The 143,363-nt window shown below is 43.7% G+C and overlaps 4 protein-coding genes across 12 annotated transcripts; 3 read left to right on the top strand and 1 right to left on the bottom strand.

The window, feature by feature from the left end:
• Positions 1-10,344: 10,344 nt before the first annotated feature.
• NNT (nicotinamide nucleotide transhydrogenase) lies at positions 10,345-66,126 on the bottom strand. 2 transcript variants are annotated; one of them, XM_028748232.2, is made up of 22 exons: positions 65,917-66,126; positions 59,217-59,424; positions 51,929-52,158; positions 48,368-48,585; positions 47,511-47,598; positions 44,539-44,627; positions 43,915-44,102; positions 42,033-42,166; positions 41,486-41,677; positions 40,835-40,988; positions 39,375-39,536; positions 38,121-38,231; positions 36,315-36,460; positions 34,824-35,019; positions 33,017-33,250; positions 31,500-31,660; positions 28,995-29,174; positions 27,747-27,906; positions 26,849-26,930; positions 14,666-14,784; positions 14,109-14,224; positions 10,345-13,076 (listed from the first exon to the last, which is right to left on the bottom strand). In XM_028748232.2, exons 2-22 carry the CDS (start codon positions 59,368-59,370, stop codon positions 12,927-12,929), a joined length of 3,264 nt encoding a protein of 1,087 aa, XP_028604065.2. In that variant the 5' UTR covers positions 59,371-59,424; positions 65,917-66,126; the 3' UTR covers positions 10,345-12,926. The 2 variants fall into 2 exon arrangements, with proteins under 2 accessions (XP_028604065.2, XP_077792523.1); XM_077936397.1 differs by lacking the exon at positions 65,917-66,126 and adding an exon at positions 65,585-65,709.
• Positions 66,127-68,738: 2,612 nt separating this feature from the next.
• On the top strand, positions 68,739-90,207 carry PAIP1 (poly(A) binding protein interacting protein 1). Of its 2 annotated transcripts, XM_028749342.2 has the most exons (11): positions 68,741-69,269; positions 74,483-74,631; positions 75,823-76,011; positions 80,136-80,248; positions 81,398-81,509; positions 83,052-83,177; positions 84,609-84,715; positions 85,853-85,970; positions 86,084-86,138; positions 87,462-87,555; positions 88,620-90,207. In XM_028749342.2, exons 1-11 carry the CDS (start codon positions 69,017-69,019, stop codon positions 88,717-88,719), a joined length of 1,416 nt encoding a protein of 471 aa, XP_028605175.2. In that variant the 5' UTR covers positions 68,741-69,016; the 3' UTR covers positions 88,720-90,207. The 2 variants fall into 2 exon arrangements, with proteins under 2 accessions (XP_028605176.2, XP_028605175.2); XM_028749343.2 differs by lacking the exon at positions 75,823-76,011 and having other exon boundaries at positions 68,739-69,269.
• Positions 90,208-91,916: 1,709 nt separating this feature from the next.
• Positions 91,917-107,332, top strand: C11H5orf34 (chromosome 11 C5orf34 homolog). 4 transcript variants are annotated; one of them, XM_028749337.2, is made up of 13 exons: positions 91,917-92,095; positions 93,828-94,056; positions 94,542-94,631; positions 96,717-97,348; positions 98,946-99,047; positions 99,668-99,788; positions 100,306-100,397; positions 100,685-100,757; positions 101,701-101,871; positions 102,867-102,961; positions 105,396-105,488; positions 105,825-105,865; positions 106,593-107,332. In XM_028749337.2, exons 2-13 carry the CDS (start codon positions 93,862-93,864, stop codon positions 106,832-106,834), a joined length of 1,947 nt encoding a protein of 648 aa, XP_028605170.2. In that variant the 5' UTR covers positions 91,917-92,095; positions 93,828-93,861; the 3' UTR covers positions 106,835-107,332. The 4 variants fall into 4 exon arrangements, with proteins under 4 accessions (XP_028605170.2, XP_077792526.1, XP_077792525.1 ...); XM_077936400.1 differs by having other exon boundaries at positions 93,828-93,949; XM_077936399.1 differs by lacking the exon at positions 91,917-92,095 and adding an exon at positions 93,510-93,674 and having other exon boundaries at positions 93,828-93,949.
• Positions 107,333-107,899: 567 nt separating this feature from the next.
• On the top strand, positions 107,900-118,496 carry TMEM267 (transmembrane protein 267). Of its 4 annotated transcripts, none has more exons than XM_077936402.1 (4): positions 107,957-107,992; positions 110,887-110,987; positions 111,747-112,134; positions 113,830-118,496. In XM_077936402.1, the coding sequence occupies exons 3-4, from the start codon at positions 111,811-111,813 to the stop codon at positions 114,163-114,165; spliced, it is 660 nt and encodes a 219-aa protein (XP_077792528.1). In that variant the 5' UTR covers positions 107,957-107,992; positions 110,887-110,987; positions 111,747-111,810; the 3' UTR covers positions 114,166-118,496. The 4 variants fall into 4 exon arrangements, with proteins under 4 accessions (XP_028605178.1, XP_077792528.1, XP_077792527.1 ...); XM_077936401.1 differs by having other exon boundaries at positions 107,977-107,992; positions 110,862-110,987; XM_028749345.2 differs by lacking the exon at positions 110,887-110,987 and having other exon boundaries at positions 107,900-107,992.
• Positions 118,497-143,363: the final 24,867 nt, after the last annotated feature.

Raw genomic sequence — 143,363 nt, forward strand, 5'->3', positions numbered from 1 at the left:
ACAGCAGCAGCCGCTCCCAAAAAAACACATAAGGATTTTCATTAAATGCCTGAATGTCCTGGGTCAGGAGTCAGCTTCACCTGCTGAACAGCAGCCTGAAGGGAAAGAATAATAATAATAATAATAATTTATTATTTATACCCCGCCCATCTGGCTGGGCCTCCCCAGCCACTCTGGGCAGCTTCCATAGAAACCAAAAATACAGTAAAATATCACACGTTAAAAACTTCCCTGAACAGGGCTGCCTTAAGATGTCTTCTGAATGTCAGGTAGTTGTTTATCGCTTTGACATCTGCTGGAAGGGCGTTCCACAGGGCGGGCGCCACTACCAAGAAGGCCCCCTGCCTGGTTCCCTGTAGCTTTGCTTCTCGCAATGAGGGAACCGCCAGAAGGCCCTCGCGCTGGACCTCAGCGTCCGGGCAGAATGATGGGGGGTGGAGACGCTCCTTCAGATATACTGGACCGAGGCCGTTTAGGGCTTTAAAGGTCAGCACCAACGCTCTGAATTGTGCTCGGAAACGTACTGGGAGCCAATGTAGGTCTTTCAAGACCGGTGTTATATGGTCTCGGCGGCCGCCCCCAGTCACCAGTCTAGCTGCTGCATTCTGGATTAGTTGTAGTTTCCGAGTCACCTTCAAAGGTAGCCCCACGTAGAGTGCATTGCAGTAGTCCAAGCGGGAGATAACCAGAGCATTCACCACTCTGGCGAGACAGTCCGCAGGCAGATAGGGTCTCAGCCTACGTACCAGATGGAGCTGGTAAACAGCTGCCCTGGACACAGATTTGACCTGTGCCTCCATGGACAGCTGTGAGTCCAAAATGACTCCCAGGCTGCGCACCTGGTCCTTCAGGGGCACAGTTACCCCATTCAGGACCAGGGAATCCTCCACACCTGCCCGCCTCCTGTCCCCCCAAAACAGTACTTCTGTCTTGTCAGGATTCAACCTCAATCTGTTAGCTGCCATCCATCCTCCAACCGCCTCCAGACATTCACACAGGACCTTCACCGCCCTCACTGGTTCTGATTTAAAAGAGAGGTAGAGCTGGGTATCATCTGCATACTGATGAACATCCAGCCCAAACCTCCTGATGATCTCTCCCAGCAGCTGCATGTAAATGTTGAAAAGCATGGGGGAGAGGACAGAACCCTGAGGCACCCCACAAGTGAGAGCCCAGGGGTCTGAACACTCATCCCCCCGCCAAAGAAGGCGGAGTGACTCCACCTGCAGCTGGTCATACTTCAAGGACACAGAGGAGAAGGCAGTGTGAGAACTAGCTGGCTTCAGCCTTCTTATGCAGAGCTTCCAGCAGCAGTCAGATCTCTGCCCAAAAGGGCATAGCTGACAAACCACCCAAAGTCAGAAATAAATGCACCTATCTGCTGAGACCACCTGCACATTCAGTGACCATTGGATCCAGGTTTATGGACCTGCTCCAGCAAAGTGAGTGCAAATCTGTGCAGAACAGGCTATCTTCACACCTCTTTGAACCCATAGCACTTCTGCCTTATCAGCTTTCCATTTATTGGCCTGCATGATGCAGCCCATCATTGCCTCCAAGCACCATTTGAGCACCTGAGCTGCCTCCCTTGATACAGCTAGAACAACAAGATAAAGCTGGGCTTCATCTGCATAGTAGTGACACATCACTCCAAACCTCCTGATGGCATCAGCTTCAAATGGGGGGCAAGATGTAACCCTGGGAGAAGCCATGGGGCAACTCCTTCATGGAAATGGCCTCAAAGGTAGGATTGGAACCACTCTAATACAATATCCTCAACCCGCACCTTCCAGAGCTACTCCAGAATGATATCATTGTCAATGGTGTTAAAATCCATCCCTCTCCTGATCCATGTCCTCAACTGAGGTGACCAAGGCAGTTTCAGTGCCATGAATGTGCTTAAAACCAAACTGAGCTGGGTCCAGATAATTATCTTCCAAGGAGGCCTGAAGCTGAGCCAAATACCCCTCAAGCATTTTCATAAACACATCTGGGTCCAAGGAGGTCCTCTGAAGAAGGGGATGCACCACCGCCTCTCCCTCCTCCAATTACACATGAATCACTCCCTGGGTCCACCCAGTTAATCCCCTCCAGGAAGCCAATATGGGCAAGGGTCAAGAGGGCAGGTGGCTGGCCATGCCCATACAAGCAGCTTGCCCACAATCTCAGGCCACAACCATCAAACCCTGATCCAGCACAAATGAAGCAGGCACTTCTCTGGACACTTCCACAGAACTTTCCCTAACTGTAGCCTCCAGTGTAGATGAATCCTAAAGCAGTGTTTCCCAACCTTGTGCCTCCAGCTGTTTTTGGACTACAATTCCCATCATCCCTTGCCACTGGTCTTGCTAGTCAGGGATGATGGGAGTTGTAGTTCAAAAACAGCTGGAGGCACAAGGTTGGGAAACACTGTCCACTCTAGAAAGTGGTGGTTGTCGTCACACTTGTTTCCTTGACTTACAAAAGCATTGGAATTGCCCGACCTGCTACTCAACGCAGAATCTGCAAGGCAGTATCTCCTTTCTGCTGAGTGTGTGGACATGAGAGGTAAAGTACATGAGCATATACCGTATTTTTCACTCTATAAGACGCACTTTTTCTCTCCTAAAAAGTAAGGGGAAATGTGTGTGCGTCTTATGGAGCGAATGCAGGCTGTGCAGCTATCCCAGAAGCCAGAACAACAAGAGGGATTGCTGCTTTCACTGCGCAGCGATCCCTCTTGCTGTTCTGGCTTCTGGGATTCAGAATATGTTTTTTCTTGTTTTCCTCCTCCAAAAACTAGGTGCATCTTATGGTCTGGTGCGTCTTATAGAGCGAAAAAGAGGGTAGTTTCACTCTCCCCTCTGCACATGTGCTATTATGTGTGGAAGAAGAATAAGAGAACAACCCTCAAGTTAAAGGGGCACCTGTTCCAGCTGTGTGTGGTTAACCACTGTTCAAACACAGCTGACTGTTGTGGTACACCCCAGCCTGTACCAGTGATTTCATCCTCTATGGCTTTATATACTTTGTTCACATGCTGTGTGTTCCTATGCTTGCTTACTCGGGGTTGATCCCACTGCGTGTGTTTTTTATATCCCATCTTTCTTACATCATGGAACCCAAGACAGTATATGTGTTATTCCCAGGGAGTTTCCCATCCAGGCGCTGGCTAGACTCAGACCTGCTTCAAGGGTCCTCAGGAAGCAGATCCTGGGTCTTCAGACCAGACCCTACATGCAAAGTAGCATACTTCCTGGCATATCGAGGATTGCCTTAGACCTCACATAGCCCAGCATCTCTGCTCACTGCCCATGCTAGTTGGGGCTGATGGGAATTGTAGTCCAAAACATCTGGAGAGCACACGTTGGCTACCACTGCCTTAACCTTAGACTACTCAGGTACACAGACCAGAAACTCCCAACCACAATGAAGCCATACAGTACATTCTTAGTAACCGGTTCTAGCAAAGAAAGAAGGTTATTCACACTTACCTCAGACTGAGCCCCATTAAACTTAAAGGGACTTGCTTCTGACTTGTATCATTCTCAATACAGTGGTACCTCAGGTTACATATGCTTCAGGTTACATACGCTTCAGGTTACAGACTCCACTAACCCAGAAATAGTGCTTCAGGTTAAGAACTTTGCTTCAGGACGAGAACAGAAATCGTGTTCCGGCGGCGCAGCAGCAGCGGCAGGCCCCATTAGCTAAAGTGGTGCTTCAGGTTAAGAACAGTTTCAGGTTAAGAACGGACCTCCAGAACGAATTAAGTACTTAACCCCAGGTACCACTGTATAAGCTATTTCTGAATACTGAAGGAAGTGTCAGCCTACAAAGTAATTAAAGCTACCGCTCTTTGTTAGAAGGAAAAGCCATATTTTATGTTGCAGTAACATTCCCGAACCAAAATAACCTGACAAAATTAACAGGTGATCTTAACCCATACCCCAGTTAGTGGTTACCCCACACTGAATAAGATTGGTACACCAATTGATGCATGTCTACTTGTAAGTAAGTCTAACATCCTAAATATTATTTCTTTGCTGCAATGCCTTTCTGAACATGCATTGTGTTTGGGGATTTCTGGCCTGTGTGCTGAATAGTTTTAGGTTTAAGGCTACTTCTGAATGCACCATTCTCTCTCATCAGCGAATAGAATCGTATGTTCTGAAACATGTTGCCTTCTACCTAACCATGTGAATGAACAAGTAAGTCAATCAACTGAAGGACTGGGACTATCCAATGCACAAAAAGAAATATGAACATGAATGTGTTGCATGCCAGAAGTTCATTCAGAGTGTTGTGCAGAATTGCAACAAGAAGGTGGCAAATGTGGCTAATTTTAATTGAAACTTTTGAAGTTAAATCTAATGAGAATGTTTGCAATTCTGAAACAGGCACACACACACACACACACAAACCCTTGCAGACAATTCCTGCTTCATTTCTAGCACTGGGATGCACATCTCTTGCCAGTAGTATTTCTACATTTTTATCCTATCCTTTCACCTCCTGAAAGCTCAGGACACAAGGCGCAGTCTCCTCTTTTAACCTCACACCAAACTGTGAGGAGGTGACTGACCCAAAGCCAGCCATTGCATTTCATGGCTTAGTGGAGTTTGAACCCATGTCTTTTCTTTCCAAGGGCAGCACTCTAGCCCAGACATTCCCAACATGGTGCTGTCAAACGTTGTTGGACTTCAACTCCCACCAGCCTCAATGAGCATGCCCAATAGCCAGGGACATGGGTGTTGTAGTCCAACACATTTGGAAGGTGCCATGTTGGGGAAGACTGACCACTCAGGCTCCATTAATTTTTTAACAAAACTGGTTGCCGACAGCCAGACTTACCCTTCAATTTTTCACTGTCTTCATTTATAATTTATTTTTACATGGCTCTGAAGATGCTAAAAAAAGCAGTTTGCAGGCACCTGGCAGTAGATTTGGACTCGCAACATTTCAGCACTTTTGTCACACACACCTTAGAACACTGGGAAAGTTCAGCATCTTGCCTTAACACACACACACACACACACACACACACACACACACACACACACACACACGACTAGAGGTTGCTCAGGACTTTTCTACGTCTTAAATCCTAAAAACCATACAACCATTTCAGCCATTGCAACATCTGCGGCAAGCACTCTGCTGCTACCAGGCTGTTAAAACCTCAGTAGATTTGTGCAGAGCAACTGACATCCAGTGGTCATTGCAGCTCATTGCTCATTCTTACATGTTTTTACTGAACAGTCTTCAGTCCAAGCCAAATGGAGGAAAATACAAGGACTCTCTTTCTCCCTCTTTTTTTTTAGTGAAGTGCTGGGAGCACTCTACAAAAATCCTACCTGTGACTCCTATAAACCTTATTTAGCCTCTTAATGCCAAGGGTAGCCAATGTCCTGCCCTCTGGATCTTGTTGGTCTTCAACTTTCATCAGCTTCGGCCAGCCTGCCCAATGGTTAGGGATGATGGGAGTTCTGCCCAGCAACACACTGGGCAGTGGCAGACTTTGGGCTCTTAGATTTCAGCGGCTCCCTATGTGATGCCAAAATTTGGTGCCACCCCCCCACCTCCCACGCTCCATTCTACAGCGTTGTTTTGGTGTCCCCTGTAGCCCAGTGTCCAACGTGGCCACACTGGTCATGCTACCCTAAAACGGCCTCTGATGTTGGCTACCTCCCCCTTACAGTTTTTACCAAATAGTAAAATGGCCCTCCATTCATCGAACACAAATGTCCCTATAAAACACCCACTCCTTTGTTCTGCCTTTATTGTCTCTTTCTCTCACACTCTCTTTTCCTTCTGCTTATATGTGACACTCTCTATTTCAACATTTGCTTGTCCTCCATGGTTCCATTCTAAGTCATTATTTTTAAGCTCTTCCCTTTTCCTCTCGCATTCCAAGGCTGCTGTTTTATTTGACTTCTTTGATCTTTCTTTCCTTGCTTCTTTTGCAGTGGAATCCTATGCATGTTCACTCAGAAGCTAAACCGTGTTAAAAGGGGGTTAATGCCAAAGTATTGCTACTAAAGGTGCAAGCCAGACCCCAATCCCTGCTTCCAGAGGGTTCCAGGCTCTCACCCAGGGTCGCATTTCCATTGAGAATCAAGACGCGGGAGAAACTGTAGTGACTAAGATTTATAGTGGGGTAGGAGAGCTGAAAATAATGCCAATTTTTTTTCACATCTGGCAACAGTCCGGGGGGGTTGTTTAGTCATTTAGTCGTGTCTGACTCTTCGTGACCTCATGGACCAGAGCACGCCAGGCACTCCTGTGTTCCACTGCCTCACGCAGTTTGGTCAAACTCATGTTGGTCGCTTCTATAACACTGTCCAACCATCTCATCCTCTGTCGTCCCCTTCTCCTTGTGCCCTCCATCTTTCCCAACATCAGGGTTTTTTCCAGGGAGCCGTCTCTTCTCATGAAGAGCCTCAGCTTCACGATCTGTCCTCCCAGTGAGCACTCAGGGCTGATTTCCTTAAGAATGGAGAGGTTTGATCTTCTTGCAGTCCATGGGACTCTCAAGAGTCTCCTCCAGCACCATAATTCAAAAGCATCAATTCTTTGGCGATCAGCCTTCTTTATGGTCCAGCTCTCACTTCCATACATCACTACTGGGAAAACCATAGCTTTAACTATGCAGACCTTTGTTGGCAAGAGGCTCAGGTTATATATATGTAAACAAACAATTATTCACGAAGACACCACAGTCTCCGCCGTGCCTCATTTCCAAAAGGAAACATGGACCCTGGGAAAAGCTCCTGGAACCCCTGGAATCTTGCACTACTCAGAGATTGGGGAGGAGTGCACCAATATAGATTTTTGCCTCTTACTGGAAATCACGTGTAGGGAGAGTGCTTATTGCGCTTAGGTCCTTGTTGTTGGCTTCCCACAGGCATCTTGTTGACCACTGTGAGAACAGGATATGGGACTAGGTGGGCCATTGGCCTGATCCAGCAGGCTCGTCTTATGTTCTTAGCTTCTGCAGAGTATAGAATAGATCTGCCTCTAAGATGCTGCAAGGCTATGTATTCATTGGTGTCAATGCCCCTAAGCCAAATCTTAGCAAACTGCCCAATTTGTTACTGTATAGATTACTGTCTTGCCCCCTCCTTTTCCTCAACGAGAAGCAATAAAAGTCCCACATGGCCAGATTAAGAGCTTCAGCCTGTAGAATCAATTGTTACTTTGAATCAGGGAAAATATCTTGCAAGCCAACATCTACTAGGGTTGCAAAATTACTGCTCTGGGGGAAACTGCAATGAAAGTCTAAAGGGGGAAAGTAGACACAAACTTACTAGAAATAATTGGCCACAAGTTTTCTTTATTTTTAAAGCCTTTATCTCCCTCATTATCCATCTCACAGAGAATATATTGGTATGTGCCACTTTAGAAACATTTTGTGATCGTTGGCAAGAGAAAAAAGGCCACCCTCTAAATCTGCAGGGGGGTGTTTCCCGTTACAAGCATAAGTTTCACAATTTAATTATTTGTGGGTATATGGAGTGGTAAAATAACCTGGATGGTGATTAGCCCCATACCCAGCTGTGATGGTGCAGTCTGATCCTCTCATTTAGCAAGCATCACATGCTTGCAGGCTGAAGCCCTAATTAATAGAATTATTTGTTTCTCCTAAGTGACTTCAGGCCAGCTGGATTATACAAGTCACTGCCATGAGCGCAGAAGAATTTCGGTCCCCGGTCTACAGCTGTTGGAACAGCAGCCAGTAAAAACTAGCAGCTCTCAAGGAGCTGGATGTTTAAACAAGAGGGCAGCTCTAACATTCTCATCATTCAAATTCTCCAAAGCAGAGGTTTCCTAAGGGTCTGGAAAGTTTGCTTGTTACATGCATACATATGGCAGAGGCAGAGAGATTTCAATTTAACTCATCGAATTTGGTTGGATTTGTGGAACTGAAAGAATTTTTTTAAGCTCCTGTTGATTCTTCTAAGAAGTTTCCATCACAGAGGCAATTAGCACATAACAAGTACAGTGAACAGACACTGTGTGTTATGATTCCATTTTTTAAAATGCTACCAAAATGCATGGGTGGTTAGCTAGATTAAGAACAGGAGGTCCTTGGGTCCTTGGGTCCCATTGTCAACTCTGAGCCTTCGCAAGCCCTGCCCTCAATGGGCAGGTGTGAGCTTCCCTTTAAAAAAATAAAATGCCACAATGCCCTGGGAGCACCTGGCGCAGCATTACTCCAAGGCACTGTAGGAAATTTAGTTGTCTGCTGCAACCACCACCCAATAAACCCACAAGCAGCAGGAAGGAGGAAGGAGAGATTCCACATAGGGCACTTTGCCAATGACCCGCTCACACATGGGACCCATTCTGCCAAGGAAAATAGGTTGTTGTTATTGTTGTTAAAAAAAAGCAGCTTGGTTAGCATGCAATAATAGACATCCTCTGGGTATATCCATATTCATTTAATGCCCATTTAACCATTGTGGTCCCTCCTGCAAAGAACCCTGGGGATTTTTAGTACAGTGGTACCTCGGGTTAAGTACTTAATTCGTTTTGGAGGTCTGTTCTTAACCTGAAGCACCACTTTAGCTAATGGGGCCTCCCGCTGCCATTGCGCCGCCACTGCACGATTTCTGTTCTCATCCTGAAGCAAAGTTCTTAACCCGAGGTACTATTTCTGGGTTAGTGGAGTCTGTAACCTGAAGCATATGTAACCTGAGGTACCACTGTATAGTGAAGTTGCAGCAGATTGTGTTAAGAGGTCCTGAGTCCACCTACAACAAACACAGTTCCCAAGGATCTTAGGGTTGGGAAGTGGGTAGGGAATGGGAAAGATAATGCTTGGAATGGACTGGTTCAATTAAAGGAAGTTCTCTGAACTATACCTGGAAGCAGGTCCCATAATTGCTGGATGGGAATGAAGTGCATTTGGGGGTAGAACTTGGAACGATTTATTGTTCATCTTTCAAGTTCATTCTCTTACATTTGTCAGAGACTCTTTAAGTCTCTTTAAGCCTTTAGAGCTTAAAGATTGTAATTGTCTCCCCCCCCCCCCAAAAAAAATTACTCTCCACTGTGCCGATGATCATTTGGACGGACATGAATGGACTGTTCCTCTTTGAGAGGAAGGACCATAGCCCAGTGGCAGATCATCTGCTTTGCATGCAGAAGGTCCCAAATTCAACCCCTGTAAAATCCAGATGTCAGGAGAGAATCCTGCCCAAAACCCCAGAGAGCTGTGGTAGGACAGTATTGCGCTAGATGAATAAACGATCTGATTCAATATAAGGCAGCTTCATAGCTGTGAACAGAAATGAACTAGCACATTTTGTAAAGGGATGAACACGAAATGCAATTAGTTCATTTTTCCGACAGCCTGAACTAGTTTTTGAAATGAACTTCCCAAGGCTCTGATGAAAGACTATGTGCTGCATACTTGGTGCTTTTCTTCTAGGAAAAAAAATGTGCCAGTACTCACCATGAAGTTGCCACAGTAAGTGCCACACTTTTAACCAGCGCTTTTCTTCTTAAAAAAATAATAGTGACAGTACTGCACTGTGCATACTTAATATACATAATTTCTGCAGATCCCATACATTTTCCTGGTGTAGAATTTTACTTTTACATGTGTGTGTGTGCGTGCACATACATATTTCTGGTGGATTTAAATCCAGGACAAGATTGCTCAAATACTTTCCGCCTTTAATGAATGGCTGGATTCTAGGGCACAGTCTGAATGGACACAGTGAGGTAAAATGCTGAAACTCTGGATCAGTGACTGGATGGGAAGACTGGATGAGACCCTCCCCTCTCTCTCTCACTCCTGACTTCCATGGAAGAAAGGTGGGGAATATAAATAGAATCATTAAAATAAAAGCCTATTAATAGATGACAGGTTTCTGGAATGGCTAAATTGAATTTTATGTTTCCACGAAAAAGCAGACAAATGATGGAGAGTCGCGAAAAGCAGGCACTTCCTGTTATTGCCCTCTGGAAATGAGATTCACTAATTACTGCACTTGCTGTATAAGGATCATGAACACTCATGCATCAAGTTTGACATGCAATAAATAAGTAGAAGACTCCTTAGCTGGCAATAAAAGTGTGTGAAGGCAGAAGATGCTGGTGGGTTTGAAACAAATGGGGCAGTATTATTTTAAAGGCTCGAATCTATTTTTCTTTGCCACTTGCACTTCTAAGTGCATAGGTAACGGATTTCTGAAGGACTGGTTCAAGTTATTGGCCATTAAAGAGCTACGCAAACTAGCTGACTGCTAAAATGTGAAAAATAGCAATTTTGTGCCCGGTAAATTTGCATACACATCCCCACTTCAAAATGAAGAAAACCTGGTTTTTTGAAAATACTGCAATAAGGATGTGAGATTTGGTTCACTTTGTTTATTTATTTATTTTAATAATCCTCTCGCGTTCCATAATACAAACAATAGGAAGGTTAACATTGGTACTTCTGGTCCTCTTTACGAACTGCTTGTATATCATCAAATTAAAAGGCAACATTTTAGGCAAGTTGGAAACTGCAGCCTTTAAAGGCAGCACTATGCATTGCAAAACTAACTCGGATGATGCTCCTCTCTTTGACTATGTTAATGTGTAGGTTGTACAGAAATGGGAGGGCAATAAGACAAATAGCAAGACGCAGAACCTTATAAAAATGCACATTAAATCCTTATAGCTGCAATGCAGCATTCAATAAATAACGATACCAATTAACACACTGCAAACTTGATAGAAGATTGCAGCTGTGTACACATTACCGTATTTACGCTGGCTCCACTGCGTTCCCACTGCTGGCATTGAAAGCCAAGCGTACATGATGTTAACCGCAATCTATGTGTATCTTGTAGTTTCTTGATAAATGCTCCTATTTTATGTGCTTCCCTCAAACCAGATGCCATCCGATTTGAAAACGCAAGCTGCGGTTAAGATGCGTTTTGCGCAGCTCAGCCAGCCATTGCAAAAGTGCAGGTGGCAGCTTCCTTGAATGGGAGTCTGAGGGTTGCAGGCACAGAGGAATGAATCAGGCAATGTGCTTTGGGTGAAGACACCCCCGCCCCCTCTCTGGCGTGTACAGAAAGTGCTAATGTGCCTTAGGAATGGAAAACAACCTTGCTGCATTTGAAGCCACTAATGTGTGCATAGCCTGAAACCAGCTGGAATGGAGTCTTACTGGTATTCTGTAGTAACTGGTACGGTTATTTATTGCTTGCATGCGCCTATGAGAATATATGATTTTACATGGTCTAAACCAGGCATAGGCAAACTTGGCCCTTCAGATGTTTTTGAGACTACAATTCCCATCATCCCTGACCACTGGTCCTGTTAGCTAGGGATGATGGGAGTTGTAGTCCCAAAACATCTGGAGGGCCGAGTTTGCCTATGCCTGGTCGAAACCACTGAGCCTCTTGGGCTTGCTGATCAGAAGGTCGGTGGTTCGAATCCCCGCAATTGTTGTCGTTGTTGTTTTACTTTATATGGTTTTACAAAGTTCTGGATCTTTTTGCCATTTGCATTATTGTAGGGGGCGGGGCTCTGATGGTGTACAGGTTTGTATCTTTAGAAATGTATGGCACAACTGCAACACAATCAAGGTCCCAAACAGGTCCTGCTAAAACATAGCTGCCCAAACTTTGCATTGGAATGTTGAGGCTCAAATATTCTTATGCATCAGAATGACACTGAGTAAGGAAAGATGACAAGTTCTTTTATTAAAAAGAAAAAGAAAAGCCCTACTGAAATGAATGGGAGCTGAGAGAAAGGATCCCTTCTACTGGTTTACTGGGCCTGGAAGATCCTAGCTGGATCCAGTCCTCTGCTATCTACTGCTGTTTAACTTATGGGAATCTCACCATTAAAAAAAAGAAACTAACGGAGAAAAGGAGGTAGCTAAACGGACATAATTTTCATCTGCAATTAAATTAGAAGGTCACCATAAGCACAATGTTAAAAATCAGGATTTATAAACAGTCAAGTTGGGCTAAGTTTAACTCACTTCATAGTAGTCTGTCTTGCCCAGATGTTAAGGCTTTCTAACACAATTACAGCTATTTGTTTTGCCTCTGTCACCACGGACGGTTGCTACATCATTATGCAAACATGACAAATTCATTTTATTAGTCAAACATTTGAGTTCCACTCAAGTGCACTAAATAAAATCAAGGCTGCACTGGAAGTCAAATAACCCCCGATACCACTGAATTGTAGCTTCAATAGTAATCTTAAATTAAATTAAAAAGGAAGACCAGTAATCAGAATCTTTTTTTCTCCCTGAAGCTTATTGGGTTTCTATGCTGCCCACATGATTTTTTTTAATTAAAAATGTATTCCAGGTGGTCTAGAATTGTAACTATCCACCCCCACCCAAGCATTTGAAGTACGTTGGACAAGAAACCGCCCATATCCAGCATCTCAAACATGTCGGTTGTGAATGTATCAAAATGCATTTCAAAAGTAGCACAAAATAGATTTTAGAAAATCGTAAGTAAGAAGCCAGCCAAAATCTAAGATATCCAGCTAGGGGGTCTGAGATCTGGAAAAGAGCCAATCAGCTGAATTCTGTGTTCACTTGGAACCAATAACCAAGAACTGAAGCCAAATGACAAATTTTTAAAATGGCAGCAGCTGCCCCGCATGTATAAATGCTTCCCTTATATCTCGTGTCACACTAGATGGACAGATTCACCCCCAAATTCCTGAGTGTCATTGTGTTCCTCTGAAATGCACTGCATTCAAGAATTCTACAAATCCATGTTCCAGCCCCACAAGAGAGCTCACTTTGGGTCCCCCCCCTCCCCCTTATATACTGTTAGTTAAATTTTCACCCTTAACACTTTTTTTCCTGAACCTCTGTTTCAAGAACAACCCACGACTTTTGACGTAGATAACACATTTTAGATTTTTTTGTTCATACTGGCCAAAGGATAGCTTTTTAAACAAGAGGTGCTGGTTTATTTCTGGTAAGACTCCCTCACTTTGGCCTGCAGGGCATCACACGTCTTCTTAGCGTCCCCAAGCAACATAGCAGTGTTGGGCTTGTAAAAGATTGGATTGTCCACAGCTGCATAGCCAACACCTAGAGATCTCTTCATAACAATGACCTGAAACAAGGAAATTGTATTAGATATGGCACAGGTATAAATACTCAGCAACAACACAAAAGAAGGTGGTTGTTTATATAGAGCAACCCCATGGAAAAAAATTTATTTCAATACACATTAACTGTTCTGTTGTCAGGTTCGGACTAAAGGTTTCCCCCACCCATTTCAGAAAAGTCGACCATACTCTGTTAAGGGATAACTGCAACACTTTTTGTTTATTCAGTATGGGTGTGGCAAACACCGTATTTTTCGCACCATAAGACGCACCTAGTTTTTAGAGGAGGAAAGGGGGAAAGCCCCGTTTTTGGGGGATCAGCTCACAGTTGTGCAGCTTCTTTTGCAAAGGGGAAAAGCCCCCTTTTTTGAGGATCAGCTCAAAGTTGTTGAGCTTACTTTGCAAAGGGAAAAAATCCTGTTTTTATGGGGTTCAACTCACAGTTCTGTAGCTTCTTTAGGAAAGGAAAGGGAGCCGTTTTTACAGTTTCCAGACAGATAATCTAATCAGCCAGTCACATGTTGCTGGGGAATCAAACAGCCTCCATCTGCAGAACATTCAACAATGAAGGCCTGGGCAAGGGGCCGGGGCCAGAAAGGGACCCAGCGATTGACCGCACATTCACTACATAAGACGCACGGACATTTCCCCTTACTTTTTAGGAGGAAAAAAGTGTGTCTTATGGAGCAAAAAATTCAGTAGGTCCGAGAGGAGTTGGGGGACTAGAGTAACAGCTGTCTATATCATCAAGGCACTGATAGCTCCCTGCAGTGGGAGAAAGCAACAATATTCCACTATGTAGTTCCCAATGGGCAGAATAATTTGGAAGACACTCTTCCAGGTGAAAGGTTGCAAGTTTTCCCTGCCCTCTCAACAGTGCCTTCTAGCCTGTCCATATTGGAAAATAGTTGAGGAGAAAGTAGGCAGAAAATTTGTGGTAGCTTGGGGCATAATTAGTATTATGTTTCTAAATAAGATGACAGCTTTAAAGAGTTTAAGAAAACATGGAATTTCTGCCACAATGTTTTGGAGCCTACCTGCTTTGCTTTCCAAACTTCTAGAACAGGCATTCCAGCAATGATGGAGTTTGGATCTTCCTGGGCAGCTGAATTAACTGTGTCATTAGCTCCAATGACAAGGACTAGATCAGTTTCTGCATTAAGAATAAAGGGGGGGGGGGAGAGACCACATACAAACACACAAAATTATGAACAGAACTCAATATTCCAACAGTTAGCAGCTTGCATCATAGTAGCATGAAGATGCAGAAACTTCAATTTCTACATGGAGATATAAAACCAGTACAAGTGGACTTCCCCAAACTAATTATTGGAGAGTGTTAAATTGTTTTTCCTAGAAGCTTAAAAAATTAGATTAAAATGATAAGGAACAGCATGGAAATATTAATTTCCAGTGCATGCATTTAGTAAGGGAACGGATAACAATGACTTTTAACAGAGTGAGCCAGATAAGAATCTGACATAATTTAGACTGCAAATTTTCATATTGTAATCAAAGTGAAGTATTGTGAGCTAGCTTTTTAGAAAACAAAAACAGATGAAAGCAAAAACGGAATAGTGAGTGGCTCTCTCACCTGGGAAGTCTTCATTGATCTCTTCCATTTCTAGGACAATGTCGTACGGCACACCGGCTTCTGCGAGTAGCACATTCAGTTGCCCAGGCATGCGTCCGGCAACAGGATGAATACCAAACCTGAGGGTAGTAGGAGAAAGAGGCAATGAAATCATGTATGTGGTACATAATAAAATAAATAAAAATAAAATAGGAAGAAGCTTTAGAACATTGAGTCCATGTAGCTCAGTCCTGTCTGCAGCAGGGTGTCCCAAACTTGGGTCTCCAGCTGTTTTTGGACTACAGTTCCCATCATCCTGACCACTGGTCCGGCTAGCTAGGGATGATGGGAGTTGTAGTCCAAAAATAGTTAGAGACACAGGTTTGGGGAAACCCTGGCCTACACTAAGTACCAGAGACTCTCCAGGTTTCTCAGACAGGGTCTCTCTTCACCATACCTGGAGATGCTGAGGATTGAACCCTGGGTTCTACATGGAAAGCAGATGCTCTACCACTGAACTCTTCCCCAACTCTTCTCTTATTAATTGTCACAGCACATTATTTGAGTACAACCCCACATGTTAATGATAATAATAATGATGATGATGATGATGATGATGATGATGATGATGATAATTTATTATTTATACCCCGCCCATCTGGCTGGGTTTCGCCAGCCACTCTGGGCAGCTTCCAACAAAATATTAAAATACAATACTCTATTAAACATTAAAAGCTTCCCTAAACATGTTAAAGACGGAAACCGAAGGCTGAGAGGGTAAGTTAAGAACACAGGAACCCTGATGGGTCAGACCAAAAGCCCACCCAGTCCTGGAAGCAGATCAGCATTCTTCCAACCTGGTATTCAGAGGCCTGCTCTCTCTGGCACTGGAAAACGCCCATAGCCTTATCCTGTGTGTTAGGGATGATTAGGAAAGTGACAGAAAATGTAACTCCAAATGATATAACGGTGCAACCACACTTGGAATAATAGGTAGAGGTCTGGTCACTCAAAAAGGATACTGTAGAGCTGGGAAAGGTTTGCAAAAACCAACAAAAACGGGGTTAGCATGGTTTCCTAATGACAAAGCATTAAAGCATTCATTTAGTTTAGGGGGGGAAAGGTGAGTAAGGGAGACATAGAAGTATATGAAATTGTGAATGAAATGGGAAAGAGAAATAGGGTGAAGGTTTTTTCCTCCCCTCTCTTATATGTATAATACTAGAACCTGATGTCCCTCCAACGAAGCAGAACGGTGAAAGATTTGAGAAAGACAAAAGGAAGTAATTCTTCACACAGTACAAAGCTGAAATGATGAATTTGCAACAAGATGTTGTGGTGGCCAACATGCATTATGTGGACAGATTTAAGGGGATTGGACAATTTTATTGAATTTCGTTGAATAAGGCTATAAGGTAAAGGTAAAGGGACCCCTGACCATTAGGTCCAGTCGTGGCCGACTCTGGGGTTGCGGTGCTCATCTCGCTTTACTGGCCGAGGGAGCTGGCGTACAGCTTCCGGGTCATGTGGCCAGCATGACTAAGCCGCTTCTGGTGAACCAGAGCAGCGCACGGAAACGCCGTTTACCTTCCTGCCAGAGCGGTACCTATTAATCTACTTGCACTGGTGTGCTTTCCAACTGCTAGGTTGGCAGGAGCAGGGACCGAGCAACAGGAGCTCACCCCGTCGCGGGGATTCGAACCGCCGACCTTCTGATCGGCAAGTCCTAGGCTTCGTGGTTTAACCCACAGCACCACCCGCGTCCCCGAATAAGGCTATAAATGTCTGCTATTCATGATGGCTCCAGAAGCAGAGGCAGGCAGCGTGCCACTGAATGCCAGTAGCTAGGAGGCACCAGCAGGAAAGGACTGACCATTACCCTCATATTCTGCCCATGGGTTTCCCGTACGCCTTTGGCTGGCCACTGTGGGGAACAGGATAAAGCATGAGACTTTTCATCTCAGGGTCGTGGGTTCAAACCCCATGTTGGGCTAGAGATTCCTGCATTGCAAGGTGTGGGGCTAGCTGACCCTCAAAGTCCCTTCCAACTCTACAATTCTATGATTATTCTTGTATGCTTTTGTATAAATGAGTGATTGCTTTAATCACTTTAAAGGTTTAAAGGTTACTACTAACAGTGTCAATGTGAAGCTGTTGCCCGAACGAGTTTAGATTTGAGTTTAGAATGCTAGGTCTTTTAATTTTATTTGCATACTTTATAACAGAAGCCACAAGCCAATTCAACACTCCAAATTCCTCATGTATAAAACCAGTTCAAAGCAAGATGGGGATTTTTGCCTTTTAATAAAAAAAAATTAAAAATCCAAACCATGTCACAAAGCTGGCCCTGGGACTCTACCAAAGAACTAAGATCTGGGAGCCACTGATAGGCTTAAAATTTAGCTGAACTTGAAAAGCCTTTCACAAACACCTCAAGGATAAAAAGTCCTTGTGTGAAAAACCTCTGTCTACAACAATTCAACATGACATAGAGATTTTCTTTAGAGCCCAGATTCTGGCCCAAATAGTGAAGATTTAGCTGCTTCTGGATCAAGTCTCAAATACACAAGGACTGAACTGCTGAATTTATCAAGTTAATGGGGGTGATTGTTGCCATGAAATTATTGAAGAGATTAAACCTGTGGCAAGAAGAGGTGGGCAAGACCACCTGCTTAATTAACTCCACTTGGGAATTAAAAACATGTTTTTCAAAAGCTTTGCTTTGTATTCCTAGAACACCCTAGCCTGTATTTGTAAAACATGCAGGAGCTCTGGAGCAGGAGTGAGGAAAGTATAGAGAAGCTTCTCCCCACCTTATATAATTTCTAGCACTGTATAGGAAATTTGTCAACGCAGACACACTAGATTTGATTTGCTCTGTCTAAAACAGGGTTCAACATAAAACTAATACAATGGCAATTATGATGCTCAGTGTTTCATTATCATAAAAGGTAAAGGTAAAGGTACCCCTGCCCGTACATGCCAGTCGTGTCCGACTCTAGGGTTGTGCGCTCATCTCACTCTAGAGGCCGGGTGCCAGCGATGTCCGCAGACACTTCCGGGTCACGTGGCCAGCGTGACGAAGCTGCATCTGGCGAGCCAGCACCAGCACCGCACATGGAAACACCGTTTACCTTGCCGCTAGTAAGCGGTCCCTATTTATCTACTTGCACCCGGGGGTGCTTTCGAACTGCTAGGTTGGCAGGCGCTGGGACCGAGCAGCGGGAGCGCACCCCGCCGCGGGGATTCGAACCGCCGACCATACGATCGGCAAGTCCTAGGCGCTGAGGTTTTACCCACAACGCCACCCGCGTCCCCTTCATTATCATACCTAATCCTTAATATGAACATTTCTCCACCATTTTAGCACAGCGGCCAAATATTTTCATCAAGCTTTCTACAGAAATGTTGAAAACAAAACAAAGGACACCAATCTTGTGTGAGTACAGTCAAATTAGGCCACAGAAGCATAGGTGTAATCAAGATTTTCTTTTTTCTTTAAGGAGAACTCTTCCCATGCCCAGATCACCTAATTATCTGTGACAACCTGCTTCCAATATTTGATTTTGGTTGTTCAGAGAACTGGGTGAGTTGTGTTTAAGCACAAGTTTTGGTGGTGGTCCTGGAAAAGATGGTGGTGATATGGAAGGCCTGGTGTAAGCATATATTATCTGACAGACGGCTATTGAAGGCTCATGTATCTCCCACTGCCCTGTTTCACATTTCTAGAAAGAATCATTCTGCAGCGTTAAGGTGCTACTGGTGTTAGCACTAACCAAAGCTAGTTTACTTGCCGTGTTACGATTGCTCATCACCCAAGTCACTTGAGCATCTAAGGACTAAACAAGGCATGTTATATAGGAGATTCATGAACAGGATCTCTTCAAGGGATAAAAAATAGAGAGAAATCACAAGCAACTACAGGGAAACACTAAATGAGACGTTTCTTTGCCCTATGCTGTTTTGCAACTAAAAACCAGTACCTGCAGTGCTTCCTTGCCTTGAGCTAAAGAAAAATCAAAGTAGACCTTGTTCTCAGATGTCCTGTGACATGTCTCATTCAGCCCTAAAATTATCAATACAGGAAGTATGTATTCACATGTCTATAGTACTTCCAGGACAGTGTACATTTCTTCGTGCTGCTTCTAGATTTGTAGCATACTTTTTTCCTTTTATACATCTATGTACATATACTTCCCTTTAACTGAGCATCTCATGGAAATGTTTCTGCAATTTTAAACTAACTTGGAAGCAGCAATCAGTTTCCAGCCCTATTTTTAAAAACCAGAAACTTGGGGGACGAAAGGGGTAAGGAAGGCTGATAGAAACAGTAGGCTTTTTCCTCACAAAGCATGTTTGCAAACTGCACACAGCCTCAAGGATACTTTAGAGGGAAAGTAACTGCAGTCCTTCTAGCAAAGACCAGATGTAGAATCAGATATACAACAGCAAAACAAATAGGACAAAATATTAAGAAGCTTAAAGGTTCAGCCAGTCAGCCACTAAGTAATTCAAGCCATGTGAAACAGTTCTCCTCTTTCAAAAAAAATCCCTGCTGAAGCACAATAATTTTTAGAAGAACTCCAATGTGGATGTCTGTGTTCGAATTCAGGCAAAGGATGCAGTTCCCCTGTGTTTCCAATATAAGTTACCGTATTTTTTGCTCTATAAGACTCACTTTTTCCCTCCTAAAAAGTAAGGGGAAATGTGTGTGCGTCTTATGGAGCGAATGCAGGCTGTGCAGCTATCCCAGAAGCCAGAACAGCAAGAGGGATTGCTGCTTTCACTGCGCAGCGATCCGTCTTGCTGTTCTGGCTTCTGAGATTCAGAATATTTTTTTTCTTGTTTTCCTCCTCCAAAAACTAGGTGCGTCTTGTGGTCTGGTGCATCTTATAGAGCGAAAAATATGGTATATCTCAGCAGTTTTCATTACAATGCATCTTTTGGTTGCATGTTCTTACTCATCTCTCTTCTCCCTCCCTCAAGGTTTGGGAGGAACAATTGTTGTTTGTTGTTGCTTAGTTGTTTAGTCGTGTCCAACTCTTTGTGACCCCATGGACCAGAGCACGCCAGGCACTCCTGTCTTCCACTGCCTCCTGTAGTTTGGTCAAACTCATGTTAGTAGCTTTGAGAACACTGTCCAACCTTCTCGTCCTCTGTCGTCCCCTTCTCCTTGTGCCCTCCATCTTTCCCAACATCAGGGTCTTTTCCAGGGAGTCTTCTCTTCTCATGAGGTGGCCAAAATATTGGAGCCTCAGCTTCAGGATCTGTCCTTCCAGTGAGCACTCAGGGCTGACTTCCATTTTTGAGTGACCAGAACTCTACCTATTATTCCAAGTGTGGTTGCACCCTTATATTATTTGGAGTTACATTTTCTGTCACTTTCCTAATCATCCCTAACGTACATCCTATTTTGTCTTTCTCTCGTCTGGCGTGTTATGAACAGTAAGAATTTAAATTTGAGGTCTTGTTGGCAATGTCTTCCTTGGTTCAGAACCAGAAGTGGAAACCAATTTGCATTGTTGTATTGCTCCAAGGGGTAGAACCCAAACCAACAGATTCAAATTACAAGAAAGGAGATTCCGACTCAACATTAGGAAGAACTTTCTGACAGTAAGAGCTGTTTGACCGTGGAACAGACTCCCCAGGGAGATAGTGGACTCTCCTTCATTGGAGGTTTTTAAGCAGAGGTTGGGTGACCATCTGTCAGGGTTGCTTTAGCTGTGGTTGCTGCATTGCAGGGGGTTGGACTGAATGACCCTTGAGGTCCCTTCCAACCCTAAAATAAAATAATAATAATAATATTTATTTATACCCCACCCATCTGGGCAGCTTTCAACAGAATATTAAAATACAATAGTCTATTAAACATTAAAAGCTTCCCTAAACAGGGCTGCCTTCAGATGTCTTCTAAAAGTCTGGTAGTTGTTTTTATCTTTGACATCTGGTGGGAGGGCGTTCCACAGGGCAGGCGCCACGACCGAGAAGGCCCTCTGCCTGGTTCCCTGTAGCTTTGCTTCTCGCAGCAAGGGAACCACCAGAAGGCACTTGGCGCTGGACCTCAGCGTCCGGGCAGAACGATGGGGGTGGAGACGCTCCTTCAGGTGTACAGGACCGAGGCCGTTTAGGGCTTTAAAGGTCAGCACCAACACTTTGAATTGTGCTCGGAAACTTACTGGGAGCCAATGTAGGTCTTTCAGGACCGGTGTTATGTGGTCTCGACGGCCGCTCCCAGTCACCAGTCTAGCTGCCGCAATATATTATATTATTCTCAGTGTTTGTGCAAAACAGCATGTGCTTGTTGATTTAAACAGCTCAGCCATTGTGTACACAGAGTGAACGCGCTTTGAGCATTACGTGTGAATAGCTGAATGAATATACAACACCCCTGAAATTGCATGTGGAAAACTGTGGGTGCAGAGCTCAACTATTTTTGTACAGATGGCACACTAATTGAATGCAAGGTAGAAACACCCCTTATGCCTCACCGCAAGCAGAGAAGCCTGGGTTGAACACATTACAGGTTACAAAACTTTTAATCTCTCATTTCCCTTTACAGGTTCCTGTCTCTGGGGTCTATCCTCTCTAAACTCTGATTCACATGTATTCCAAGCAAGCGCAACACTCCTAAGGATGTTCGTATGTTCTCTCATTCATATCATATTTCTGACAAAAACAGAGAGTGTGTTTCTAGGAAAACTGCCAACCAAGTGGATACTGGGAACAGAGAGAGATTGCACGCACCGGGATAATCAGAGGCAGAGTGGCTAGCAGAGCATGTTACACAGCAAATTTATAACTCTTAGCAGTGCTCAGAAATGCTATTGAGCAAGCAGAGATAGGCATCGAGCAGATGTAGCTTACTAGGATCACTTATGTCTCAGAAATTTTGGCAGAAGCTGCAAGGATCGCTATTTGCACATAGGATTATTAATTAAATTACAGCAGACAAATTCTGTGACGGGTTGGACGCATGAACTTCCATTGTGTCAGTGCAGTGAAAGCCTATTATTTCCAGCTTTTTACAATAAGGACCTCTGGCTGCATTCCAGTTGGGCAGCCTCGCGCACACCAGTGGGGCTTCTCCACTGCTGAGTTGTAAAAATAACTAAATAACTAACTAAACCAACTAAATAAATAAATAAATAAATAACACCCCTAAAGAACGTCCTGTGCATCTGCCAAATTCGTAGCCAGCACTGGAGCCCCATCCACTGATAAGCTAAGCAAAGTCAGAGTTTGAACTGTGGTTAAGTTTAAGCACATTTTAGAGAAAGGCTGGAAATGGCCCCACTTTTTGAGGAAGTTGTCCTTGTGAGGATAGAGCCAGAGTCTTTGGCCACATCCATACTATGCACTGAAAGCACAAACTACCCCAAGAAGGAGCACATCATGTTCTGCGCCAGAGGTACTACCCCTCCCCTAACAGTTGATACACTTCAGTGCTGCTAACGCAGCAAAAACACAGTTTGGGGAGTGTGAGGAATGCTGGAATGGAACTTGTGAGTAGAGATCTTTAGTGCATCTACTTATGGGCCAAGATGGAAGCAGGGCATGTCCGGAGGCTGCATGGTGCAGCAACTTTCCAGAAGTTAAGCAAGACCAGTCTGTGGTCCAGGCACGTCCTGAGCAGAAGGACCACCAGGGCACAGTGTGTAGCCTACCATGAATTCTCTGGAGGAAAGGCAGGATTCCCAGTGCAATAATAAATTAAAAAACAAAGCACAGTCCTTATCACAGCTGTTAGACCTAACTGCCAAGCCACCTTGGGTGCTGTGTATAGCAGAAAAGTCAGGGAGAAGTTTCCTATAAATAACTAACTGAACAACAGAGTTTTGCAACTCCTTGTATGCAACGTGCGGACACAGGAGAAGGAGAACTGTGAAAGGATTTACAGCTCTTTCCGGATGCTTCTGATATCTCTGGAGTAGAACTGCATCCCAATGTCCAAATAGTCATGTGTATTTTAGGGTACAGGGCTTGGCTATGGTGGAGTGGTACAAACAGTTGTTAATTAAGCTGTGTTCTGGAGCTGCGAGACACTAAACCTTTGACTTACAAGGTTTGTGGTGTTTATCTTATGCCTTCAGTGGGGCATATTTACATTCTGCAGTTTAAGTACTCGCGTGGGGGGTGGATACTGTTTGTGATAATACTTGTTCACCTGTTCTCAACGTTACATGAATTCTAAATTCTAGAAGTGGCATTTAGTAGGCTGAATTAGTGAAACGTTTCAGTGTTTCAAACAAGACATATAACATATTGTGGAGAACATTAAATTGAGTGAAAATAGTTTACACAGACTATTTAAAAGAATCCTAAAGGGTACTGTAAACTAAAAAAAGGAGCCTTCAGGGCCCTAATATATTAATGGTGCAGAGCCAACAAATTCAGCATGGTTCCATAAAGACTTGGATTCAAATCCCAACTCCCATGCATGCAGTGGAACGGATGAATGATGGTGTTGCTCACACCAGAATTCCCAGTCTGCAAAAATGGAAACAGTGACCTGCCTTATAGAACCGGGAATTGCATGAAATACTGCTCCCTACCAAGGGCTCAATAAGAGCCTGAGATCAGATCCAGAATCTGGTTTTGAAGAACGACATAGGCCCTGGGAATGAACAACTTGGAGCAGATGCAGAGCACACTTTCCTTTGTAAAAATGCCAGAGCTGCCCTGTTGAATCAGGTCAAAAAGCCAATCTAGCTGGGCAACTTGTTTGCCCCAGTAGCCATAATAGATCAGAAGAGTCCTGCTGAATGGGGTCAAAAGCTCATCTAGTCCAGCATCATGTTCTCACTGTGGCCAAGCAGATTCCTGTGTGAAGCCTGCAAATGGGACATGACCACAACAGTGCTCTCCCTACTTGGGATTCACAGTATAATGCCTTCAACAGTTCACCTCTAAGAATTCACAAATAGACCTGAAAACCCCCTTTTCTGTTGTTGGAGACATCCTATGACCCCCTTCCCATCCTTGTTCAGTGTGATTCTTGTCCCTAGCCCATGAGTGGCGATGGCAGTAGTGGGTGTTTGCTTGCTGCTGCCTTGACTGATGATTCTGGGAGTCAGTGTACCTGCTCTCTATTTGTCACATACCATTTGCTTCCCTTTCAGGAAAGCGAGGCTGGAAATGATGCCTCCCCAGCTAGAGGGTAATTTTCTGATACTTCAATTCCAATTCCACTTTTGCTTTGTTAAAAACTTCCGTGACTTCAATGGGACTTGGTTGCAAGCAACTGTGCTCTTAAGATCACAACCTTGGTGGATGACCGCTGCTTGCTGCTCTGCTTTCATCGTTCAATTAATACCAGCATCTAGTGCAACAACCATCTCAAAATAAAAGAACAGCACAGGCAGAGGTTTGCTACCACCTCACTTTGAACCCAGTGCTTATCGAAAGAGCCTGCTCCTGTTTTTCCCTGCAAGTTATTTAGCCATTAGGCTTCCGGCAAAAATCAACCCAAGGCAGGGGGAAAATGTCTTTGGAAACGCTTCCTTGAGAAACTTAGCACATCCATCACCAAGATACTTACTGTATTACGCAGTAAGATACAGACAGGGAGAAAACAGCAGGAACTTATGTTACAGGCACATATTTTTTTTTGCCTGGTTTTAGTAATACGTTAAAGATGCAACCCGGCTGCAAAGGAAAACCTTATGTCAAATGGTGATGTTAGGAAATGCTGTTTCCCTCCCAAAATCTCTCCTACGCTTCTGAGTCGCAAGTCTCAGTATTAACATTACATGTTACACAATCTCTGAGGGTTTTTTCTTTCTCTTCTGGAACATGTTATGGCTATGCGCAAAATCACAGCGTCTCTGAATCACAGACATCAGGCGTGCCATCGGGATGACAGATGCAATTTTTTTCTTGGCGCAGCACAGGTATTATACATTGATGACCATCGCATGACTGTGCTGGCATTTATTTGTCACAGATGTGCAGGCAATGCCACCGCATCTGGGGCGCGGCGCTGTCCTGAGGCTCTGTGGGGCTGGCAGGAAGCGCGGGGCAAGCAGCTGCACTCAATGAACGCCATGGGTGCACCAGAACGTGATGAAAGACCCAACATGCCGCAAACAGTAAATTCAGACTTCTTTCATATAAATCCCTTCAGGTAACTGCTGTGGCAAACGCTTGCCAAAATGGGCTCTAGCATCTACTCCATTCACATTTATTCTGTGCAGAGCTGACGCAGAAAGGAAAGTCTTTAGTGCTTTGTGTCACTGAGTTTCAAAAAAGAAAGGAAATTGGGGGGGGGGGGACTGAAACACTAGCTCACACAGGAGCCAAAGGGAAAGAAAAGATGGGTGGAGGAGAGAGAGAGAATAGCAAGCACTCTGTTTTGTTAAAAGTTGGTGGGCCACACTCCTGGTGTTATAAAGAAGCAATTGTGGCTTAGAACACAGTAGCAAGCATGGTCATGCTACACCTGGAAATAGAAAAGGAACTTGATATTGGGTCTGTGGGCTTCTGCCTCCTCCTAAAGCTGCTGATTTTCTAAAGCTGCCAATTCTAGATCTTCCTTTCTTCCTTATTTACTTACTGCAGGTGTCCTGAATTCTGCCCCCCTCCTCTTACCAGGCCGGCACTTTCTGAATGCTGGCTTACTCACTGCAAGTGTGGGAGGAATGATTCCCTACATGATCAATGAAATGTCAGAATTATCCCTAAATGATGGCAACATTTACACTTCTCTGGAAGTGGCAAAACCCATTTTGTATTAATTGTTGGATGATCCAACAGCAGCTCCCTGTTTCAAAGGAATTCAATGGGCAGCACAAGCAGTTCTGGCATTTTAAGCATCAACCCACGTTCACCCAAATGAAAAAGTGGTCAACAATAATGCCATAATGCCCCCCCATTCTGAATGATTATCTATGGAAGGCAGCTTCCATGCGCTATTAATACACACACCACAAACAAGCAGAGGATTGCATAAACCATCGTGTTGTTCCAGAAATTAAGAACCACAGAACCAACTTTATTAATAAAAGACCTAATCAAACCAAGATCAAGCCAGCTAAGCCTTAGACTTCAAATACGCCAATTTAAAACTCCCTAGGGCCACATAATCATTTGTGAGAAAACCATCTAGCATAGATGAGAAAGGCCAGCAGAGAAGGAGAAATTTGCATCCTACCCTAGAGAAAGTTCCATAGTTGTGGAGCTACCACCAGAAAGTTCCTCTCACATCTGCCTATATATTTTATCTCACTTGGGGGCAGGCATACAAGGAGCTGCAAGGCTGAATGGTGAAGTTAGATAAATTGGTCCCAAGTTGTTTCTGGTTCTACACAGTGCTTTGCTTCTAGAAAAAATGTGCCGGTACTCACCATGAAGTTGTTACAGTTAAGTGCCACACTTTTAACCAGTGCTTGGGGAGCAGTCGGTACTGCGTATCCCCTGAGTACCCCCAGGAAACAATGAGCTGGTTCTACAGGTGAATACCAGCACCTCAAATTGGGCTTAAAATCCCAATTTACAACATAGGATGCACATGTTCATATTATAAACAAACAAACATTGGGTAGAAGAGAATAGCCTTAACTGATTTTCTTTAAACTCTTGACTTACTTCGAAAGAGTGGGTTCTAGGATATATTTATTTCATAAAATTTCCATGCCACTTGCTTGTAAACAACAAAACAAAACCTCAAAGCAGATGCTACCACTAAAAAAGCTTGTGTGTGTGTGTGTTATGTATAGATAAGATACTGAAGGAGAGAGATGTTCCCCTAACACAGTAGCTACATTTGGATGGCTACATCTTGGCTTAATAAGCCAAAATATGAACAAGTCTCATGGCCCCAAGTGCAGCTGCTTTGATGCTACCCTGCCTGAATGGGAAACAAGCCAGGGAGTCCTCAACAAACTATGAACAGCTCCCAAACAGGGTAGAGTATGAAACCATGGTGTAAATTCGGCTTTATGCCTTCACTTTTCAGGAAGCCACTGACCACAGTTCCCTGGTTCCAATATTAACAGGAAACAATGGTTAGCTGAATATTGCCTCGTTTCCTGGCTTCTGTGAGGAAGAAGTGAAGGAACTGCATGCAGAACGGCAAGGGTTCTTCAGCTGGAAATACAATCGTCTCAATGAGGCTGCTTAATCATCAATACCTCTTTGTGGTTTTCAAAACAATAAAACCACCTATCCTCTGTGCATTATTTCCCTTCCCAGCCAAAAAATACTCACCTAACATGCTTGCCTTGTTCCTTCAGCATTTTCACTAAGTCAGCAATTGGATATTGAGCCTTTGCTGCACAAAGACCATAACCTGTGGAGAAGAAGAAAAGCCCAGATGCTGTGAAGTGCTTTACCAATGCCTCACATGTTTCCCGGGTTAACTGATGGACAGGGAGAGAAACACACAAACTAAATTAACCATGCTGGTTGTCTTTACTTTCCCATGTATTCAATCTTCAACTAGAGAAACTTCTATTATGTGATGGTTAGGGTTTTTGTTTTAGTACAGGCGATAATGAAATGATCGGCCCCAATAACAATGGATACTCCTGCTAATTGGGAAGTATAATTTATGACACCCCCCACCCAAGCTAGGATTCCCATCACTTTTGACAAACTACAGTTCCCTGGGTTCTTTGAGGGAAGCCATGTGCTTGAAATGTATGGTGTGGGTATTGCCCGAATCTGGCAAGTAATACAAGGAATGATAGGGAGAGAAGCCAAACACATTATTTATTCATGGAAATGCAACTATCTGACTTTTAGAAGACATCTGAAGGCAGCCCTGTTTAGGGAAGTTTTAAAGGATTGGTATTTTATCATGTTTTTAATAATCTGTTGGAAGCTGCCCAAAGTGGCTGGGGAAACCCAGCCAGATAGGCAGGGTATAAATAATAAATTGTATTTATTATTGTTATTGTTATTTCATTTTAATAAGGCACTAGGCACCAGGTGTGATATGAAGTTAGGTTGGTAACAGTATTGGCTTGGCCATTGTCTTCCACAATTTGTATTACCGTAGCAGAGCAAATGTTCTTAATTTACGGATACTGTTCATCACACAGAATCTGGTTCTCATGGCACAGGCTACAAAAGCAGTAGTCACGAGCAGCAGCTTCAGTTTTACCAGGAGTGATGATGATGTTGTTGGCTTCCTTTATCATGTCAACGGCGCTGTCCACATTCACTTCTGTATGCGTGCCAGTTATTTCCATGGGTTTCCCACCAGCTGTCGAAGTAGTCCCATATCCACCAAGGATCACGTTAGCAAGAGAGCGATTCATGGCCTACGGGAGGCGAAAACAAAAACCCTGAATGCTTTAAACAAGTTGTCTTTTAAAAATCAAATGCAACAAATATAGTTTTGTGAAGAAAAACTTCAGCAATTATTATTATTATTATTATTATTATTATTATTATTATTATTATTATTATTTTAAGTTCTCCCTCTGTGGCTTTCGGCTTTCTCCAAGTTTTTATTTCCGAGAGTTGTCCAAGCCTCAAGGTGACACCATTATGCAATATCAGACATAAGTCTTTCCTAAAGGCAACAGACGGTAACAAAGTTCAGGTCCTTGGAAGATGAAGGAGACAAATAACATCATGGACTAGGAAAGATGAAAAAGTTGGAGATGAACTGGAAACAATGCTAACCTCCTATTAATTTTTTTAAAAAAACAGGAGGGGGGTGAGAAAGAGCTAACAGTCTTGCTGTACAGTATAAGCCACCAGTACAATTTAATGTCTACAAGAAGTTCCAGATGCATTAGTGATTCATTCGTGCAGATTTGCTGCCACGCAGTGGCCATCCAAGTTATACACTTAATGTTACTTAAAATAAAATAAAAAAACCTGCAGGTTGCAAGCAGAGTCATTTTAGTTCTCTCCCTAAGCGAAACAGAATTATGTTTGGAGTTTCTGTGAACAGTACATATATAATGCCATCGATGTGTAACATTTTAAGTAACGAAAAGGTAGCCAAGCAAAAATAAATAAAGAGAAATCATGCTGGCTGCATACCTAGCAACTAAGGAACAGCTTCAAATGCATGGTATACTACATCAGTATAAATACCACGTTCATGAGTCCTGATTTCAGAGCCCAGTTCAATGTGCTTTAAGGGTTTAAAAGACAGAATCAGTACTCTGAATTGGGCAAACAACTACAAAAGAGCCATGGGGAGAAACCAGGGTGGGTGGAAGATGGCATGAATGTACAATATGAAAACACAAAGAGTGAACTTACAACACAAAACTCCCCCCCAACACACATACACACACACACACACACACACACACACACACACACACACAAAGAATGATTCAGTCTTCTCAGCATGTTGACGGGAGAAAGCACATGTCTACGTTTTCCTTACCACACACATGATATAAGACAGGATGGCACCAGAAGAGCCAATAAGCGCGCCCACAATTGTTAGCAAGTTGTTGTTGAGCAGGAATCCTTCAGCACAGAGTGCCCAGCCAGAATAGCTGTTCAGTACAGTAATGACGACGGGCATGTCAGCCCCGCCTATGGCTGCTGTTAAAGTGACGCCCTGTGGAATGGAAATGAAACCAATAAATGAAAAGCAGACTGGCGTATCAATTCTGCTCAAAGCCATTCTGAATGATCTCCATAAAGGTACCCCTGCCTGTACGGGCCAGTCTTGCCAGACTCTAGGGTTGTGCGCCCATCTCACTCAAGAGACCGGGGGCCAGCGCTGTCCAGAGACACTTCCGGGTCACGTGGCCAGCGTGACATCGCTGCTCTGGCGAGCCAGAGCTGCACACGGAAACGGCGTTTACCTTCCCGCTTGTAAGCGGTCCCTATTTATCTACTTGCACCCAGGGGTGCTTTCGAACTGCTAGGTTGGCAGGCGCTGGGACCGAACGACAGGAGCGCACCCCGCCGCGGGGATTCGAACCGCCGACCTTTCAATCGGCAAGCCCTAGGTGCTGAGGCTTTTACCCACAGCGCCACCCGCGTCCCTATGATCTCCATAGCCCTTTCCTTTTCAAGTGTATCTAAATTACTTACCAAGGCGACTGAAATACCATGCCAAGATCAAACCATTGTTTTTGTGACTGTTATGCAATTCTACTTATTATTTGCTGACTGTCCATTAACTTCACTTTGCTAGTCATGTGAAATAATTCCCAGACCATCCGTGGGCCGGATTTAGAAGGCGACTGGGCCGGATCCGGCCCCCCGGCCTTAGTTTGCCTACCCATGCTTTAAGCCAACAAATGTTGTTCCAAAGAAAACAAAGGAATAAGTGGACAGCCGTGTGTGTGTGTGTGTGTGTGTGTGTGTGTGTGTGTCAAGGTCTGCATTCCCTCAGAGGTAATCTCCTGGGAGTCGCACATCATAGTGGGTGGGGTCAAAGCCCAAACAGAGTGGGTCCACTCCCTCCCTTCCCTATTTCATTTCTCCCACCTTCACATCAAATTAGGTCAAGGAGCACAGGTGGCTAAACTGTGGAATAAAAAGATACCACACTGATTTATTTGCATTGCTCTGTCTGGAAACTTTAGGGTTCTCCATAGCCATACAACTAGCTGGCTTATAACCACTACAGTAGTGTGCCTCGCAAGACGAAATTAATTCGTTCCGCAAGTTTTTTCTTCTTGCGAGTTTTTCGTCTTGCGAAGCACGGTTTCCCATAGGAATGCATTGAAAATCAATTAATGCGTTCCTATGGAAACCGACTTCAGACCAAGTCCGGGGACAGTCTGTCCCCCGACCTCTTCTGAAGGCTGGGGGGGGGGGGAACAAGGGCATTTCTTCCCACTCCCAGCATTTTAAAAAAACCCGGGACAGCGGAGGACTTCTCCGCTGTCGGGGTGATCTTAAAATGCTGGCGGCGGGAGCGAAGCCTACGCTGCCGCCCTCCAGCATTTTTAAACACCCCGGACAGCGGAGGACTTCTCCGCTGTCCGGAGCGATCTTAAAATGCTGGCGGGCGGGAGCAAAGCCTCCGCTGCCGCCCGCCAGCATTTTTAAAAACCCCGGACAGCGGAGGACTTCTCCACTGTCCGGAGTGATCTTAAAATGCTGGCGGGCGGGAGCAAAGCCTCCGCTGCCGCCCGCCAGCATTTTTAAAAACCCTGGACAGCGGAGGACTTCTCCACTGTCCGGAGTGATCTTAAAATGCTGGCGGGCGGGAGCAAAGCCTCCGCTGCCGCCCGCCAGCATTTTAAAATCTCCCCGGTACAGCGGAGGACTTCTCCGCTGTCGGGGCGATCTTAAAATGCTGGCGGGCGGGAGCGAAGCCTCCGCTGCCGCCCGCCAGCATTTTAAAATCGCCCCGGTACAGCGGAGGACTTCTCCGCTGTCCCGGGGTGATTTAAAAGTCCCCGGGAAGGCAGGCAGGGGGGAGCAAAGACTTTCGCCCCCCGCCGGCCTTCAGAAGAGGTCCTGGACCTCTTCTGAAGGCCGGCGGGAGGCAAAAGTCTTTGCTCCCCCCCCCCCCGCGCCGGCCTTCAAAAACCGTCCGGGATAGCGGAGAAACGAAGGCTGGTGGCGGGAGGAGGTCTCTCCACCCCGCCGCCAGCCTTCGGAGGAGGTCCGAGGACAGTGGGGAAGACGCGCTGCGCTTCCCCGCTGTCCCGGAGATTTCCCTATGGGCTTTCGTCTTGCGAAGGAAGCCCATAGGGAAATTCGTTTTGCGAAGCGCCTCCAAAACGGAAAACCCTTTCGTCTAGCGGGTTTTTCCGTCTTGCGAGGCATTCGTCTTGTGGGGTACCACTGTACCTTACTTCAGCTTTGTAGGAGTTCAGCATGCCTAGTAACAAATGTGATTTTTCTGCATCAGAGTTTACAGTTTGGCATTTTCACTAGCACGGCATTCCAAATCACCCCCTTCAAATCCCATGCTTACCATAACAGCAGATAGAGCAGACACTGACCCTAAACAGGTCAGTCCAGTTGTGTAACTAGGATCGATCATGTAGGGAATCATCCCTCCCACACTTGCAGTGAGTAAGCCGGCATTCAGTAAGTGCCGGCCTGGTAAGAGGAGGGGGGCAGAATTCAGGATACCTGCAGTAAGTAAATAAGGAAGGAAGGAAGATCTTTCAATTCCTAGAATTGGCAGCTTTAGAAAATCACCAGCTTTAGGAGGAGGCAGAAGCCCACAGACCCAATATCAAGTTCCTTTTCTATTTCCATCTGCTCTACACAACTGTTGGCCCAATATCAACCCCATCTTCCACGGCCAACATCAACAGGAAGCTGGTATAGATTCCAGAAGCGATAAAACACTAGACCTGAAACAGGTGTGGGTAACATTGCTGAACTACACCTCCCATCAGCCCCAGCAAGCATGGCCAATGGCCAGGAGTGATGGGAGTTGCAGTTCAGCAACACCTGGAGGCCCAATGGTTCTCCACACCTGGTCCATAACATCTTCCAATTATATACTTCAAACAATGAGCAAAAGAATTGCTTTGATTGATCAGACCTATGGTCCATCTAGTACGGCATTCTGCTTCCAAGTATGGACAGCTATGTGTCATGGAATGTTCATAGGCGGGACATGAAGTAATAGCCACAGCCCACTGTACATCTCCCAGAAAACAAGATACACCGCAGATAACCCTCATGTTAATTGCATGAAGGGGCCAAGAATGTGCCAATTTTTAGACCCATCCCCCCAAATCTAAGGCTGCTCTCACCTCCTCCATTGCAATGTTGGGGCATAATGTCTAAAGCAGGGTGCATCTCCTAAACACACAAGCTCTCTGCAAAACTTAAAACCCAGATCACCAAGAAAATGTATTGTGTCGGGAGGCTCTGTGTATAAAGAAGGCTTTCCACTTCAGATGTTATGTCCCAGCAGTTTATTATTCCAGGCTCCCATGAGAAAGGCGCCTCAGGCACCTGAAGCAAAGAATCAGAAGCTGCTGTGTGGGTCAACCAAGAATTGCTGGACTGGCAACAACCAGGCCCTGATTCAGCAGCTGGTAAATCTCTACAACAGGGTTGGGGAACCTGTGCCCCCCCCAAGATGTTGCCAGGTGCCAACTCCTATCTGTTCCAGAAAGCACGAACAATGGTCAGAAATGATGCGAGTTATTGTCCAACAATATCTGGAAGGTTGCAGGTTCCCCATCCCTGCCCTAGATGTCAGGAAGAATGGCTCTATCACAGCCGTACATGCTAGCTTTCTATCTGCAAGTGAATCTCTTATATGTTAAAATGCATTCGATCAACTTGAGTCTACACCTGCGGTCTGATATGGATACAGGACACAGGCTTACCACCTGAGCCAAAACCAAACCAAAGGGGAATGGTATGCACACATGCATACCAAAGAGTATGCAATCATGTGTACAAAGATGGATAGGATGTGCCAAGGGACAGGAAGGGGAGGGAAAGGAAGAGAAGCAAATTTACCTTGGAGCTTCCCATAAGCGACGAGAGAGCCGCTGAAGGTTACACCTCCAATATATGTGCCAAGGTAAGCCACAATCTTGGTGAGGTTTGCAGCTGCATCAGTATCAAAGTGAGGATACTCAATCATGTACTCAGCAATGCAGGTGAGGACAGCAGCCAGGCCAACCAAGCTGTGGAAAGCAGCCACTAACTGAGGTAAATCCGAAATCTGGATACGTTTGGCAATTGTCAGGCCTGTCAAGACAAAAGTAGTAAACCATCAGATGCTGTGGTGTGTAATGAGGAAGCTGTCCCTCAATGCAGGAACATCTAGCATTAGCACAAATGTGCAGCCTCTGGTTTGCATTTCAAGCCTAAAAATAATAATAATATAGGAAGTGCTGGACACAACTGCAAGAAGGCCAGTAACAGCCAACATAGTCCCATCCAGATGTTGGGCTGCAAGTCCCATCAGCCTCAGCCAGTGTGGCCAATTGTCAGGGATGATGGGAGCTGTAGTCCAACAACATCTGGAGGGCATCATACCTGATCTACGCAAAGTCAGCACCTATTATCCAAGAAACTAAGGAGCTTTCCCCCCCCCCCCAATCATTTTCTACTCCTGACTTCAAACACCTCTATGATTTCATAGACTCTGTCCTTTAATTCTGATGATGGCACTTGCTTGTCTTGACAGAGCATATAAAGCATGTTGTTTGTTTGATCTGTCTACCACCCTTCATCCAAATATCACTGCACGGTTCACGACATAAAAATACAAAATGAGAACACAAAATCCATAATAAAATGGTAAAAACAAATCAATAACCCCCCCTCCCACAAGCACATTTAAAAGACTACACAACTTTTCAAAGGCCTAGTTATAGAGAAATGTTTTCCCCTGGTGTCTAAGAAATACTTAATGAAGGCACCAGGCAAGCCTCCCTAGGGAGTGCATTCCACAAATGGGGAACCACAACAGAGAAGGCCTGTTCCCATGTTGCTGCCCTCCGGACCTCTTGGGGAAGAGGTACATGAAGAATGGCCTCAGATGATGACCACAGGGTCCAAGTCAGTTCATATGGGGAAAGAAGGTTCTTGAGGTATTGTGGCCCTGAGCCATTTAAGGCTTTATGGGTCAAACTTTGAACTGGCTCCAAAAACTAACTGACAGCAGGTGCAGTCAGGCCAGGATTAGTGTAATATTCTCAAAATGAACTGAAGAACTATAAAGAAATATAAGGAACACATCTCAAAGTATTGTGAAGGTTGGGGCCAGCTCAAAGTATGAGGAGGTTCTAGTAGGCCCCATATCCTCTGCTGCTGGTGGGCCCTGCTGGACAACCAGAAACAGCCGCTGCCTACTGTGTACAGTGGTACCTCAGGTTAAGAACTTAATTCTTTCTGGAGGTCCGCTCTTAACCTGAAACTGTTCTTAACCTGAGGTACCACTTTAGCTAATGGGGCCTCACACTGACGTCATGCCATTTCTGTTCTCATCCTGAACAGAACCTGAGGTACTATTTCTAGGTTAGCAGAGTCTGTAACCTGAAGCATCTGTAACCTGAGGTACCACTATAATCACAAAATTTACATCTCTCCCCCCGCCTTTTGCCCATGGCCCCCACTCACCACTGTGGGCTGAAAACAGTTTTCCACCCTGCTTTATCTGCTAAAAAGAAAACAAGTTTCCCCACGTCTCTAAAGCATGAAGACACCTGACTGGAAAAAATGTCATCACCTGCGGTAGGCTCAACTGCAAAAAGAGACACTGTGCTACGTTCAGAGTTTTTCCTAAAACCAGGTGGTGTTTTAGCTCTGCACTCACCTATGGTGCCACCAAGAGCCATTGCGCCTGACATCTGCGCCAGCAGCTCAGGGGATGGTTTTAGGCCTCCGAGAGTAGCTGCCATGCCCCCAGCAACACCTATCATGCCCAAAGCATTGCCAAGCCGAGCTGTTCCTTGGGTGGAGAGGCCAGCCAGAGCGCCGACACAGCACAAGCCAGAACCCAGGTAGATCATCTGAAGAAGTGAAAATAATAATAATAAGAGTTTTTGAAAGAACATATAAAGACACTGTACCAAAAAAAATAAAGGGTTAGAGGGTATTACAGGCCTCATCCACAGGCTTCAAATCCAAAGACATTCTTGGAAGGAGAGTAAAAGCAGAGTAAACCAGGACTGTTTGTGTATACCAAACAGAACCAGGAATGCTGCATGCCAAAGCACCTAATTTCCTGCAAAGAATGATATATTGCACTCACTGCAATTATATGGAACAACTGCAGGATTACTAAATACGTTGGCACAACTGGGGCATTCTGGCACGAGCTGCAATGAATTTGGTTGGGGAGCGGCATTCTTCACTGTGCCAAGTATAAGAACAGATCTTATCTCCCCTGAAGTCCTCCGGCTCTTGCTTTGGGCTGGGAGCCTCAGAGAAGGCAGAGGAAATGCACGTTTTTCCGGCTTGCTTCTGCCTCTCTCTGAAGCCAAGTGACAAATACCCACTTTGCCCTTCCACTGTGCAAGCTAAAGGATTCTTAGGAGGACTTGGTGGAGACAGCAAGTCATGGCTGCCTACTAAGCCAAACCAATAAAGGTAAAGGTAAAGGGACCCCTGACCATTAGGTCCAGTCATGACCGACTCTGGGGTTGCGGCGCTCATCTCGCTTTATTGGCTGAGGGAGCCAGCGTACAGCTTCCAGGTCATGTGGCCAGCATGACCAAGCCGCTTCTGACGAACCAGAGCAGCGCACGGAAATGCCGTTTACCTTACCGCCGGAGCGGTACCTATTTATCTACTTGCACTTTGACGTGCTTTCAAACTGCTAAGTTGGCAGGAGCAGGGACCGAGCAACGGGAGCTCACCCCGTCGTGGGGATTCGAACCAATACGTGGGTCCTATTCTTTACTTAGAATGGGGGTTTAAGAACCCTCATCTTCTCTGCATTTGCAATTTGTTTACATTATCATGTGCCATTCCCAAAGGTTCTGCTGTGTTTTCACCGCAGAAGAATTGGGGCAATCTGCAGCAAAAAAAGGGGGGGGGGATGACTCTCTTAGCTAGATAGAATTCAGCCTCACACAGCATGCATTTAAAGCACACACATGCAGAAATAATCTTGGGAACTGTAGTTTACACCTCTCAAAGAGATACAATTCTCAGCACCATTTAAAAACTACCATTCCTAGATGTTGATTGGGGGGAGAGGGGTGTGCATGCAGTCTGTAATATGCCCCCGAAAACTGCCATTTACATTTTCTGTATGCAACGAAAGAAAATGGTACCCTGGGTCCCCAAGAGATCTTCTTACCTGTTCAATGTTATACCCGCTATGGAGAGCTGCTGCATATCCTCCTATAAAAGTGCCAGCAGGCAACAGGTACAAGTAATTGTATTCGGGGGGATCAGTGGGGCGCTTGAACATATCCAGCATCCTCTGCGTGACTAGGAAACCACCTTTCCCATAAAGAAAAGAAAAGAATATTTAGATTTCAAAGCCAGCATAATGGTATTATTGAATGCTAGGAACATGGGCAATTGTTCTGAAATTTAAGCCTCCGTTTAATAATAGACTCTCAGCCTCTCCTAGGGTGCTGGCATGGACTGGCTGAATGCAGAGGAGTGGGGAGAGGCACCAGCTGGGGAACCCCCCCAAGGAAAGATGGCTCAGAGCCCAGGGATTGGTGGTGGGATGATGATGAGTGATCAGAGAGGGAAGAAGGGGCAGACGGGGGGGGGGAGGTGTCGGAAGGTGAAGAGGCAACAGGGTTGAGTGAGCAGGAAGAGTCTGCAGCAGAGGGCAGGGCAGACTCAGAGGCAGGAGCGGGCACAGGAGACAGAGGCCGGCTGCTGAAGAATCCAGGGAGTCTCCCCTCTTGCTGTGACCAGCTTCCCTCAAACCCTGTTCACCCAGAAGACAGAGAGAAATGAAAAGGGCAGAGGAGAGATTGGTTCTGCGCAGATGCAGTCTACGAGTGCTTGGGAAAAACCCTGAGAGGAGGGGTCAGGCAGCTGTGGAAGGCGGGGATCTTCAGTCCTCATAACTGCTGCGTTGGGGCAAGACATACTGGGAAGAGTTGCTGGGATCACTAGGCCTGAGCTGTTTTGGTCTCTTGAGTGAAGAGTTAACTTCACTGGCACTGTGTTTTTTATTGCTGACCTATGCTTGACTCCAGCTCCTGGCAGGTTTGTCCTCATGCAATTGTGAATTATTATATGATGCATGCAACGGGGGGGGGGGGGGGGGCTGAAACCAGAACAGAAGTTTAGCTATCACTGACTGGGGCATGGTCCATGTGAGTGGCATGGTATCAACACATAACAAAACCGGACGTCCAAGAGGATCTCAGTGTATATCTGTTGGAGCAGGGGAGAAATACAGTGCTGCTGATAGCTTGCGCATAAATAGCAGAGCAAGTCAGGCCTGGAATGGAAAGGTGAGAGCTCAGTAGTAGAGCATCTGCTTTGCATGCAGAAGGCCCTAGGTTCAATCCCCACCAGGTACGGCTGGGAGAAACTCCTACCTGAAACCTTTGAGATCTGCTGCCAGTCAGTGTAGACAATGCTGAGCTACATGGACCAAGGGTCTGGCTCAGTCTAAGGCAGTTCATGGAAAAGCTCTCCAACACTGGCAAAGTCATCCTCATCATGGCCTCAGCTCACTGAGGAAGTTGCTTATACCGTACCAAGTTATACCCATTGGTCCATTTAGCTCAGTATTGTCTACATGGACAGTCAATGGCTCTCCAGAGTTTCAGACAGGAAGCCTCTCCCAGCCCTACCTGGAGATATCAGTGATTGAACCTGAGACCTGCATGCAAGGCAAACATGCAAGGCAAACATTCTGCCCCTGAGCTATATGGTCCTTCCTCTATAGCATGGTGACATTAGGACCTGTGATGGATCTTGTTGCCACTGCACAAGCTTAAGGACTCAGGTTTCTCGTGAACAAATAACTAGAGGATCACAGCAATCGGTCAGAAATGTATTTCACTGGTTTCTCTCAATCACAAACACAAGCATACCATACCTCTTGGCCATTGTAATTTGTGACATCACTGTTTTGCTTCAACATTCCTAAAGACAACAAGCAAGAAAGCCAAAAGATAGTCCATACCTGCAATGTTGATAGAGGACACAAAAGCAGCAAGAACAGCAAGGCTTTGAGGAACATTATCAGGGAGATATTGTCCCCCCATCAGTGCCAATCCACCAACAGCTGTCAACCCTGTGGGGCGGAAAACAGCATTTAAGTTCCTGTACAACAGGGGAATGATGTCAGTTGTTATATATGCCTCCCTCTGATTCAAGAAGTGAGGAACACCAACGGAGATTATTATGTTAGTGTTCCTGTTTACAATGCTCTTGTTCTGGTTTCTAACATTCCTTCTATTGTGCATTAACTGTTGCCTTATGGAACTGTGAGTTTTTGATTGATAGATTGCACTAAATTTCATTCACACCAGCAGGTTTGGTGTGACACAACAGTGGACATCATTGAACATTTCACCACCACCCAGACACAAACCCTTTAGTGTTTATGTGTACTTCTTTGCATTCATGAGTCACCCATGAAAATGGTGGGGAAGGACTATATGTCAGAATACTGCACCAAATTTTGCCCCATAATTTTCCAGGTTAGCGGGGTTGCAAAAGGTATTTTTGCTGGAAGCAGTTAACAGAGAAATGAGAGCTAAATTTCCACTAGATTTCCACAAGTGTCTTTCACATTATGTGAAAGATCACACAGAACACAAAAATTATCAGGGAAAATGGAATAAGGTGCTATCTGAATGCATCTTAACTAGATAATACTTTCAAATCTGCATTGGACTACCCTGCCAAATGTACACTTAATGTCACCAGCAATACAGCTAGATACCACCTACCAAATTATGACAGTGGTAAGTATCTAGATAAGGGCAGGAAACTGGATTTGGCCAGATAGTTATCTCATCAATCACCTGATGCAGAGCACTTTGCAAAAGTGTTCAGCATTTTTAAGGGGACTCTGCAAGACCCTTTTTGGCTAAGCCAGGGTTATATATGGCTGATGTTGCAAACGTTAGCCCATTCTTGGGTTCCAAGAGAACTAAGATGGACATAATTAATTCCATTTGATTATCTTGCATTTGTTAATCACTGCGTAAAACCTGGCTCCGCTGTGCATAAACCTACTGATTTCCAGGCAAATTGTACATGTGATGAAACAGACTCTAGGACTCTAGTATATAATACCTTGTGTCCCAACAATACTTTTGGTTGGCTTTATTTATTTTTTGGTAACCATACCTGAAACCCACATTTTAGGCTTGTGAACACATTATGTGACAGCAACGTTTACCCTGATGTTTTAGGGTAAATGTTTTACCTGAGATGGCGTTCGTCACAGACATGAGTGGCGAGTGGAGTGCAGGCGTCACACCCCATACCGTGTGGTACCCAACAATCCCAGCCAAGCCAAATGTTGTCACCATCTGAGTGAAAGCTGAATTTGGAGCGGCAACACCCAATCCGAGCAAGGTACTGAGTCCTGCAAGACAAGAGAACATTAAGTCCTGCAATGAATGAAAACATATGGTATATTTCATGGTAAGTTTTAAACACTGCCAAAATACAGCCTCCCTTTCTTTCTACAGTTGTGTTCGTTTATTAAATTTGTCCCCCACACATTCCTCCAAGGAGTCTAAGGTGGCTAAGACAGCTAGTCCTATAAAGATGGCTAAGTCATTCATTTTTCTCAAAGAAATTTTTCTAGCATTTTCAGGCTGCCTAATTAGCACATGATCCATGGGAAGTTCTAGCAATAATAATAATAATAATTTATTATTTATACCCCGCCCATCTGGCTGGGTTTCCCCAGCCACTCTGGGCGGCTTCCAACAAAATATTAAAATACTGTGATACATCAAACATTAAAAGCTTCCCTAAACAGGGCTGCCTTCAGATGTCTTCTAAATGTCTGGTAGTTGTTGTTCTCTTTGACATCTGGTGGGAAGGCGTTCCACAGGGCGGGCACCACTACCGAGAAGGCCCTCTGCCTGGTTCCCTGTAACTTGGCTTCTCGCAGTGAGGGAACCGCCAGAAGGCCCTCGGTGCTGGACCTCAGTGTCCGGGTAGAACGATGGGGGTGGAGACGCTCCTTCAGGTATACTGGACCGAGGCCGTTTAGGGCTTTAAAGGTCAGCACCAACACTTTGAATAGTGCTCGGAAACGTACTGGGTATACCTAGTACCCTAGTACCTAGCTAGACCTTGCTTCTGATATTTTCTGGCAATGTACATTTCATCTCTCTCCTTCTCCCGCTTAAAGGCCCAGAATGGATTAAATAGCATGATGGTTCGGAAAGCTCTATATGTATGTATGCGCACACGCACATGCACACACGCACAAAGTTAGTTATTCTACCTCCACCAATTTTGGCAGTGGCAAAAAAATAAGAGGGCTGGGGTGAGCAGAGCCCATTTACCCGATAGGGATGTAAATCATTCACACACACCAAGTCACAGAATTGATCATTTGAATGGAATGGGGACAATAATGCCTCCCCTTCTCAGCTCGCTGTATGGATCAACTGAGGTTGGGGGCTGCAGGAATGCAAGCCACAGTTGATATGCACATGCACACACACACACACACACACACACACACACACACCTGAGAGGATTCACCAAGAGTGAATGACCTGAGAGGAAGAGGGAAGATTAGCTACCTGGCTCCCTATAATTTGACAGCAAGATCCATCTTTACTTCTGAACATTATTAGGCCAGGGAAGATCTTTGGATGCAGGTTCCACGGAGTGGCCAGATTATGGCAGCTGCTTTCTCACCTGCTGTGTACGCAGAGGCAGTCGTCATTGTTTTCCTGAAGGGTGTAATGGTGGCTGCTTTTTCTGCTTCCAGCTCTGCCACAGTCTTCTGCTTCACAGGCGCTGCCTGAGGAATGTTCTTAGGAGATGGTGCTGGAAAAATCACCTTTCCGTCCTGAGAAAAAGCAGTTGTGGTTTTATCCAACAGAACAGATAATTTGCAATCTCCTGGGCCAAAGTGACCCCCGCCCCCGGGACATCAAAGTGGCTCTCAATCAAATCTTATCTGCTGATTGGTATATGTATTATACTGGCAAGGAGCTATGCACAAGCATTTTTAACAAACAAGAATTAACAAAGGAATAGCCAGATATCATATCTGGATAACACTGCATGAATCTCAATGCATTGTTTAGTTCCGTTCAACAGGCTTGGTTCATTTGAAGCCAAAAACTGATGGATGTACCCCCAGGATTAAGTAATGCATGTATAGTGCTGTAAAATGAAAGTCAGTTGAACACAAATAATACGACCTTCCTTGCACATGGATGACAGATCATCCAGGGGAATTTCAAAACATACAGGTGCTTCAATTCAGGTTGTAGAAAAAAGAAAAGAAAAACAGGCTGAGGCTTGGACTCCTAATTCAAGAAATAACATAGATTAGCTTACCTTCATTACCACTGTTCCTCTTACAACATGGTCCAGGGTACCATAGTCGAATTCATCCTTTATGTCAAGGAAGAACTTCTCCTTGTCCGGGCTGATGGCCTTCAGGAGCTTGGTGATGTTATTGGAATACAATGTGCTGGCTTGGGTGGCCATTCTGCTGGGAAGGTCTGTATAACCTATGTGTGTAATTCCCTGGAGATACCAAAAATATGGCTTGATGAATAAGCAAGATGAGACACAACTCCTGAAGTCAAAGTCGGGGGGCAGGGGGACCATTCCTAGACACCAGCATCTAAGAACATGGTACTAAATGTTGATTTTGCCAAATGAATGGGAAGGGTCACAGCTCAATGGTATACCATTTGCTTTGCATACAATAGGACCTAGGGTTCATCTCCAGGTACAGATGAGAATGTCCCATCAGAAACCCTGAAGAGCTGTAGACAAGACTGGCATGTATGGGTGGGGCCCTGACTTACTCCACCTACAAAGGCTGCTGCTGAAAGCGGCTACTAAGAATATCTGGTGGCTACTAAGAAACCAGTACCTTGTGAATATAGAGTTCTCCTGGCTTTGTAGTTTCAATGTTTCCCCCAGCTTCAGCAGCTAGGTCTACAACAACTGAGCCTTCCTTCATCAATTCAATCATATCTTTCCGAAAGAGGATTGGAGCTTTTTTACCTGGGGGGAGAAGTAGGAAAGCACTGTATCAAGGACACCATATAAGGAAGAACCAGTGATCACATTTTCCTCTACAGCAGCAGTTCTCAACCTGTGGGTCCCCAGATGTTGTTGGACTACAACTCCCATCATCCCTGAGCTCTAGCCTTGCTAGCTAGGGGTGATGGGAGTTGTAGTTCAACAACATCTGGGGACCCACAGGTTGAGAAAGGGTGCTCTAAAGGAAGAAATGTTTTCTCTTAATTTCCCCCTTGATTTGCATGTAATTCAGTAAACACAGTATTTTAGTTGCATGCATGCATTTCCATACACAACAATCTGATTCACTTCCAGATTATCCCCGATTCAATGGGAGCAAGATACATCCCTAGATAGGAAGAAGCCCTCTTCTCCACTAAGGTAAAGGTAAAGGTACCCCTGCCCGTACGGGTCAGTCTTGACAGACTCTGGGGTTGTGCGCCCATCTCACTCAAGAGGCTGTCCGGAGACACTTCCGGGTCATGTGGCTAGCGTGACAAAGCTGCATCTGGCGAGCCAGCGCAGCACACGGAAACGCCGTTTACCTTCCTGCCAGTAAGCGGTCCCTATTTATCTACTTGCACCCGGGGGTGCTTTCGAACTGCTAGGTTGGCAGGCGCTGGGACCGAGCAACGGGAGTGCACCCCGCCGCGGGGATTCAAACCGCCGACCTTTCGATCAGCAAGCCCTATGCACTGAGGCTTTTACCCACAGCGCCACCTGCGTCCCGCTCCTCCACTAAGACGCTACGAAAACATCATAGGAAGTTGAAGAGTGGCCAACCTCATGGAGGTTTGGTGCTGAGTATTCCAAATTGTATCCCAAACGAGACAGCAGTAAAGTGTTATAGGCAGAAATGTACTGTACAGTGGTACCTCGGGTTACATATGCTTCAGGTTACATACTCTTCAGGTTACAGACTCCGCTAACCCAGAAATAGTACCTCGGGTTAAGAACTTTGCTTCAGGATGAGAACAGAAATCGTGCTCCAGCGGCGCGGTGGCAGCAGGAGGCCCCATTAGCTAAAGTGGTCTTCAGGTTAAGAACAGTTTCAGGTCAAGAACAGACCTCCGGAACGAATTAAGTACTTAACCCGAGGTACCACTGTAATGGGAAGAAACCTAGCAGTCTTGCACACAAACTCAGCTCTGAGGTTGCGGCTACTTTCAGCCGGAAGGTCAGCTGAAGTTAGTATCAATGGCAGATTGATACATGTCTTTTGCAGGGCTAACATCTTGGGCTCCAAATGGCATGATGCAAAAGCAATAACAATGCCAAATAACCGACAGCTTGCATTTGGACCACAGTGTGCAGAGAGAGAGAGGGAGAGGTGGAAAACCTCCCTTGCAGTCATGATCCTGACGAAAATCACTCTCTCCTGCACTGCTGATAGCCTTCAGAAAAGACCACCCAATATTGAATGAACCTTAACACCTTCACCATGAGTTAAATACCAACACAATGAAGGAGCAATTTTGGCAAGATCATGGCTGGGGAGGGAAAGATTCAATCTCCCCTCTCTATGCATTGTGGTCCCAATAAAAATCATTGTGTGCACACGTGCCTATTATCAAAGTTTTTTAAAACATGATGTACTAGCCAGTGACGAATTTCGAGTCATGTGCTGTTTTGACGCCAAGTCAGAACAAATATCTTTGCAAATCTGCTTAAGCAAACACATTCTTTTCATTTCAACAGGAAAAGGGCTGCCTGCTCCACAGGACACCTACCAGGAATGAGAGCTGTCGTGATGATAATGTCGACATCTTGGCACTGTTTTGCAAAGAGTTTCATCTCGGCTTCAATGAACTCTTTAGACATCTCTTTTGCATAGCCTCCCTGCCCTTCCCCAGATTCTTTTAGGTCAACTTCCAAAGGCTCCGCACCTAGTGATTTGAACTGTTCCAATGCTGCAGCTCTATGAATTTGAAGAGAAAAATAAGCTTTTAACAGGAAGGGTGTTGGGGAGAAACGAAAGGACAGCATTAGTGAAGGCTCCACCCAGGAAGGGCTTTTTACTGAGTCTTTAAGCAGAGGCTTGACAACCATATGTCAGGAGTGCTCTGATGGTGTTTCCTGCTTGGCAGGGAGTTGGACTCGATGGCCCTTGTGGTCTATTCCAACTCTATGATTCTATTCTATTCTATTCTATTCTATTCTATTCTATTCTATTCTATATAGGCCCACAAGGGTGGTCTAGATGGACCAAAGCCCAGATGCAGTGTAAGGGAATTCCCTGTGTTTATCTGGGACCCCACGTATGACATGCTGGCCCAAACCTCTTGGCAGAAGAGATGGATACAAATGAAATAGTAAGGACCGCTAGCAATAATTAACAATGGGTATGCACATACCTGGTATCAAACCCACGAACCACAGCTCCCATTGATTTAGCTGCTCCTGCAGATGCTAAGCCTGCGACTCCACCACCAATGATCAGAACCTGCGTCCGCAAAACACAGTACAGTTAAGTCACAAATCAACTGGCATCGGCTCAGTGTCAAATGAATAAGGAATGAAAATGGTTTCCTGAGCCTTGAACAAGCTAGGTTCAAGCAGAGCCCAGCTCCTTCAGTGCCTTACCAAAAAAAAAAGAGTAGTCAGCCAGTCAACGGAATAATATTTCAATCAAAAGGGCCCTTTGCAGCTTCCCAACCATCAGGTGGCTATTTTGTAAACAAGAGGAACTACTCCCAAGCACAATTGTGAGTTTTCCCTCTGATAGGATATCTGGTCACCTGTGCACATTCAGGAAGCTGGGAAAGGAGCAAACATGGAGTATTCCAGATATCCACAATAAATGTGACTCTGCACATATCTCAGTCTTTGGTCTCGTTCTCACAATCCCCATTTCAGGTCTTAAAACCCAGTTCAGACATAGCCATCTTCTGAAAGTGTTAAGAAGTCTCATTGGGTTAAGAGTACAAAACTCAGTTTGGCTGTTCTGTTGACAGTCCAAACAGAAAAAGCGTTTTATCCATCTGGTTTACTGCACAAGAATGATTTTCTGCTTGTCAAGGACACCAAGCTCACCCCTTCCTTGCCATGGGGCCTCCTAGTCTTTGCTCTCTCACTCTGGGACATTCTTCTTGTCCTCTGCAGAAATGAACACATTGCTCCCATTTCAGCGTGACTTCTCTGACCTTTACACATCCTTGGGACCAAGAGGATTAACCTCTTCTACATCTGGTTAAGACTCTACACTCCCAAACTTTTGTTCTGGCCTTACCACAACCCCCCAATGCCAAGATATAGCTAAACTAGCTCCACACTAATATAATCTGTATTATCCCTTGGATCTTTCTAAACAGTGCAACAGTATTTGGGAAAAGAGCAGCCAGGGCTTCTTTCGGGGTAGATTTAGAAAACCAAAAGGTGCACAGTAACCATGCACCATCTGTAAGCAGCTGGAGGAAGACAATAGCTAAATCCAGTGCAGCTTCTCCTTGTGAATGTGAGGGAGCAGCAGGGTGATAGCACTAAACTTAAATCAGGGACTACCACCTTTCCATTAAGTACATAAGCAGCACAGTAAGCAGGATTGCATGCATATCCCACAGTTCCTTGGAAGCTGGTATTATTTGCATTCAACATCTGGCAAATCTGGAGGCCTAACTACAGGGATGCTAGATGCACCACCCAATCACGTCAGGCAATTGCCATTATTATTAATTATAATTAATTATTAATAGTAAACTAAAGTGAACTTTTTAGCAGGACCACAGCTCACGAGGAAGGAAAATTCTAGCCTTCTCCCCCCAGCCACAATTTCCACAGAAATCACACACACGCTGCAATTAGTAATAGGGGATAAAGATTCCACTGATTCCCTGTAACTAACTGTAATGCAGGAGAGTGAATCTTCTTCTGTGCATGCAGAAGCAGGACAAATTATGCAGACTAATGAAAAAATTGCAAGAAGACTTAATTTGCATAAATTAAAGAGACCATGGAGCTTTCCCCACTAAAAAAATCTGATTTGGTTAGTGCAGAATAAACGCAATCTGGTCAGTAAGCTTCCAAGCGATTACTACATTGCTCCTGGAGAGCCAAATTTAATCCTCTGGCAAGAGCAGTATCTGGTGCAGTATTTTGTGCAGTACAGAAATAAAGCACATATTACTTGTCCTTTAATATACTCTAATATTTTCTCCACCCTTATATTGTTTTATTTATCAAAATTTATATAGTCCTTGATTCTAATGAAACCTAGAATTAACATTAGGTAAAGGTAAAGGTACCCCTGCCCGTACGGGCCAGTCTTGACAGACTCTAGGGTTGTGCGCCCATCTCACTCAAGAGGCCGGGGGCCAGTGCTGTCCGGAGACACTTCCGGGTCACGTGGCCAGCGTGACATCGCTGCTCTGACAAGCCAGAGCCATACACGGAAACGCCATTTACCTTCCCGCTAGTAAGCGGTCCCTATTTATCTACTTGCACCCAGGGGTGCTTTCGAACTGCTAGGTTGGCAGGCTCTGGGACCGAACAACGGGAGCGCACCCCGCCGCGGGGATTTGAACCGCCGACCTTTCGATCAGCAAGCCCTAGGCGCTGAGGCTTTTACCCACAGCGCCACCCGCGTCCCACCAGAATTAATATTAAAATTCTATAAAAAAATGTTTAACTATTCAAACCATCTAAATGATAATTAAAATGAACAGCAGATAAAAAAAAGTTATTAAAACACACCAACATGTCAGGTTTGGGGCTTTCCCACTTTTAAAGGAGAAAGTAGCAAATCACACACAAAAATATCTGTGTGTATTTTGTACTTTAGGATCTGCACACAGCACTTTGTACTGTACTTGTTACAACAGCACTAGTCTCAGTACAGATCTTTGGACTTTATTTTACAAGCCTGTAACAAAAAGGGGGCCCATAAAAACAAAAATTAAACCTAGAATTCTAGACATCAGCAAAGTATTGTTCTTTAGGTTGTAGGCTAGATAAAAAGCACAGCATCTCTTTAACCAAAAATGCAATTCATAGGACATACTCCGCTGTATATGAAGACCTTGTATTCCAGCAACAGCAAGCCAATCTTTACATTAAACGTCTACAATTTGAACATCTTAAACTTTGAAGGATGCCAATTCATAAGCCATTCAGCCTCAGCTGCATCCAAACAAATGCCTACTAACAGCAAAAGAAGCTATATTTGGCTCACTGAGAGATGCTAAATAAAGGGGGGGGGGCGGTTAGTCATCCTGTGAAACAAAATTCCAACCAGTATCTATTGCAGCTGAAATGCAAAGTCACATCACATTTCTATCACCTGATAATTGTGCCTGCAAATAACTGCACTTGCACTTATTTCATTACCTACCTTAGCTGGAGGGACTTTGCCAGCTGCCGTGATCTGACCCGTAAAAAAACGACCAAAGTGATTGGCTGCCAACACAACTGCCTTATAGCTGTCAGAAATAAAGGAGAACACAAGCATCAGTATCATTTCCCAACCTTACATTTATTTTATTTATTCAGAAGAGGGTGTTGTTGTTTATTTCAAGATGGTACAAATAGCAGGGGTATTTGCTGGACAAATTTGCTTGTCCAAAACATAGCCTTCCCATTTCCTCATTCCTAAGGAGATGCACAAGCTGTTGATGGCAACCTCCCTCTGATCTGGCCCGTGCTCTTTGGGCATTACAAAGTTTGGGTCAAATCTGCAGGAGCTTAAAAACTCCTTTCTATGTGCAAGTATTCAGATTCTTCACCTGCAAGTAATTCCTTCCTAATTCCTTTCCCAGCTAATGAATCCACACCCTCAGTAACAGAGAGAACCTAGTGGGCTTCAGATTCCCATACATTCTTTGAACCCAAATAGATACCGATTCTTAAATATTTTCCAAACCACATAGCCTTGACTACACCTCCAGGTATATCTCCACAACTGGACAGAATTGCTTATCCATGGGATAGACAACATGGTGCCCTCACCATATGGCATACCACAACTTCCATCAGCCCCAGCCAGCATGCCAAAGTGTCATGGATGGTAGAAGCTATGGTCCACAACGTGTGGAGAGCACCACACGGGCTGCCCTTGTTCACAAATGAAAACAAACCTTTGGTTGGGATTCCTATCCCAAACAAAGGTTTGTTTGGGATATGAATCCCAACCAAAACCCAACTGTTCATTGATGTAATCACACAGCTGGCTAAAACATTGTGTTTTCATACCCAGCGATGTTGGCCATGGAGCTGAGAGCATCATATCCTTGAGCAATGGTCACGCGAGGAACCTGATCCATAGCCAAGACCGTGGTTCTTCTTTCTGACAGTTTGTTCAGGAGGTCTGGGTTTTGAGCTGGGTAGATGAAACTGATTAGGGTACCAGATGACTTAAAGAGATCTGCCTCGTGCATGCCAAGAGCTGGATTCAACATAGGAGCTCTCACCTGAAATTGAGAATGCGCAAAAATTAATAAAGCATCACTTAGCATTTTCATAGTGCTAAAGACTGTTCAATATGCTTCTCAGGAATCATCCTAATAATCCTAAACACCTGCATATAAAGAAGGACAGTTTTCATTCCAATGTTGCAGAGGGACTGGTGCTAAAATAGGTAATGTTCAAACCGTTAACAGGTACATTAAGTGCAAACAGCAGGTGTAGGAGACTGATGTAGCTCGGACCCTTGGCAGTGGTATAAGTGATCTTCAACACTTTGCCCCCTCAAGCTGCAGTCTCAGTCCAGATGAGGGGTCCAACAACTGCTATTTGCATTAGGGAAACAGTAACAGGAAGCTTTCCTTCCCATTCCAGATTGGGACTGTGGCAGAAGGCAAATTGTTAATACCCTCAATTGCACCTGCCAGGGTCCAAATCTACACCAGAATTTCATCCCTGGGAGCATGTGGGTTGCCTCACAATACCTTCTGAGTTAATAGCCCTGGCAAGATTTTGAAACAAGGAGTCATGGTTCCGAGCTCAGCCTAACAGCCACTGCAGCACTACAGCTCTCAAATACAGTATCTCAGCAATCCTCAAACAGCTCTGTGGTGCAGGCTAATATTTTTATTTTTTAATTATTATCCTTATTATGGTAACAAGGGAAGAATGCATTGCGGGTGAGATGTAGTAAGGCCAATTCTGCGTTCCAAGTCTGAATATTTAAGATTTAAACCAAGGACATCCTAACTGCCAGCTGATGTACTTTCATTACTGCAACATGAGCTGAATAAGCTACTGTGGACAAAACTTATAATTCCGTATGTTTCTAGCCAGACCATGGCTCAGCAGTGAAGCACATGCTTTGGATGCAAAAGGTTCCCCTTTTGAAATCCCCAGAATGGCAAAGAAACAATCTTGCCTGAAATGTTAGAAAGCCACTCCCAAGTCAGTGTAGATAATGTTGACCTATGGTCTGATTTTGTATAGGGCAGCTCCTAATGCATTTCGAAATGTTTAGACTACAGGAGCCAAGACTTAGCACATCATTGCCATTCAAGAGCAGCTGCAGGAATGGACTTTGCTCAGTCGATAACGTGCCTTGTGATAAGTGCATTTGGACTGCAAGGACTGAGGTTTCCTTTCTGTTTGAGGATTCGCTCACACATGTTTTAGAAATATCATGGCAGGGAAATCCCATTCCTCACATTACAGTGTTTTTTAAAAAAACACTGTCCCTGCAGGCTGATTAAAGATCACAAATGCAGCCAGCAGAGGAAACTTAATTTTTTTAAGTATGGCAACTGTGGCTCATGATCACAATATATCGAAGCACATACAAAATAAAAAATATGCAGTCAATATTTTGAGAAAGCTCTCACTCACGCACCATCTGTTGAATACATCTGGAGAGTTAGGATAGATACATGAGCTGTGGTTGCCAAACGGAGGAAGGAATTAACTTATCTTCCTAGCAGCTAGTTGCATGGAAATTCTACAGACAGTGCAAGTGACTTATGCAATGAACTACTGTACTTAACAATCCTTATACAGTGGTACTTCGGGTTAAGTACTTAATTCATTCCAGAGGTCCGTACTTAACCTGAAACTGTTCTTAACCTGAAACACCACTTTAGCTAATGAGGCCTCCTGCTGCTTCCGCGCCGCCGGAACACGATTTCTGTTTTCATCCTGAAGCCAAGTTCTTAACCTGAAGCACTATTTCTGGGTTAGCGGAGTCTGTAACCTGAAGTGTATGTAACCCGAGGTACCACTGTAATATATAGCAGCTACTACACTGAGGCTACTTATTGAGGTCTTCTTGCAGCAGCTGTAGTGAGCCAAAGGAGGACTGTGGGCAACACAAATCGCACACTCGTGAATATGTGGCACTGGCTTCCTTTATATGTGAACAGCCCTGATGCACAGATCACCATGGGCCAGTTCCATAGCTCTAGCTCAGCATTTCTGGAATTCCCCCATCACTCATTCCTGCAAGCAAATACAAATTGCCTTCAAATCTTTCCTAGCACAGGAAGAGCTCCCCAGTGGTAAATGGTCTGCTACACACATTCATTTACACCGCACCAGTGAATCCAAGGATTCTCGCCATTCTCACATGGCAAGGGAACCTGGGCAAGTATGTGAGGCCTTGCTAGATTGCCTGCAGAAACCGTAGGCCCATATCTTTACTGAACTTGGCATCAGTAAGCTTCCCGGAAACACCAGGATCCTCTGGAACACAAAAGTTGGAAAGCCACCACTGCACAGGCTAAAATGTAGCTCCGAGGCCTGCATAACATAAAGTACTGGGAGTCTATACGTGGTGGGGGAACAAAGAAGACTCCATGGGCAAGTGCAAACTCAACACCTCCAGATTGCAGCCTGCATCAAAGCTGCCATCTGGTAGTGAATCTGCGACACTCTGTGCCTTTGCTGCAGTCTGACTCCACCCTATAAGGTTAACTCAGCATTATTTCTCTACTCAGCAGCAACCACATAAATAGGTAGTGGTGCCCGCCCTGTGGAACGCCCTCCCATCAGATGTCAAAGAGATAAATAATTACCTGACATTCAGAAGACATCTAAAGGCAGCCCTGTTCAGGGAAGTTTTTAATATGTAACGCTGTACTGTTTTTAACACTGATTGGGAGCCGCCCAGAGTGGCTGGGGAAACTCAGCCAGATGGGCGGGGTATAAATAATAATAATAATAATAATTATTATTATTATTATTATTATTATTATTATTATTATTATTATTATAGGGCGTTCGTACGACAGGATGAATGGGGCAGGGGTAGGGAACTTCAGGCCAGGGGCCCAAATGCAGCCCCACAGGCCTCTCTATCCAGCCCTTCAGACTGTCATAGGAAGCTGCCTATATCGAGTCAGATCATTGGTCCATCTACCTCAGTATTATCTACCCTGATTGGCAGCCATTCTCCAAAACTTCAGACAGGGAACCATCCCCAGCCGTACCAGGAGATGACAGAGATTGTACCTGGGACCTTTACCACTGAGCCACAACCCTTCCCCAAGCCACACACCTATTTTCTATGTCCCTTAGCTCAATGTTTTTGCCTGGCTGGACTATGTCCCTGGAACTATGAAGATGGCTCTTGCCTGTCTAGATGGAATGATGTGGGTGGGTGGGGACTTTTTACTTGGCTGTAACATAGCCTCTTGTACAAAGGCAGGAGTCACATCCATTGCTATGCCCACTTTTGCCTCTAGGCATGCCCACGTGTGCCTATGGCCCCACCCACCTCTGGCTTGCGGGGCCCAGAAGCTGAAAAGGTTTCGCCACACCTGCGATAGGGAAGTATTGGGGGGGGGCATCCAGAATTACCTTGACGACTAGATCAGATGCCAAGACTTCCTTCGTCCCTTGGATCTGTGCCCCTGCCTCTCTGTAATGGTCATCAGAGAATTTGGAAGCTTCTCCTGCAGTCGACTCCACAACAACGTTAAACCCTTGTTTAACCAGGGCTTGAACTCCTGCCGGTGACAAGGCCACTCTCTTCTCATTCTGAAATATCTCCTTGGGAACACCCACAGTCAGCTGCTTATATGGGATACCTGTAAATGGAAGAGAAGCAAACAGCAAATCCTTTGGTAATTTGCAAAGGGGGCGAGAGAGAGAGAGAGAGAGAGAGAGAGAGAGGGAGGACAACCTCCAATGAAAATAGTCGTTTGCACGTACAATGCTTCAAGCTGAAAATATGATGGACAACCATCATCCCCTTAGATACCAGTCTATAACAACTCACCAGTGCATATATGGCAGGAGTAATTCAATAAAAAACATTAACTATTCATAGTAATGGAAAAGAAAAAACACATTCAAATGATTAAGCCCAATCACTCAGAAAGCAAATCCCACTGAGCTCCATGAGCCTTACTCCTACATAAGTGTGCAGGATTGTCACCCAAGTCCAATTTAAATAAAGCAGTAAGCACTTGAGTTCTAGGAAAAGTGGTTAAGTGTGAACTTAGTGGTAGAAGTCTCAGAATATCTTCCTCTCTCAGGTGTAAAACTTACTAGCATGCATAACGTTTGGGTTTTTAAAAAATTCTACAGTCATTTGCACTTTGGGTACAATGTTTTTTATAGTCTTCTTTAGCTGCAAAGGTGATGACCTTGGGATAGACTTCTTTCATTTTACAGGTGAAAAACTCCAGCTAAGAGTCCAGCAACTTGCCTAAGGCCAAGTAGCAAGTCTATGGCTGAACTGGTCCTGCAGCCATTTCTCACAAGGTCATGTTCCACATGCCACTTGGCCAGGCTGCAGTGTTTCTGTTCCTCCAAAATATGCGACAAACATTCCTTCAAATGCTGTAACACCAGAAACACCAACAGCCATAAAACAGGAGTGGAGAAACTGTTGTTCCATTACTTAAGGAGTAATCTCTTGGAAAACTAAAAAGGCATTTGCAGCTTTTTAGTTTAGAGAAGAAGTGACATGATAGAAGTTTATAAAATTATGCACGGCATGGAGAAAGTGGATAGAGAAAAGTTTGGCTCCCTCTCTCATAATCCTAGACTTGTGTTGAAAGCTGAATGATGGAGGATTCAAGGCAGACCAAAAAAAAGGGTCCTTGTTGGTGCATAGTTAAAACTATGGCATTCGCTACCACATAAGGCAGTGAAGCCCATCAACATGGATGGCTTTAGAAGAGGCTTATACAGATTCACTGAGGTAAAGGCTATCTGTGGCTCTTATTCCTGATGGCAATAAGCTTCTGAATAGCAGTTGTTGGAAACCGCAGAGGGGAGAGGGCTCTGGTGCTCAGGACCTGCTTATGGGCTTCCCACGGGCATCTGGTTGGACACTGTGAGAACAGGAAGCTGGACTAGATGGGCCATTGGCCTGACCCAGTAGGGACTTACTATGTTCTCAGGGCCAGAGGCACCATCTTCTCAAGATGATTGAGGGGACCTCATGTGGCATCCTGATGTCACACACACGCGACGTCGTGAGGAGCCAGGGGGGGCAGAGCCAAAGGCCCTCTGAATATTGAGGGAGCCTGGGACCCTCAAAAAACCACTGGGGTAGTGATGGAAGTGCCTTGGCCCCTAGCAGCTGGCATGCATGGTTAGAGCACATATCTGGCATGGGTGGTGCTATTCCCCCTTCTCTCTGTCTCTCCCCCCTCCCCGTCCACCAAACTCATTCTCTCTCCTTTACACTTCTCTACCCCCTCAGCTATCATCCCATGGAAAATAATCCCCACACACAACACACAGGTGGCAATTAGGATTGGGGGAAAGCTCCTGAAGAAGAAGAGTTTGGATTTGATATCCCACTTTATCACTCCCCTTAAGGAGTCTCAAAGTGGCTAACAATCTCCTTTCCCTTCCTCCCCCACAACATGAGAGACTACAGAGTAGTGTGACTAGCCCAAGGTCACCCAGCAGCTGCATGTGGAGGAGCAGGGAATTGAACCCGGTTCACCAGATTACGAGTCTACCGCTCTTAACCACTACACAACCCTGTCAGCAGTAATGGAAACTCCCCCACCACCCAAGGCCTAACTGGTGCACCATGGGAGATTTTCATTGGCATCCTAGAGCACAAGGGAGGTAGATGTTTGCTGTTTTACTCTTCAGCTGCCATCCCAATGAAAATCACCCCTCCTAATAAATTGGCTCCCACTGGTATGAGTGCAAGTCTTCTCCAAAACTGAAGTGCCAGGCCAAAGGTCAACCCTTTATTATAATACTAAAAATAATATTACTTATTATTTATGAGTTAACAATATACCATAGTTGCTCACCCCTTCTTTAAGGTATCACCCCTTTCCCCCGTGAAGAAACAAGGTAGCTTTGGGAAGCGCTGATAAAATGCCCAGTCATTCCCTCCCATTCACCAGGTCACAGCAATGGCTTCTACAAAGATGAAGCATGGAATAAGCATCACTCAGACATAAAAGGCCAGCCACAGGACCCAACATCATCCCTGGTAAGCTTCCACCATTCACAGAGGATCACTTCAATTTTGCTTAAATCTCACAATAAGGAAATCTACAGGGAACTACGGAGAAGAAGAGAGCAGCACTATGTTGGTCGCCTTCATGGACTCCTCAGTGACCTTCCACAGAGACAAAAACCCAAGATTAGACACCAAAAGTGCAATCTAAGCACAGCCATTCAGAAGCAAATCCCAATGAGCACAATGGGGCTTACTATCTAGTAAGTGTGCTTAGGACTGCAGCCTCTTTAGACAAGAGGCTATTTTTAAAGACTACTGCTAAGATGGGGAAGGGGGGGGGGAAACAAAACTTGTACCTATTTACCAACTCACTATACCAACAGCTTCCAAAGAAGCTGCTCACCTTTTTTTCAGAGTTCTGCAGGAAGACAAGGAGACAGCCTGAAGGGAGTGAGGTGGAATGAAGACAGAAAAAAAAGATACAATGAATAGCGTGGAGGAAGCAGACCAAGACGTTTCCGTTTACATTGACTCAGTAAAATTGCACACCTACATTGACATCTTCCAGTGAAACTGGAAAGGCAGCAAATCAGTTGCTTTTAGTGGGGCATCCTTCACACCTCACATAATAAGCCCAGCCCTGACTGCCTGTACCACTGCAGACCAAGGAAGTACTGCACCAATCACTCACCATCAGTTATGCTAGCAGGAAAAAGGCAACCCAATGGCTTCTTCTACTACAACATTTATATCCCACCCTCTAAGGAACTCGGAACGCAGGTGACGCTGTGGGTAAAACCTCAGCGCCTAGGACTTGCCGATCGCATGGTCGGCGGTTCGAATCCCCGTGGCGGGGTGAGCTCCCGTCGTTCGGTCCCAGCGCCTGCCAACCTAGCAGTTCGAAAGCACCCCCGGGTGCAAGTAGATAAATAGGGACCGCTTACTAGCGGGAAGGTAAACGGCGTTCCGTGTGCTGCGCTGGCTCGCCAGATGAAGCTTGTCACGCTGGCCACGTGACCCGGAAGTGTCTGCGGACAGCGCTGGCTCCCGGCCTATAGAGTGAGATGAGCGCACAACCCTAGAGTCTGGCAAGACTGGCCCGTACGGGCAGGGGTACCTTTACCTTTACCTCTAAGGAACTCAGAGCAGTGTGCCAAAAAAAAAAAATAATACCGTATATTTCGCTCTATAAGACACACCAGACCACAAAACGCACCTAGTTTTGGGAGGAGGAAAATAAGGAAAAAAATATTCTGAATCTCAGAAGCCAGAACAGCAAGAGGGATCGCTGCGCAGTGAAAGCAGCAATCCCTCTTGCTGTTCTGGCTTCTGGGATAGCTGCACAGCCTGCAATCGAGGCACAGCCTGCAAACACACATTTCCCCTTACTTTTTAGGAGGGAAAAAGTGAGTCTTATAGAGCGAAAAATACGGTACTCATTTTATCCTATTTAAGGCAGGAACTTGTCTATTGTGGACCCATCCCTCTGCAATGCATTTCCTGAGGTCCCTCCTTTAAAAAGGCTTAAAAAACAAGCCTAAAGAGACCTGGATCAGCTTTAAACTGTTGCTGGTGAAATATTTTAAAGTTACGGCTTTGGCTGTTGCTGATGATTTTGCTTTGCAATGTAGTTATTTTAACGTTGCATGTGTGAATATATAAATAGTTTCGGTTTTTGTTCTGTAAATCACTTTGAAAAGGGTGTTAACCTTTTAAACCAGAGGTGGGAACCTTTGACCTTCCAGACGATGCTGAACTACAACACCCATCATCCTTGACTATTGGCCTTGCTGGCTAAGGTGGGTGGCAGTTACGGCTCAGCAACATTGGGTGGACCAAAGGTCCCTCAGCACTGCTTTAAAAGGTGGCATAAACCAATAAATAAGACCATGAGGCACCAACTGGCTCCGTTACACTCAGCTAAGTCCATAGCCAAGCAGGGAAGTGAACTAAGGTCGCCCAGCTTCAAGTCCCATACTATATCTACTATACTGCATTAAGAAACTGTGGAGGCTGGGAACAGGTAGAAAATACAGGAAAGGAGCGAAGGAAGGATATGAATGGTAGGATCCACCTGCAGCCAGCAATCAGACACAAGATGGGATGGCAACAAGGTTAAGCAAATTCCTAGGATAATCACAACCACCACTCACCTTGATTGAAATGTAAAAAGCACCCTGTTACTTTGTTCTGACCAGCAAAAGAAGTAGTAAAGTTAACAGAAAGTTCCATGTACCCTCCAATGAAGAGGCTAACATGTTAATCATCTTAAAAATGAGTTCAACTGATCTTAATCTAATACTGGGGGGAAACACTTGCAGGTCACACTAAACCAGAATCTGAGCAAAGAAATTAAAACTGGGAGGTTTGAGTTTGCATGCCCTGTGTTCCCCTCTCCTCTTTTCACATGGCTAGGAGGATGCCAGGAGAGTCTTTTAGCTTCTGTTTCCTATAATCTCTTGTCATCCTGACCAGGGATTCTGGTTTATAACACTTGGCCAAGCCAGCTACAGAAGTTCCAGTTTGAAATTAGCTAGTTCTGAAACTGATTAGGTTTTGCATTTTGTTTTGTTTTTTAAGAAAAATGAAAGATCCCTGATCTAGACAATGATAAGCAAAGATTTTGGGAATATGAAGCTAAGGGCTACCAAAGTCCTGCTCCTGGCCTTACGGAAGGAGAGGAAAGTGTGTGAGCCTGGGTCTTGTGACAGCTCCTGTTCTTTGTCCTAAACTGTGGTTTAGCATGATATGCAAACATGCCCTATTTAATGGCTGAGCAGAGAGTGGTCCATTCAAAAAGCAAGGTAGGCTGTTTCCATTGGCACTCACTTCATAATAGCATTGCATAATAGCTACTGCCAAAGTCAGACTAAAAGTGCTTGCTACACCAGTGAACTGCAGAATATTCCCCCACACACACACACACACACAAAGGAAGCAAAAGAGCAACTCAAAACATTAACATGACATCCATTTTCAGTTTCAGTTTATTCCTTAAAGACGTTTTTTAGCTACTCTTAGTCATGCAGAGCCACCGCTCTGCCTCCTGCCTGTGTGCCAAGCTACATGAAAGACTGTCTGTAAACATAAGAGGCACAAGTGTAAACATGCCTTTCAGTGACTTAATAGGAGAAAAACCATTCCATTTTTGCCCAGACCTTAGATAGTCAACACTCTTCAATGAAAGCTGAACTTCCTTCTACAGAGCAAGAACCCTTCTATGATACAAACTACTGTTTTACCTACAGAATTTTGGACTGAGCATGAAAAGTGGATTTCATGCTTTGCTAAAATTCCATAATCACCTTCTGATGCTCTATTCTCATCCATTCTTGATTACTTGCACTGCTCTGTGAATTAGAATTTGCCCATCCAAGAAGTATATGATTAAAAACCAGATGAGATGTCAGGTGACAAAATAGACATTGGGAGGCTTAGTTTGGTCAGAATCGAGTATACACTTCCAGAGTTAATGATAAATACATTACTTCTGGTAAATGAGCCACCAAAGCCGTGAATAATTGTGACCCAGGATTTCTAGACTCATCTACCCATGTACTATCTTTGCATCCAAAAGGATGCACTGGTTGCCAGATGCTAAATATATTGGCATTATTTTCAGCTCTCCTACCCCACTAATTAGGACAAAAGAGGAGTGGGGAAAGAAGACAGAGACTGACAAGAAGTACAGTGGTACCTTGGTTCTTGAATTTAATCTGTTCTGGGAGTCCGTTCGACTCTCGAAATGGTACAAAAACCAAGGCACGGCTTCTGATTGGCTGCACGAGCTTCCTGTACTCAATCAGAAGCCGTGTCGGACATTTAGCTTCTGAAAAACGTTCACAAACCGGAACAATCACTTCCGGGTTTGCAGCGTTTGGGAGCCAATTTGTTCAGGAGCCAAGCCGTTCAACTACCAAGGTAAAACTGTAATAGGGAAGGGTTTGGGGAAGTAAGAGGGTTGGTTAACAAATTCCCAAGCTTCACCAAATATGTATGGTCCAGCAAGGGGGGGGGGGGAGAAGAGTCTCACAGAATATGTTTCGTGAAAGCAACCACTGCAGATTAAGCTTTAACCTGAAGACAAAAAGTATCTAGATATATTGATATATTTAATTAGCTGAGTTCCACAAATATTTGCTAGCTGCGGAAGTATTATCTTGCACTTCATCATGGACTTTCCTTGCCCTTGGCACGTTTGTAGGCAAACTTAACATACGCACGTTTCCAAGGCACAATTGTGTCCCTTCCAAATATAACACATCTTCACCAGCAAATTACTAATCATTATAATGGGCAGGGAGCATACAGAAGGAGCGATAACCTTACACAAACCCTGGGGGTGCGTTTTGACCTCCTGCAGGATCTCTTGTCAGCGAAGGCTGGGCGACCTACTTTGAATGTGGAGGGAAGGCTTTGCCCTCACAAATTAACCCAGAAGCTTAGACCTTTCTTTTTACCCTGAAAGGGAGCTTAGCAACCATTCACTTATAATGGGAGAAAGAGGAATAGAATCAACATTAAAATCGAAACTTAACTTGCTGCCTGCCCCTGGTAAACCATTCCAGGTTCCTTTTATGGATTACATTAGGAGGGTGACAGAATCTTGGAAGAGGGGATGGAACGTTGGGAACTGGCTTCTACAGGTGTCAAGAATCACACCTGTTAGTTTGAAATCATGAATGCCTATCTGAACTCACATACCTGGTTTGACAGGAGCCTGGCACCAGAGCACCCGGTGCAGGCGGAAGGCTCGTAGGCATGGTGTCTTCACAGTCTTCGCCTTGTGAGACAGTGCACTGTTGAAAAGGGGACTGGAGCAGCTGGTCGAAACTGTACGCAGAATAAAACTGGCCATGTTGTCCAAGATTCGGCAGGCAGGATCACCCCGTTAGGAAGCCACACAGATGCCCTGCCATATACAAAAGCATTAGCCCTTTAGCCAATAATAGCAGCGGAGACTTGCAAAGCAGTCTATTCAAAACATGTGTCACTTCAGATCGCGATTTGCAGCCATCAGGACTTGGGGAGGGGAGGCTAACAAGGTCCACAATTCTTTCTCTGTGTTGTATCCAATGTTGGTACCATCTCACAGTGTTTTAATACCTTCAGCATCTTAATGCAGTGGTACCTCGGGTTACATATGCTTCAGGTTACATACTCTTCAGGTTACGGACTCCGCTAACCCAGAAATAGTGCTTCAGGTTAAGAACTTTGCTTCAGGATAAGTACAGAAATCGGACTCCGGCGGCGCAGCAGCAGCAGGAGGCCCCATTAGCTAAAGTGGTGCTTCAGGTTAAGAACAGTTTCAGGTTAAGAACGGACCTCCGGAACGAATTAGGTACTTAACCCGAGGTACCACTGTAATTTAAACAAAGTATAATACACAGATTTCATTTCATACAGATGCAATAATTATCTCTCTTCCAGCCTAGACATAACTACTTATTTCAATACAATGACCGTAGCTCAGGGACAGAGAACAGGCTTCACATGTGGAAGGTCCAAGATTTGATCCCTGCCATCTCCAGATAGGGCAGGGGAAACACACTTGTCTAAAATCCCAGAGAGCCACTGCAGGCAATATAGGGCTGGAATAACCAACATGGTGCGGTTGAACACTGATGCCTATCAGTCCCGGTCAGCATGGCCGATTGGCAAATGATCCGGTCCAACAGCACTGGTGGCGATCACACTGGCTACCCCTGATGCATGCAATACCAAGCTGGAATGACTCTGTGCATGCAGCCATGTAGCGTGAGCTCCCGGAGCCTGGGGCAGGTGCATGCATGCACCGAGGGCAGGGCACACAGTGCAGAGGGTGAAGGATCCCAACGCAGCACTCCAGCCCTCGCCACAGACGCTGCTGGAGTGCCCCGTATTAGAGCCATGCAGGGCCATGCTACACCGCCTGCCAACCTGCACAGGGGGAGCCCGGCCAAGCAACAGGGCACTTGGTGGGCGCGAACCAGGTGCTGGCACCTCCAGCATGACCTGGTTCAGTACTCTTATCCATAAGTGTTGGTTCCTCCGACACTGGGAGAGGAGTGTCGGGCCAGGCCACACTGGGGCCCCTGCTTTGCACCCACTCAAAAATCTATGCCCAGGGCCACGGCCCTGCTGGCATCCTCCATGCTACACCCCAGGTGAATGGAAGCTTCCCGTGTTTCTATGTTAGTTCCAAGACTATAGTCTTCACGTTTAGGTTACAGTACCTTGAGCCTTCATGTAGCAGAATCTCAAATGCAAAAATAAGCTGAACAATAAAATTATGTCACAATCGCAACAATACTAACTGTAAACTTTTCAAGGGTATCATTACTATCACCAGTGATTATACTTCAAAAAAACAGTACTGGGTACAATCCAACAGCCTTGAAAATTAATGAGGGTTTTACTATTGTTGTCACTAGGATCCGGGCGTCATTACCGGCAAGCTGGTTAAATCTATCTACGTATGTTTTATGACGTTCTGCATGCAAAACAAAGCCGGTAAGACTAAGTGTATTGTTTTCAAGGATGAAGACTACAAAGGATGGCAAGCTGTAAGAAGCCCAAATTATATACAGGCGATAACCTACAGAATAGATTTGCTAGTCTACACAGCGTGCTGAAGTGAGGTTACGTACCAGCAGATATCAGGCATTTCATAATGCTGGTGACAGCCAATAATCCGTAGCCCAGGAATTAATTCTCTTTTTTTCTGCTGGAAGTCTATTTTTAGTGCAACCATAACAACATGTAAAAGACTGAAAATAGCAGCAGCACTTTGGGGCACTCAGTCTGAAGAGTTCATGCAACTTGAAAGTCTGCATATCATTCCAACATAAATTGATCTAGTAAAAAATCTACTTTAAGGGAGGATTAATAAGTCAACAACTACACCATGTAACAAAAAGCGTGCAGAGGTATATATACAAAAATGCTGTTTAACAGCTTTTAACTGAAAACGTTTATTTCAGCACTGAAGAAACAAAGCACACAGTCGCTCTCCATTCATAGATCAAGTTAAAGTGTAGGCAACATTTTTGCTACTCTCTTGGAAAAAGAAACAAAAGACATTGAAAATTGATACCCACTATACAGCTGCCCAATAAGCACACAGTTATAGTATTTCAAGAAAAACTCTTACTTCCTCAGCTTGATGTACCAGTTTAAAAAGTTTCCAACAAGCGTAGTTACGAAGCAAATGCCACAAATAGAAAACACAGGAACACTGTGAGAATAGATGCCACGTACCCAAGATATTCAAAATGCGTAAGAAATATACTCACTCCAAGAGAAGTACAGTTAGCCCTTTGCCAAAGGAAGCGAACAGCTGTCAGATAAAAGTGACCCCCTTAAATGAATAGCCCACATTAATAATGCCTCCACTACTACCCAGGCATTTACCACGTCTGCAGGAAATGCACGAAGCTGGAATCCCCATTCATTAACAAGTTCCAATTGGCTGCTCTCTGGAAGCAATGCAGTGTATAATTTGCACCAGAGGCACATGATTGGATACAACTCCTTATCAGTCTCTGAGAGGAGTCAAGTTCATTCATTGAGGGAAGGACTTGTGAAAGCCTTCTCAGAGTCACGGCCTTTTTAATTTATGCAGCCTGCTGTCAGCGTCCAATCATCTACCCAGACATGAAAGTTAACCACAAGTCTTAATTCACTGGTGCCTGAAACTGTAGGTCAGAACTGTGCTTTATAGATAACCCTGACAGTTTATTTATTTATTTATTTTTAAATATGTACAGTATTCAACTATGTCACAGCTTTAGATTTTTATTTATTTTGCCTTTATTTCTCAGGTCTAATATGCTGTTATAGAAATGGGGGGGAGGGTCCCCCTACAATTTCCATTACTAACTTCAACAATCCTTCAACAGTGCTAATCAGCAATTTAGTTTACCAAGGACAAAAAGGACTAATTTCCAAGAGGAGTACTGGAAAAAAGATAGCTGGGTAAACAAATCCTACCCTGCAAAAAATTAAGAATTAAAAAATGCTTCTGTGTTTTTCAAATACACATGGCATCAATGCATGCATCGTCTCATCTCACATCTGTAAAGTATTCCGGTTTTCTGGTTTTGAATACATGACCATGTGCTCCTGAGAATCTAGGGTCTGTAACTAAAACACACTGACTCAAATTATAACTGGATAATTTATTTAATATAAAGTAATATTAGCAGCACAATCACATGCACCACAGCCAAAACCCCACTGCCCACCATCACCTTGAATATGGGACCTCAAACTCAAAAAATAAGGTCTCGTGGCATTTTTGTGGAAATATTATCCTACTATTCAGAAGAATTGAGTTTTATGGTTGTAGAAGAGAAACTATTTCTCTCCCTTATCCATGCCCTTGCTATACACTCCAGGCAAATAGCTGGCATCTTCAAACGGGGCTCTTAACCATTTCTGCAGATCAAAGCAAGACAGGATTTGCCAACCTGTTGCCTTCCAGATGTTTGGACTAGAACTTTCACCAGCCCCAGTCACCATGTGCTAGCTGAGGTTGCTGGGGAATTGCAGCCCAAAACAACTGGAGAGCAGCAGCTTGACAAATATGAAATGGGGAAGGAGACAATCTATAAGGTCCAATGCGCAATGCTGGTAATTTGCATATCCAAATGTCTGGGAAGAAGTCCTTGGGAAAGTGCCAGAGTGCCGCAGGCCAACTGCAATTCCCTGGCGTGTGCTCCTTCCTTTCATGTTTTATTGAAGTACACAATGGCAAAATGATAAACTCTGAAGTGTGTTTGACTCAGTTAGTTTCTAGAACTATGCCTGGAAGGCCACAGCAAGACAAGGCAGAGTGCATTGCCTCCCATTACCTAACACACTCAACGAGGCCTACTTCTAGATAAATATGGATGTGAGACCTGCAGGTCAACAGTACTGCCAGAGACTTGAGAGAGTCACACCTCCGCTAGTAGTAGTAGTAATAATAATAATAATAATAATAATAATAATAATAATAATTTATTATTTATACCCCGCCCATCTGGCTGGGCTTCCCCAGCCACTCTGGGCGGCTTCCAACAAAATATTAAAATACTGTAATACATCAAACATTAAAAGCTTCCCTAAACAGGGCTGCCTTCAGATGTCTTCTAAAAGTCTGGTAGTAGTTGTTCTCTTTGACATCTGGTGGGAGGGCGTTCCACAGGGAGGGTGCCACTACCGAGAAGGCCCTCTGCCTGGTTCCCTGTAACTTGGCTTCTTGCAGTGTCCGGGTAGAACGATGGGGGGTGGAGACGCTCCTTCAAATATACTGGACCGAGGCCATTTAGGGCTTTAAAGGTCAGCACCAACGCTCTGAATTGTGCTCGGAAACGTACTGGGGGCCAATGTAGGTCTTTCAAGACCAGTGTTATATGGTCTTGGCGGCCGCTCCCAGTCACCAGTCTAGCTGCCACATTTTGGATTAGTTGTAGTTTCCAGGTCACCTTCAAAGGTAGCCCCACATAGAGCGCATTGCAGTAGTCCAAGTGGGAGATAACCAGAGCATGCACCACTCTGGCGAGGCTGTCCGCAGGCAGATAGGGTCTCAGCCTACATACCAGATGGAGCTGGTAAACAGCTGCCCTGGACACAGATTTGACCTGCGCCTCCATGGACAGCTGTGAGTCCAAAATGACTCCCAGGCTGCGCACCTGGTCCTTCAGGAGCACAGTTACCCCATTCAGGACCAGGGAATCCTCCACACCTGCCCGCCTCCTGTCCCCCAAAAACAGTACCGTACTTCTGTCTCGTCAGGATTCAACCTCAATCTGTTAGCTGCCATCCATCCTCCAACCACACAGGACACTCACACAGGACATTCAGTAGTAGAGGTAGATGACCTGCAGCCCTCCAGAGGTTGCTGATATCTGGCTCCCATCAGGCCCAGCTAACCTGTCCAACAGGCAGGGATGATGGGAGCCATATTCTGACAACATCTGAAAGGCCACAGGTTAGCCACCCTTGCCTTAAAAGGGCAATCCAGTTTCAAAGATATGGCAACCTAAATGTGCAGCCGTACGTACCTTTGAAGCAGATCCCAGAACAGAGTTTTAATTTTTAAAAAGGGGAGTATAATGAAGCATTGCCCTCCGGCCCTGAGTCTCACATCTTAAAAGATAAGGCGTGACTCCCAAGAAGAGACTTGTGGCTTCTGAAGTCACGTGAAAGCAACCATAATTAAACCACTTATTCCCAGATCCTTCCCCCTCACACGCTGCACAGCCTCTCTCCTGTCTTTTATATGAAAGGAGCTTCCTCAAATCCCAAACGGTGCCCATTTCAAGGCTCAAACAAGGTCACGTCCTCCATTCCCACCTTACATTTGACCTCCACGTAACTGGCAAACCACGATGTTGACTTTGGCAACTGTTGCGGTTCCCTTCTGACAGTTAGAAAAAGAAAGGGAGAAAAGCTCTCAGAGGCCCGCATGCACACGCCTTTATACCAACTTATTTTTGCTGCATAACAATAAAGACGCTTTGGCTAAGCTGGAAGATGCCAAAAAAGCACATTCCTTTTAAATCTCTTTCCCCGGCCCAAAAGAAAAAGCTTCCCTTCACTTCGGAGGCATGTGGTTTCTACATGCCTTACCTGCATGTTCTTTCTCAATCATTTTGTGGCAGGACAAACAGGCCAGGGGACGGCCTGTCACAGTCAAACCAACAGATTGCTCACTCAATGGTTTGGGGTTTTTTGGGGTGAGTAAGGTACCAAAGGTGACCTTCCCTCCTGTGCTAAACCCATTGAAACTTGGACCCAGAGGCGCCTCCTCGCGAGTAGCAGCCAGCCCCCCCCCCCCAAAAAACAGCCTTTTTCTGCTCCTGTCTGTGCCACTCTTAACCATAACGGGCAAAATGGGAAGCAGCTGCTGCTGCTTTCATCCCCCTCGCCTCCCTCTTTTCTCCTTAACTTCAGCGGGCCTAGAATAGCAACAGTTCTGCTACTCCTCGTTGCCAAAGTTGCGCTTTGTGCGTGGAGGGAAAGCGGCGGGTTTAACCCTTTGCGGGGCAGCCTGCTCTCATTTCATTTTAAAGCACATCAATATATACAGTATCAGTCATCCTCACCTCCTCGCAGTCCCCGCTTTTCTTTCTCCCCCAACCGCGATGGATGACGAGGAGGGCAGATGCCAGAAGCGCATAAAAGCGTGGCACAACAAGCAAGCCGCGCGGGAGATGCGATCGGGGGCAGGGGAGAGCAGGGGGGAGAAAGTGTTTCCAAGCCTCAGCCTCCGCCCCAAAAGCAATCGCGGCGAGCGACGGCCGTGAATGAACCGACACCGCCCGCCCCCCCCCAAAAAAAACCCAGAGACACCGAGCAAGCCCTAGGGCGCGCCGAGAAGAAAGGAGGAAGAAGAGCCGAGCAGAGGAAGAAGAGGAGACAACAGCTCGCTACCTACCTCCCGCCCTTTGCGCCCTGCTGCCCGCTCCCGCCCCGCTTCTCTCTTTTCTTGCAAATCTATGCAATATTGCGCTTGACCTTCCCGGCTCGCCGGAGCCGCCGGCGCGAGACGGGAAGCCGAGCGGAGAGCAGCAGAGCCGGCGCGAGGCCCCAGCCAAGTGGGCGGGGCTCGAGCCGCCCGCAGCCCAGAAACTGGAAGGGGATGGGAGCGGAGAAGAGAAGAGAAGAGAGAGACCCTGTCTGGGCAGAGGCGAGGTCACGTGGCGGGGAGCCGCGCTCACCTCTTGCGAAAGAGAGGGGGCGGCAGAGGGTCTCTCGCCGACGCGTCACGCCGCTCCCGGAGTGCGCATGGGCGCGCGTGCCCCTGGGGCTTAGTTCATTTTATTTTTGCAGCGCGCGGAGAGGGGCTTGCTTTCAATTGAGGGTTGAACTGCGCCGCCGGCTTGTCGTTTCCTGCAGCAGGAGACCTTGGGGAGACGGAAAGGCCGAGGAGTAAACCCGACGCAAAAATCCTCCCCAGTGGAGTCCCTAAGATAGTTGGATGGCGCCTTGTGTTGTACTCCTCCTTCTGGCAACTCCTGCAGGCTCCATAGGAGCCAGCTCCTAGGGGTTGAGTCCCTTCAACGCCCCAATAAAATATTTGAGGGGACTAGACTCCCCCAAAAAGTTGGTGGGCATTGCCATTCTAATAGGGTGCGTGAGCCGTGTCTTGTGATCGATTATGTGGGTTAGGGGCTTACCTATACCCCCCCACACTTGAATAAAATATACCTCTCCCCGCTATATTCAAGTTGGCGGGGGGGGGGGCAGGTAAGCCCTTACCCACATAATAGACACTTGCCAAAAGAATCTTTATCATTAAGGAAATAAAAATGAAAAAGCACCAGTCCCAATACAGATCCTCTGGGAAAGCAATTTCTTAGATCTCTCTGTTCTGGCAATTGTCAAATCATTATTGCTACTCTTTAACCAGTTTCCTACTCTTTAACCAGTTGCTAATCTGCACAAAACTCATCTGGAAGCAGTGACCTAATTGCTTCCATAGTTTACCCCAGAACATAGCTTCAGTGCAGAAAAATACATTTGAGAAATAAAAATGTGAAGTTACCAAGCTGCTAGTTCCAGCATTCATAAATTACAGTGATTAATAAAATACTTGAAGAGTTTGGCCCTCCCTTATGCTGCTTTTGTAAAGAATGTCTTCTTATTCTGGAATCTTATAATGGCCAGCTCTGAAAGGGTGAGCCAAGGGCTACTGTTGAAACTCCTGCTTGTGCCAGATGAGCAAGCAATCCCAAGTTGCCACATTTTCTAAGCATACATTCTTGCTAATGAGTCTTGTCAATGCCAGGGGGTCATCATTCCAAACAAGCATGCATTGGAATGAAGCCTTCTCTTCCTAATTATTTTTATATGAGAACTTTGAAACTTTAAGAACTGGTACCTAGGCTTGTTTATTTTCATCCTCCCTTCTCACTTTTTGTGGCATGTATTTTAGATTGTAAGCCTGTGACCCTACACAAGTTGTCTATCAGCCAGTCTTGATTTTTGCAATATGAATACATGTTGACACCATTCTCAAACCATAGTACATGTAAATGCTTCCTACAAGATGACAGGGAGTGCAGTCCTGTGGACACTTTCTGAGACAAAGCCCGATTTAGCATAGTGTGACTTGACATAAGGGAACATAATACTAATACAATCGTGCTGACTGGCTGCAATCCTGTGCATGCTTTTCAGGGAGTAGGCCCCATTGAACCAAGTGGGATTCAGTCCCAAGGTGGTGTCATTTCCTTTTGCATAGTTAAGAGCAGTGCTATTTTTCTAGAAAAAAGGGTGCCGGAACTCACCATGGAACACCTCTATCATTCTCTTAGAATAGCAATGGTGCCCACCTGAGAGGTGCAACAACTGAGTTCCAGTGAATTCTGGCTGGGGGAAAAAGCATGGTGCACTCATCATTCTTACTGCATAGGGTTGTCATATTTCAAAAAGTAAAATAGTTTTTTATTTTTATTTATTTTTTAGCTTTTGGAGCTGTTTCCGCTGCTTTTTCCATCACGTTGCTGTACATCCAGGTTTTCCCTGACCTTTTGCCAGTTCGGCATAACCCCCCCCCCCCCAATTTCTACACCTGAAAACCAGAACATGTCAGGAATTTTCCTGACATATGGCAAGCCTATTACTGCATTTGGTATGTGCTTGTGTCTATGCTGTATAAAAAAAATGAGAATACAAAAAATAAAAAAGAGTGGCTTTGTTTAGCTAGGTACAGTGTATAGTCAATTAAATACAGCCACTTGAAGGGATTATTTTCATTCTACACTGAATTTGTGTGAGCGAGAGCACACTTATGTGTGTGTGAGATAGAAGGCCCAAATCAAGGATGGGAAACCTAGGGGGTGAGCTTTCCCCAGATATTGAACTACAACTCCCATCAGCCTTAACCAGCATGGCCAATGCTTATGCATTATGGGCGTTGTAGTCCAACATCTAGCGGGGGACGGGGGGACGGGACGGACATATCCCCAATAAGGTTCCTGTCTTTATATCCACTAGCAAAGCACATAAGCAGATTTCTCTCTCTGGGGTGGAAGCCTGTCTGGGAGTTAACAACACTTCGTGCATTTGACAGGGGCGGACTGCACCCCACAACAGCTTTATGCCACCGCAATAGGATGGCGATTTAGGGGCCCTGGAGGCTCTCCCTGTTTCTCCACAAGTGGGGTCCCGTTAGGCCCCGCGCGTTGCCATGGCGACGCGGGAACGAGGGGAGGCCTCCGGGGCGCTGCGAGGCGCTGTGAGCCAAACCGGGGGAACGCAACAAGCGTCCCTGACTGAGCGCGAGAGGGGGGCGTGTGTGTGTCTCGTTCGTCTTTGGTGGCTGGCGGTGTGTGGGGATTTCACCCCCACCCCGCTCCGCCTGACGAGGAAGAGCGAGCGGCGGCAGCAGCAGGAGGAGGAGGAACCGAAAGTGAAGCGGCTTCGGAGCAAGGGGAGGAAGCGGGTGTCGGGGCGGGCGCCTGCCGCTTGCGGGCCGAGGAGGACTCGGGTGGTTTCCCTCATGAGGAAGAGGCGGGCCTGAGGAGGCCGACATGTCCGACAACGGCTTCGACCGGGCTCCCGGTGCGGGTCGAGGCCGAGGGGGTGGGGCTCCTACGGCTCCGGAGAGCGGCGCCCGCTTGGGGATGAGCGGAGGAGGAGGAGGCGGCACCAGCAGCGGTAGCAGCGGCGGCGGCGGAAGAGGCTTCGGGGCTCCGCCGCAGCTCCTCAAGCAGGGCTTCGCGCACCACCAGGAACCCCTCCGGCCGCCCAAGACGGCGCCCCCGGGGGCCGGCGCCGCCGCAGGTATTTGGCCCGGCGCCGCTTCCTGCGCAGGCCCTTCACGCCTTCCCTCCCACTTTCATGTTTTGTGTTTCATTATTATTATTATTATTATGATGATGATGATGATGATGAAGTGGAAATGTGGTGGTCGACCTCCCCGCATAGCCTTGGCCCGTCGTCGGGAACCCCCTTCCTCGCAGTCATAGCTGAGCAAGAAAACATAGGAGCCAACTCCTAGGGGCCGGGAGGCAATTTTTGCCCTCCCCCCAAACAATAAAATATTTGAGGGGTTTCCCCCCAAGTTTAGGGGCATTGCCATTCCAAGGGTGTGCGTGCACTGCGTAATGTCATCGATTATGCGGGGCGAGGCTTACCTGCCCCCCCCCCCATGTTTTATTCAAGTTGGCACCCCTGGCAGAAAGTGTGCAAACCTGAATGTGTGGTTCCCCCCTCCCTCTCTTCCATGGGGCTATGCAGGGGCGCCTTTAGAGGGAGATTGTCGTGTGTGTGTGTGTGTGTGTGTGTGTGTGTTTGGGGGGTGGAGGGGTGGATGGGAGAGACGGATAGAAACCAACAGGGTGCATTTCAACACAGCCCTGTATCTTGGTGTCTAGCGTCATGCACCGCTATTCCTCAAGAGCACCTCTATTTCTGGCCGGCTCCGCATACTGGGTGACTATATTTATTTGCGTCGGCGGCCCTGCTGTAGTAATTATATCACTGGGCTGTGTCGAAATGCACCCTGCTGCTGTTTCTATCTCTCCCACCCACTCCTCCACCAATGTTTTTGCCATTTCATCCCGAATAGATGCAGAGACGGCCTTTTGAACTTCGGGAATTGAAGCCTGCAGTCCTTTGCACATTTTCTTTGGGAATAAACCCCCACTGGCCATGATGAAGTTAGGTCCCACGTAGGGTAGAGCCATTATTTTACTTCCTGAAGTCTCTTTGGTTATTGGAATGGCATTAATGTTGTCCTGGTTTAAATTCTCTGGGCAGGGACGAAGAATGGGATTAGGATTATTACGTTACCAAGGGCTAGGTGCACTTAAAAAAAAAGATTGGGATGGTGTGTCATCTTCCCTGCATGCCCCTTCCTCTCTGTAGACTGCCCTTGAATGCGGTCTGAAATAGATATGTATGGCTACAAACAATGTGTCGATTTATATTTGTGCAAGTTTGCTAGTGTGTAGTGCAGTATGTATAATTTGACCTTCCCATTCCATTAATTGGAAATCTGGTCCTTATATGTTTCTCACTGGGTAGTAAGATGGTACTGCTGATTAGAGAGGAATATAAAAGTAAAGGACCCCTGACAGTTAAGTCCAGTCGCAAATGACTCTGGGCTTGCGGCGCTCATCTTGCTTTACTCGCCGAGGGAGCCGACGTTTGTCCGCAGACAGTTTTTCCGGGTCATGTGGCCAGCATGACTAAGCTGCTTCTGACAAAACCAGAGCAGCACCGTTTACCTTCCCGCCTGAGCAGTACCTATTTATCCACTTGCACTTTGACGTGCTTTCAAACTGCTAGGTTGGCAGGAGCTGGGACCGAGCAACGGAAGCTCACCCCATTGTGGGGATTCGAACCGCCGACCACAGCGCCACCCACGTCCAATAGAGAGGAATAGGGCAGGGTAAAATAAGAACTTGTGTGTGGGTGTTTTTCTTAAGGTCATTTTCCTTTCTGAAGTCTAGCCTCACTTATTTGAAAGCAGGTTCTTGTGAATTAATAGGAATTCTTTTTAAGTATATACACTCAGGATTGGAATGGATAGCAGCCCAGTCATAAACATGATCATTCAGAGTAAGTTCTGCATAGTTTAGTTTCGTTGTTTATAGGGTTGCATTGAACCCAGTGAAACTTGCATTAAAGTAAGCATGTTTAGGAGATTATGGTAAAAATGTCTTTGAACTCTTCATGGAGCTTTTGTGCCCATGTGGAAAAGGGCTGTTTTGAAACTCAACCAACATTTTAGCCAGTGTTAATTTTAATTACTGATTCAAAATGTAAAAAGCAATTAGTCATATAAGAAGATGCAAGAAGGCTGACAACTTGAAACATGAGGATTCAGCAGTAAATTTGACTGAAATCTGTTGCTGCTTCTAAGGAAGTTTCTTGTGTATTTTATTTTTACCACTCTTCTATTAAAAATGTTCAGGGCGATTATACAGGGCTTAAACTTTAAAATTGAGCAAGGTGGCAAGATTCCCACATCTTGTGTACTGCATTTAAAAGAAGTTGTTGCCTTTGAGGAAGCAGCTACAAAGTAAATTAGGAAAGCAGAATATGTTATCAGCTGTAAATAAGTGCCTCGCCTGCCTTAACCCTAAAATTTAGGACAGACAACATATTCATTTAAAAACTTAATTTGTAAACTTCTTGGGACAGAGTTGCTTATGCCTGCCATCCATAGCATAGAATATACATTGATGATACAATATATTTAATTACCTGTATGGATTTTATCCAGTTGGTGCCCTTGATTCAGCAGGAGTTATCTGGTAACAGAGAGGAAGTGATTTTTGCTGATCTGTCATCCCCTTTTGGTGGGACGCGGGTGGCGCTGTGGGTAAAACCTCAGTGCCTAGGACTTGCCGATTGTATGGTCAGCGGTTCGAATCCCCGCGGCGGGGTGCGCTCCCGTTGCTCGGTCCCAGCGCCTGCCAACCTAGCAGTTCGAAAGCACCCTCGGGTGCAAGTAGATAAATAGGGACCGCTTACTAGCGGGAAGGTAAACGGCGTTTCCGTGTGCGGCTCTGGCTCGCCAGAGTAGCTTCGTCACGCTGGCCACGTGACCCGGAAGTGTCTCCGGACAGCGCTGGCCCCCGGCCTATAGAGTGAGATGGGCGCACAACCCTAGAGTCTGTCAAGACTGGCCCGTACGGGCAGGGGTACCTTTACCTTTACCATCCCCTTTTGAGTCCCTGACACCCTTAAAATCTGTTGCTGGGCGGGGGGGTTTAGGGGACACTTCAGAACATGTTTCTGGAGATTGTAGGGGACAGGGAAATGAGCTGAAATCTCCTCTCCTCTGTTTGCTGACACCTTTGCTGAAGCAACAGCAACAGGAGGACCAATTGGATTCTACCCTATGAATTAAAATGCCTTTTTAAATAAATTAAATACAACAGAAAGACTGACACATGTCTGCTATTTTGTCTGAAATGTGGCAAGGAAAAAGGTTTATGTTTTGGTAATGCAAAACTTTGCTTTATTCTGTATAATCTTCAGTGCATAAGAATTATTACTTTGTATTTGTAAGGGGTGCACAAGAAGCTGTCATGGTAACACCTGTTGACTTAAGGAGTGTGAGATACATAAATATACACACACACAAACAAGAATCTTTATTTACATTCTGAGGCAAAGCTATGCCTCAAAATTCAAGCTCTGTTTGAATTGAAAGAACAGGGACAGCCTAATGTCTTCAATATCTAATGCCAATTAATTCAGGTTTTTTTAACAGTTACAGTCCCCAATTATACATTTTTTAAAATATATAAGTGATTATTTTATATTCAGTTTTTATTTTAAAAAAATGCATCCCAGAACTTCTTCGAAATGCATTCTAGTGGTTAGGGAATACATAGGTTATATTACAATCTTCTGTGTGATCCAAGAGAGCTATGGTGGGTTACCAGATGATGACACTCCAGTCTTAATAACTAGCTAAAATCTAGGCAATAATAGTTTGACTGAGTGGAGGACTTGTTCAGATCCTCATTTCAGTACCACTTAATAGACAATCAATCATCAGTAGTGTAGACTCAAATGTTCATTGATTTTGTTTCTCTGTTCACAAACTTCCTACACTAGGGGTTTCCTGACTGGTCCATGGACCACCAGTGATTCACAAGCTTCATTCAGGTGGTCTGCACCATGTCAGCATTAAATATTCATATTGATTTGTAATTGTATTTTATTGCTTCTTTTATTTCTTATGGTGTAGTATTGTATTACAGTTTGAAGTCGTTCAAACTGTAACACAATAAAATCCAATATAAGAAATAAAAGCAATTAAAAATAATGCAGTCATCTAGCACAGCATATTGCAGTAGCTATAACAGGCAGGAAATATTTAGTGGTCAGCCAAGATGCTCAGCAGTTTTCAAATGCTCTGTGCAATAAAATATTTGGGAACCACTCTTTTTGATTCTTAGTGTACAATCCAGTGGTTCCTGGGAGTGCATCCCAGCGGCCATAGGATGAATTGGATCCCTCCTGCTTAAGTCAGAAAGGGAGATCTGAGGTTAAGAGTTTAGCTCCCCAGTGCTAGAAGCTCCTCTGAAGTCCTGCCCCAACTGATAATGGAGCTTCAACCCAACATTGCTAGAATCAAACAGGTGTGTGTGGGCTTCAATCCAGTGACCTCTTGGCCCCACAACTTGTCCCCAAATTGGAACGGAGGGTGTCCAGATCTCTCCCTCACCTTATCCTCTCGTTATTACCAATGAAGGGGGGTAAAAAGGCATCTCCCACCGACCTGTGCTGGAAATGAGTGGAAGGGCACTCCCTCTGTTCTGCCCTGCAACTTGAGCCCAGAAGGGCATAGGATGAGATGATAGAACTGCCTTTGAATTTAGCTCTCTGTCTCACACACACCATTTAGGATTGCGGGCTTCGACTATTAATGATCGGTTGGACTTTGAGTGGGTTCTTTTTCTTTCTTTTTTCTCTTGGAGATTAAATCTTCTCTGAATTTCACTCTCCCTCCCTGCATTTTTCCTCATGTGTCGTGTCTTTTTAGATCATGAGCCTGTAGGCAGGGACATTTTTCTGCTAAAGGGCAGGGTATAAATTTTATTCTCACATTTGGGGTTTTCCTGGTGTGGTATGATGCGGCTCTTTATAACTTTATGAACACCATGTATATTAACAGCCACCCATACGCCTGTGGCAAGAACTGTGTCTAAATTGCATATCTTCTCTAGTAAAGGAATAAAGCCATCTCTCAGCTGTCATAGAACTGCCTTGTGTTTAAGAGACTGCACTACAATGATAGTAAAGTCTTTTAATTCTTCCTAGCTTTAAAGCTGAGCTTAGTTTCCTTTTTTCCATGGTTGACCCTGACAAAAGTGGTTTATTTAAGTGCTAGTGGTTGCATAATGTCAATAGTGAGAAAGAGAAACAATGAGCAGAAGAGCAGAGATGCCAACAAGATTTTGGGGGGAGTATTTTAAATGAATTCTGGTTGAAACATGCAAACTCAGTTTCTTCATATTTTAAATTTTCAGAACAGGCAAGAGCTACATCTTTACCAGAAAAAAATAGTTCTAAATCAGGAATGGCTAAACCTCAGGTGGTTGTGGCTCCAGTGGTAACATCAAAGCTTTCTGTGAATGCACCTGAATTTTACCCCTCAGGATATACCCCTAATCTTACAGTAAGTATTTAGCCTCCTCTCTCTTCCATTTCCAAGCAAGTGAGGCCAATGTGAACATTCTGCTAGACTTGTTAATCTTCTTTGTAAGAAATGACTTTGATCTTGGAAGCTGAAAATTCCATCTCTTGGTGTTTAGAGATCCTTAAACACCAAATGGTTTAAAATGAAGAAATCTCCCCCCCATAGACACTTCAGTGCTGCTGTTTGTCTGCAACTTTTGATTTGTCTAATAGTAGGTCAGCTAGACAATCTGTAAGCAACATTCAGTTTGCTGAAATTTTGAGAATGCCTTAGGGACTGCTTGAAAAAGTTTGCTCTTGAATGACATGGGGTTTTGTGGATAAAGCCTTCTAATAGGCCTTGGCTATTTAAAAATATATGCATTAGTAGTGTGTATGTGTAAAAGTATACACTTCACTATATCTAGCTGACTGATCTGAGAGGACAGCCTCTCCCTCTTTTTTGATTATGTGCCAGTACTGCACACAGCACATTATTAAAAGTGCTAGTATACTTGACTTCAAATACCCTTCTGTAAAACTAAGTATCTTTTGCTATCATGTAACACATGGGTTGCCATTGTGGATTTGGGGAGGGCTATAAGTTGGAAGGGGAGGCAGAAAGTCCATTTATATACTGTTTCTGGTCTGTATGAAAGAAATCAGCTTGCTTGCTTTTTTGCAGTAGCATCTCTAAACAGCAACAGTGTTTACATTTTATATATGCACGTAATAATTACAAAATGAATAAATGTAGAAGATTTTACTTGAGGAAAAAATTTGCTAATTAGAGTGTGCGTATACACACAAACAAATTCCAATGACATTGCAACTGCCTAGCTGAAACAGCTCCTGTTGAGTGAATTGGGCATCCTGTGCCTGTGACATACCACCCAGTCTTGTTGTTATATATTATTTTACAGTATCTATAATTTAGCTGTAATTCACCAACAGCAAGTATTCATGGTGTGTGGACAGGACAGCATGGCTCACCACAAGATTGTTAACAAGGCCCCCTAGTAGAACTTTATGCCCAGTTTAAGACTGTTCCAGGGTTGTGTGCTTTTTTAAACTTCAGATTGCTTTATTTATTTATTTTGCCTTCCGCTATTATTGGTAAATAAAAGTTGTTGAAGCCATTTGAATGAGAACTGATAAGTTTAATTCCAAAGCTGACTATAATCGCTTTTAGGAATCTTCTTTGGAAGATGGTTGTGATGGATTTCCAACTCTAACAGAATATGTGCAGGACTTTCTCAACCACCTTGCAGAACAGCCGGCTTGTTTTGAAACTGAAAGAGCACATTTTTCAGAAACTGTAAATGCTTGTGTCACTACAGATGAAGCATTACAAGAACTTGTTGAGCTCATATACCAACAGGTAGAGTGTGTGTATATATATGTCATGTTTGATGGACAGGTTGCATAATACGTATATATAAAATATCTACATGAATTTCTAATCTCACATTAACATGGGATACATCAAGTTTGTTTTTATTAAAATAAAATAAAAGATTGAGCCTTTAGGAGCTTTTGAAGATCTGGATGTTAATTATTTACACTAGAGATGAAGCTTTCCATACAATTGTAAATTTGGAAGGGACCTCAAAGGTCAGCTACTCCAACCCCCCACAATGCAGGAATCTCAACTAAAGCATCCATGACAGATGACTATCCAGCCTCTACTTAAAAACCTCAAATGAAGTAAATTTCACCACCTCCCGAGTGCGACTGTTCCACAGAGCCGGCTGCAGGGGAACAGCCTCTGTTAGACTCTGTTTGAGAGGAGGAGGGGCTGGCTGCACCCAAATCCCCTCGGAGCAGGAGGAAGAGCCGGGTACTGGGGCAACGTCAGCCCAGCAGGAGGTGGGGCAAAAAGTGGAGGGTGTCCTGCTGGTGCAGACAGCGTCATCCATTGGGGCCAGCTGGTTCATCTAGTGTAGACTGAGCTAGGAGAGCTTGGACTGCAGCTTCTGTGTAATTACTAAATAAATCTAAGAGTAATTAACCTGTCAGCCTGCCGCATCTTGTGTGGGAGAGACATCGTAAAACCTGACAGAATCTTCTTTCTTGCAACTTTAAGCCATTGGTTCAAGTCCTGCCCTCCAGAGCAGGAGAAAACAATCTTGCTCCATCTTCCATGTGACATCCCTTTAGATACTTGAAGATGCCTGTCATATATCCTCTCTGTCTCCTCTTGTTCAGGCTAAACATAACCAGTTCTCTCAACCGTTCCTCATAAGGCTTGGTTTCCAGACCCTTGATCATCTGGGTTGCCCTCTTTTGCACACTTTCCAGCTTGTCAGTAACCTTAAATTGTGGTGTCTAGAACTGGGGACAGTATTCCAGGTGTGGACTAACAGGAGCAGAATAGAGCAGGACTATGACTTCCCTTGATTGCGACACTATACTTCTTTTGATGCAGCCTAGAAGAGTGTTTGCTTTTTTGCAGCTGCATCACACTGTTGACTCATGTTAAGCTTGTGGTAAACTAGGACCTCTATATCCTTTTCATGTTTACTACTGGCAATCCAGGTGTCCTCCATCTTATGTTTGTGCACCTGATTATTCCTGCCTTAGTGTAGAACCTTACATTTGTCCCTATAAAAATTCATTTTGTTAGTTTGGGCCCAATTCTCCAATCTGTTAAAGTCATTCTGAATTCTGATTCTATCTTCTGCAGCATTAGCTAACCCTCCCAGTTTGGTTTCATCTGCAAATTTGATGAGCATCCCTTCGATTCCCTCACTCAAATCGTTTATAAAGACATTGAACAATTATGGGTCACTTTTTTCCAGGAAGATGAGAAACCATTTGTGATCACTCTTGGGGTTCAGTCGGTCAACCAGCCACAAATCCACCTAAGAGTTACCTTGTCCAGCCCACATTTTACCAGCTTCTCCCCAAGAAGATAATGGGGGACTTTGTGAAAAGCCTTTCTGAAATCAAGATAAGACTACATCCACAGCATTCCCCTGATTCACCAAGCTTGAAACTCCTATCAGAAAAAGAAATGAGATTCATCAGGCATGGCTTATTATTGAGAAACCCATGCTGGGTCTTAGTTATCACAGCAGCCTCTTCTTAGTGCTCACAGACTGACCGTTTAATTATCTGTTCTAGGACCTTTCTTGCTATCAATGTCAATCTGACAGGTTGGTAGTTGTCTGGACCTCCCCTATTCTCCAAGTATTATCAAAAATTAAAGACAAAGGCTCAGAGATTATATCTGCAAGTTCCTTTAGTATCCTTCAGTGCAGCTCATCAGGCCCTGGAGATTTCAAGTAGCTGGGTATTCCCTTGCCACTTTTACCTATATTGGGCTGCAGCTCTCTCCTTGCATCATTTATTCTGTTCTTACCAGGCTGGACACTGCTTTCATTTTGGGAGAGACAGAGGCAATGTAGGTGTTGAGCAGTTCCATCTTTTCTCTGTCACCCAAAAGCATTTGTCAATCATCTCCATGCAAAGGACCTGCTACTTGCTTGTTCTTCTTCTTGCTTTGAACATAGCTGAATAAACCTCTTTTGCAAGCCTGAGTTCATTCTGAGCTTTGACCCTCCTAACTTCCCTGCAACAGTTGCCTATTCATGTGTACTCTTCCTTTGTGATTTCCCCTTTCTTCCATTTCTTACATCTCAGCTCCTTATGCAACCCCACTGGTTTCTTTAAATGCTTCCCACTTTTCTTGTTGGAATTGTCTGCATTTTGTGCCTTCAATATTTCACCTTTAAGAAACTGCCATTCATCTTTGAATCTTTCTGAAATTGAATTTCACCCAGTAGTTCCTTAAGCTTTTTTTGAATCAAGCTTCTTAAAGTCCAGAGTGCATGTCTAACTACATTCAGCTTTCCCATGCCTCTGTACGGTGAAACCCAAGAGGCCGTGATCACTTCCTTCCATGGTTCCTAGTACTTTCACTTCGTTGATCAGCTCTTCCTTGATAGTGAGGACCAACTCCTTGCAATTTTTCCATGCAAGTTTAAAATAGTGACAGAAAGGTGTGTGCCTTTGAGTAATGGGCTGCAGAATGATGATACTCTCCCTGTTTTTTAAAGTCTGGTATGAAGGAAACCTACATTCTGTGATATAGGTTAGAAATATTTGTTTAATCTTCACTGAATGTATTTTAGTACACAAAGCAAATGGAAAAGGGTAACCAACTCTTATATCCAAAGTAGTATGCTTTTCCTTTTGGGGGGCGGTTCATTTGCTTTATGAAACCTTACTGTTGTAACCTACTTAAAATTCCAGGAAATGTTTTAAAAATAGAATATTAGTTCCAGTTTCAATGCTCTTAGTATCATAGGTCAGGGCACGTGTAAATGCCAATTCAGAAATCAAAGTTTAAGTAGCACTTCTTAGATACGAAATAGGAAAATACCTCTTTGTTCCTCTTTTTCACTTGCAACCTTCTCCAGTGTTTGTTTACTGGAATGTAAGGACTTCTATGTTCAATATGGCCTACTCCAAAGGAAATACGTATTGCTTTCTGAGGCTACTTAATGTTATTTTTGCGATATCATTCCTTACTTCTGTTAGTTGGCATTTCTTTTAGCGTTGAAAAATGCAGTTCAAGCCATGGGCATTATGTACTTTTGTCTTACTAGCCATACATCCAAACCGGAAGATGGCCCAATTAATTTAAAGGCTGAATCTTTAAAGCAGAGCTTTCCAAACTTTACATGTTGCTGACACACTTTTTAGACATGCATCATTTTGCAACACAGTAATTTTCAGTTTTACTAGCAAAACGGAGGTTAAACTAACCCCTTTCCAGCCCCGGGACGAGCGCAGGGAGCGTTTGCATGACACCTACACACTGCAGCCGACACACTAACATGTCACGACACAGTTTGGAAAGCTCTGCTTTAAAGAGCGTCCACAACTTGAAAGAGATATCTGCCACTTTGCTAACATTACAATGTATCCTGTAGTTGTTTTTATATTTCACAATGCACTGGTTTTTGCATCTTTTTCTGCTCCGGGTATTGTATAAATTCAGCTAGATAGTATTTACTATCAAATGTTGAGGATGTAGAAGATGTCTTTCTCCCAAAAGCGAATTTGAAACCTCATGGAAGTTTTGAAAATGAGGACAGAGACCTTGAATTGAACTCTTTTTATCAGTTAGAGGACTAGGTACAAAGATAACTCACAACTACTTTCTGAGATGGCTGTGCGTGGGGGGTAACAGCATTGCAGCTGCGGGACTTAAGGGAAGAGCAAGGAACTAAGTGTTTCAAAGGCCAAAATTATACCAAGGGGGCACATGAGTATAAGAAAGGGTGCATTATAATAAATAAGAACTGAGTTAACTGACCCTTAGAGGAGGCCTGGCTGCTGGTGGTTGTTGGGGCCTTTAAAAAACAGTCAGTGATATCTGGTTAGCTGAATATTGTTCTTTTCACGTTCTTGTGGAGGGGTCAAGGAAAATATTTTAAGTACAAGAAATCCACAGCATTTTGTAATTTTAATTCCAATTATTCTTTTGTTTGAAAGGCTACATCTGTTCCAAATTTTTCTTATATGGGAGCAAGGCTGTGCAATTATCTTTCTCATAATCTCACCATTAATCCACAAAGTGGCAACTTTAGACAATTACTGCTTCACAGGTCAGTATCTATATTTTTATAACATTAAACAGTCATGTTCAAAATTGGCTTGATTTTCTTGTGTTTCTTCCCTGCTTCAACATCTGATTCAAGAGATTGCCCAGTGGACTACCAGAACAATTTTATGTGTTGCATAATTATATTCTGCTCTCTTTACATCAGAGGCCTTTTGGGATTTTTGCTTCATTTTGCTTCATTTCTTATCTCCACCTCTTTTCAAATGTTTTGGCTGGCATGTTCTAGTAAGTAAAACTTACAGATTTTATAGTAATGAAGGAGAAGCTGCTGATAGTCAACCAGCCTTAATTTAGTCTGTGTATATTCTATATTCTCTCTGTGTTTCCAAGAGTCCCAGCTTTCATTTTTAATGCAAATTTCTACCCTGCAGAATTGCAGAAAGCAAACCACCTGAAATTTTTTTTAGATAAACAATCCGTTGTTTTCCTCCCCCACCCAACCAAGAATACATTTGTGTGTGTATCTCTAAGTCTTCCCATGCTTATAAATGATACCATATATATAAACTTAACTGCAACTTGTATAACTTAGTGGGTAAAGAAGCTGGGTGCCTATAGTGCTGAAGTTCAGCTTTTTTATTCTAACGAATGAAAAGTGATGAATATGCTTGGACATTCAGCTGGTATATTTTCTCTGGGTGGAATTCAATGTTGCCCTATTACAAATGTTCCATCTGTGCAAGCGTTTCAGCATGCATTCACGGACACAGTTGGGATGGGTCTCTAGTAATCTGGGGAAGTTTTGCCTCTTCACAATTTTATCTTGGACAACATCTCATTTTATATTGCATTATAGATCTCGGTGGAAGCTATTGACAATTGAGTCAGTCCTATCTGCATATCCCTTTCTTAATTACACAGGAGTGTAACTGAACCCAGAAATATATAGCTAAATATATGAAGGGTGCATTTAAGTTAACGGCAGCAATCTATTTGAGTAGTGAACAACCATACTCACGAAATGAAGCCCTGGATATGCAGTTGTTTCAAATATATGCCATCCCATTTAAATCTATCCTTTGCCTATTATTCCCCATTGATACTGGCTTTTAACTGCAGATTTTTAATTTTTTTGTATGACTAGAACTGACTGACGTTGAGAATATTGCTGATTAAAACATGTCATTTCTAGGTGTCGAAAAGAGTATGAAAATAGAGATGAAGCTGCCAAAGGAGATGAAGCTGCACGGAAAAGATTTCATGCATTTGTGCTATTTTTAGCTGAGCTTTATCTAAATCTAGAGGTAAAGGGATTTGGTTTAAAAAAAAATCAGACTAGTGGTGAGAAAAGGATCTAAGCGTACATTTTGACTATAAGTCAAAAGCAGTAAAAATCTAAAAATAAGTATCATACCTTTAGCGTAGAGTTCTCTTATTTATTGCATAATTTCAGTAAAATTATTATTTCTGTTAAAGTGTCCAAATCCTTGTTGAAACATCCAAGCGCCTTTTTGCTTACTTGCCAAAACATTAGATGGTGTGAACTATATATTCCTTAATGAGCAGTTGAGTAGAATTCTGCTACTATCCTTTATCACTTTATTTCCCTAAACAAAACTGCTATACACTCATTTATTCTTAACATGAAGCATTTTATCCCGCTTGGTGGTTAGAAAGAGCTCCCATAACCACGTCACCATTGGTAAGATGGTGCCTGCTCTGAGACTTACAGTATAAAATACATGAAGGAAAAAGGATCGGAAGGGCAGGGAGGACTTCAAGCAATATTTCCTAGTTAGTTCTTCTAATGACCATCTAGAATGGAAAGCGTTTGAGGCCAAGAGGAGTCAAAAGTTGTTGGGTCCTTCAGCAGAACTCATGGAGAGACCTACATTCCCAGCTCTTTCCCTCTCATGTAGCCTGATGGAATGGCTGCCGTGGATGACAAGGTTTAGTCTAGTTTCATTGTAGATTGAAGTATTTTCTTTCTTTTCTAACCAAAACTGAGAGTTTAAGGGAAGGGCGCAGAATATTCTTGAGGATTATTCAGACAGTAAAGTTAATCCAGAATTATTAGGTGATTAGGAATACTAGCATGAATATATCAATTTCTAAATACTTTATCTGCCAGCCAGCTTCCTAGAATTAGGCTTCTTAAGCCTAAGTAATGTAGTGCAATTGGCAAATAAAGTATTTAGTGTAGTTAAGTAGCATTGATTTCAACAAGCTATTATAAAAGGTGGCTTTAGATTTCCTCTTAGCTATTCAAGTGTACAAAATCATTATTCCTGATTTAGCAAGCAGGCAGAATATATATATTTGCAGAACAAAGTAGTCTTGTTGATTTTTAAAAGGGGGAGAAGACTTACTGCTGCTGAAAAGAAACGTAGAGAAATGGCTCCCCAAAGCCAGAAAAGAAAGGGGAGGGAGTGTGTTCTTTAGCCACATTCTTAACAGGGAGGAAGGTGCAATGCTAAATTTTCAGAAAGAGACCCACAGGTGGTTTAGCATAGTGCCATCTGTGCTGTTGACCTTTCTTTGTTCTATGGGAGGAGCAGAGTGGTTTGTTGAAAAAGCAAAGGCAGTCTGCATCTGCTCAGGGCATTTTTACTGTGTTCTTCTGGGCTAGTAAAAGTATTTTTTACTTCCTATCCCATATATAATGTATAGACCCCTGATCATGGGCTTTTGGTTTATGGTTCTGTAAGCAGCTAGTTTTGTATAGGAAAATACAATTCCAGACACTTGGGTTTAAATGACTTGCAATATTTTTAATTTTGAAGTCATCAAACCAGTGGTTCCAAACTACACAAATTTTAATGGCATTCATATGTACGTTTTTATAGGTAAAAGGAACAAAAGGTCAGCTAACCCGAGCAGAGATTCTTCAGACTGGACTTCATGAATTACTGAACACCCTTTTCTCTAATCCTGTGGACAACAATTTAACCTGTGCAGTGAAGCTACTGAAAGTATGATGTTTTCATTATTTGTAGTTGTGTTCTTATATGTGTTTTGGGGAACTTTTGTTAAAATGCTACTAATACTGATTCGGACATTAATTACTTTTTAAAAAGTGGATTTTTATATGCAGGCATAGTGGATAAAAGTGGTGAACATGGCCTGGTTTTTTGTGGGTGTGTGGTTTAATCTTCACTCACTCATGAAGTTCGCTGGCTGGACATATCTCAAACTAAACTACCTCTGAGCAAACATGAGAAGATACAGATGTGATAAGTAACAGTCTCTGTTACATCACGTTGGCTTTGTTCTTTTATGTGTAGAAGGACTTCCATGCATCCAAGGTTCCTTCAGCCTCAGACAATACATTCTACAGGGGTTTGACTAACAGAAGCAGCTTTTTTAGGAGGCATAGAGGCCACAGTGTAGAGCGGGGAGAGTAGGAAAGCCATGGCAAGCAGAGGTTTGCTCATGCAAATTTGGACCCAGTTCATTATGTATAACCATTTTAATCCACTTAACAGTTATCAGTCAATCTTGAGAATATTGAGGGAGGGGGTAAATACAACCCTCACCCCACGCATTTCTTTAAGTATTAAGAGTTGTTTTCTACATCATACTTGATCTAATCAGGGTGCCCAAACTTTTTTCAAAGAGAGCCAGATTTGATGATGATAATAATAATTAATAATTAATAATTAATAATATATTGTTTATACCCCGCTCATCTGGCTGGGTTTCCCCAGCCAATCTGGGCAGCTTCCAACAAAATATTAAAATACAGTGGTCTGTTAAACCTTAAAAGCTTCCCTAAACAGGGATGCCTTCAGATGTCTCCTAAAAGTCTGGTAGTTGTTCTTCTCTTTGACATCTGGTGGGAGGGCGTTCCACAGGACGGGTGCCACTACCGAGAAGGCCCTCTGCCTGGTTCCCTGTAACTTGGCTTCTCGCAGCGAAGGAACCGCCAGAAGGCCCTCGGCGCTGGACCTCAGTGTCCGGCAGAACGATGGGGTGGAGACGCTCCTTCAGGTATACTGGAATTCAGAATGTGATTAATCATAAAAATAGGTTTCAAGAGCATTCAACCAGTGGTGTGCAAAGCTTGGTGGTTTTATTATCTCCCCTACTATGGCGATAAAGAGATCTATGCATGAGGCTGTTACATATGTGTGGCATAATAAATACTGGAAGAACATCCAAGCAGCTTCTTGTTTCCATAGAAGGATATCAAAGTAGCTTAGATTTGCAGGGTGAGGTGCTGCTTTTTTATTTTTATGTTGCTTTAAGAGTTTTAAATATTAAGCTGTTTAGAAATGCATTTAATCAATTAAATAATTAAAAAGTATTATGAAGGCCTTCATCACAGACCCTGTGATTGCAGAAATGTCATTAACCTTAAAGTCACATTTTGAAAATGTCTGCTAATAGTATGTGTTCTTTAGTTGACAGGCTCAGTACTAGAAGATGCATGGAAAGAAAAAGGAAAGACTTATATGAATGAAATGATACAGAAAATTGAAAACGTTGTCTTGGATGCAAATTGCAGCAGGTAGTGAGAAAATTCATTGCTTCCTAGCTTTCCATTTGGGATGATTACTGTTCTTTGCCATCTCTTAAGGTGGAACAGCTTTTAAAGCTTTCTGATCATTACTGTAGTTAAGAACTGTTGTTGTGGTATCTTTATGTGATGGGATGATGAGCTGCTTGTGCGTAAAATGCAAGTCCCTCAGAGTTTGATCAGGTTTTCAAACTTCTGCCTGTGACGGAGCCCCTCCGGCATGGCTGCGTCAGTCGCTAGCAGAATCCGAAAGTGGTTGCTTTCGGAATCGTTTCCAACATAAAAGCTCCTTAATGGAAACACGTCTTCTGGACTCTCGGCGTGACAGTTTCCGGCGAGGAGTGGGTGTCCCTATAGGAGGTCCTGAGACCTCCCCACTGTTTTCGCTGGAAGCGTCTCTGAGCCATCCCTCCGACTCACTTTCCCTTGGAGTTCCTCCTCTCCCCCTACTGGTTCCCTCTTTAGCTGCTATGTCTCTCTCGACCTCAGTGAGCCTTTGCACCTCCTGTCCTTCCGATGGCAGTTCCCTGACACTTTAATACAACTTGTGCTGAAATTTCTGACATGGTTTAAGTCATACTGCTTTCAAATAGATGAGTCTTTGGTAATCAATGGGTGGAATCCAACTGATGCCATTGTGCTCACTCATATGCTTTTGATCCAGTAGATGCCTTCACTAATGGAAGGAGAGGGGAGGTGATTTTAGGCAATTCTCACTGCTGCCTGCATCATCCAGCACCCAAAAAAAGTACCCCCAGAGGAACAGCACATCAGCAAAAATAGCCTTCCCTTCTCTTCAGGGGTGTGGGTGTGGTCACCAATGTCATGTTTGTGTTGACTGAATGAGAGTATTGACTTCAAATTCAAAGTTGAGGTCTTCAGATGAAGGGTGGTATACAATTTAATAAATATATAAATGTAAATGATTACTTTCCAAATTAAATTGTCTTTGGCAATTAGTTAAAACATTGTTTTAAATGAGTTCATGAGCAGCTGTGAATGAATGAGCAACAGGTATCTGTTTTGTTTTGTTTTGTTTCTCCCTTATGTTCTGATTGCAAGCAGTGAGTAAACTACTCCCTCGTGTTGGAAATGCAGTGAGTTTTATTATGTACTTTCTTTTTACAGAGATGTAAAGCATATGCTTCTGAAACTGGTAGAACTACGGTCAAGTAACTGGGGAAGGGTGCATATAACTTCAACATACAGGGAAGCAACTCCAGAAAATGACCCTAATTACTTTATGGTAATGAATACTTGTGTTTCCTCTTGCTTCAGATGCATTTATCAGACTATGTATAAAGTACTGATAAAATGTGGAAGTAGTTACTGATAAACACAATCGTATTTTGATTTCAGAATGAACCAACATTTTACACATCTGAAGGTGTGCCTTTCACTGCAGCAGATCCAGGTATGTCAACAACTTGATGTGGGCGGGGGCAGTTAGGCAGAAATTATCTGAGGAGCTCATGAAGTTTGATATTAAAGAAAACCTCTGTAACAATGTACAGGCAACTCCCGTTTTAGGCGCGACCAATATATGCACCATCCTGCACACATTCACAGCACTGAACCCAGAAGTGACTTCACTGAATCATCAGTAAAGGGGTGGGGCAGAATGGGGTTTTAGCGGCTATTTGAGTGGGTTTGCAATTTCATGCAAGCGCACAATGACCCGGAACAAAACCTCTGCACAAATGGGAAGTTTCCTGTATTAACATTAGGTGGAATTCAACATTGAACAAGCTTGCCGCTTGGCAGATGGAACAATCACCCCTTTCCTCTTCCCACATACTGTTCTGGGTGTTCTCCACACACACACACACACACACACACACACACACACCCCTACACCTGAGGCAGTTTAAGAACGTGGGGGGAGTCCCATTGCTCAGGCAGAAGCCCTTTCACAGGGTTTACACTAATGGGGCTCTCTTAGTGAATCCCACCCATAGCTTTAATGTCAGTTATGGAAGAATTAGAGGGCACACCAGTCAGGAAGCTAAACAAGAACTTTGTTATCTCTCCCTCTCCAACAAGAACAGAACAGCAACAGGAAACCCTTGACTCTGGCCAGGCACCTAAACAGTAGCCCTGTTCAGGTATTAAACCTGACTAGGGAATGGCACCTTGAGTAGCGTTAGTGCACTCCAGCCTCAACCATGTAAGTGCCACCGCTAGCCTTCCCATGTTGAACAGAAAAGTCTGAAAGTGGTCAACTGGACTTGCTTAGAAGCCCCCTGCAGACCTTCCTGCTCAACATGGGAAGGCTGGGAGTGAAACTGGAATGCGGAACCATTACGGCTTTTCTCATTTGTTAGTGAATTATTGGCAACAAATTATAGGATTGAAATAAAGTTTTCCTCTGTGATTGCTGTGAATCGAAGCCTTGTGCTATTCTACCCCTTTCTTGGTTCTTGCAACCTTTTTCTTTTGTGAGAGTGTGAATTTGTATCATTGCATCTGCTTGCTGAAGCAGCTTGTTAATTTCACCTATCCTTCATAACCTTACATTGATGGAATGGAGTGCAACAAAGTGATGTGCCTAAAATCTTGTAAGTGGTACTCGAAACAGCATCAAATTTACACTGATCATGCTTTGCACATCTGTTACTTAGATACATCCAAACATTTATTTGTGTATTACTGACTGTACAGTTTCAGTTATGGGTATAGTGAATGAACTAAACTTTGAAATGCAGCTTAATTTTTTTAATAAAAAATTCTATCATAGATTATCAAGAGAAATACCAAGAACTCCTTGATAGACAAGATTTGTTTCATGAGTATGAGGAAAATGGAACAGACTTATCAGGAGCTGGAGATCCGTAAGTTCTTGTTTCAGTCTGACATTTTAATCTAGGCATATCCTGGCTTCAGTTTGTTGTTTGAAATCCTGAATTAGGGCACCACTTTTCAAGAGTGTTTTTATCAAAACTTGACCTTTTAAAAAAATCATCTTATAAACAATGAAGTTTCTAATGGGTATGCCTCACCTCTTGTAATTTTGCTTCGCTGGCATTCTCTGGTGCACCAATCAAATTATATCTGTTTCTACTAAAACAGTGTTGCTTTTGAAGATAAAATTTCTGTACATTCAGGAAAAAACAGCTTGGCTCTGAGCAGAAAGCCTATTCTGCTTACAGAATCCGTGTCTCAAACTTCACAGAAGAGCACTGCACAAGAAAAATGGAATTATTGTGATAGGGTGTCTTCCATTTGCACAAGATCGTTTTCCTTTTTCTTATGAGGACTCCATATATTTAACTGTTTATAGCTTGAGTCTTCCACACATGTGTAGAGCAAGCCGTAGTGATTGGAGCACAGACAGTTGCTCACAGGAAAGCAAGACTTGAGAGTATTAAGGTATAATAATAATAATAATAATAATAATAATAATAATAATAATAATAATAATAATACCAAAGTTAAATCATAGGCAATCTGACCATTAGGGCTTACTTTGCAGTGGGAAATGGAATGCACCCTGTGTATATGCAAGTTGCAGGCGCACTGTACCACTGCTCCAGAAACTTTATTGTGCAAAGTCTTCCACTAGCACTTGCGCAGCATTTTGCAAAATCACACTAATGAGTAAACTCATTGCTTTCACACTTCTTTGAATCCAGTGCTGTGTAAGTTTCTTTTCTGAAATATTGCACAACCTTATTCCAAACACTTGAGCATTTTGTAATTATAATGCAATTGGAAAGATGAACTTAGCTTGTGCAGAATACTTCCATGTCAAATCGGCGCAATCTGTTCTGTTCATTGTCAAGGGTACATATAGGTATAAAAATGGGGCTTTGATCCTGGTGTTTATCTTGCTCTCAAAGATGGTGTCTTCTGTGACTGGAAAAGATAGTCATCTAACATATGGATTCTTTTGTAGGTATTTTGATGATGATGACGATGACGATGAGATGGACCCAGAAATTGAAGAAGCATATGAAAAATTTTGCTTAGAATCAGAACGCAAAAGGAAACAGTGAAATGCTACATGTGAATAATAGTGTTGTGTTTTTTAAAAGAAGAAAAACAAAAACCAGCATAGGTATGAATAGCAAATAGAAGGGATGGAAAATCTTTAATATCCATACCAAACAAAGGAAATTAAGTTTCTCCTAGCAGTTAAGTTATGCAATTTCCATTTTATTAAACAGAATCTGCCAAAAAAATGTAAACTTAAATCCTGTAACTTAAACAAGTGTATATATATATCATAGTTTATTTTATGTACAGTTAAATAAACAATGTTTTGACTGGAACAAATTTTATTTCAAACATTTCACCTTAATCTGCAAATCTAAGGGTTGTCGTGGTACACTATCACTTTTTTAAGAAAGGAAAATTCCTAGAATCATAAAATACACTATGACTTTGCAATTGTACTTCCTCGCCTTTGTATAGGATATGGCTGTCATCCTATATTTTTTAGGCTCATGAACTGCCAAATGTTTCACAATCATGAAAACTACTACTCATCCACCTTGGGGTGAAATTGAAAATCTGCACATAGAGTATTGCTCTCCAACAGCTAAATACGGTAGGCATTTTAGTTCATAAAGGTTTTCAAACAAATTCACTTGATGATCAGGTTGGTGATCTCCCAAAGTGCTGGTTCAATTTAGATGTCAGGTTAGCGTAAATGAGTTTGGAGGAACAGGCATGTCTTCCGCATTTATACCTCTTCAGCCCAACCTCACATTTGATTCCTTCCTTCTGCCTTTCCTGATTTACCTTAGCCATAGTTTGTCATGATGCATAAATTGAGCAAACTATGATTAGTGCTAATCAGGATTGCTTACAAATCATGGTTTGCAATCCCACTTCACAGTGATGGAGGGAAATGGAAGTCTCACACCATCTCATCATTTACTTTCGAGAGAGAGTGATGTCTCAATTGAGGAATTCTATTTGTTTCCCTCCCCATATTCTTCAAAAAAAAATTTGACATGATTCTGTTTTTAGTTCAGTGTTGCACAATAATGTGTTTTGCTTTGAACTGTAATGCTCAGAAATTGGCATTTCTGTTACTTCTCAATTTGGTAATTTAGATACCATATACAATCACTTGTATAGAGCTAAACAGTTTTTTATTACAGAAAATAAGCCCTAAATGTTTGCTGGTTATTGTCCCTTCCCTTTTTAAGCATCTATTTTTGTCTTTACGAAATGTTGCCCAGGAACATGTCTGGCTTTTTTTTGGGTTCCTCGTTTTATATTGAATAGATTAAGTAGAGACTATTTCCTAACACAAGATGTGTGTGTGAAATTTCCCAAGCAGTAGGTAAAATAACTTATGTAAAGACAACAGAGGTTGTAAATATGCATGTAAATAGTGCTGTTTAATATTGCACTGTTATAACTTGGTACAGTTTGTGTCTGTTAACAAAGTTAGCATCACCTACATCTTTCGGCTGTTAATTTGTTTAGCTTATGAACATCCTATTTTGGAAAATAAACTCCTTTGTTTTGTTGGGGTCTGGTTTTGGTCTTCCTTTTATGTCCTTATTTTCATAGCATGAGATCTTACTCGATATTCCTTGCTTTTCGTCTGCAAAGCAGCATCTCTGTAGCTGCTGGCCATCATTTATCATTGTCCTTTAGTTTAAGAAAGCATATTCCAGGTAATAATACTATTAATATGCAGCAACATCAGGCCCACTGGCTTGACCCCAGGACCATGGATACCCAGGGTATGTGGGCGTCTGACATCAGATGCACACACTAGCGGGCATGCAGGCCCCCATGGTGCAAAAAAAGTGGTTGCCCAGCCCCTTCATGGGGAATGTTGTGGGGGCTGGAGCCCCCAGCCCACCCCACCCGGTGCCTATGAGCAATATAGTTTCATCTGTGATTACTGATACATAATGTCATGTTGCCAGCTTATTTTGTGTGCTTCCAGTTGAACCCGTGCCCAAAATACTTGAGTAATTAAATCTGTTAAGCACCACCTGCAAGATGAGACTAGCAAATACAGTTGATTGGTTTTAAATTAAGGCAGTTTTTAAAACCCACAAAAATTTGTGGTGATATCCAGCCTTAGTCATACTCAAAGGAGACCCACGGAAATAAACGGATTTAAGTAACAGGTATTTCAATGGGTCGATGAATATGGCTCATGTTATACCACCCTTTAAATCTTCTGATTTAAAGCCTTTCACAACTACAGGTGGAAGTAAAACAAATATGCATGCTTCACCTGTGACATCCCGTTTAGATACTTGAAGGTGCCTATCACATAGCCTCTCTGTCTCCTCTTGTCCAGGCTAAACATTTCCAGCTCCCTCAACCCGTCCCCATAAGGACTGGTTTCCAGATCAACTTGATCACTTCTCCATGTCCACACATTCCAGCTTGTCAATATCCTTCTAAACCTGTGATATATCAAAGGCGTATTGTTGCTGTTTTTTGTGTTGAATATATGCCACATGGTAATTTATGGACCGAATAGGTATCTAAAGCCATTTGCGCATAGCAAATTATGTATTTTATCAAAGTAATTGATACAGAAATGAGCAAACCAGTGATATTTTAGGGAGCAGGCTGGCAGGCGGGGCCCATTACTTACATCAGGGGTCATCAAACTTTTTCAGCAGGGGTCCGATCCCTCAAACCTTGTGGGGGGCCGGACTATATTTTGAGAGAGAAAATGAACAAATTCCTATGCCCCACAAATAACCCAGAGATGCATTTTGATTAAAAGGACACATTCTACTCATGTAAAAAGACACTGGTTCCCAGACTGTCCACGGGGCGGATTTAGAAGGCGATTGGGCCGGATCCGGCCCCCGGGCCTTAGTTTGCCTACCCATGACTTACATCATAGGAGCCTACACAACACAAAACACTGTTGCTGTAGGTAGGTTTTATTTTATTTGTTTTATCTTATATTTGGGAAGTGTATATCCAGTTTTTTCCCTTTAAATTTTTTGGGGGCCCCCAAAAGCTATATCTCGTTTAGTTTATAAGTACATCTGGCACTGTAAGAACTATGCAATCCCACAGCACACCCTTCCGAGGGCTCGTGCGACGCAAGCCTCGAAAGCTCATACAGTATTCAACGGGGAAACCAGAGCTCCGCCTCCTCCTCCCCGGCGCCGCTAGTCCATATGATCCGCCCAATATTCCTCTCGAACTCCTCCTCCTGCTGCGCTTCCTCCCGTCGCGCTTTCTGGTTGGTTTCCCCGCCTTTCGGCGCGCCGTCTTGAAAAGGAAAGGAGCCGAGTTGCTGCTGCTGCTGCTGCTGCTGTTGCGCTTTCGGGCAGGCTGAGCTTTCTTCTGCAACTCTCTTGGTGCATCCTTGCCTCTTTCCGCGTCGTGGCCGTGCAGAAGTGGAAGGCTCTCTAAGCTCGGCCCTCTAAGGTAGGGGGGGTGGCGAGGGGGCAGAAGGGGGGTGGTCGCAGTGCCGGATTCACATGTAAGCTAAACAAGCTACAGCTTAGGGCCCCACTCTCTTGGGGGGCCCACAAAAAATGTAAAGGGAAACAACAGGATGTACATTTCCAAAATATAAGATTAAAAAATAAAATAAAACCTACATACAGCAACAGTGTTTTGTGTTGTGTAGGCTCCTATGATGTACAGTGGTGCCTACATAGTGACTCCTATGATGTACAGTGGTAAGTACAGTGGTACCTCTGGTTAAAAACTTAATTCATTCTGGAGGTGCGTTCTTAACCTGAAACTGTTCTTAACCTGAAGCACCACTTCACCTAATGGGGCCTCCTGCTGCCGCCGTGCCGCCGGAACATGATTTCTGTTCTCATCCTGAAGCAAAGTTCTTAATCCGAGATACTATTTCTAGCCAGCTCCCTAAAATATCACTGGTTTGCTCATTTCTATATATAGGGAGCCCACATTCTGCGTGGACTGGTTGCATTACTTTGATAAAATACATATTTTGCTGTGTGCAAATGGCTTTAGAGACCTATTAGGTCCATAAACTACCAAACTGCATATGTTCAACACAAAAAAGCAGCAACAGTTTGTTGTTGACGAAGGACAGCTGGACATAGAAAGGGCCCCATTACCTTCAGTAGTTTAGGGGCTCATTAAGCCTAAATCCGGCCCTGGAGGTGGAAATGGTATGCACAATGAGACAAAATGTTATTCATATATGCTCTCCCTTCTCCTAGCAGGAGCTTTTCTACAGTGGTACCTCGGCTTAAGTACTTAATTCGTTCCGGAGGTCCTCACTTAACCTGAAACTGTTCTTAACCTGAGACACCACTTTAACTAATGGGGCCTCCTGGTGCCGCCACGCCACCGGAGCACGATTTCTGTTCTCATCCTGAAGCAAAGTTCTTAACCTGAAGCACTATTTCTGGGTTAGCGGAGTCTGTAACCTGAAGCGTATGTAACCTGAGGTACCAGTGTATTTGGGGTTGCTTCCAGACAAGCCGTAAGCTCTTCCCTCAGGGAGCTTCAGCAGGGCATTCCTCAGGGCTGGCCCATTTTGGGGGAGGGTGGTATCCAGAATATTAGGGCCATGCTTTCCCCAGGCCAAGTAAAAACGACGCAACATGGTGTGCAAGTGTTTGGGCTTCAGAGGGAGAGGGAATTTGGCTGGTGACCACGGTCACGGCAAGTGTGGCTCATCTCACTTTATCCTCACAAGAACCCTGCGAGGTGGACTACACTTGGGCAGTGGCTGGCCCCAGGCCAGTCAGGGATGTGAACACAGAATGAGAGAATTTTAGAGTTGGAAGTGGCCATGAGGATCATCTAGCCCAACCCCCTGCAATGCAGGAAATTTCTTGCCCAACGTGGAGCTCGAACCCACAACCCAGCGAAGTATTTATCCCACCATTCTGCGGAGTGCTGTGCACTGCTCAGAGGTCTGGAAAGATGTGTATAATGCTCTGATTGGCTGCGTAGTTCTGAGGGAGCTTTCTCTCTGTATGTTTGGCTGAATGTATTCCTGCTCTGTGAAAGGCCTGAGGTGAGCGAGACAAAACCTTATTTCTCCTCAAATTATACACTGTTTTTGCTCTGTAAAGTGTTAATCAGAACTTTTTGCTCTGGATTTGGGGTGTGGTATTTAAGTGACTTTGCCAACGGCCCACAGCCCCTTAAGTTGCGATCTTCTTTATAGATTGTCTTTGAATGAACATCATTCATCTGCTGCCATGGAGTCAGAGAGCATCATGATCCTTTATGAAGACAATTCTGTAGAAGTGCACTATGTGGATGGATCCAGGTTGCTGCTTTCTCCTTGTGGGTCTGAGTTTTTATTTGAGAAAGCCATTCCTGCCTCTGCCCATCCCATACAGCCAGCAGAGCGGATTCGCCAAAGGACGCAATTTGCTATCAGTATCTACAGGGTAAACTAGAACATTTTTCTGCCTAAGCAGAGTTCCAGGAGAGAGAAGGGGTCATTGTGGGATAGTAAATATCCAACATCTTTCAGCCCATGCATTAAGACACAGATGGGCAACCATTTTCAGCCTGTAGGTTTCATTCTCTTCTGGGCAACTTTTTAGGGACTAAAAAGTTTTTTTATATATATTTGGTGTTAGCCGCCCTGAGCCCAGTCTTGGCCGGGGAGGGCGGGGTATAAATAAATAAAAATAATAATAATTATTATTATTATTATTATTAAATGCCCATGCTGAGTGAGGCCAGACTGAAAAGTTGATTTTACTTTTGTACCTAGTTTCTAAATATATACAGACGATAAGGATGTTGGAACTAAACATGGGTTCTTAATTACAATTCTTCTCCTTTAAGAAAGGGGGAATTAAATTTATGCTTTTGTTAATTTTCAAATTCCATGATATATATTGTCGTTTTTGTGTGTGTGTTTTAGGAGAAGCTTTTACAGGCAATTGATTTCCGGAATCAATATTCTGATCGTCCCTATTTACCTTCAAGTATTATACCTCCTGAAAGGAAAAATGTAAGTGCTTTTTGTAGGCTTACTATTCTTATTTATTAAACTTATTAGTCGCCCGCAGTTCTCCAAGCAACTTACAGTAGTACCTCGGGTTAAATACTTAATTAGTTCCGGAGGTCCGTACTTAACCTGAAACTGTTCTTAACCTGAAGTACCACTTTAGCTAATGGGGCCAGCTCCTGCTGCTGCGCTGCCGGAGCACTATTTCTGGGTTAGCGGAGTCTGTAACCTGAAGCATATGTAACCTGAAGCGTATGTAACCCGAGGTACTACTGTACTTGTAAAGGAAAATATACAATACACGATAACGTGGGACACGGGTGGCGCTGTGGGTAAAAGCCTCAGCACCTAGGGCTTGCCGATCGAAAGGTCGGCGGTTCGAATCCCCGTGGCGGGGTGCGCTCCCGTTGCTCGGTCCCAGCGCCTGCCAACCTAGCAGTTCGAAAGCACCCCCGGGTGCAAGTAGATAAATAGGGACCGCTTACTGGCGGGAAGGTAAACGGCGTTTCTGTGTGCTGCGCTGGCTTGCCAGAGCAGCGATGTCACGCTGGCCACGTGACCCGGAAGTGTCTCCGGACAGCGCTGGCCCCCGGCCTCTTAAGTGAGATGGGCGCACAACCCTAGAGTCTGTCAAGACTGGCCCGTACGGGCAGGGGTACCTTTACCTTTACCTATAACGTAACATTTATGGGAAAACAAAAAACCAACATATCAGCCATATAAATAACAGCAAACAACGTTAACAACACTCAAATAATAAATGAAGCAACATCCCCACTCAATAATTAGCAAATAAAGAAGACCTTAGCCCCCTTCCTAGTCCAAAAACCATTCACATCGAACCAACCATTTCCCCACTTTAACCACCCCGCCTCACCCAGAAGTCTGGTATCAAAGCCAGCTGTTGCAAAAATCAGTGCTGGATGGGGCCTGTGTCTTCCAGGGATGATCTGGTGTCTCTATTCTCCCTTTGGGAGGGAGCAGTAGCTAAGCAGGAAGATGGTAGCAAAGGTTTTACCTGCTAAGCAGTTGTCCTGGCTACTGCTCCTCTCTTGTTGCTGGTGGGAGTGCAGAGCGGAGACCTGCCTGGTGTCAAGGCCAGCTGTTTCAGATCTGTGGTGGTGTGGGGATTTGACAGATCAAAGTGGGTCCAAACTAAATTTCTTGGTGGTAGCTCATGGGAGTTGTAGTGCAAAACATCTGGAGAAGGACCAGGTTGGAGAAGACCAATTAATCACAGAATCATAAACTTGTAGAGTTGGAAGGAACCCTGAAATTCATCTAGTCCTCAGGGACCATGTAACACTGGTCCTGAAAGACCTACATTGACTCCCAGTACATTTCCAAGCACAATTCAAAGTGTTGGTGCTGATCTTTAAATAATAATAATAATAATAATTTATTATTTGTACCCCGCCCATCTGGCTGAGTTTCCCCAGCCACTCTGGGCGGCTTCCAACAAAAATTAAAAATACATTAAAATGTCACACATTAAGAACTTCCCTAAACAGGGCTGCCTTCAGATGTCTTCTAAATACTAATAATTTATTATTTAAAGTCCTAAATGGTGTCAGGCCAGACTACCTGAAGGAGCGTCTCCACCTCCATCGTTCAGCTGGACACTGAGGTCCAGCTCCGAGGGCCTTCTGGCAGTTCCCTCCCTGTGAGGTTACAGGGAACCAGGCAGAGGGCCTTCTTGGTAGTGGTGCCTGCCCTGTGGAACACCCTCTCGCCAGATGTCAAGGAAACAAACAACTACCTGACTTTTAGAAGACATCTGAAGGCAGCTCTGTTTAGGGAGGTTTTTAATGTCTGATGTTTTAGCGTGTTTTTAATATTCTGTTGGGAGCCGCCTGGAGTTGTTGTGGAAACCCAGCCAGATAGGCGGGGTAAAAATAAATTATTATTATTATTATTAGTCCAACCCACTGCAATGCTGGAATTTGCAGCTGTTCCATACAGGGATTGAACTGGCAACCTTTGCTCTCGCCAACAGAGCTATCCAGCTAATATGTAGCAGTTAAATAATAAATAGCGTCGGTGGCATTGCGCTTGAAATTTGAGTAGTTTTCCTTCCCCTCTTAACAGATTATTTTCACAGATATCTCTAAAGCCAAATGGCCCACTTCTCATGGTGAGAATGGAGCAGCCCGTTTTCACCATGGCGCTGTGACCATCTCTTCTCTGGATGGCCATGCTAGTCTGACCTTGCCTGTCCTTCAGCAAGAATTCACAGTGGAGTTTTTGTGCAAAGTCAGCCAGAAGTTATCGGCACCACCATTAGATAAAAAGTGTGGCGAATCGATCCAGGATCGGTGTGGAAGATCCGGCCAGAATTCTGCCGGGAAGCCGTCTTCTCTGCAGCTGAGAGCAGAAGAAGGAGAAGGTGACTTTGGCAGGTCTGTGGCACAGAATATGCAGGACAGCAACTCAGGATCTGTGCAAAAATTAGAGGAGAGCCCCTGGTCTTTCCAGAACTGCTCGTCAGAATATTGTTGGGTTACTCAACGTCTGTCTGTGTCCTCCTGCGCCGAAGAATGGAGGTACCCTTTATCATTGGCACTTAGGTTTTATCAATTACACGCTGGCAAAGAAACTGAACCGGATGAAGGAAACACAGATGTTGAGATTGCAGAGCTTAATATATCACACTCTTCTAAGGCAGTCACTTGTTTGCCTTGGGCTTTACCACTCAGCTGTCAAGCTCCTTATTTGCACAGGTGAATTGTTTATTTATTTATTTACTTACTTACTTACTTACTTACTAAAGTATTTCTATTTCTGTTTTCTTTTCTTTTATTAAGTCCCTTCCCCTAAAAAGCTGATTAATAACAGCAGTGAATTTTCCATTGTAGCTCTGTGAGGGGAATAGGAGCTTCAACATGCTTAACAAACTACAATCCAGACGGGGTTTTTTTGGGGGGGGAGGGCTGTTTAAAACGGTATTGTAATGAGTATGGGGTTGCTCGTGCGTAAGCTGCCGCCTCTCCAGGCTAAATTGCCTTGTTAAACATTTTTGTCTGGACAGCCCTTCTCTCCGTGGCTGCCTCAGTCGCTAGCAGAATCCGTCAGTGGGCGTTTCTTAAACCTTTTCCAACATAAAAGTTGTTTGACGCCCAGCCTCCTCCTACTCTCCCTGCGTGGAAGTCTTCTGCGCAGGGAGGGCGTGGGTAGCGGAGGACCTGTGTTCTCCCCGCTGGTGTCCGGTGAGGAGTCCTGGAGCCCTCTCGCCGATTCCCCCATCTGCCCCCCTTTATCCCTGGTGTTGCGCTGATTTGCTTCCCCCTCTGCTGAGCTGCCTCTCTCCCTGCTGGGCCCTTCTCCAGCATCATCTGAGAGCCTTCCCTCCGCCTCTAGCTCCGATGTCAGTTCCCTGACAGGTATGATACTGCTTCAAATGTGTAGTGCAGATGGGACTTCCTACTGAACATAGTGGAATTTCATCTGGGGAAACAGATATAAGATCAGATTGCTTTTAGGCTTGAAAGCAATATCTACAGAAGGGGTGGTTTACTTCTAGCCCTGCTGGGCTCCCAACTCCCACAAGCCTCAACCAGCGTGGTCAGTGGCTAGGCTCCCCATTCTTGCCCTACAGTACTTGTTTTGGATTGTTTCAGTTATTAGCAAGCAGGGTGGATTTAAATCACTTACTCAGTAAGACTTGATTTGAACCTTTTTTTTTTACAGAAAGACTCATTCCTGCTGGTATAATCTTAATATTTGCAACCAGATGAAGGTTTCATTTTTGGAATAATAAATTTTCAGAGTAGTTTTTACAGTTATATCAAAAATTACTGATTTGGTTATACTATTAGAAATACATAGACAGATAATTATGAAATTTTTGTGAGGTTTAATTAAGTTAACTGTTTATATTTGGACAACTTTTCTGCTGTACTTTATTGGAAGGAGAAAAATAATTGTTTCCTTAATAACAATTTAAACAATTTATTTAACTAAAGCAATAACATTATAGCATATGTATCCATGTTTGTTAACTGATGTGGTTAAACGGTTTGTTTGTTGTTGTTTTTTTAAAAAAGAAACTTAGACTGAGTTTTAGCACACTTGAAAAACTTAAAACAAATCCTTATTTTGTGATGAATAGCCATTGGACTATAATGTAACTTAAATAGAAAACTATCTTTAGAAAGATTTTTCCACCAAAAGCATTTTTATTTTAAAAATCCAATTTAAATTTTAAAAAAATCTATTTTTTTGTTTTTGTTTTTAAAAATCATTGATTTTTATCCACCCTGTTGGCAAGGGTTCCAGCAGGATTTTGCTAAGTTCAATGTCTGCTGGTTTGTTTCACAGGTGGGATTTCTCTGATTTCTTGCAACTGGGGAAAGAGGACAGCGGTCAGTATTTATACTCCCAGCCAGTCAAAATAGTATGGAGTAAGGGCATCATTTACAGGTGTGTAAAGCAAAAAACAAAACACAAATGAATAACAAATTAATACTGCTTACCTAACATCAGGAAAGTTTGGGTTTTGTTTTTTTTCAGATGCACACTTACCTGGGACTATGTGTCTGCCTCTGAGCACAGTATTGTACAGAGCTCCTACTTCTACAGTTAATGCACTTAAGTCTTGTTGACCCCAATGGAGCTGAAGCATAGATGGTGATGATGATGATGATGATGATGATAATTTATTATTATACATCGAACATTAAAAACTTCCCTAAACAGGGCTGCCTTCAGATGTCTTCTAAAAGTTGGATAGTTGTTTATTTCCTTGACATCTGATGGGAGGGCTTTCCACAGGGCAGGCGCCACCACCGAGAAGGCCCTCTGCCCGGTTCCCTGTAGCTTCACTTCTCGCAGTGAGGGAACCGCCAGAAGGCCCTTGGAGCTGGATCTCAGTGTCTGGCAGAATGATGGGGGGTGGAGATGCTCCTTCAGGTATACTGGGCCGGCTGCAGTCCTGTACACGATGTGACTTCAGCCAACACCACTATTTTATCTGTAATTAATCCACACAGTCTTATAAGGTAGTAAAACACTCAGCAGGACTAATAGGTGCTTTCTCTTAGGTTTCTTCTTGGAGCTAGACACATAGAAATCTACCCCGGTGATGGCTCAGTTTTCAAATCGGAAGGTTCCTTTTTGGGGAAATATTTCACTCGCTATTATATCCAGGAAGGAACGAGGGAGGTAAATGACGCCATTTTATCTTTCGGACCCATTCTAGAATATTTGAGGAACGTTGCTGTAGGTCTTCTATTATGCTATGTTTATAAATTACAGTTTCCATTATGTTTTCCTTGACACTTGAAAGATGAGAGGGAACACCCAGGCATTTTTAGAGCTAATAGTGATATGTCCAGCAAAAGGTGGAGATGTTTGAAATTGGCAGGCATGGCCTGGTTTTTCAGCTTGTGCTCATTGTTTTTATACTCTATTCCCCTCACAGAGCTACAGTTCTCAAAGTGGCTTAACAATCAATCCCTCTTCACAGGGAACTCTGAGAATTATAAATCTGTGAGGGGAATAGAGGCCTCCTGACAACTCTCAGTACCCTTAAGAAATGGAGGTTCCCAGAATTCCTTGGGGGAAGCCATGACTCCTTAACATACTATCATAGTGCTTTAAAATGTATGGTGTGGATGTGCCTGAGATTCTTGGTTTGCTCATTAGAAAGCAATTTCCTTTTCCTTTTTTCATCTTTAAGAGAGAAGAAACAATGTATTCTGCAAGCAGTCTACCACCTGATGTACCTGGAAGTCTCTACTCTGTGTGGACCATTATCACTCAAGCTGTAAGGTGAAATATTTTGGCTCTGCATTTTTGTTAGTCCACACACCAAGGGCATGTATAGCCGAGCTGAAGGAACATTTGCTGCCTTTTTCTGTGTCTTATAAAGCACCTGTTGAGTAACTGACTCGGTTTACATCATGACATGAAATGGGTTTAGGAAATGCTGGGTTTTTTTTGGTAGGCTAAGGTGCTAACAATAAATATACAAGTAAATATAAACTGACTTGTATTTGTAAAGCCAGTATGTCATTATGAAACATATTTTATCTTTTTCTTTTTTTAAAACTACCTAGAGTTCTTCAACATAATCTTGAGCGCATGCTTTCGTTAACCCATAATTACTCTGTCTGCTGCTGGAAGATGGCGGTAAGTAAGAATGAAGTTGAGATCTTGTAAAATATCATGCTGGTCTCTGTGCTCACAGCACTTCTCAGTGTTCAGGGTGAAAAAAATCTAGGCACATGGAAATTTTAGATTTCCATTCCCAACCAATTTGAAGAGTTTAGGGCAGGTAATTGTGTTTATAAAGATGTATATTTTTATGAGAGAAAATAAACCACCTTGACCTATTGAGCAAATGCTACAAATTATATATAGGCTCTTTAGGCCCTGTTATCCCCTAAACTAGAGAGTATGAAAATAAATGAAACTAGAAAAGGATCAGAAACAGCAAAAGGGCTTTCCAGGAGATATTTTTTGCCATTGAAATCCTACTCAGTATTGATCCAGAGCAGATTCCAATGTATAGTTAGCAGAGTAACAAACTCGTTGCAGGATTCCCAAAAATAGACCAGAGGCAATTGCATTTTATCCAGCAGAGCTTTACTGCTACTGAAGGCAAGTGAGCATAGTGGTCACAAATCCAATGCACTCAGGATTGGCACTGTCCACAAGAAATCCAGTTGCAGCAGACTTAAACTTACAATAACTTATAATAAGTCTAGACCTTAACGCTAAGCATATTATGTACAGAACACCACACCAGAAGGAAAATAGATAGACGGAGAGAGCGAACCCCAGGCTCCTTCTGACCTTACTTTTATAGTCAGCATGACCTTGACAGAAAGAGATAACAGGACCAGTTTAAGCCAGCTGTACTCAGCTTCTCTGAAGGTATAACCAAAACATCATGAACCTTTTGCTTGTTTCCTTTCACACAGAGAAGTTTCCAGAACCCTCTTGAATTAAGCAGAATAGGAAAGATCTCTACACATCAGTTCAATACTTTCTGCACTAAGAAATGCAAACATGACAATTTTCCCCGTGTTATAAATTAGTACTTATTTTTGTCCCACATTGTTTCTTTCAGTGTCCTGAGAAGGGTAGAGGACAAATGATGCCCATCCCCCTGGCTGAAACAATTGTTCCCAATGTAGGAAGGCTCTTGGCATATTCAGATAATAAAGTGCATGCTGTTTTTTATGATGGAATGATCCTCAACATGGTGTGGGATTTCACTTCTCAAGATGGAAAATCACAGGTGAGCTTTACAGGGTGTTGGTTTAATTTTTTCCGTGCTTGGGAGCATTTACCTCCTGGTAAAAGGTAAAGGAAAAGGATCCCTGGACGGTTAAGTCCAGTCAAAGGTGACTATGGGGTTGCAGCGCTCACCTCGCTTTCAGGCCGAGGGAGCCGGCATTTGTTCACAGACAGCTTTCCAAGTCATGTGGCCAGCATTACTAAACCACTTCTGGTGCATGGAGGACCGTGACAAGTGCTAGAGCGCACAGAAACGCCGTTTACCTTCCCGCTGCAGCGGTGCCTATTTATCTACTTGCACTGGCATGCTTTCAAACTGCTAGGTTGGCAGGAGCTGAGACAGAGCAACGGGAGCTCACCCCGTTGCAGGGATTCAAACCGCCAGCCTTCCGATCGGCAAGCCCAAGAGGCTCAGTGGTTTAGACCACAGCGCCACCCGTGTCCCTTTACCTCCCGGTACCTGTGCAAGAGAAGACATCATGACTATTTCCTGTTTCAGCTTTTTCAGTTTCATCATGGCCTTTTATAAAATAACTCCACAAACATTTAAATAGAGAAATTATTTTGTGGCAACTCTTTCCCTTAAAAAATGGCTACCACTTGCTAATTGTTTGTCTGCTCCCCAACCCCCAACCCTGTCCCTGCTGCAGTAGAAATTTGGTGAAGTGTGCCTCTTAAGATTTCTCTGCCCCAAACAGGGCGCAGTTGAGAAGCCATTTGCACACAGCTCTGGTTGTTGATGAGAGTATGGGATTTGGGGGTTCGGCTGGTTTGCTTCTGGGGTTGAAGAACTAGGGATATATTCATATCCAGAATTATACTGACCCACTTGGCTACAAGGAGTGCTCAGAACTGGAAGTGTGCAGGGAACCAACCTGGAGGGGGAACTAGAAAACTAAGCCCCTACCTGAAAAAAATGACAGCAGACAGGCAGAAGTTACTTGGAAGGAGGGATGAAGTAGGGTGCTTCTCCTGATTATCTAATTTTCTTCTAAGGGACCTCAAGATGCTAACACTGGTTGGTGCAAACTCACCTCGCCTGCAGGAGCACAGCAGCTTATCCACCTAGATCATCCTGGGCTCTATGAAAGGTATTTGTAGGTTTTTTGGATAAATTTAGGAATTTCAGTATGATTTAATTTGCCCAAAAGAGAAAAATGCAGGTGAGATATTTTTCCTTCTTCCTCTTGCTTTGACTTCAATCCTTTGACTTCAGCAGCATACATTTTAACAAGTGCTTTGGGGAGATAGTATTAGGCACTGTGTTCGAAACTCCCATTGTTCTAGGCACATTTTACGACAGGGAATGTCATTTGTGCGAGCAGCTTCTGAGCTCCAGGCACAGTATTGCGCTTAAGATTAAAAGTGCAGAATGGAAGAAAAGGAAGACCTTTTTCGTCCTCCCCGCTTCCAGCTACTCTCTGAAGACTGGAGAAGAGACCCTCTTAAGGATATTATGGGGGTGGGCAGGTGAAGGAATAGACCATGGGTTGGCAAACTAAGGCCCGGGGGCCAGGTCCAGCCCAATCGCCTTCTAAATCCGGTCTGCGGACAGTACAGGAATCAGCGTATTTCACATGAGAAGAATGTGTCCTTTTATTTAAAATGCATCTCTGGGTTATTTGTGGGGCATAGGAATTTGTTCTTCCCCCCCCAAAAAAAATATAGTCCACCCCCCCCAAAGTCTGAGGGACAGTGGACCAGCCCCCTGCTGAAAAAGTTTGCTGACCCCTAGACTAGACCATGTGAAAAACAGCTGCAGTTCATTCATTTTCAGCTTTGTATTCTTGTTATTAAAAAAAGCACGCCTAGACACTCAGTTATTGCGCCCATAACCTAGGTTTAAGGTGCCATTCGGCTCCTAGCTTTCATATCTCAGTTTCTGATTAGGCAGCTGTTTTCCTAGAGCTATTTTCCTGCACTACTTCTGTGTGCTGTTGGCAGAACATCATGTAGGATCAGATGCTAAAGTCTTGTCCACCAACTCCCTCGCGTTCATTTTTTGCAATCCAATCCAATAGGAACATAGGAAGGTGCCTTACACTGAAGTCAGACCATTGGTCCAGCTAGTTCAGTCTGCACTGACTGGCAGCAGTTCTCTGGGGTTTCAACAGGGAGCATTCCCAGCCCTACCTGGAGATGCCAGCGATTGCAACTTGACAGATGCTCTCCTACTGAACCCCAACCCTTCAGTAGGTAGTGGCATTTCAACAGCTGGATCCAGTCTCTACCGTAGCAGCAGCCCTCATAACTCCTACACTGCCTTGGAATCTTTGGATAAAGGGGGGGGGGGTATATAAATCAATTATTAGTATTTATATAAAGTATACACTGCGGGAGCCAGTGGAAGACAGGAAGAAGAAGAAGAGTTTGGATTTGATATCCCGCCTTTCACTCCCTTTAAGGAGTCTCAAAGCGGCTAACATTCTCCTTTCCCTTCCTCCCCCACAACAAACACTCTGTGAGGTGAGTGGGGCTGAGAGACTTCAAAGAAGTGTGACTGGCCCAAGGTCACCCAGCAGCTGCATGTGGAGGAGCGGAGAGTGCCTGGCGTGCTCTGGTCCATGGGGTCATGAAGAGTTGGACATGACTAAATGACTAAAACAACAACAAAAGTATGCCTGCAGAGATACTCCTTCACCAGCACAGGAGTGAGCAAGTTACAGATAGGTAGCCGTGTTGGTCTGCCATAGTCAAAACAAAAAAAATTCCTTCCAGTAGCACCTTAAAGGCCAACTAAGTTAGTTCTTGGTATGAGCTTTCGTGTGCATGCACACTTCTTCAGATACTTCTTCTTTCGTGTGCATGCACACTTCCTATCTGAAGAAGTGTGCATGCACACGAAAGCTCATACCAAGAACTAACTTAGTTGGTCTTTAAGGTGCTACTGGAAGGAATTTTTTTTGTTAGGAGTGAGCAAGATAGCTTTGTGTGCGACCTTGCAGCTCTTAGCGTGCCAGTTTCACATCTGAATACAGACTCCTGCATTCCTTCAGTTGCCAAGCATAAAAAACCCTCTGCAGCAGAATTTGAATTTCTCCAGGTACATTTTGCACCTGGCTATCGGCCGCTTGTGACCAAGTGCAGATGCCCAGGCGCTAGGATGGTGTCTGACATTGCAATCATATGAAGGTGCATGCTTGGGGATCCTTGGCTCTCGACTGTTTTCACACACCAATACAACATCCTGCAGTATTCTATCAGTTATATTTTATCTGCACAATCAGAATGAATTTCAGGAAGTTGCATGCTTTTTTCTGCGCAGCCTGAGCTGAAGCAGTGAACGACATTATAGTTAATGGTTGTAGCTTGTCTTCACTTACCCCACCCCACCCTGCCCTGCTCACAGTTGTGAAGAAAGCTATTGTACGGATGCATCCTAAGAGTAAGGAATTTGCCTCCCTATCAGAGACAGGCGGGTCTGTTTTCTTTATTAGGGATGGGATGCCCCAGCTGCCATTGGTTCTTTAGTTGGTGCTGCCAATTCATGGTGGATGTAACACAACTTATTTTTCTCCAACACAGATATGTAACAACCGTGGTCAAATGGTGCAGAAGCTTAAACAAGGATGGAGAGATGTGTGCAGACACACCACAGCCGATTCCTGAAGAGACCTGGTATGCATCTTAAATGGCTCTCAGAGGCCATCTGTATTTATTTTTAAACACCAGTTTATTCAATTTTATTTATTACCTCTCTTTGGGAACCATTTGGATCCATTAAGAGACAGGCGGTGGACCATTCAAATTGGTCTCTTCTACCTGCGGAGGGGAAGGGTTAGGGAAGTCTAGTTGCACCCGGAAGTGATCTGACCACGACACTGCTTTTGTTCTACTGGAACTTAAGTGTCAGATCACCCCTGGTAAACACCAGATCTAAGGCATGTCATTGTGGTAATAAGCAAAACGGTATCTTGAGAAATGTGTTCTGAGTTTTATCTTCGTATTTTATAGGTCAGTCGCTGCTGAACTTGAAAAAATAAGAAGATTCAACTGTATCCTTTTCGAGCACATTTTGAATCCACAGAGAAGTTATTAGCAGGATTGGATCATTCTTTTCTTGAGGCAACTAATAATAAGCCTTTTCTATACTTTGGTTCAGTTTGTTAGCCAAAGTGCTAGTAAGGTGTCTGCGAATAGTATTAAAATGTTAAAGCTCCTTCACATTACTTTGTTTGTCATGTGGCAGTTTAGTTTTATTTAAGAGAAAGGTTTTTTATTTCTTGGGGTGGGGGTGGGATATGCATTATGTACATATTTAATGACATATTGAAATAGCATCTGGAACTTCTTTTAAATCTTGCAGAGCAATCTTAGACATGTTCAGTGGGACTTACTCCCAGCTAAGTGTTAGAAGTTTGTGGACTTACACTGCAATTGAAACCCCAGCGGGGAAGGTATGGGGCCACTGTTCCATCCACGGTCTTGCCACTCATAATGGCAGGGGTGACTAATAACCACTTGCCTGTTTTGAGGCTTTCTGTGGGCTGTTCTGCAGATTCGGCAGGCAGAGTTTCACACCAGCAGAGTGACACCAGCAGGACTCTGCCCACACTACCCCCACCCCTTTCAAACCCAACACAAAGCAGGTTTGCATGTATTGAACTCTGTGATGCCATCACAAATATAGCACAAGACAGCTTATGAATTTCCCCAGTTCCCCTGAGAGAAGAGATTTGGTTTTTGTCTTGCTGTTTTCCCTCCTTAACTATACAACTACAGTTTTAGTGGAGAACAGCAATATTCCAAATACGGTTTCAGCTGCAAAAAGAAATCCGTCCTCCAGCACCGACCCGCAGAACAGAACAGAGGAAATCTTTTTAGTTGAGAATGTTAGTAAAAAGAACATAGCTGAGACTCTGGAAAAAACTTCAAAGGTTATCAGTGATATTGACTCTATTTTAGCTTCCTCTGTAAAGAGAAATGAGGTCAAAAGTAATTCCGGTAATTCGGTCCCTCATTAATCTGATTGAAGTAGAAAATGAAATTCAACCATCCAAGGTCAGGCCACAGAGTTGTTCTGAGTCACTGACTTTATAGATAATCAAAGGCAGGATTATAAATTAAGGATATTGTTAATTTATTAATTTGAGTGTATGTTGTGGGGTTGTTTATATTTTATGGCTTCCTTGTTTCTCTTTGGAGATAGGTAGGATAGGAAATGTTAATATAAATGTTTGCGTATATATAATATATGTGTGTTTGTGTGTACACAAACTATGGTTTGTTATAAAAGGCCAGAGATGAGAGGATTTTGTTATAATGCCAAATGTAATTGCACTGAATTAACAGTTAAGAATTAGTTATTTCCTACATGCTTGAAAATCACTGGCTTTGAAATTTGAGCTGTCGTATTTTATAACATTTTATTCTGATATTTAAAGTTTTTTTGGTAGAGGTGGGAGAAGGAGATCTATACCACTGTTTCTGGATGCTTGAATAAAACCATACAGGTCAATTAAGCAAGGCGTAATATTTAACTAAGTCTTCTAATACATTGGCTGTTTTTCAAATAAAGTTACAATGAAATTTCATCATCACCTTTTGGGAAAAAAATTATACTTTCCACAGCAAGAAAAAATTTCATCCTTTTATTGTTCCTGTATATGTATAGTCTCAAAATAATAATTGGACCGATGCAATTTTTATAGCTATAAAAGTACCCCCCTCACGCCATCAAAAAGGTGGTGCCAATAAAACCTTGGAAAATTAAATTAAATTGTTGAACACCGTGTACCCTATCCAGTAGAACAACCGGGTTCCCATGTCTTCCCTTTTAATTTGCTTACAGGAGCAGGTACAGAGGAGATTTGGAGCATCTGCTCTACCACTCATATGGAAACCCCTGCATGCCACTCAGACCCCCACCACACTACACACATTTGCGTTCAGGAAGAGGAAGAGCCGCTCTCGTTAATTGCCCTGCTTGTAGCATAGACGACATTTTAACCCTAACTCTAGAGCGCCCCGCTTGACTGCAAAGCCAGAGGAAGGAACGCGCCGTCGCTAAGGCGGGTGGGCGGCGCTCTCCCAGGATGCCCCGCGAGAGAGAGAGAGAGAGAGAGGGGCGCCGGTGGGCGGCGCATGCGCAGCCACCCATTCCTCTGGCGCTGCTGAGGGAGGTGAGCAGGGCGAGAGGGTCGCTGGGCGGCGCTGAGGGGGCGGTTGGAGGCCGGCGGGGGTTGGCTGTGGGGAGGAAGAGGAAGGGAGCGGGGGCAGCTCTCCAGGGCGGCGGAGGGAAGGGATGGCCCGGAGTGCGCCTAGCCGGTTCCTCGCCGTCGCCACTCGGTGCGGCGTTCCGAGGGAGAGCATTCAGCCCCCGGCGAAGCTCGACAGGGGGAGCTTCGCTTGCCCTTGGAAAGTACGGGGAAGGCGCCAGGGGCAGACAGAACTGGAAGGGGCCGCGAGGGACATCTAGCCCAGCCCAGGAGTCTTTCGCCCACCGTGGGGCTCGAACCCACGACCCAGATATTAAAATTCTCATGCTGTACCAACTGAGCTATCCCGGGCTATTGACACTCTATTGAACCAGTTTGAGACCTCTGGGTGTAGGGCGGTATATAAATTCAATAAATAATAATACGGTAAATTGATATATGAAGGCAGAAGTGCCTGGCGTGCTCTGGTCCATGGGGTCACGATGAGTCGGACACGACTAAACAACAACAACAAATTGATATACAGTATATCCTCTTCTTTTCCTCGCAGCCACAAATGACTGCTTTTCCATGCGAGGGTACAGCTTCCCCCGTTGAGTTTCTGCCTGCTGCTTAGGGGAACAGGTACCCAGTCGTGATGGGGTGTGTGTGTGTGTGTGTGTGTGTGTGTGTATATATATATATATATATATATATATATATATATATATATAATATTATGCACACACACACACAGCCCCTCAGGGCAAAGGACTGCCCTCTTGTGCTCTGCAAAGCCCCCATTGTGTGCTCATGCTGCTATATACAAGTCTATTAGTATTCTTATTATAAGGTGTAAGGGTGATGATTAGATTAGAAGGGAGTAGAGTGACTCAGACTCACAGTGGTGGCTATGAGAGGTTAAAATCCCGGCTGGGGGAGAAGATGAGGGAAGGAAGTGTCTGAGGATGTTCCATGGAGGTATAATAATAATAATAATAATAATAATAATAATAATAATAATAATAATAATTTATTATTTATACCCCGCCCATCTGGCTGGGTTTCCCCAGCCACTCTGGGCGGCTTCCAAAAGAATATTAAAATACTGTGATACATCAAACATTAAAAGCTTCCCTAAACAGGGCTGCCTTCAGATGTCTTCTAAAAGTCTGGTAGTTGTTGTTCTCTGAGACTAGGCCTTGAAGCAGCCATGGTGAAGGTTAGGGGGTTATTTATAGGCACTAGGATAAAGGACTGTCCAGGTTTGAGCTGAACTGAAGGGTGGAAATGGAGGCAATAGAAAGTGGAGGTGGGATTTTGAATGTGTTGTTGAAGCAAGGGCAGGAACAGGGTTGGGCTTTGTTGTGTTAGGATTAAAATAGGTCAGAAATCATACACAGCTGGAAGGTTCATCCGGTCCCTTTAAGAAGAAAGGTAGGGGGCAGGAGTAGAAAGGAGCTCAAATTGCCTTGCAAAGAATGCGATAAAGTCATTACTGATAATTGGCCTTCACATTCCTATATTAGTCATTATAACATAAAATAAAGCAAGAGCCAGATTTTGTAGTACTTTTCTACCTTGTTGCCTGATTTATGATTCTTGCATGCATTGGATGAGTGGGTAGTTATTTACAAGCCTGAGCTAGAAAGAGGAGTTGCAGGATCCTGGGTTGGGTCAGTGTTTATTGCTAGTGAGGTAGTCAAAGCAGGTTAGTTCTGAAGTGCTCAACAGAGATCCAAACTAGCTGGCTGATGTGCAACAGACCAATCTTGCAAGATGAGACAACTGGACAATATATAAATATGATTCTGATCATCTCTTAGTCGCTAAAATGTATACTAAGGGTGACTTTACATGCAACATTTTAGATGTATGGATGTGAAGGTTAAAACAGTACATATATTTAGGTCATGTATTATAAAGTACTCTTCTTAGAATAATGCAGATTTGGCTGCCCTCTTCTCTCCAGCCCATATCCCTTGCGTGCATAGTGGCAAGCCTGTATTTGTTATTATGTATAGTGTGATGTATATGTATAGGGGACGCAGGTGGCACTGTGGGTTAAAGCCTCAGCGCCTAGGACTTGCCGATCGAAAGGTCGGCGGTTCGAATCCCCGCTGCGGGGTGCGCTCCTGTCGCTCGGTCCCAGCGCCTGCCAACCTAGCAGTTCGAAAGCACCCCCAGGTGCAAGTAGATAAATAGGGACCGCTTACTAGCGGGAAGGTAAACGGCGTTCCGTGTGCTACGCTGGCTCGCCAGATGCAGCTTGTCACGCTGGCCACGTGACCCGGAAGTGTCTGCGGACAGCGCTGGCCCCCGGCCTATAGAGTGAGATGGGCGCACAACCCTAGAGTCTGTCAAGACTGGCCCGTATGGGCAGGGGTACCTTTACCTTTACCTTTACCTATAGTGTGAAAGTTTCTTCCTTCCACTCTTAATGTAAGATTTAGGGCAGGAGTGGGCAACCTTTGGCCTACTCTCAGACGTTGCTGGACTCTGGTTCCCTTCATCCCCAGCCTATATGGCCCAATAGTCAGGAATACTGGGAGTTGCAGTGTACCTGTAGCTGGAGGGCCCTGTGTTGCCCATCCCTGATTTTATGCATGCAACATTGTGATAATAACCTCTGTATAGTTGCACTTTCCTGTTCCCTATTGCTACTGCCTGCAAAGTTTAAGCACAGGTGAAACTTAGTTTCCTAACTAACATGGGTAAGTAGAGAGATCTTTGTTCATCACTTGCTGTTTTTCCAGCTTGGACTTCAAACATCTCTCCTACGGGTATTGCAGTGCTTGGTCTGGTGAAACACTAGTTCCTCACTAATTTATTTTGCTTCCACCACATTCTCCAGCTTTACCTTTTTGTAACTGCTGCAGCTTGAACTCTCTCGTGGTTGCTGAGAAAAGGGCATGCCAAAAAGTTCTCCATTACAGAGCTGTGATTATGGAGTTTGTCCATATTCTCATCCAGTGTTCAGGTATTATTTTGAATAAATTCTGTACCCAGTTTCACAACCACTGTCATACACTTTGGATGTAACATTCAGAAAGTATCTTCCCTGTTTGTAACAAGAACTGGGCAAAGTGAATGTGTTTGGCAAGAAGTAGTAAACTAATTAGAAATCACTAGTTAATTAACAAGCAACATTAATTATGACTCATACGTTTATTAACTTAGTGAAGGATGATTTCCTTTGTTGCTAGTGTTGCAAAACTAGCCTGGTACGCCATGTGCTGATTTCACCTTTCTCAGAACAGCAAGAGCTGCAAAGTTATATTTGTCTTTTTGAAGATATTTTTATGAAAAACAAAAAAGAGCACACAGCCGCATGCATTGAGGTGTTTCTTCTGGACCCAGGGCAGGCTTCAGGGTGCAAGGAAGAAGCAAGAATGAAGAAAGCCTATATCAAAGCAGATGTGGCAGATGAGATGGAATAATAGCTAGAACAGATACTAGCTGTGAGCTTTGAAAATGTAGGCAAGCAGAAGGGCAGAGGAGAGGTACTGTGCATGAAAATGAGTGCTATAAGAAATGCAGGTTTCAACTAGGACACTGGTTGACGTAATATGCACAGATTTAGCTTTGTATGGAACAGTGAACCAGAAAAATGTGTTTACAGAGATTCTTATTTGGCTCTTAGATTTCTGTGCTGTTCTGTGATCTTTCTGCTCATTTAAGGAAACACATTTTTAGTAACTGATAAGTCCTCTCATTAAGCTTTCTCTGATAATTACAGAATGACTGAAGATTTAACAGACAATGGACCGAATGTATCCTGATGGCATTTTGTGCATGGAGACATGTTGCTTGCTATGGCATCTGAGACTGAAAAGGCCCATGCTCTTCTCCAGTCATTCAGCACAGCTTCTGTAATTTCAAGCCTAGGATTGGGGTTTTTCTGCTTTGTAGCAGATAGACTTCTGCAGTTTTCTGTCATTCAGCAGAATGACTGGCTGCGAGCACTCTCTGATAACACTGTGCATGGTGTTGTGGGATTTTGGTCTTGGGCAATAGTGATAGGACTCAAGAAGAAAAGTGACTTTACAGAAGTCATATTAGCTGGCTTTCTTTCATCTGTCATTGATGTGGATCACTTTGTTCTAGCTGGATCTCTTTCATTACAGGTAAGCAAAACCACAGTTTAATTACCTGGATTTTAAAACATATATGCATGATTTGAACCAAAACCATTGGAAGTACCGGTATTTTTAATGTTAATTTCATGTTAAAATTTTCCATTTGATTACTTGGTTGTGCTCAGGTTTGAAGGGCAGACTTCAGTGCAAGCCATCCTGATGTGCCATCCCTCTTCTCTTATATGTTTTGGATTTGATGGGGGTGGGAGTTGGATAGCTTTTTATGCTGATTAGTGCCCAGAGCTAGGAGATACTTTGCATTTAATTTTAGGGCGAAACTGTTGGCGGTAAGGATAAATAGTATAAAGGGAGAATTCCTTGGATGCCAAGGTCCAGGTTTGGTTAAAATACTCTTTGGTGAGATAACCCTATCAGAGATTTAAAATATGCATTAAAGTAAAGCATGGAAATAATAGGCTGTTAGACCTTTAAGAGTTGCCCTTCTAAACTCCTTCCCCCAGCATAGAGAAAGACCACACATTTAGTAAGTTAAAAATTGTTTACTTAAAAACTCTCCAAATGTCAGGTTCAGGGGCTTTTCTGTACAGCATTCAGAAAAAGTTGCACAGGCTGTAAAACTTGGGCTTAGTGGTGAAAGTTCCTAAACTGCTTTGCCACAGTGACTTGGATTCACTATGCAGGTGTAAATTATCCACCAGGATAAAGAGGTTTGGTTGTGATGCTAGCTTTGTCCAACTAGTGTAACTGTAATTTGGAACTGCTTCAGATCAGAAATATTAAGCATAACATATTTTAGTGTGCCAGTTTAATATTTATAGAATGCATTGGAGGACCACATTGAAATTGCTTTTCTATACCTTTTCCCAGTAGGTGGCACACTTCACAAGAAGTTCATGTGCATGTAGGATTCTTATTTTCAAACTTTTTATTTTGCTTCCCTCCCCAACTGGCATTTGTCTTAACTAATATGGTAGAATTGTTTTATTTTTAATTGGTTTTCACTTTTATTGTTTATTTAAAGCATTTTTTGCCTTCTCTTCAGCAGAAAAACACTCCCAGTATGGCTTACAAATGTCTGATAACATTTACTTTTACTATATTATGACATTTACCTTTACTATAATATGCCATGTATATTAGTTCCATTCACTTTAAGTGCTTGAGCATCCTCAAGACCGTATCTGAATGTTTTTGTTTGGTTTGGATGAATTAATCAAATGACTGAAAAGTAAAATGTAGCATAAAAAGTAAACTATTCTCATACATTTTCAAACAGTTTTATCATTTATATTCCATTTTTCCGACTCACATATGAGTTGCCCAAGGCAGCTTACAACTGCCATCAATTAAGAACGCAATAGTTTTTAAAAGATAATAAGCAACATAGCTTCATTAGTTCCTTTAACCTTAAGAACTGCTTTGCTGAACAGAGGCAAATATCCACATAGTTTAGACTCCAGTCTCTATTGGTGGTTGGAAAACATTCCATGGCTTACAGTGAGAAGGCAACAAACGGAATGGAATATATTACACCAACACATAGAATAACAGGACACACAAAGCATGAAATATACATTATCTGATCATGGAGTCCTTTCTGGGCTATGTGTTGATTTCTCTCAAAATGGAGATAAATTAAGAAGATTCTAGCTGTCTAGAGTCACATAAACTGTTCCTTGTAATTCTGGCTGCCACTGTACACTGTGCTTTTCTTTCCCATAGGCTGCCCTGACTCTCCCACGAAGACCATTCCTCCACTGTTCTACTGTGATCCCTCTTGTGTGTTTGACATTAAAGTTTATTATGCACCTTTTCAAGCTGAAGGATTCCTGGTGCTTTCTTCCCTGGATGCTGTTTATCTCTTGGACTTCGCATCATGTTCGAGATGGAATTCGTCATGGCCTGTGGATCTGCCCATTTGGAAAGACTGCGCCCTTGCCTTACTGGCTTTATGTGGCAATCACGGCATCGTTACCTCATCTCTGTTCTTTTATTATGTATTTAACAGGAACAAGAGAACTGATGGCAACCAAACATGGGATGCGCATTGATGTCTAATGATAATCTAGAATGGTAGTGTTTGCATCACTGAAGTAATTGCCTCATGTTTTCTGAGTTAGGTCTAATGTTGATTCTCTGAAACCGCTGCTGCACAAGGTAATGAACATGCCCAAGCAATCTCATTAGCGTCTCCTGCACATTTTTTTATTCCAAAATCACTTAAGTATTTTGTAAAGTATCAGTAATAGCAGCTATTCACTTCCATGTCCCTCCCTTTGCCAGTCTTACATTTTGGGGGGATATATTGCTTAAAGAAATCTTATCTGTGTACATTTTTTAGGTGTTCACTTAAAAAATGGTAATGTGTGAGTTGGCCAGCAAAAGTGTAAGCAGGGCAATTGTGTTGAACAGACAGGTTTGTGGGGAATGTTGTGATTTCCTGAGTCTGCCAGCAAATTCCCTTATGCCTTAATGTGAACAGCATGCCATAATATATTTTTTGTGGGGGGAGTATGGTTTTGCATGCAGCTTTTTTGGTTAGTGCTACCCTGAAAGAAACAAAATGCTGCTAAGGCACAGTTTGTATATATTTTATATCACCACAATCCATTTGAGTGAGTTAAATCATAGCCTCTTCAAGTCTAATTTTATATGTGTTTTATAAACATAGGACACCAAATGTTATCAGTTGAAATCTTCTACCTTAAAATGGTCTGGGCTCTTGTCCTTCCTAGCTAGGTTCCAGGATAAGTTCAACTTTAGCTAGATTCCCGAAGCTCAGTGTTTCTGAAATGCTTTAATTTGTTGTCTTATTTTATTATATTTATTTTAGTGAATGACAGCACCTCTTTGCTTTGTTAACTTGTACTGTAATAGCATTGTGTTTTGTTTACTACATACCCGTTCATTGTAAATTAAGAGACTTTAAGCAGCTGGCTTAGGTTGCAATCCTAGGCCGGGAGAGAGACTAAGTGGGACTCACTACTAAGCAGAAATTCATAGGATTGCACTGAAGTAGCCCTTGTGGGGGCCTTTTTCTTAATGAGTTTAGGGACTACTGGTAAATGTGTAGTGTAGAACACTCTTGCAAACTTTGCATGTATGAAAATGCAGGTTTGATTTCAAAGACGTTCTCCATATCAATAGCACCACAAATAAAACTGAGCAGTGTACAAAACAAAATAAAGATTGAATTGAGAGTCCAGGAAAACTTGGGTAAACATACAAATTTGTAAGAGACGTTTTTAAGTGGGTGGATGTTATCACCAAGTAACAATCAGTGCAACCAGCAGGTTTTGCTCGGAAGATCATAAATCATGACTTGGTCTGTACTGGGGCAGGGAGTAATTTTTGTTTTAGATCTTTAAACGTCAACAACAGAAACTTGGAACTCGTTAACACACTTTTGGTTCATTGCAAAACATCTTACACCTGGTGTGAACAAATGTATTTAGCAGTAGGACAAATGAACACAGATAAGAATTGTTAAGATTTTCTTATCCTTTGGGAATCTCTTCTATAGATTTTTAAAAACTCCATGTACAAACTTATACCGGGGACCAGACTTGCCAATTAACCGTCATTCTAAAATTTCATGGTTTCTTACAAGTTCTTGAAGAAAGGTCCAGGTTATTGAAATTTAACAAATACTCAGCAATTAGCTCCTCTTATGACTGATATATCAGCCATGGTTTCAGGGGTACTCCCTGCAAATGTTTTCCTGGCGGTCGTTTTCTTACCACTGTTCCACTTCCCAGTTATTTGGAGCAAGCTCTGTACTGCTGCACTGTGACTTAAACGGACTGCTATGTCACTTGCCTCTGTGATCTCTACAATCATCTACGCAGACAATCAAGCCTGGGTTAGTACTTTGATTCCCTGCATTGGTCAGAGAATCATATTATAGGGTAAAATTTAACACAGTTTTGATCAGAGTAGACCCATTGAAATTACTAAACATGACTAAGGTTCTTTAATTTCATTAGGTCTGCTGTGAGTATAATTTAGTTGGAATACTGCACACAGATAATAGTGCAGATAACGCAAGGGAACTTACTCTAATGCTTTAAGCCATTTTTTTCTGTGTTGAGCAGGAGCCTTATTTGAAGTTGTTTAGCACAGTGCCAAAAATCCTAGTTCAATATTTTTGTTTCAATAAAGAGGTATATATATATTTTTCCTAAATGAAGTATTTTGGGAATGTGCTGCTTTTCCCAGTTAGGTTAATTGTCGCTGTGTCAAATAGAACAGTGTTCAATTTAGTGACTGAGGTTTTAGAAAGCAATTAGCCACAAAACACTAATTACATGAAAATTATTATATTTCTCTGATGGCCTTAATAAGAAAATAATTAGCAACCCCACACAAAAATCATACTGTTTTTGTGAGTGTCTTTTTTTAAAAAAAATGCAGTTGTTCTAAAGATGGATACAATTTTCACATATAAATAAATTGCTATCTACTCATGTTTGGGTGCCTTAAGGGTTTTTAGTGCACGTCACACAACTTACTGGCAAGCATTTTGTTCAAGCTTTAGAGCTAAATTGTTTTAGGATTCGGTCCTGCAAGCAGTGGCACACAATTCTAGGAAGATTTATCTGTTGATAAATTGTGTGATTGCAACCTTATGGGGGACGTGTGTGTGTGTGTGTGTGTGTGTGTGTGTGTGTGTAATTACATCTGTGGTTGGCTTCCTGCCTTTGGGATACATCTTTGGTTTTTACAATTTTTGGCATGCTTTTCTGGATGGGAGCACATGGGTTCAATTGCATCAGCCCATGTTTTGTTTCTTTTGCTGTGCATCATTTTTAGACATTGTGTATTGCTATGCAGTGGTTGTGTTATGGAAGCACAGGCATTCATCTTCATAGAAGAAATATATCTGTTTTATAGAATTGTGGAGTTGGAAGGGGCCACCAGGGTCATCTAGTCCATCCCCCAGCAATGTGGGAATCTTTTTGCCCAATGTGGAGCTCAGGCCCACAGCCCTGAGATTATGAGTCTCATGTTCTACTGGCTGAGCTCTCTGGGACACCACTTCCTCATCCCCCCACTATCTGTAGTAGGGTTAGGCAAGCCATTTCAATTTTATGGAAGGGGAAGGAAGATGCTGTACACAACTATGGGGAGAAAATTAACAAAAGCAAAACTATATGGAAAGACTTTCCCAGATATAATCATTGTGATAAGGGAAATTCTCACCTATATGACTTTTGTTTCAAATTATGCAGTAACCATGTAAGTTGCAGATAAAAGAATAAAATCCATGCGGATTTGTAGGGAAAATTAGCCTTGTAGAACTCAACTTGCTATGGATGATTCTTCTCTCCCCTGAAGAGGCATGTCTTAAGGGAGCTGGTGAGTAAAGCAGTGTAAAAATGTAACATGTTACAATGTAACATTTTAATTGCTTTTGTTTTGAAGTAAGAGTGAGACTGCAAAAAAGTGGCCAATACAGTAGTTACATGATTAATGGAAAAAATAGAAAAGTCAACCGGTATGGTTATCCCACAGCACAGTTTATCTACATTCCTTGCTTGCATTAGCATTTTTACAAAACTGTAATAGTATTATCTGCATTTTATGTTAAAATAACCTGCTTTTCAACCAAACTTAACTTCCAAAAGCAGCTTACAACAATTAAAACCAGTCATAAAGTATGACCTGAAGCATAAGGATCCATTGGGCGTGTATAGCAGTTTCTGTGGGGCCAAGTAGAAGAACTAAGTTAGGTAGTTATGCAAGAAGCACTGTAAGGTTATCACTTGCTGGTCGCTTAGGGACCAGGCTTATCATTTGCAAGACAGATAGAAAATGTTCACTTGAAAATTGCCACTTAACTTGCTTTTATGACCCGTGCAATATATCAACGGCTCATATCATATTAATGAAGGACCATTCCATGGAATTAGTCTAGTATACAGCAAGCATGTCACACAATAACCCTGTGAAGCAGTTACTTGAATTTCCCCTGAGTATCTAAAAGTTCTATTGCTGCTTAAATGGAGTACTACTATGAACTTGGTATGTTCTAAAGGCCAAATTTGGAACTCTAAATCCAGTGATTGTGTTCAAAACTTGTATTAAGAACAACAGAAGTCCTAAAAAGCTTTACCTGACTGGGTATGTGTTTGTTTTTTAACGTGGTACACAATCCTTTTCACTCCAACTTCTTGTCACCCATAGAATTACTACCTAGCTGATTTTCATTCCTTAAAGCTGCAGGGGGGAGGGGGCTAGAGTGATGTGTTTCCTTTTAATACACTGGTATTGTGTTATCTTCAAAGTATTTTGTGTTGTTTCTGGACCACAACTGTGACTACTACTGTCTGACTGTATCGTTTTCCTAGTTAACACTACTGTGGGATTAAAAACGTTTGACAAAAGGATTCCCATTGCAGTTTTTTATCATAACTTATTTTTATTTGTTAAATGCTTGCATAAGTAAACACCGGGAAGTGATACTTCCCTCTACGACGGCCATTGGCATGTTCATACAATTTAGCTTGCCAGATGCTTTACTAGATTTGCATAATTTAAAGTCATGTTTTATCAAAATACCGGTGGCTGTGAAGCATGTGTTAAGAATATATGACTCACTTTGATGGGTTACACCAAACTTCCATCTGTTCCCAAAATTAACAAGCCCGTTGCCATAAGTAACGCTCGCTTAAGTGAGACATGGTGGAGATAGTGGCGCTGTGGGTTAAACCACAGAGCCTAGGACTTGCCGATCAGAAGGTCAGTGGTTGAATCCCCGCAACGGGGTGAGCTCCTGTTGCTCAATTCCAACTCCTTCCAACCTAGCAGTTCAAAAGCGCGGCAAAGTGCAAGTAGATAAATAGGTACCACTCCAGTGGGAAGGTAAACGGTGTTTCCGTGTGCTGCTCTGGTTTCACCAGAAGCGGCTTAATCATGCTGGCCACATGACCCAGAAAAACTGTCTGCGGACAAACATCTGCTCCCTTGGTCAGTAAAGCGAGATGAGCGCCACAACCACAGAGTCGTTCACGACTGGACTTAACTGTCAGGGGTCCTTTAACTTTTTTACTATTTTTTTACAAGAGAATGTTTAAAATGGGTGGGCAACTGCAGGCCAAATCTGGCATGCTGCGAGACTCAATTTGGTCCAGAAGGCCATTTCCCCCCCCCAAACCACACCTCATCAAGCCACTGTGTGTAGGGGTAGGTAGAGATATTGCTGAATTTGCTATGGGGCAGTTGCCTATGGGTAACTTGATCACACAGCCAATCCCTGCAGGAAGGCTGGCTGTTGGCTGCTGTCTGCCAGCCTGCTGATCAGATGCACTTTGAAGCACCATTCAGGACTCTCTGCAAGCCCTGTGTGGTGCTTTGAAGTCCTGACAATCCTCACTGTGATGGCCTGCTAGGGTCAGGGAGACAAGAAACTGACCCATCCACTGCACACACACACACACACATCATTTTAAATATCAGCACATCTTGCAAATTGCACGTTTGGAGATTGAGAGTGCACTCCTATACTCACCTGGATCCTTATCAGTAGAACTGTGCAGGGTTGCACATGTCACCTGCAAAAGCAAAAATGAGTACATAGAAGGTAGACTGCTTTGTTAACGCCTCTTTTTGTTATAATCCAAAAGTTAGCAAAAATGCTTACTAGTCCTCAAGGTTGCAGAGATGTTTGCAAGTGTGTTTGGGAAGAGCTTGCTCTAAAGCACTGGGGAAAGAGAAAGTGGTGGGGGAGCCGTCTTTTCACAGACGGGATAACAATAGCAAACTTGTGTTTAAGTTGTGTGCTTAATTGAAACAACTGTTCAATGGCCACAGGGCTAGATAACCTTTTTCAGGCTTGAGGGGCACATTCCCTTCTGAGGGTCTTGAGCCAGTTTTGGGCAGGGATGGAGGCAAAAGTAGGAGGAGCAACAAATATGAATTTGTACACACAGGAAAGAGAGAAGCATTGTCAGACTTCAAGGAGGGTGCTGAGCAGGCCAGTAAGTAGCGAGTGGGTGGGAAATAAGGGATGGCTGAGGTTCCCTATCCCTGACTTACCTGTTTTGACACCAACTCCCTTGCCTGAAAAAAAATAAGCTAATTGCATGGACTGTTAATATGCCCACTTGGCACAACTTTCTTGCACACAGTGAATTTCTCAAATGGCCTTTGGCACCCGACACAATCTAATTGATGTTTGCCTCTGTTCTAAGTGTTTAATCACCCTCAACCTTAGAACACTTGGAAGCTTAAGAGAATTTGGTGCTACCTGCACTGCAGCGTATACACCATATCACCTATTTGTGTTTTGCTTTGTGAACTTTGGCTTCACTTTCCTGTCAGGTGTCAAATGACTTGAGCAATGATAACATCCAAGAACCTGCTACTTGTCATTCGTTTATGGCAGGTGCAGGTGTATCAGTCAGTGAAATGCTGCATAAACTTGCATATGAAAGCAATATCCTTTATAGCACTTAATGTCTTTTTAAATGAGAGGAGAGAGGCTGGCCTAGGTTTGGGAGAATCTCGTGGGCTGCATGGAGAGGCCAAAGAGGCCACATTTGGCCCATAGCAACTGGTTCTCAGAGGCAAACTGCCTCTAACAGCAGACATAGAGCATAGCCATTGCAATGAGTAGCTAAGCCCTCCCATTTTTGTTTCCATGAAGCTATCTGCCCTTAACCTCTCTTATTTTGTAGATTGGGGTGGGGAGTTATTGGCCCTCCAGATGTTGCTGAACTGCAACTCCCATCATCTCTGGCCATTCCTCATGCTAATGGGAGTTGTCAGCAACTTTTGGTGAGCCAAAGGTTCTTCCTCACACCTGCTGTTTAGAATTTTAAAATATATTCATATGAGCTAATTATTTTTTTTCATATAGGTGTAAAGGTTTAAATTGTTTTATATGTGCATACATTTTATAAATGGTTTTATTGTATATTGAATTTAGGAAGTGATTCATAAATAACTTTGATGATGATAATTACTAATGATAATGGCTGATGATGGGCTCCCACTTCTTCATCCTAACTGCCTGTAACAGTACATCCTCCCATAGTACCTTTGCCAGCAATGATGGTAAACAGGATAAGGAACAACCCTGATTGGTTCACCTGTGCAGTTCTGTTGGTTCTAAATGCATTTCAGTGGTGCAAATTAGTGCTTGTGATGGCGAGTATAACTGACAGCTGCTCTGTGCTCCCAATGGGAGGAAGTGCAAGATAATAAAAGAAGGCGATAAATAAGCTGCAGGTAAGGAGGGCACCTCCAGAGCATCAGTATTTTGGGGAAGGGTTCAAGTGCACAGCAGGAAAATTCATGTTTGCACAGTTGAAGCGAATTATAGCACTTTGTCACCCTAATACAGTACTACAAATGCACATAAAAAAAGAAACAGGCTTCTTGCAGTTAGGAAAGTGATGGGGAAATGCATGGAAAACTTTGGGAGGAATAAATAACAGGAAGACAAAGAAATGCTCTGCAAGCAAAGCAGGACAATAAGTCATTTGGGCAGCCTGTGATTTTTTTATCGGGTCCTTCTTTCTTTTTTTTACTTTCTCCCAAGCCATTTTCTGTCCTCCTCTTTTGGTTTAAGCCTGAGGAAGAATTCTGGAGAACTCAACATTTTGCTCTCTAACTTTGTGGCACTTCAGTTAGTCCTAATACAAATATTGCCAGACTGTAGGTTTTGGATTCCCGCCCCCCAATGGATGAACATGAGCCTACAATTTTTGTTGCATCACTGTTTATGCTTCAGGACCATTCAAGCACAAACCAAGAGCTCTACTGTGTAAATACTGTGTTGAAAGGTTGGTTTAAGACCATTTCTTCCTGATAATTTCTCTAGGGCCAAAATGGCTGATGGACCCAGAGAGGACCTAGTCTGGATTATCTGGCAGATCCAGTTCTACTAGTTTAGCAGCTACCCTGCTCGTCAAATACTTCACACTTTATTGATGATCATTTATTTAGTCTGCCAGCTGCTTTATAACCATCAACGCTGCCTCCTGTTGACATTTTGTTCCCTCTGAGGACGAAGGCCAAGTCAAAGGGTTGTTTGTTTTTTAAAGTCGCATTTGTTTTTTTGCAGGCTGAAATGTACAGAGGCTATTTTCTGGGAAGTGTGGTCTTGAAATAAAACACAGAGGCTGATCTGGAGGACACTAGTTCATGCCCAAATCCCATTGAACTGAATAGGAATTGAATGCCCAAGTTATCAAGGGGACTATCAAATAAACTTCACAGTAGATGGCTGGGGCTCCCACCCAAAACTGCAGCCGAGTCCAACAAACTCTAGAAGGGACCAGATTGTCTCCATCATACAAAAGGTGTGATGTCATCACACTCTGAGATTTCTGCACCCCACAAGTGCTAGCCAATAATGGGTGGGGAAACTTGAAGTACAAGGATACTGGGCTCCATCTTCAGATGTTAACCCTCCATGAATGTGCAAAGGTGGAAGCAGGACTTTGCCCGCTAGCCAGGCCACCTAACACCCCATGTAGCCTACTAGTTCTCACCCACCCAAACTCTATATGCTCAGACTAACTTTTGAAAGGGGCTTCCTTGCATATACAGTCTGTTCTACATGCCTGGGAATGCTGAACAATGATAGTGGTTTTGGTGCTCCTGCACGACAAACCTGCTTCCACATATATATGTATGGGATAACAATTACTAGACATGTCGAATAACGTCACACAGATAAAAATTGAATGCTCAATGAACAGCTGGTGTCATCTAACCTCCCTGCAAATTTAGTGCAAACTTTTCAGGATGAATGCTCAGTAAACAGGCCGTGCCAAAGTGACCTTTGTTGTCCATTGATCAATTTCGCCAACGAAATGGCAAAGAATGTAGCATTTTCTAAACAATGAAATAAGCATGTATATTGCCATTGAATTTATAGTTAATAATGTTTATGCTTATCTACTATAAATTTTGGAAACATGTTCGCTATGCAATTGGACACCTGGTAACCAAATTTTGCACAAGGGCTCCGGAATTAAAGGAAGCAAGTTTTTGCACTCCAGATATAATTGGGTTTCTTAGAATTCTTGAGGAATGTTGAGTATAAGGCTAGTAGTTGATTACATTTGTAAAACAAAATAGAAAAAAAAAGAAATGGCAAAGTGATCCAAGTCACTGCTTCAATATTATTTTGTGCAATTTCAGTTAGTGGGAATATGGCTTGTTTTTTTTACATGCCAGCCGTGGGGCAAATAAGTTGAACAAGAAAGGGGGAGAGTTAGTTATTTCCCCTGCTGTGGTCCGGTTTCCTCAATCTGGGTGCTGCGGGCATTTGTTTGCCTGTACTAAGTACAGTATTTTGAAATAGCTGGTTGCTGGGATCTTTAGGTGGCTCGCTCCTGCCGTTTTGGAGGACAGGTTACAACAAATGGCTGGAATGACTTTAGTTCCTGCATTTCAATCTCAATAAGTGAGCCAGTCCACTGAAAGCTTTATTTTATGACCCTTTAGGGAGCCCCCCCAAAATGAAGCAAGAAACGCATTCACGTATCCATCTTGAAGGCTAAGAAGCCAGTTAGAGCAAAGGGACCAACTCAGAGCCTCTGCAGGTCTCCCTTCTGTGGCTCATTGAGTCTTCCGTTGATCTTGAACCAGGCAGTCCCTCTTACAAAGGACTGCTTCCCCCATTCCAGAGCTGATTGCATAGGACCTGCACGCCAAGAATCTGGGCCAGATCCAAATCCTCCAGATTTCCCTGTTTCCTCAGAAAACCGATAATAATTACAGGTAGGAAGAGCCAGAGGTCTGGTAAAAAGGCACTAGGTTTAAGGTAAAAAAGGTAAAGGACCCCGGACGGTTAAGTCCAGTGAAAGGCGACTATGGGGTTGTGGCGCTCATCTCACTTTCAGGCCAAGGGAGCCGGCATTTGTCCACAGACAGCTTTCTGGGTCATGTGGCCAGCAGGACTAAACCGTTTCTGGCGCAATGGAACACCGTGACGGACACCAGAGAACACAGAAACACCGTTTACCTTCCCGCCACAGTGGTACCTATTTATCTACTTGCACTGGTGTGCTTTCGAACTGCTAGGTTGGCAGGAGCTGGGACAGCAACGGGAGATCACCCTGTTGCAGGGATTCGAACCGCTGACCTTTTGATCGGCAAGCCCAAGAGGCTCAGTGGTTTAGACCACAGCGGCACCTGCGTCCCTACCATGCCAAGTTTAAAGAAATCGTCTGCCTAGTATGTTAATGCAATCATCACTGTGTCAACAACGGGGACCTGTGACATACCTCCACATCCTCCCACAACGAAGCTCTTTGTGAGGTACAAACATTGATTTTGATCTTTGGATTTCAGCATAGCAAAGGTTGCCATAGTTGTCATCTACCAAATGTTGACTCATCTCTCTCTCTCTCTCTCTCTCTGTGTGTGTGTGTGTGTGTGTGTGTGTGTGTGTGTGTGTGTGTGTGTCCCTGTCCCCAAGTTTCTTCCCTATGTTGCAACCATACGTATCATAATACAGGTATTTGTAAGGGGGGGAGGCGTTGGTCAAAAGTGCACACCACTTGCAACATTTTCATCTTTAGGCAAATAGAAGGACCCTCCCACTGCTGGAAATGTCATGCATTATGTCAACGAGTGCTACTGCTTTAAACAAGGCTGTCAGGAAAGCCCTTCGTCACAAACACTATGCAATACAGTGGTACCTCAGGTTAAGTACTTAATTTGTTCCGGAGGTCCGTACTTAACCTGAAACTGTTCTTCACCTGAAGCACCACTTTAGCTAATGGGGCCTCCTGCTGCTGCCGCACCGCCAGAGCACGATCTCTGTTCTCGTCTTGAAGCAAAGTTCTTAACCTGAAGCACTATTTCTGGGTTAGCGGAGTCTGTAACCTGAAGCGTATGTAACCTGAAGCGTATGTAACCCGAGGTACCACTGTAGAAGGAAAGATAATTATTCCTCCCCATTGCTCTCTCTCCCTCCCCTCTCCCCTCTTCTCCCCACTCCAACTGCACAATGTGTATGGCAATAGTGTCTCATTCTGAATGTAAACAAACTGTGAAAAAGAAAGTGGAGGTGCTATATGTACTTTCCCTTGTTTATTTGCAACACAGGAAAATCTTCAATAAAAACTATTTTTTAAAAAAAAAATGCATAGCGCAGCTAGGGAGGTGTTAAATGAGACTTGTCGACCTTTTTGGTCCTGTGGGTACATTGTGTATTTGCAAGCTGAAGAAACTGCTGTGGGAATCACACACACACACCGCTTCTTTTAAGCCTAGTAGGAAAATGGCATTTCCGTGCATGCTGGCTCCCTTGGCCAGTAAAGCAAGATGAGTGCCGCAACCCCAGAGTTGTCCGCGACTGGACTTAACGGTCAGGGGTCCCTTTACCTTTACCCTTTACCTAGGGAGATGAGAACTTGTGGGTGCTGTGTTGGCAGCCCCTGGGTTGAGAATATGAGCTGGTAAGCCCCCATTTCATTTAAAATATTATTATTACTATTTTATTTATTAAATTTGTATACTACCCTTCATTCGCAGATCTCAGGGCAGTTCACAGTATAAAAATACAAGATCAAAATACTTAATAAAAACTATAACAAAAACCAAGAACAATCACTCTCCTCTGCCACAAACACATTTACAAGGATATAGGATGTTAGCAGGGGCGCATATATATATCTGTACTGGATGTGAAATTGTTTTTATATGTGGCATTGCTTTGTTCCATATTTGTCTTTATTGTTTGGTGTTTTTATTGTTAAATTGCTTTGAGAGGTTTCTGAGGAACCCATTCAGAAAGGCAAATAAATTTATTTATCACAGGGCTCTGAGGGGGTCCCTGGAAGGGTAATTTAATGTGGAGAGGAGCAATCCTTCTCTGACAACCCATCCACTGCCTGCTGATTTATTTCTAGTTGGGATTTGAAACCAGAAGCTGGGGGAAAGCCATTTCCATGGGAAAGGAGAGGCAGAGAAAGGAGTCCACACCTTTTCCCTATCCATCATGCAGTCCCGCCCACATCCTAACACACAGGTGTGCCTCCATCACATCTGGTTAGTACCTTTGGCAACTCGCTATTCCCCATCTTCTCATCTGCACACAGGAATAATAATAATAGCGACAATATTAATAGATGGGTGTATCAAAGAAAGTTATTGTAAAAATGACTGAGATAATATATGGCAAGCAATTTCAACCCTTGAAACCTTGCGTGCATGCATGTGTGGGTGTTTGTGTGTATGGATTATATTAGATCTTTAAGATGATATATGTGTATGTGCATATGTATGTATGTATGTATGTATACACACACACACACACACACACACACACACAAACCCTAAAATATCCTTATATATCTGCATATTCCATCTCATCAGATCTGTTTTGTGCAATGTAAAAATTGGGTCTTAAGTGTGGAGGTACCTACTCTTTTTTTACATTTTTTTAAAAATAATTTTCATTTATGTACATTACAACAATTATTCAATCATAATTTTAACATTTCCAACTTTGACTCCCTTCCCCCTCTTTCTGTGGTTCTTTACATTTATTTTCATCCTTTCATGCATACTCCAAATTAACTTACTCTTATATTCATCTATTCTCATATATATATCTCATATATTTTTGAAACTGCAGGTTTTTACAACAATCCTGCCAATGTCTTGATCCGTTTACAGTTTATTTGTAAATACTCAATAAACCATTTCCATTCCTTTCTTAAAAGTTTGATATCTTGATTTCTTATTCTTCCGGTAAGTTTCGCCATTTCTGCATACTCCATTAGTTTCTGTAACCATTCTTCTCTCGTCAGGACCAATTCATCCTTCCACTTTGGGGCAAATAACATTCTTGCAGCTGTGGTCGCATACATAAATAAATTTCTGTACTGTTTAGGTAGTTCTGATCCCATAATTCCCAAGTGAAATGCTTCTTCTTCTTCTTTACGAATGTTATCTTAAACATCTTTTTCAAGTAATTATATATCTTTTCCAGTAGGCTTTAACCTTATTGCAAGACCAATACATATGGAAAAAGGTACCTTAGATTTCCATCACTTATTCAATTTTGATTTACAGTGGTACCTCAGGTTACATACGCTTCAGGTTACATACGCTTCAGGTTACACAATCCGCTAACCCATAAATAGTGCTTCAGGTTAAGAACTTTGCTTCAGGATAAGAACAGAAATCGGGCTCCGGCGGCGCGGCGGCAGCAGGAGGCCCCATTAGCTAAAGTGGTGCTTCAGGTTAAGAACAGTTTCAGGTTAAAAACAGACCTCCGGAACGAATTAAGTACTTAACCCGAGGTACCACTGTATACATTTTTGCCAATCTACTAGGTGTTACGTACCGTCTATATAACATTTTCATATAATTTTCTCTTAAACCATAACATGCTGTAAATTTTATATCTGTGTTCCATAATCGTTCCCATGCTTCCATTTCTATGTTATGACTAATATCTGTTTCCCAATGTGGTACCTACACTTTGGAACTGCTTCCTGTTAAGAATCATCCAAGCACTGTCTACTCCCTTTTCAGTGCCTCTTGAAAATCTTCCCTTTTTAACAAGTCACTAAGTGGAGGGTTGCTTTTTAAATAATAATAATCTCAATCAGTAATTTGTACTGGGTGTAAATCGCTTTAATTATTTTTCTCTATGTAATTGCTTTATACATACTTTATTGTTCTTGCTCATTTGACCCTATTCTTTATTGTGAAATCACTTCAAGATGTTTCATAGGGAGGAATTCATAATGAGCAAATATCCTTGAGGTGCTGTAAAACGCCTTGCAGTTTCAGCTGGGTTTGACACGGGCAGGTGTAACTCCTGAGATAGGTGAGTCAGATTTCCCTCCAGCTTTGTTACAATGGTGAAGCTGAAAATGGTTCCTGAGTTCTTTCTTTCTTATATATTTTATCTCACTTCCAGGCAGTTATTGAGTTGTGTCCGATGTTGGTTCTGCTCAGAGAAGACCGACTGAAATTAATAGACATTATTTATTTATTACATTCATATACCATCTTTCTCCATGGCTACTGTAGGTCCATTAATTCCAGCTGGCTTACTCTGAGTAGAAGTTTGTTGATTGTAACTCAGTGCCTCCCAAAATGGCTCACATCAATTAGAGAGAGAGAGAGAGAGAGAGAGAGAGAGAGAGAGAGAGAGAGAGAGATGGGCCTTGCCGTCAGCCTTACAAAGACAACATACACAAGCAGTGGCGTAGCGTGGGTCAAGGCAAGTAATTTGCGCCTCCTAACCCGTGGATTTGCGCCCCCTAACCCTAACCCCCAGATGTTGCGTCCGGTGCGGCCGGCCCTCCCTGCACCCCCCACGCTACGCCACTGTACACAAGGGAAGAGAAAGGGAGAAGACAGAGGCCAGAATGAAGCGGCAAACTTTACACTTGTTTACATTTCCCATTTCACTTTCCATTCTCCCAATTTGGAGAGGTCTTGTTGGAGCTCTTTACAATCCTTTTAAACAACCCTGAGCAATTTAGTATCATCAGGAGCAGCATACATTCATATCCTACATTTGTCCTTTTATATTGGTCTTCTTTTTTCTCTCAGTACACCTATTGGCGATTTTATCTTAGCCAGGCAATTGAATTAAAATAATAATAACGGGCACGTGTGCTTCCTCCAAAAGAGGTCCAGAGGGTGACAACATGAGAACAGGCCTTTTCTGCGGTGGCTCCTCGTTTGTGAAATGCTCTCCCCTCCGAGGCTCGCCTGGTACCTTCATTACAGATCTTTAGGCATCAGACGAAAACCTTTCTCAATAACCAGGCTTTAGGCAAATTAAGCATTTTATGGCCCTTTAAATGTGTTTGTGGGAGAGGGTGAATTACTGGTTTGTTTCGCTTTTCATTTTATTGTGTATTCTGTGTTCTCATTTTGTATGTTTGTGTTTTGAACCACCCTGTGACCTTTGGATAAAGGGTGGTATGCAATTATTATTTTTCAATCACCTAACATCTCACCCCTAACTCTAGAATGTTAAAAAATGCAGGTCCCTGAGGGACTCCACTTTTGGCATTTCTCCATTCAGAGATCTGTCCATTGATTCTACTCTCTGCTTCCTGCTCCTTAACCAATTCCTGAGCCACAAGAAGAGCTGTCCGCTTATTCCATGACTCCTAAGCTTACTTGGGGGGTCTTTGGTGAGGGATGTTGTTGAAAGCAGCAAAATATAAAGACAGGCTAAGCTGATCATCCATTGCTGGTGCTTCTGTTTGAACGACAGTTGTTCACTCGTGTTTCTTTGGCCTACAGTTGGCGACAGAGTGTCCTTTCCCTTTGGTTCTGTTGCACCAGGGCAACTTGCAGGGAGAATAGGAAGTTCTTTCTAGCAGGCAAGGACATAGGAAACTCCCTGCACAGGCTCATTGGCAGCTGGTGGGGAGAAATTTGATTCGATTCACATTTAAAGGTGAACTTACATAATTCATACTTTCCAAAACAATATGAGAATACGAGACGCAGCCAGCACTTTGAAATTGGCAGTTCTCTGAATTTTGCAATGCCAGGATAAAATGTGCACATAAATATTTTCATGAGCGTTTTTAAAAGTAACAATACAGTAATTGCAAACTGATGTGGAAAGTGTCGGGAACGGAGCTTAAGATTATTATTTTTTTATTTATGTAATAAAATTGATGTATCAGCTGATTGTGAGAAAACCATTATTGATAAAAAGTACCGGTAATGGCTAGGGACGTGGGTGGCACTGTGGGTTAAACCACAGAGCCTAGGACTTGCCGATCAGAAGGTCGGCAGTTCGAATCCCTGCGACGGGGTGAGCTCCTGTTGCTTGTTCCCTGCTCCTGCCAACCTAGCAGTTTGAAAGCACATCAAAGTGCAAGTAGATAAATACTTCTCTGCCGGGAAGGTAAACGGCGTTTCCGTGCGCTGCTCTGGTTCGCCAGAAGCGGCTTAGTCATGCTGGCCACATGACCTGTACGCCGGCTCCCTCGGCCAATAAAGCAAGATGAGCGCCACAACCCCAGAGTCGGCCACAACTGGACCTAATGGTCAGGGGTCCCTTTACCTTTACTGGTAATGGACGGGTATTTAAAAATATTCCAAAAGTGATTAAAATCAACACTGGCTAAAATGAAACACGTGTAGCTTCTTCATGTCTTGGTAGGCTTGCCTAAGCAAAAATGTGTGTGTTACCTCTTGTCTGTCCCTTCTCCTCTGTGGCTGCTTAATGCATTTTGTGGAGCTGGTTTTATCGTAGGACTATTTTGTTATTTTATCCAGCTTTGCGTTTCTTTCTGAGGAGGAAAATGGCACATCAGTTTTTAAATAAATGAATTAATAATTCCTTCCCCCTCCTGCTGCCACCATTTCAGATTCTTCTCTCTTCTCTTTGAGGCCCAGCAGCTTTGTTTCCCCCCTAAAGAGCTAAACCTTAACCCATATTGCTTTAGGTCCAGGCCCCTGGCATGCCATCTCGAAGGAATTCACTTATCTCAAATCTTTTGTCAAACCTTTAATCATCTGATAACTGTCTGCATTCCAGCAAGAACTGGAAAAAGATCTTCCACAGCCAACCATTCTAGACAGTCGTTAGAAGTGGGTACTCACAATGCAACAGCGCAACACGTTAAGGTTGTGCACTTGGGAGCAAACAAGCATTTTGACATTGACTTGGGCCTCCAGAGCAGAAAAACAGAAGAAGAAGAAAGCTATTCCAAGATGTTGGTTGGCACCCAAGATTATTATAACTACTTCTAGATAGGAATGGGGCAGGGGTGATAATGGGATGGGCCAGGGATGGCCCAATACATTTTCGCACCTGAGGCGAACCACAAAATAGCATTCCCCCCCCCCTCGCCATCAGGGAAGAAGGTGTGAGCAGAGATCTACATCACAAAGAAGGGTGGACTAAAGAGCTACATTGGGATCTGCTGCCCCTGTGCATCCTGCCGCCTGAGGCAGTTGCCACTCATTGCCTCATGGGTGGGCTGGCCCCAGGATGGGTCATAGAAGTACCACTAGTTGGGATGTGTGATTGTGCCATTATATGTGACTCGTAGAATTCACTGCTCAAGTCTTTTTGATGGCCACTGGCTTTAATGGCTTTAAAAGAAGCATAAGTAGATTCACGGAGCACAGGTTTACCAATGGTTGTTAATCACGACAGCTAAACTCTGATGGGTGCTCCTGACAATGTTCCTTGAGCATTCATCTTGATTTGTTGTTGTTTATATAACTTCCCATTTGTTCACCCCACACTTTTTAGTGCGTCTCCCCTTCACTTTCCCAACTGCCAAAAAAAGCCTATTAAAAGAGTGGGTATGTTGCACAATGGCGGCACGGCACTTTAATCCACTCTGATTGTGCAAACCTACATTTCCAGTGCGCATTTGAATCCCTCCCACAAAATGGTGAAAGTCTAGAGGCAACCTGAGTTCAGAGGCAGTACGCCACTGAATGTTAACAAGGAAGAAGCTAATCATTACCTGCTTGCGGACGTGCAGAGGGATGCTGTTATGTACTGAGCTGAATCCTAGAACAATAGGATCCAGAATACAGCAGTCTGATTGGTCCACAGGAGCCACCCAATCCAGCTCCAGGTGGATGTGAATCAGCAACCTGATTGGCCTGCAGGAGCAGCCAATCAGGCTTCTGGAGGAAGTGAATCCACAACCTGATTGGCCTACAGGAGCAGCCCGGAATTAGCCAATCACACGGGGCCCATTGTGTAAATAATGTATATATAGCTAGACGTTTTGGGGAAAGTTTCATTCATTGCTACTATGAGCTGAATAAAGAGCATGAAATTCACACTCAACTCCGAGTATATTTCAGATGTCATTGGCTGTGGGGCAAAATAGGATGGATGCCGCTCTAGGCTGACCTCAGTTCTGGTCCACGGGACTCTTCTTATATTCACAAGGAAATAAGAAGAAAGGCTCATTGTCACATAATCTCCCTGCAAACAAATCGGAACAAATGCTCAGCAGAGACTGGACAGAGTCTAACCTCCACATAAACTTTGTGCAAGGCAATAAAGGTGAATACTCAAGAAGCCTTTGGTGTGTATACTCTTGTGTGCTAAAATAAATTGCTCATCCAATTCCAAATGCTGTGTCAAAATCAGCTGAATTCTGCAGCATCCAAATCTTACATGTTCACAAATGTGCATGATTCCTATTATACTGTGGCATTTATTCGGCATTTTTATTTTTTGCTAGTTTGCACAGTCTCTTCTGGCTTTGTTGCAAACAACAAGGACAATCTTTGTTTCAACCACTGGATATTTTGTTCAGCCCCCTCTCTAGCGTCTGAAATTTCAGCAGGCCTTCTTCACACACATTCATAAGCTTCACTTCATAGCCATGAAGCTAGAAATTTGAGGTGGCTTGTTTTTTATTTAAATGAAAGCTGGGATTCTCTGGAAGTTTAATCCCATTTCATTGTACATCACAATGTACAATCAGCTCTGTCTGTAGCACTTGCTTGCATAAGAAGCCACAGTGGTAGTCTATCGTGTGAACAGGCAAAACTAGAAAATCTGAATTTGGTACAAAATCCTACACCTAATGTAGTTTGCAAACTCAGCTCAAGAAGGACTCCAGACTTTAGCAGATCTGCTGCTAGGAAACAAATGTCCTTTGTAATAGTTTGCTGGCTAGCACACATAAGTGTCTACCAATATGTTAAAAAACTTCATTGAAGCTCAAGTTAAAGAGGGATTGTTCTTTGATCCTTCCTCCTCTTTAGAAACACGCACTGACTTCAATGTCCTTCAGTTTGCTTTTAGAGTTTTGGAGCTACGTGGGCAAGAGTAGACCAGGCATGAGATGTATTATATGTAAAAAAAACAAGGCTTGTGACTGTGGTTGTCTTTATAACATTGTTAGGCTGTTTTGTGGGTGCTCTTGGATGGAACGACGGGGAAAACTACAAGAGCTCTCCTGGATCAGGCCAAAGGCCTATCTAGTCCAAGGGTATAACTATATTAAATACAAGGGATAAACCAGACTTGAATTGGGTTGTGTTTTAGCAAGATTGCAGCAGATGCGGAAAACCTTTGATCCTCCAGAGGTTGGTGAACTACAACTCCCATTAGCCCTTGCCATTGGATGCCAAGCTGAAGAGCCACAAAACAGAGAAGATTCAGAACTGAGAAGATCCATTTGGGGGCACCAAACTTTGGCCTCACACAGGGCTCCATATTACGCCAAAGACGGTCCCTGGCTGAGGCAGAGGAACTTCAGCTGGGCTCCCCTGCCATTTCCCTATCATCAGAATGTGGCACTCAGCCACAAAGACCTGAAAATAGGTTACTAGTGCTTAACTGAGTTTAAGAGACCCTCCCCAAGCCAGAATCCCTTATGCTCGGCTTTCACAGTGACTGTGTTTGTTGTCCACGACATTGGGCTGCAGGTTGCTTATTGCCATCAAGTGATCAAAGCCATCTATCTGGCGGTTCCCTCACTGCGAGAAGCCAAGTTACAGGGAACCAGGCAGAGGGCCTTCTCGGTAGTGGCACCTGCCCTGTGGAATGCCCTCCCACCAGATGTCAAAGAGAAAAATAACTACCAGACTTTTAGAAGACATCTGAAGGCAGCCCTGTTTAGGGAAGCTTTTAATGTTTAATAGACTATTGTATTTTAATATTCAGTTGGAAGCCGCCCAGAGTGGCTGGGGAAACCCAGCCAGATGGGCAGGGTATAAATAATAAACTATTATTATTATTATTATTATTATTATTATTATTATTATTATTATATCTCCAGGATTTGAAGATGTGGACTTGTAATTCTTGGGTGGGTTTGAGACCAGCTGCCTTTGCTTTTACAACAAAAGCACAGGGCCCTTCCAGGTATGGTATTTTTTATGAATTGTGCCACGATGGCAGTTATGCGAAATGTGTCTTTCAATACTCTTCGAACCTGCAAAAGTTTCATGGCAGATATACTGCTTCATATTCGGTCTGCATATGCCTCAATCTCCTGCAGAAAACCTGTAACTTTTTATACCACAAATGTTCCAGTTTATATTATTATTATTATTATTATTATTATTATTATTATTATTATTATTATTTTATTTATTATTCCTGCTTCTGTTGCTCTAGAGTGCAAGAGTGCCTCTCCAGACAGTAAACATGAGAATATTGGGGAACAACTAAGAAAGCAGAATGTTGTGTGGACGGCCCAGTATAAATCCATCACCAATGTATTATCATTTTGTCAATGTTGCAGAATACACAGAGTAAGAAAAGGCCACTCAGGAGGGGCTCCGAGTATAAAGCAAAGGTCTGTACTCCTGTTCTAAAGTAAGAGAGAGATTCTTATCCCACAGGAGAGGTGAGTACTGAGAGTCCACAAATCCTTAATGGGTCTTGTGTTTGCACTTTGCTAGGGGTGGGGCTCTGAACTTCTTTTGTCCCTCTACAGCCAAGAGGTGGCAATAGCCTTGGCAGCCAGATCCCTATCGCTTTCAGTCTGTGCTCAAGCCTCCAGCACAGAGGAAGCATGAATCTGGAAGCATGAACCTGCCCATCGTCCTTGCCACATTTGGAATTGTGATAGTTCACCCTATATCAGAGGGTAAGTCATGTCTAACCTTAATGCGTACTTCTTGCACGTGAGGAAAGGAGCTAATTCAGAGCAGCCTTCTCTGCTCTTGTTGCACAGTGTGAAAACCAAGGAATCTTGGTTTTGCTTTGCTTTGGTGGAGAGATCCTTTTGCACAAACAGGCTGCGAGACAGCCACACTGAGAAAACCTCTGCATTTTAGAGGTGGAGGGCAAAGTGGAAAATGGACAGTTTCAACAAGGAAATATGATCTGGGCAAAGGTCATTTCTGTAAGTGATCTGTATCATTTTTTTAAAAATCCGGTAAATATGCCTTTTCCGATTATCCTTTGGCATGCAAACCTTGGGTGAGCTGGCCTTGTGAAGGAGAGCCTGGGGTCACAGTGCGCAACTTTAGGGAAAAAGAAAGCAACCGTCAAGAGCTGCAAAATGGGGGAGGACATCTGCTTTGCATGCAGAAGGTTCAATCCCAGGCACAACCCAGATAGGGCAGGGAGAGAGGAAGAGAGTTCTACCTGAAACCCTGGAGAGCAGCTGCCTATCAGTTCAGTGTAGAGAATACTGATCTAGAGGGACCGTTGGTCTGACTTAATATAAGGCTGTTTCCTGTGTTTCCGAGTTGTCTCAGAGGAGGTGCAGAAGGCAAGGATGGAGGAGTTTCCATTTAAAGGACAACCTTCCTGATTCACACTTTCAGAAACACTACACTAACCGAGGCACAGCTATCCTGCAAAATCTGTGCTTCTCTGAATTCACAATGCAGTTCTCCCGTCAAGAAAACTGTACAAGAATGCATCTACTTGGGGAAAGTGTGCATAAAAATGCATATATCAGCAAAAAATAACATACAAAATTTGCAGGGAGGGGATCGCTTTGCAAAAAATGTGTATATAAAGCATCCATATGATGAGAAATTTGCACTAAAATGCTAATGGATCTTCATGATTTACCAAAAAAAACCACAACCCACCTCAAAGTGATGGTGGAAGACTGAACGTGACCTGGGGAAAATGAGAATCAGAGAGAAAATGAAATTGACAGGTTTGTCCATCTCCATCAAAGGGGTGGGTGGGTTGACCTTTCTCCTCTGAAGCAGTTTTCCCAGCTCAGCCCACCGAACCAGGATCTTCAGGCTCTTCCTTCCACCTGTTCTTCGTTTCCATCATCATCATCATCACCACCACCACCAAGTTATTTTAAACCTTGGATCTTGTAAGCAGAGTGTGTTTGCAGGGGTGGGATGGAAGCAGCATTGCCTGAATTATGTATTTTGTTTTTTGATACTTTAAGCACAGATCTAAATCTGGCAGTGCTGCTGTGTCAAACAAAACTAGTTTTACTTCTCATCGTCAAAAGTAGGCATGGCTTAGGGTACATCCCAAATGCTTGGATTACAGTGTTTCCTTCTGCAAACACCAGTCCATTAGTATTCCTTATGTACCGCTTTTGTAGCCAGGCCATATTGAAGCTTTCAATATGTGCGGCCATACAGGTCAAGACGGCTTACAGGAACAGCTTTTAGGTCTTAGCTCATTCGTAAACATTAGACCCCCCCCCCCAGACTCCCTTTTATTGCCTTTATTCATTATGTTTTGCGCTCAAGGTACAATGTGGGTGGTCATTTGGGACCCCACTTTCAATGCTATTTGTTCCTGTGTAAGTGTTGGGGTTGCGGGGTCGCGGGTGGCGCTGTGGTATAAACCACTGAGCCTTGGGCTTGCCGATCAGAAGGTCGGCGGTTCAAATCCCCGTGATGGGGTGAGCTCCCGTTGTTTGGTCCCAGCTCCTGCCAACCTAGCAGTTCGAAAGCACACCAGTGCAAGTAGATAAATAGGTACCGCTCCGGCGGGAAAGTAACCCAGAAATAGTACCTCAGGTTAAGAACTTTGCTTCAGGATGAGAACAGAAATCGTGCGGCGGCAGCGGGAGGCCCCATTAGCTAAAGTGGTGCTTCAGGTTAAGAACAGTTTCAGGTTAAGACTGGACCTCCAGAACGAATTAAGTACTTAACCCGAGGTACCACTGTATATCCAATCAGCGCATAGCTTCCTGCTGAAACCCCCTAACTTTTCATACTGCACATATTTTGGGGCTTTTTTTGTCTTGCTTTTGTTGCGCTGTAGTCCATCCGGAAGGGGTAGCACTGGGGATGCATAGCAGAACACGGCTACTAGCCATGATGGCTATCCACGGTCAAAGGCACAATGGGGCTTCCTCTCCTCTTGCATTTTCCTCCAACTCTCTGGAGCAGATTTTGAGGGCGCCTTCAAGAAGGTGGCTGAGGATGGCAGCCCTTGAAATGCACCAGCAGAGCTGCACACATTTCTGGATGTAAATATGAACAGGATTGCTGATCAACAATACACAGAGTTTAAAGAACACAGAGGGTAAAGTCTTTGAGCACTGTAGAGTATTGCCTTCAAGCGAGCTGCTATAATAGTAGGATAAGGATATAGAGCACTTAGTATGCAAATCTTGTGGTTTCTCTTCCAGGAAATCTTCTTTTTTTTCTTCCCCACAAGGAAGCTCAGTGAAGTATGCAAGACCTCCTGGGTGCATAAACATACTTCCCTGAGGTTTGCAGTCCTGAATGCTCAAACTTGGGAGCAAGCCTCCTTGAACACAGTGTGGCTTATTTTCTGAATAAACATGCATAGGTTCTGCTTGAAATTCATCATTAATAGGAAGAGTTCTAACAAAGCTTAACAAGGAAATTCAGATCTAATCCACTGAATGGATTGTCAAGGTGGATTCACATTTCATCCCCATTCAGAATAAAGGAACACAGAAAACTATTATGAACAACCCAATTCTATGTATGTTTTAAACCGAATGCAAGTTTCAATGCAACAGATACCTCAGCCCCTCAACCATGATGCTCAAATCCACACTCAACCATTATGCTCACTGGGTGACCTTGGGCCAGGCATTATCTCTCAGCCTAACCTACCTCACAGGGTTGTTGTGAGCATAAAATGGGCAGGGGAGAACAATGCACACCACCTTGAGATCCTTGGAGGGAAAAGGAGGTATATAAAAATGTGATATATAAATAACTAATTCCGAGAAAGGCCTGAGCTGCCTCTGCAGTTGGCCTTCAGTCGATTTCCAAAGGGAGCTCTTTCAACAGTCCACCACGTTGATTAGGTGTAAGGCACTGCTGCAGGGTTTGTAAAGATCAACTAATCCTTTCTGGGAAGCGTTCACTTCCTTGTTTTCATAGATATGGGTGCAGGAAGGATGAAACATTTCTTTCCGAAACACACATATGTGTGCATAGAGCAATACTCTGCAGAAATGTATGCATGTGCCTGGTGGCTTGAACAATGCTGGGAGTGGCTGTTATTTAGCATATTCAAAGTGTGTCTGGTAGTGGTGTTTTCAGAGGAGACTTCCAACAATCCTGCAAAGTAGGTCAGTGTCATTATCCTCATATTGCATGGGGAGACTGATGAGGCAGTGACAGAGCGGTTTGTGTAATGCCACCTGGTGAATTCAAGGCGGAACCAGGAACGTCTTGATTTGCGGCGCAGCCTCTTCTTAGCCGTTACATGTTGTTCTGATTTCACTCTCTCAGAAACCCAAATGTGTCCTTGGTATGGTTTTATCGAGCGCCCCATAGCAGTGGTGGGGAGAAGAGGAAAATGTAGGAAGCAGCCTTCTTCCAGAAGAGGCTGGGCAGGGTGGTCTTGCCAGAGAAGAAGAGACACTTGACCACTTGGATGACAAAGGCATGGTGGGTGGCACATTTAGAGGGGGTTCAAAGCAAAGATGGAGGAGCAGCAGTGTTATGTACTAACCTTGGATCCTAGAACAATAGGCAAGGAGGATCCTAGAATGCAACAACTGATTGGCTTGCAGGAGAAGACCAATCAGGCTCCAGGAAGAAGTTAATCAGCCTATTAGCTTGGTAGGATTGTAGAATGCAACAACTGATTGGCCTGCAGGAAAAGACCAATCAGGCTCCAGGAGGAAAGCAGAATCAGCCAATCAGATGGGACTCATTGTGTAAATAATGTATATAAAAGCCTGAGGTTTGGGGGCAATTCAATCACTGTTTTACAAGCTGCAATAAAGAGCATGAAATCACTACAGGACTCTGAGTATCTTTCAAGCAGAAAAAGAGGAAAGGGTTGGGTGATATGCAAGCCTTGGCACAGCCATTTAGAGCGCAGCGTGGGAGGAAGGAAAAGGCACCAATACTGGGGCTAGCCACCCCAGTGGCAAGTCAAGGAGGGAGAGGCTTAACTGACAGGAGCAGCTCCTTATGACAGAGAGATGGACAGGGAAGTGAGGCTGCGTCAATAACAGAAGAAGAGCCCTGAAGATGATAAGGGTTCTAAATAAAACTGCATGAAGAATTCACCAGGAGCTTTCTGGGGCTCTGATCCATAGTTGGGACAATGAAAGTTCCCACATGGAGCTATCTGGAGATGCTGGGGTTTGAATTTGGGACCTTCTGCGTGCAAAACAGGTGCTCTCCCTCTGAGCTTTGGCCCTTTCCTGAAAATATAATGTGTAGTTTTCCACAATACCTGCACTTTCAGGTAGGTAGGCCAAAAGTAGGTCAGCGATATGAAGAGGCAAGATCTGAAGGGAAAGAAACGTTCCTTATGAAGAGCTTGCTTCTCAGTGCAGAGGTCAACGGTCACAGATAAAATGACTTTTAGTTCTTGTTTCTCTTCTTTTCTTTCCTAGAGGCTATAACCGATACAGGTGCCAAAAGCTCAAAGAAGGACATGTTTCACCCTTACCATTTAAGCCTACCCCTCGACCCTTCTTTCTAAATGTTTCCTGCCTTAAACCAGTCCCTCACCTTGAAACAGTGGCCCAGCTGGAGGGCTTTGGTAGTAAAGGACAAGTGAGGCTGACAAGTGAGTCAGTCCCCTGTTCCACAAAAAACCCACTTGAATTTTTATTGATTGATAAAAAGGAAATGGCACTCACTTCTGAACACTGGAAATAGAAGGAATGGAGTGCGGCTTCTACCTCCTATGCAAAGCCAGCGCAACAGCACAAGCAAGCCTAGTGGTCATCAAAGTGAGAGGTGCACCCTGGGAACCCCTACAAGGTAGCAGAGGGTGTTAGGGCACAACTGTTTGCGCTGGGGTGTGCTAACCCAAGAACTGGACTCTGGCACCCTCTTTGCTATTGCGAGAGATTCTGGGTGATCTCTCAGTGCTACAATACAGCCATCTTGATGGGATCAGCAAAATGGTTTAGCCCAGCCTTGTTCATTTCATCAAATCACAAACTTACAGAGTGGAAAAGTACCGTGAAGGGTCATTTAATCCAGTCCCCTGCAATACATCACACCTAGGGATTGTCCTGCATGTTATTTTATAACCCGATCAGAAACTTAGAGTCAGTGAAAACTCTTAGGCATCAGCAACCAAAGTTAGCCCTCAATGCTGTATTCTAGCATACATAACAGCAAGGGAGAGAAAGTTGTTTAATAAGGACTTCAGACTGTAATAACTCTGGGAACTTTCTTTCTTTTAAGCAGCGAATGGGGAGATGACAATGAGACAGTAAGGGGCAATTTCATTTTAGTGTTAGGACACTGGGTGGAGGAGCTAAGGCAAGGGTGGGCCGGATGCTGCCCAATCGCCTTCTCAATCCAGCCTGCGGGCGGTCCAGGAATCAGCGTGTTTTTACATGAATAGAATGTGTGCTTTTATTTAAAATGCGTTTCTGGGTTATTTGTGGGGCATAGGAATTTGTTCATTTTCCCCCTAAAAATGGTCTGAGGGATGGTGGACCCACAGCTGAAAAAGGTTGCTGACCCCTGAGCTAAGGCATGCACAACATGTTGCGAAAGTGGAAAGATTCTTACTTTTTCTCTGTTCCTACAGAATTCTGATTAGGTGCAAAAGTGTGTCAGATTCCCCCTCATCATATGGTAGGGCATAAGCAGCTTCCTTATACTGATTCAAACCTTCTAGCTCAGGGATAGCCAATGCAATGACCTCCAGATGTTGCTGAACTACAACTCCCATCATCCCTGACCTTTGGGCATGCTGGCTGGGGATGATGGGAGCTGCAGTCCATAAAATCTAGAGAGCACTATGTTGACTACCCCTGCTTCGTGCAGTGGTCTAGTTTCCAAATCAACTGCAAATCTATATAGTTCTAGGCATCCTGGAAGTTTAAGTACAGTGCTACGTGCCAGTTCAGAAGTAAGTCTCATTAAATCCCATGAGGTTTATTTACTCCTGTCTAAGTGGATACACACTAGGACTGCTGCCTAAAAGCTATTTTCTTTCTGTTTCTTTCAGCTGTGTTTCCTGTACTTTTTGACAGCTGCACAGAAGTAGCCCATCATATTCCCAGAAGATGGCTAAGAACAGTGGCAACGTTTGACATTCAGAATGGTGGCGATTTATGCAAAATATCCGCTGTGATGTAAGCGGTGGGAAAGAAAAAAATGTGTGTGTGTGTGTGTTGTCTGTGTGCAACTTTGGAATGGTGAGAATGATCTGTAGATGATAAAGGCAGTTTTATTTTAATTGGAATTCAAAGAGGAAGGTTAAGCTACCAAGGAGCTGGAGTTCAAGGCTGAATTCCTGTTCCAAGAAACTTGGCATAAGCTCTTCTGAACTCAGTGGGAGTCACTTTTGACTAAACACCATCATGATTGTGCTATGAGGCTGCGATCCAGCAATGTGATGCGTGTACGCTAGCACACACAACAGATGATAACGTATTTGCTTGATTAATCACCTGTTTTAAATCAGATTAATTGAAATCCATTTGCACATTGCAAATCCTTCCATTTAGAAGCTTTTTATTTTGATGTTGTAGGCAGTGTGTGGCTGTAATCATAAGCATACTTTCCTGTGAGCAAGCTCCACTGGACATTGCATGATTTAATTCTGAGTAAACATGGATAGGATTTCCTGGGTGTTAGCTGTGTTAAATCTATTGCGGCAGAAGCAACGAAGAGTCTTGCAGCCTCTTAGAAACCAATAATAATAATAAACATGCCATAAGCTTTCATTAGACATGGAAAATTGGAGGGGGGAAGCAATATCACTTTTTTTTCTGAGTAGGAAAGGAAACTCATTTATTTCCAGGGAGTTAAAGGTAAAGGGACCCCTGACCATTAGGTCCAGTCACGGATAAGTCTGGGGTTGCGGCGCTCATCTCGCTTTACTGGCCAAGGGAGCCGGCGTACAGCTTCCGGGTCATGTGGCCAGCATGACTAAGCCACTTCTGGCGAAACCAGAGCAGTACACAGAAACACTGTTTACCTTCCCGCTGGAGTGGTACCTATTTATCTACTTGTACTTTGACATGCTTTCGAACTGCTAGGTTGGCAGGAGCAGGGACCGAGCAACGGGCGCTCACCCCGTTGCGGGGATTCAAACCGCCTACCTTCTGATCGGCAAGCCCTAGGCTCTGTTACTTCTCAAGAAACCATATTAAACCTAAGATTGAAGAACACCCTATCACAACACTCAGAAGCCTCTATCTGAGGCCCCTGGGTCCCTCTCCAGTATGGTAGGGATGGACTCAAAAATGCTTAAATTTGGCTGGATTAAGTCTTCTGTTCATACATACTGGTTGCTTCAAAGTATAAGCTTTTAAGGTTACTTTTTCTAACAACAACAACAACAATAAAACTGGTCTTTATTTTCTTATCCCAATAGCATTCACGCAAAGCACAAAAAGCTGTGTGTGAGCCCAGAGAACAGACATGTGAAGAGGTGGATGAAGCAGGTGGCCAAGGGTCGCTGGAGAACTGGCCATCACCCCAGGAAGAGAAAGAAAGCCAATAGGAGAAGGAAAAGTGGGAGGAAAGAGCCCTGTCTCAACTGCTGAAGCAACCATAGAGATGCAACCATCTTTACTGCAGACTTTGTCACCTTGCTGCCCTCCAGATGTTTTGGACTACAGTTCCCATCAGCCAAAGGCCACATGGAGAAACATCTGGAGGGCACCAGGTTGGGGAAGGCTGTTGCCCTGTGGAATAAATTCAGGAAGCATCTCATGACGATCTGTGCTGATGTTCAGAAAACACCCGACCACAATTTGGGTTTTCCAAACCTTTTGAATTTCCCCTTCCTTCTAAAGCCAGAGATGGGGAAACCTGTGGCCTCTCCAGTTGCTATTGGACTACAACTCTCATCATGCTGGCAGGGCCTGATGGGAACTGTAGTGCCAGCAAGCGCTGAAAATCACAAACAGAGGTAAGCTTTGAGCTGGTACTGGATTGGAAATTGCAAAATAAAAATCATGAAAGCCCTAAAACTTGGTTGAAGATATTTCTCAAGGTCCTCTAGTCTCATTATTTTGTTGTTTTACATGTTTTGGTTCTGCTTTTATTTTGCAACCTGCTATTCTTTGGTCTTCTGTGGTAAGCACCTGCCCAGTTGCCATGAAATATCCCTGCTTCCAGAAGGAATTCTGCTACTTGTTGTGGCCTCCGTTACTCCACCTCATGGTTCTCTTTGGCTTAGTCTGGAGATGACACAAACCATCACTAAGCACGAACAAGCAAACATGAGGAATCGAAGGGACTGAGCCCAGTTTGGCTTAGTGTGTCATCTGAACCCGGTCTCGTGGTTTAGCTTCTTGTGAGCAAGCTGCAAGCCATAAACTGCAGGACGAAGATTGGTTACATGTCATGGTAAGTCTAGAGCCAAACCATGAACCCGTGACAAACCATGGTTTAGTTTATCACAGCACAGCATCAAAATGACCAGCAAGGAGGGAAGTGGATGTACC

The sequence above is a fragment of the Podarcis muralis genome, chromosome 11 (genome assembly GCF_964188315.1).
Source record: "Podarcis muralis chromosome 11, rPodMur119.hap1.1, whole genome shotgun sequence".
NCBI lineage: Eukaryota > Metazoa > Chordata > Lepidosauria > Squamata > Lacertidae > Podarcis > Podarcis muralis.

What these genes read in the sequence shown, in the direction of transcription:
- NNT (XM_028748232.2), bottom strand. Translation starts at nt 59,370, where the DNA reads ATGGCCAGTTTTATTCTGCGTACAGTTTCGACCAGCTGCTCCAGTCCC. An exon ending in GTTCGTGGGTTTGATACCAG is followed by an intron (nt 44,103 to 44,538) that starts GTATGTGCATAC and finishes TCAAATTCATAG; the next exon opens with AGCTGCAGCATTGGAACAGT. An exon ending in TGTGACGAACGCCATCTCAG is followed by an intron (nt 38,232 to 39,374) that starts GTAAAACATTTA and finishes TCCGCCCCACAG; the next exon opens with GGTTGACAGCTGTTGGTGGA.
- PAIP1 (XM_028749342.2), top strand. Translation starts at nt 69,017, where the DNA reads ATGTCCGACAACGGCTTCGACCGGGCTCCCGGTGCGGGTCGAGGCCGA. An exon ending in TTTCACTGCAGCAGATCCAG is followed by an intron (nt 86,139 to 87,461) that starts GTATGTCAACAA and finishes ATTCTATCATAG; the next exon opens with ATTATCAAGAGAAATACCAA. An exon ending in TTATCAGGAGCTGGAGATCC is followed by an intron (nt 87,556 to 88,619) that starts GTAAGTTCTTGT and finishes ATTCTTTTGTAG; the next exon opens with GTATTTTGATGATGATGACG.
- C11H5orf34 (XM_077936398.1), top strand. Translation starts at nt 93,646, where the DNA reads ATGTATTCCTGCTCTGTGAAAGGCCTGAG. An exon ending in CTCAAGATGGAAAATCACAG is followed by an intron (nt 101,872 to 102,866) that starts GTGAGCTTTACA and finishes TTTTCTTCTAAG; the next exon opens with GGACCTCAAGATGCTAACAC. An exon ending in AAAAATAAGAAGATTCAACT is followed by an intron (nt 105,866 to 106,592) that starts GTATCCTTTTCG and finishes ATACAACTACAG; the next exon opens with TTTTAGTGGAGAACAGCAAT.
- TMEM267 (XM_028749345.2), top strand. Translation starts at nt 111,811, where the DNA reads ATGTTGCTTGCTATGGCATCTGAGACTGAAAAGGCCCATGCTCTTCTC. An exon ending in CTGGATCTCTTTCATTACAG is followed by an intron (nt 112,135 to 113,829) that starts GTAAGCAAAACC and finishes TCTTTCCCATAG; the next exon opens with GCTGCCCTGACTCTCCCACG.